The sequence below is a fragment of the Hypanus sabinus genome, chromosome 9 (assembly GCF_030144855.1).
Source record: "Hypanus sabinus isolate sHypSab1 chromosome 9, sHypSab1.hap1, whole genome shotgun sequence".
Classification (NCBI taxonomy): Eukaryota; Metazoa; Chordata; class Chondrichthyes; order Myliobatiformes; family Dasyatidae; genus Hypanus; species Hypanus sabinus.
This window is the reverse complement of record NC_082714.1, coordinates 108,389,318-108,533,496: the sequence shown is the minus strand read 5'-3', so window position 1 is coordinate 108,533,496 and position 144,179 is coordinate 108,389,318. Positions and strand designations below refer to the sequence as shown.

General features: G+C 40.1%; 3 protein-coding genes across 5 annotated transcripts; 2 read left to right on the top strand and 1 right to left on the bottom strand.

The window, feature by feature from the left end:
* Nucleotides 1-34,102: 34,102 nt before the first annotated feature.
* rtf2 (replication termination factor 2) lies at nt 34,103-93,712 on the bottom strand. Its single transcript, XM_059980392.1, has 9 exons — nt 93,577-93,712; nt 90,535-90,629; nt 87,612-87,705; nt 83,502-83,641; nt 76,666-76,744; nt 54,069-54,182; nt 44,587-44,641; nt 42,539-42,625; nt 34,103-34,437 (listed from the first exon to the last, which is right to left on the bottom strand). Exons 1-9 carry the CDS (start codon nt 93,643-93,645, stop codon nt 34,241-34,243), a joined length of 930 nt encoding a protein of 309 aa, XP_059836375.1. The 5' UTR covers nt 93,646-93,712; the 3' UTR covers nt 34,103-34,240.
* On the top strand, nt 55,137-87,269 carry LOC132399713 (beta-1,3-galactosyl-O-glycosyl-glycoprotein beta-1,6-N-acetylglucosaminyltransferase 7-like). Its single transcript, XM_059980391.1, has 5 exons — nt 55,137-55,318; nt 66,585-67,582; nt 71,392-71,487; nt 73,034-73,232; nt 86,503-87,269. The coding sequence occupies exons 2-4, from the start codon at nt 66,658-66,660 to the stop codon at nt 73,228-73,230; spliced, it is 1,218 nt and encodes a 405-aa protein (XP_059836374.1). The 5' UTR covers nt 55,137-55,318; nt 66,585-66,657; the 3' UTR covers nt 73,231-73,232; nt 86,503-87,269.
* A 3,975-nt stretch (nt 93,713-97,687) lies between the features above and the next one.
* spo11 (SPO11 initiator of meiotic double stranded breaks) lies at nt 97,688-143,103 on the top strand. Of its 3 annotated transcripts, none has more exons than XM_059978725.1 (12): nt 97,688-97,821; nt 104,457-104,570; nt 107,245-107,333; nt 112,060-112,126; nt 112,574-112,682; nt 113,166-113,252; nt 116,394-116,430; nt 117,428-117,504; nt 131,658-131,757; nt 134,381-134,418; nt 140,375-140,451; nt 142,793-143,103. In XM_059978725.1, the coding sequence occupies exons 1-12, from the start codon at nt 97,691-97,693 to the stop codon at nt 142,908-142,910; spliced, it is 1,044 nt and encodes a 347-aa protein (XP_059834708.1). In that variant the 5' UTR covers nt 97,688-97,690; the 3' UTR covers nt 142,911-143,103. The 3 variants fall into 3 exon arrangements, with proteins under 3 accessions (XP_059834708.1, XP_059834707.1, XP_059834709.1); XM_059978724.1 differs by having other exon boundaries at nt 117,395-117,504; XM_059978726.1 differs by lacking the exon at nt 140,375-140,451 and having other exon boundaries at nt 117,395-117,504; nt 142,793-142,927.
* The last annotated feature ends 1,076 nt before the right edge of the window (nt 143,104-144,179 follow it).

The window sequence follows — 144,179 nt, the reverse complement described above, 5'->3', positions numbered from 1 at the left end:
CAATATACCGTATATCCTTGGACATTCAGCTCCCAATGGCAGCCATTGTTTTGCTAAGTTTCAGAGATGGCCACAACTTCATATTTGCCAATCTGTAGCTGAATTTCAAGATTGTCCATTTTATTCCTTATGCGGTGTGCATTCAATACAACACCCTCAGTCCAGCATACGTTGCTTTCTGTTTTAACTGCACCATGCCTCTATTGCCCTGTAACTCATGCCACTGCCTATGACTAAGCCTCACCTCCTGCCTGTTCTTAATATAATCTCTGTTGCACGCTATCCTTGATTTATTTCTGTTTTCCCCTTCCTCAGCCAATCACTCCAGTTCCCATCCCCCTGCTAAATTAGTTCAAATCCTCCCTAACAGCTCTATTAAATGAGCCCGCTAGGATATTGGACCCCTTTGGGTTCAGGTGTAACCCATCTTTTTTTGTACAGGTCGTACCTCCCCCAGAAGAGGCCCCAATGATCCAGGAATTTGAATCCCTGCCCCAGACATCAGTCTCTCAGTCACACATTAATATGCCTGATCATGCTATTCTTCAATTCGTTAGCACGTAGCATAGGCAGCAATCCTGGGATTACTACCCGAGAGGTCCTGCCTTTCAGCTTCCTACCTAATTCCCTGAATTCTCTCTTCAGAACCTCCTCCCTTTTTCTACCTATGTCATTGGTACCAACGTGTACAAAGACTTCTGGCTGTTCACCCTCTCCCTTCCGAATACTCTGCACCTGATCCGAGACATCCTGTACCCTGGCACCTGGGAAGCAACACACCATGTGGGTAACTCTATCAGGCTGACAGAACCTCCCGTCTGTTCCCTTCATTATGGAATCCCCTATGACTATGGCATTCCTCATCTTCCTCTCTCCCTTCTGCACCACAGAACCAGGCTCAGTGCCAGAGATCCGATTGCTGTGGTCGTCCTCTGTCAGGTCATCCTCCTCAACTGCATCCAAAACGAGATAACGATTACTGAGGGGGATGGCCACAGGGGTGCTCTCTACCATCTGAGCTCAGGTTGAACTCAGTCATATTGTGATCACTGTCTCCTAAAGGTTCTTTTACATTCAGCTCCCTAATCACCCCCAATTCATTAGATAGCACCCAATCCAGTATAGCTGATCCCCTTGTAAGCTGAATGAAAAACTGTTCTAAAAAGGCATCTCGTAGGCATCCAACAAACTCACTCCCTTGAGATCCACTTCCACCCTGATTTTCCCAATCAAGCTGTATGTTAAAATCTCCCATGGCTATCGTAACATTGCCCTTTTGACAAGCCTTTTCTATCTCTTGTTGTAATCTGTGGTCCACATCCCAGCTTGGGTTGCTGATGCAATAACAAAGAAGGCAAGCCAGTGTCTATACTTCACTAGGAGATTGAGGAGATTTGGTATGTCACCAAAGACTCTTAGCAAATTTATACAGTTATGCAGTGGAGAGCGTTCTGACTGGTTGTATTGTTGTCTGGAATGGAGGCTCCAAAGTGCAAGAATAAGGAAGGCTACAGAGAGCTGTAGACTCAAGACAGCCCCATTGTGAGAGCAACCCTCTCTGCCATCACAGACATCTTCAGAAGGCAGTGCCTCAAGAAGATGGCATCGAAGATTAAGACCTTCACCATTTGGGACATGCCTTTTTCTCATTACTACCATTGGGGAGGAGGTACAGGAGCCTGAAAACCCACACTGTGTTTTAGGAACAGGTTCTTGCCCTCCAACATCAAATTTCTGAACACTTCATGAACCCATGTATGCTACCTCTCTATTTCTCTTTTGCACTATTTATTCAGTAATTTATATACTTATATTAATTTTATGACTTGCACAGTATTGCTGCGACAAAACAAATTTTATGTAAGTGATAATAAAGCTGATCCTTATTCCACTAAACTTTGTACCACTGTTTTTGTGCTCCTCACTATATTTATCGTTACATTACATTTATTATTTTACCATGGATGTTGTTTACTCTGTGCAATGCTACACTGTGGGGGGGGGGGGCGCAGTGCAGCAGGGATCAATGATCAGAATGCCCACGCTCTTTTTGAATGGGGGAGAGAGGGTCGAGGCAATGAATGACCAACTTCTGCTGTCATTCCTGATGAAAACAAGACAAACCAATTCCCACCCACCCTCTCAAGTGCTGACCAATGCCAGAGTCACCACAGCAGGTGAAAAGACGAGCTGCTCCTCAGCTCACTGTTACTGCAGTTACCTTGGAGAACCCACTCTCAAAGTAAACCCTTCCATGCTCACTATGGTAGTGATACAGAGGAGGCTCCACCCCTACTGAGGGTGAAAAGTGATGTTTAAGGGGATCATGAGGGGAAACTTCTTCACACAGAGGGTCGTGAGAGTGTGGAACAAGCTACCAGTGCAAGTGGTGCGTGCAAGCTCAATTTCAACATTTCTGAGGTTTGGATAGGTGTGTGGATGGTAGGGGTATGGAGGATATGGTCCCGGTGGGAATAGACAGCTTAAGTGATTTGGCAAGGACTAGATGGACCAAAGGGCCCTCTTCTGTGCTGTACTTTTCTATGACTCTGTCTCCAGCTCTAATGCTGCAAGGCATAGTCAACACAGCTCAAGTTCATTGTCCAGTGCGTAAGTACGGTGAGGCACAGGTACATCAAAAAGCTCTCTGTATGACAGTGTTGAGGAAGGGTGTCGATCTGCAGGGCAGTGGAGGGGAAAGTGAACCATTCCCCATTATCCATGGAGACAGCAGCTGCTGGTTGTCAGTGTTTATATGAGTAACCATGGAAAGCCCCCTCAAGGGAAGGCAGGGTATTTCCACACCACTGTTATTGCTTTGTTAATTGAAAGGAGGCACCTCCTGCCACCAGGATGGTTAAGCTAGAATTTGCACAAGTTTTAAAGAATGACACAACTGTGGTTGGCTCTGGCTTTGAGCCTCCTCCCACTGCTCTTTATACACTGCCCCACCCTTCCAGTCCTTTCCCCCTCCTATGCGTGTCAACGTTCCTCAATGCAGCTGTGCCTTCTTCTCAGCAACATAATGCCAAGTTTCCACACTCCACCTCTCTCTCAATGAATACAATTCTCCCAAATTCCATAAGCTTAGTTAGTAGCTGTCTTATAATTATGACTCTGACTTTTGTAAAGTAAATTGGGAAATTAGTTTATTATTGTCACAGTTACGAGGTACAGTGAGGAATTTTGATTTGCTTGACATTCACAGATGATCTGACATCATTAAGGTAATACAAGGGAAATGCAGTGACAGAGTGCAGAATAAAGTGTCCAGTTACAAAGACAGAGACAGACAGAGAGAGACAGAGAGAGAGAGCGAGACAGAGAAAAATGGAGATTCCTGATAGGGCTCTGACAACATTGTGCCAACCAATTGGCAGGGGTATTCAACGACATGTTTAATCTCTTACTGCGATGGTTAGAAGTACCTACCTGCTTCAAAAAGGCAATAATTATACGCACCCAAGAAGAGCAGTGTAAGCTGCCTTAACGATTGGCCAGTAGCACTCACATCTCTGGTGATGAAATGCTCTGAAAGGTTGGTCTTGAATAGAAATAAATCCTGCCTCAGCAAGGACCAGGACTGACAGCAATTTGCCAGTCGCCACAATAGGTCTACAGCTGATGCGATCTCAATAGCTCTCCATGTGGCCTTGGATCACTGGACAATACAAATACCTATATCAGGATGCTGTTCATTGACTATAACTCAGCATCTAACACCATCATTTCTACAATCCTGACCGAAAAACTACAGAACCTGGCTCTCTGTACCTCCCTGTGCAACTGGATCTTTGACTTCCTAACCAGAAGATCTCAATGTATGCGGATTGGTATAGCATTTCCACCTGTCAACTGTCAACACCAGCACACCTCAGGGATGTATGCTTAGCCCACTGCTCTACTCTCTTTATACCCATGATGGTATGGCTAGGCATAAGTCAAATGCCATCTATAAATTTGCTGATGATACCATTGTTGGCAGGATCTCAAGTAGAGACGAGAGGGTGTGCAGGAGCGAAATATACCAACTAGCTGAGTGGCGTCACTGCAACTACCTTGCACTCAACACTAGTAAGACCAAAGAGCTGATTGTGGATTTCAGAAAGAGTAAGATGAGGAAAAATAAACCAATCACCTTAGAGGTATCAGAAGTGGAGAGAGTTCATGGGTGTCAATATTTCTGAGATCTAACCTGGTTCCAACATATCGATGCAGCTATAAAGAAGACAAACTGTGGCTATATTTCATCAGGAGTTTGAGGAGGTTTGGTTTGCACCTAAAACACCGGAAAACTTTTACAGACGAACCGTGGAGAGCATTCTGATTGGCTGCATCATGGTCTGGCATGGGGCAGGGAGTGCAATCGCACAGGATTGAAGTAAATTGCAGAGAGTTGTAAAATTAGTCCATTCCATTAAGAGTACTAGCCTCCTAAGTATCCAAGACATCTTCAAGGAGCAGTGCCTCAGAAAAGCGGCTTCCATCATCAAGGACCCCCACCATCCAGGACACGTCTTCTTCTCATTGTTACCATCAGGAAGGAGGTATAGAAGCCTGAAGGCAGAGACTCAGCAGTTCCAGAACAACTTCTTCCCCTCTGCTATCTGATTTCTCAATGGACATTGAACCCATTAACATTTCTTCACTACTTTTTTTAAAAAAAGTAATTCTGTTCTTGCACTACTTACCTTAATCTAACAATTTAATATACATAAATGTTTACTGTAATTCAGTTTTTTTATATTTATCATGCATTGCATTGTACTGCTGCTGCAAAGTTAACAAATGTTGTGACATAAGCTGGTGATATTAAATCTGATTCTGATTCTAGTCAGCTGTGATCTTCCCAAATGGTGGAGCCAACACAGAAGCTGAGTGGCAAGCTCCTGCTCCTAATTCTTACATTTCATTTCTGGTATTGTCATAAATCCTTCACATCCCTTCTGTATTCTTCCTGTAACTTAGAGGCCAGAACTGTGCACAGCAGGAGTACTCAGTCAGTAATCATGTCACGTTTAGCATAATTCCTTCGCATTTCAGTCACCCCTTCACTCATCTGCTTACTCTTAAATATTAACTAGTGATCCTTACCATATGACTATGTGGCCAGACATAGCTTAAATGTCATCTATAAATTCACTGAAGACACTATTGTTGTTGGCAAAAATCACTATTGGTGATGAAAAGACATCCAGGAACAAGACAGATCAGCTGGTTGAGTGGTGTCACAACAACCTTGCAGTAAACATCAGCAAAACCAAGGAATTCATTGTGGATTTTAAAAAGGGGAACTCAGGAAAACACACACCAATCCTTGTTGAGGGACCAGCAGTGGAAAGGTGAGCAATCTCAAGTTCCTGGGTGTCAACATCTCAGGGGATCTATCTTGGATCCAACACATTGATGCAATCATAAAGAGGCACATCGGTAGCTAAACTACTTTAGTATTTTGAGGAGATTTCATATGCCACCAAAAACTCCAGGAAATTTCTCAGGTGTACGGGGGGAGCGCATTCTGACTAGATGCATCACCACTTGGTATAAAGGCTCCAAGCACAAGATCAAAAGAGGCTGCAGAGGTTTGTAGACTCAATCAGCTTCATCATGAGCACAACCCTCCCCAATAGGCAGTGCTTCAAGAAGGTGGTTTTGATCGCTAAGACCCCTCACCAACTGGGACATGCCCTTTTCTCATTACTATATCAGGGAGAAGGTAAGGAGCCTGAAGAGCCACACTCAATGTTTTAGGACCAACTTCCCTTCCACCATCCAATTTCTGAACAGTTCATGAACCCATGAATACTACCTATTCTATTTTCCCCGCACATCTGCCCTCACCCCATCCACCCGCCACCCCGCTCGTGATAGGGTTCCCCTTGTCCTCACCTACCACCCCACCAGCCTCCAGGTCCAACGTATAATTCTCTGTAACTTCCGCCACCTCCAACGGGATCCCACTACCAAGCACATCTTTCCCTCCCCTCCTTTCTGCTTTCCGCAGGGGTCGCTCCCTACGTGACTCCCTTGTCCACTCGTCCCCCCCATCCCTCCCCACCGATCTCCCTCCTGGCACTTATCCTTGTAAGCGGAACAAGTGCTACACCTGCCCTTACACTTCCTCCCTCACCACCATTCAGTGCCCCAGACAGTCCTTCCAGGTGAGGCGACACTTCACCTGTGTGTCGGCTGGTGTGGTATACTGTGTCCGGTGCTCCCGGTGTGGCCTTTTATATATTGGTGAGACCCGATGCAGACTGGGAGACAGTTTCGCTGAAAACCTAAGCTGCGTCCGCCAGAAAAAGCAGGATCTCCCAGTGGCCACACATTTTAATTCCACGTCCCATTCCCATTCTGATATGTCTATCCATGGCCTCCTCTATTGTCAAGATGAAGCCACACTCAGGTTGGAGGAACAACACCTTATATACCAGCTGGGTAGCCTCCAACCTGATGGCATGAACATTGACTTCTCTAACTTCCGTTAATGCCCCTCCTCCCCTCCTTACCCCTCCTCCCCTCCTTACCCCATCCCTGATATATTTAGTTTTTTTCCCCTCCTCTTTTTTTTCTCTCCCTCTGCCCGTCACTCTGCCTGTTCTCTATCTCCCTCTGGTGCTCCCCTCCACCTTTCTTTCTCCCTAGGCCTCCCGTCCCATGATCCTTTCCCTTCTCCAGCTCTGTATCCCTTTTGCCAATCACCTTTCCGGCTCTCAGCTTCATCCCACCCCCTCCGGTCTTCTCCTATCATTTTGCTTTTCTTCCCCCCCCTTTCAAATCTCTTACTATCTTTCCTTTCAGTTAGTCTTGACGGAGGGTCTCGGCCCGAAACACCGACAGAGCTTTTCCTTATAGATGCTGCCTGGCCTGCTGTGTTCAACCAGCATTTTGTGTGGCACCAGCATCTTGAACTTCCAGCATCTGCAGATTTCCTCGTGTATTCTTTTTTTTGCCTTAATTCATTACATACATATTTACTGTACCTCACATCATCTTAGTCAGTATTAATAGACCTTACTTGGTTTCAATTACTTGCATCTCTTTTGCTCCCTGACAGTATTTAAGATACTCTCAGTGCTGTACAGAGTCCGATACAATGCGAAAGGAACACAACAGACTCTGTAGAGCAGTCAATCAGATGGAAGCATTACAGCCGATGGGAACATGGCGCCTGTATGTCAGGCTGGGTCATAAGGTGTGTGGGCTAGGTCCTTGTGTCATACTGCCATCCACTGGCTGTGTCAGAGATCTCCATCCCTTCAGGAACATTAGAACAGTACGAGTGTGGATGGATGATGAGAAATGCCTCTGGCTCACCTGTAGTTTACAGCTCCAAAACACAATGCTCACTGCTCACCAATGGACCTTCTAAACATACAGCAGAGCACACAGGTACAGAGACACAGTTAGAGAGAAATGATACAGCAGCAGTATCGCAGGCACGTCGCAGACAAAATACGAGTATAACTTGCAACAGATTCTGGTTAATTGGGACACATCGGGACCGATACATTTGGGTCCAATTGACCGGCGGGCCCAATTAGCAGAAGTTTCATGGAAATAGTTAAAAGGGTATTAAAAAAGACAAACCACTATTTGACAGAGTAACAAATTATGTATTTAAATGAAATACAGAACAAATTAGAACACTGCTAGTTCTACTGGTGGTTGATCATTTTATCCAATGAATGACAGGAAACATGTGCAGGAGAGCTTTTAAAGTGGTAAAGCCATTGTACTGGGGCAGTTACACTCAGGGCAGTTGGCCTCAGACACCCAGGTCTAGTGGTATGAGGAGTCATCACAACTGGGTCTTCCATTGTTGCAGTGGATGGCATGACTTCTGTGCCTGGTCTTGTCCTTTGCTCTCCACAGAGCACAACAGATCCGCCTTCCTGGCCATTGGATCTTACTGATCTCATCCACCCAGTGCCCTGGAGCTGACTTCACATGCTAGGACAGGCATGTCCCGATCTCATTAGGACAGAAGACGTGCCGGCTACCCTCACCAGGTTTAGCCCGCCTTTTGAAGCCGTGTACTGTGGTGTGGCCACTGTTGCATGCAAACAGCTACTTGAGAGCAGAGTGCTTAGTGAGGTCCAAAGGTAGCATTCAAGATGATTGCTGATACCTTCAACTTCTTTGTAGTTCCTAACTTGCTGAAGTGGTGAAATCATTTCATTTTCACTGCTGGCTGCTTCTGGCATTTCCAAGCCTGAATGCTTGAAACTGCAGTGAGCAACAGTTCCAAGTCATCATATTGATTATTTCTCGCCAACTCTCAGTGACAAAAATCATTGCTTTATGAACACAAACACACGGGACAGATGCTGGTTAAAAATGTTTAGCCATTGTCCCCGTCCCAATTAAGTGGCAAAATGTCCCAAATAAACGAAGAGAACCTCAGCTATTTATATGTAAATTACACACAAATTATACAAATAGTAAAGGGACAAGAAAAACTGTGAAAAATAAGTAATAAGTTCAAAGTTAGGACAAAGCAGAGACAAGTCCACAGGTGGTCCAGAGTTCCGTTGCCGTTAAGGTCGTGCAGGGTGATTTAAGAACCTCACTGTTGAAGGGAAGTAGCTGTTTCTGAATGTGGTCATGTGGGGCTTCAGGATTCTGTACCTCTTGCCTCACAGTAGTAGTGAGAAGAGGAAATGAGCCAGATAGTAGGGATTCTCAATGATAGATGCTTCCTTCTTGAGACAGCAACTTCTGTAGATGCTGTCACTGGTGGAGAGGGCTGTGCCTGTGATAGACTGGGCTGTGTACTACTGTCTCTAGTACCTTGTGTTCCTATGCAGTAGCATTGCTGTACCAGGCCATAATGCAATGAGTCAGGGTCATGGCTGTTCACCTGCCTCAGCACAATCTTCCTGCCATACATTTCAATTCCTTAATAGTTAGACATCTATTGATTCTGTTTTGAATAAATTCAGCAACTAAGCATCTGGAGCCTTCCATGTAAGTCAATTTCACAACCATCTGGGTGAATAAGGCTATCTTGATCTCCATCTTATCTAGCCTACCCTTAAGACGAGAATGTGGCCCTGGTTCCAGGGTTTGCAGATAGGGAAGCATCTTCATCCTCTCTGCATCATCCGTGCTGCGTCCCTCAAGAATTATCTGAATTTCAGTGGTAGTGCATGAGTAAGTGAGAGTCTGAGACAGTAAGAGAGAAAATGTAAGAGCATGCCAGAAGGAGAGGGACTGAGAGAGAGTACTCTGTTATAGTTTCTTACATTATAACCACCATTACCTAGAGAGGGATGGGATTACAGAGAAAAAGGAGCAAAGGAGAGAGGTAAGAAGGCAGAATAGAGAGAGAGGAAAAGGAATGGTATGAAAAACAAAAAAAATCCACTGAGTGGCAGTTCTGTGGGCAAAAACTCCTTGTTAATGAGGTCAGAGGAGAATGCCCAGACAAATTTAAGCTGACAGGAAGGCACCAGTAACTTAAATAACTACACATTACAACAGTGGTATGCAGAAGAGCATCTCTGAATGAACCTTGAAGTGGATGGGCAAAAGCAGCAGAAGACCAGAAAACCACGAACATACACACAGTGGCCACTTTATTAGTGTAGTGGCCTGGTTATGAACATGTTTTATTGTATTACTACTGTTGTGCTATCAACTGTTTTATTTTCTTCAGCTTTTCTCTAAAACGGTGTGTTTTTTAAATTAAGTTTAACAGTTCAGTATTTTGACTTCTGCGAAGATAAGGAGCCGCTTACTCAGCTCAGGAATGTTGTGTCAGCCAAGCAGTAACTTTCCATCGTGTGGGATGCCATGGAACATTCGAGAGAGCAGGCTGGAATCAGGTTTCTGAGGGACAGTGGGTTGGTTTTGGCTCTTTGCTGGCAGGTGTTGGAAGGAGGAGGTGGTGCGGAGAAGAGCCCAAGGGAATATGCTCGCAGTACCCTGCCCACAGGAGAGACCCCATTGTCAGAAGTGCTTTGTGCAGGCAAATGGTTCCAAGAAAGAATTGACAATACTCCTGAGTTAGCCAGTTCATTCGAAATAGTCTTCAAGGGAATTTCAAACTGTGGCTGGTGTCTTTCACACAGAACATGGGCTCAGTGTGTGAGAAATCAAAGAGAAGCACCCACCTACTCCAAAAATGAGCTCCAATGTCTATGCGCACATTTAGACTGGTTTAACTGTAATAGGTTTTTTTCCCTGTTAGTTGTTTGTTAAAGTTGCAATATCTGTAAATATACTCCCACTTCAATTTTATGCTGATGTAAGATCCGTTATTTCCTGGTGAATGATAACTTTGCATGGGGTAGCTTTTACACAACATTCACCATAATTACTGTTCACTCATCTGAACATTCCAACCTTTCTGTTTGGTTGAATCAGAATCATACTGACCCTAGACATGTATGGCTTATTGAGGGTGGCCTTCTCTCCATTACCCATGTGGCTGTTACCCAGATTTACCCAATAGGCCTGGTTTATTATGAGCCACAGTCAGAAGGTTACATTAGGTACAGGGGGTACCTAAAAAGTGGCCGAGTGTGTGTCATGAAATTTGTTGTTTTGTGGCAGAGTGCAATGCAATATATAAAAAATACTATCTGATTTAGATTTACTGTATTTGTTACATGTACATTGGAATATACAATGAAATGCATTGTTAGTGTTAACAACCAACACATCTAAAGATGTGCTGCAGCAAACGCAAGTTTCACCACACATTCCAGTGGCAAAATAGCATGGCCACAATGTTTAGCAACAACAACAGCAGCAGCAAAACAAGCCACTTTTCCTCCCTCCTGCTCACATACAGAAATTACAATAAGGAATAAAAAGAACTGAAGAGGAATGGTGAGGCAGTACTCACGGACTATTCCAGAATCTGATAGTAGAGGAAAAGATGCTGTTCTTACAACACTGAGGTCTCCTGTACACCTTCCCCAATGGCAGTAATGAGAGGGCACAGGTACAAGATAAGAAAGGAAAGAATTTAAAAAGTACATGAGAATACACAGAGTGACGATTAATTGGAATAAGCTGCCAGAGAAAATAGTTGAGGCAAGTACAATTACAATATTTAAGGGGCATTTGAATAGGCATATGGGCATATAAAGGGGAAGAACTTAAAGGGTTAATGGCCAAATGTAGGCATCTGGAACTGGCAAGGAAGATGCTGTGGTTGGCACAGGCCAGTTGGGTTGAAGGATCTGTTTCTGCATTCTATGATCCAGAAGGGCGGTGGAGTGGAGATACATCTCTACAAAAGGAGATGCAAGGCACTCCTTCCTTCCACTGAACTACAGGTCATCTTTGGGCAAGGTGTAGCACCTGCTGGTGCCTATCACAAGTCCTGGTTGTGTGACCACTGATACCAGACAGACAATCTCAGAAGAGTATTGATAATGGCCGGGGGTCTCCTGTAAAGATATTGCCCACAAGGTGGCAACGACAAATCACTTCTGTGCAAAAATTTGCTAAGAATAATCATGATCATGATAATCCACATAATACAGTACAGCACATAACAGATGAATGATCAAATACAAGGGTTCCAGCCCAAAACGTTGACCGTTTACTCTTCCAAAGATGCTGCCTGGCCTGCTGAGTTTCTCCAGCATTTTGTGTGTGTTGCTTGGATTTCCAGCATCTGCAGATTTTCTCATTTCAGTGATAATAAATCTGATTCTGATAGAAGGGAGTTGAGGGAATATGTTTTTAACCAGAGACAGGTGGATCTGGAACTCACTGTCTGAAGCCCTCGCATTTAGAAGTGTTCATGTGAATGCTTGAGGAGCTGTGCCCTGAAGGACTGGGGATCAGATGTTGCTGCACGGAATAATTAGGTGTAACTTTCTCCCCAATGACAGGGACATGACTGGCCTATAATTTGCTTTATAAATTAGCCCCGATTTTCTAATCCTATGAACATATCAGTAATTACAAGATTCACAAGGAATGTGCCAATATTTACAAAGGATTCACCCAGAACATGTCAGAATTTGCAGCGTTCTGGTTAAGAGCATTGAGGCGTTGATATTTACAGATGTTCTCAAGGAAGTGTGAGTGAACATTCTAAGCAGGTGATGCAGGTTTGGAGACTACATGCAGCAATGAAGGTAAATTGTATGATTCTCTGTGTGTGCCCACTCAACATAAACCTACCAACATGATGGAATTCCTGCTCAGTTCAATATGAGATGTCTGTCCACGAGCTAACAACACAGTACAGTGAGGAATGGATTCTGCAGTTCCAAAAGCATCATGCTCAATATTGCTGTTCCACCTGGTGGCACTATAGTTCCACAATACAAGAGAAATTGTGCCTGGCTCACACTTCTGTACAGGTTTAAGCTTCCTACTCCAGTCAAACCAGCTTCTTAAAATAAATCTGTAATGTAGCAGCTGTTTCACTGAAACTGCAAGCTTCCATCCCAATCACTGAGCTTGCATTTGAGAAGTCTCATGCGCTCTCATCCCCAGGCTCACTGGTCTCCCTCTCTTGACTTTACTCTCAGCCCTTTGCTAGATCACCAGCCTCCTCCAGGCCATTCCGGTCTTTCTGACCTCCTTTCAGCCACTCCAGGCATCTTTGGTCTCTCTGCCAACCACCACTCCCCCACCTTCTTCTCAGCCATTCCTGAGGATTGTGTGCACATCCAATACCATCCATCCCTGAAATAGGCCTTTCCAGATTGCCTTTCATCAACTTTGTCACTCTTCTCTGGAATTGTTTAAATTCATTCCCGACTTAGATAGATTTTCCACATTGTAGTTTTGTGATTAATTCGAGGCTGAGCAGAGGAAGATTCACTTCTGGACCAGGACTTTAACTCTATAATGGATTCCATGTTAAACTATTCCTTTCCCAGCTCCAGAACTGTACTTACAGCAAATACTTCCACCCTACACTTCCCCTTCTAACATTTCCTAGAGCAGAGGTCGGCAACCTGCGGCTCCAGAGCCACGTGCGGCTCTTTGATCTCTGTGATGCGGCTCCCCGTGGTTTGTTAGCTTTTGAAAAGTAATTCGAAATTTGAAGATTATGGTGATCTTGTACAATATGAAAACTTTGCGGAGACCTCATCTCCTGGCACATCCGAACCGGCTCACAATTAGCCACCGTTCCGACTAAGGGAGATAGCCTACGGGGGTTTGTGAGTACGTGTCTTTTGGAGCATCCGCGCCCACGGGGACGGGTTGAGCGAGGCTTTAAAGCAAGGCTGTTTAGTTTGAATAAAGTTACCTTTGACTGCAGTCTTTATTTTAGCGCTGCGTGTAGCGCTACACCGCTACAACGTGTTTTTATCGCTATTAATATACATCACCACTGCCAATGCCTGACACCCGCCAGTGCGCGCATTCTTTTAATTCTTCGATCCAAGGTAGGCTAACTATGTAGTAACCTTCAACCCGACGTCTTTTTTTTCGGAGTTCAAAATGTTTTTGTTGCATGCAGAAATGTAATTTCGTTTTCTCTGCAGGAGTTCATCAATTTCAAAAATGCAACACATTATAGTTTGTTTATACATAGCATAAAGGCAAAAAAAAAAACCCGTTGTATGCAGTGTTATTTCATTTTGTGGCTCCCAGTGTTTTCTTTTCTGTGGGAAATGGGTCCATATTGGCTCTTTTAGTGGTAAACGTTGCCGACCCCTGTCCTAGAGTCATTATGGCCAAAACATTGTTCCAACTTGGCCCCTTATTTTGTCCAACCATCCTATTATTATCACTATCATAATGGCTATATGCCTGCAGCTCATCAGCATAATTTATCACAGACTATTTGTTAAGCACATGCTTCCTAAAGCCATCATAGTCTGCTTCACACCATCAGTTCTGAATTATTTCAGAATTACAATTAATCCTAATTTTGTTAGGTCCTCCCATTCCCCTGTGCACCTTACGTCTGTTCCCTAATGCTTTTGTCTGGTGCTTCTGACCCAGAATACTACACTTCCAACAAGAACAATGGTTCCAGCCATGTTGAAGTGCACCCCTTACATTTTATATAGGCCCTTCCTGGTGTACACAAGACCCTCAAAGCTCTTCACCAAGCAACATTTCTCCAATAACATTTTACTGTGTATTCATCTTTATCTCACTGCTAAAGAAAATGATACAGGAAATAATTCAGAGATGACCACAAATGATAAAACTGAAACATCCAAAGCAGCAATGTTTGTTCTTTGGTTTAACAGTTGATTTTGTTGTAGATCTCGAACCCCGATTAATGCAAATATGACCCTTTGCTCTAAATTTCACCGTCTTCAGTCTCTTAATGTCCCTATGATTTTTCATATCAGTCTTCTCTGAAGGGTCAGCAATGTAAAGGGTAATCAACTTTAAGTTCCTAGGCGGCAACATCTCAGAGGATCTATTCTTGGTCCAATATACTAATAACAATCAGCATGACAATGTAAGCCAGTGGCTATACTTCAATAGAAGTTTGAACAGATTTGGCATGTTGCCAAAGACTTGAGCAAATTTCTACAGATGTACTGTGGAGAGCATTTTGACTGGTTGCATCACTGCCTAGTATGGAGGCTCCAATGCACAGGATGAAAAGAGGCTGCCAAAGATTGTAAACTCAGCCAGCTTCTTCACAGGCAGAAGTTTCCCCACTATTGAGGATATCTATAAAAGACAGTGCCTCAAGAAGATGATATCCATCATTAAGGACTCTGACCATATAGGACATGCGCTCTTCTCATCCAGGAGGAAGTACAGGATCCTGAAGACCCACACTCAAAGTTATAAAAACAGCTTCTTCCCCTCTGCCATCAGATTTCTGCAAGGTCCATGAACCCATGAACATACCTAACTATTCCTCTTTTGCACTTTTTAAAAATTGTAACTTACATTTTTTATGCCTAGCATTTACTGCTGTCACAACAAATTTCATAACATACAGTCCGTCAGTGACAATAAACCTGATTCCGATTCTGACTCCACCAACCAATAAAGTTCACATCAATTAAACTTGCACACCTAACATCAAATAGAAGCAAAATTGCTTACAGAAAAAAAATTTAAAAGAAATCTTGCCTAACGTGCATTGCAGTTAACATGGCTAGTTTTAATCTTGTTTATGAGATTGCATGGTTCTTGGACTAGTGAGTTCCTTAGCTTTAGATTGCTAGTCTTCGCCATTTGTTGCCATAGATTTACCCTATCTCTCAGTTCCACTGTTTGATTTTCACTAGCAGCTATCAAAAGCATTATTCTGTCTAATATTTATGCCATTCCCTGAACAAACTTCAGACTGTTACTCACTCTTGCACAAAAGTGGTTTGGTTTGGATTGTGTTCAGAGCAGAAACTACAAGGAACAGGCTTCTCCCTTCCCTCCTCTGTATACACCCTATACACACAGCTGGGGAGACGACTCCTTCCTTTAGAACTGTGAAACAGTTTCTGACCCTCTCAGTCTCTCTCATAAACAAGCTTAAATTCCATCCAAATCAACAAAGTTACAAACCAATACGTAGCCTCCTGTCACAGCAGAAACATACATTTGGGTAATGCAGTTGGTTTTACAATAGACATCATTTCACAGAATGGTGTGATCAGCTCAGTGGTGCAGCAGATAGAGCTGGTGCTTCATAGCTCCAGTGGTCTAGGTGTTAACACCTGCAGTGTTAATAGGATCTCTATGTAGATTGCACTAATGTCCCTCCAGTAGTTCCACATCCTAAAGGCATGCAGGTATGATAGTTGGTCACTGTAAATCATCTCTAATGTTTAGGTGGGCATTAGAAGCACCAGAATGGACATGTCACTGGCTTCCCCCCTCATTTTACCAGGAAACTAGGGAGATCCAGCATAAACCCATTGACTGAATGGCCTTTGCTCTCAACATGAGAAAATACAAAAGCAAGTTGCCGCTTGGTTGAAACTGCAGGAAGATATACACTCAATAAGCACTTTATTAAGTACCTTCTGTACCAAAGGTAACCATTGAGTGTATGCTTATAGTCTTCTACAGATATAGCCCACCCACTTCAAAGTTAGATGTGTTGTGATTTCAGAAATGCTCTCTGCACACCACTATTGTAATGTGTAGTTATTTGAATTGCTGTCACCCACCTGTCAGCTTGAACCAATCTAGCCATTCTCCTCTGATCTCTCTTTTTGCCCACAGGAGTACCACACATTTGACATTTTTTGTTCATTGCACCAATCTAGAGATTGTAGTGCATGAACATCCCTGGAGACCAGCAATTTCTGAGATACTCACAACACCCTGTCTGACACTATCAATCATCCCTCAGTCAAAATCACATTTCTTCCCCATTCTGATGTTGGTCTGAACAAAAACTAAACCTTTTAACCATGTCTGCATGATTTCATGCACACAATTGGCTGATGAGATATTTGCATTAACAAGCAGGTGATCAGGTGCACCTAATAAAGTGGCCACTGAGTGTAGATGCTCCCTCATATCTTGCAGCTGTCTTTGGCAAGGGTCATTTTTTGCAACTCAGCAACATATTTTAAATGGGCAGTGAAATCGCAAATTGAGTTTAATTTGTTGCCAAATCATTGGATATATTTAAGGAGTAGGTTCATAAGTTACTGATTAGTAAGGGTGTCAAAGGTTATGGGGAGAAGACAAAAGAATGGGATTGAGAGGGACAATAAATCAGCCATGATGGAACAGTGGAGCAGACTAGATGGGCCAAATAACCTAATTCTGCTCCTGTGTCTTATGGTCAAATACTCTGAACCCAGAGAGTGTGAGTTGAGGCACTTGAGAAAATGCAACAAGGGAAGGCAGAAAATATAGAAAAGATCAGAGAGGCAAGGAGGTAACTCTCTGCTCCTTAAGCTGGGCTAACAATATCTCTGCTTAACCAAGCTCACAGAAGGAAACATGCCCTCAGTGTTGGCAGTGCTGCTGGGTTCAATGGGAATGGGATCACCAGGTTCCTAAATGCAGGTGCAGCCATGCTCAACGAATGAATGAAAGATACAAAACGGAAGAGGGACTCTAAATAATTATCTCTATTTGATATGATCAAAGTCCACCTCTAGCTTGTACCTGATGCCCAGGTCTAACCCCATCTTCAATACACTGCCCCTCATTTGGATGGACACACACACTGCACCATACAGTTCAGCAAATTACATCGTTTGGAAGATCATAAGAGACTAGGAGCAGAATTAGACCATTTGGTCCATCAACTCTGCTCCACCACTTTATCTTGGCTGATTTATTATCCCTCTCAACCTCATTCTCCTAATTTTCCTCATAACCTTTGACACTCTTATTAATCAAGAACCTAAAATCCTTCACTTTAAATAAATCAGTGGCTTGGCCTCCACAGCTGTCTGTGGCAATAAACTCCTGATTCCACTACCCTGTTGCTAAAGAAATTTGTTCCTCATCTCTGCTCTCATATTTATCTTATTCTCAGGCTCTGCCCTCTTGGCCTAGACTGCCACAACAGGAAATTGCTTCTCCACATCTACTATGTAGGACTATCAATACTTGATAGGTTTCAATAAGATTCCCCTTCTCATTCTTCTAAACTCCAAGTATAGGCTCAGAGCATCAAATGTCCTCACACATTAACCCTTTCATTCCAAGGATCATTCTCATGAACCTCCTTCGGACCAGCTCCAATGGCAGCATATTCCCAAGGCTGCTTACAAAACTACAAGTGGAATCTGGCCAATGCCTTATATTACATCCTTACTTATGTATTCTAGTCCTCTTGAAATGAATGCTAACATTGCATTTGTTTCCCTTACCAACTCAACTTGCAAATTAATCTTTAAGAATCCTGCATGAGGATTCTCAAGTCCCTTTACACCTCTGATTTCTGAATTTGCTCTCCATTTAGAAAATAGTCTACTCCTTTATTCCTTCTCCCAAAGTGCATGACCATACACTTTTCTTGCACTATATTCCATCCACCACTTCTTTGCCCATTCTTCCAATCTAAGTCCTTCAGCAGACTCCCTGCTTCCTCAATAACACCTGCCCCTCCACTTATCTTAGTATGGTCCACAAACTTGGTCACAAAGCCATCAATTCTGTCATCTAAATGATTGATACAACATGAAAGGCAACTGTCCAAAAACCAACACCTGCAGAATGCTACTAGTCACCAGCAAACAACCAGAAAAGACCCCTTATTTCTTCTCCTATGTCTGTTATTTTGTCAAAGAATTTCAGCAGATTTGTCGGGCAAAATTTCCCCTTTGGGAAACCATGTTGACTTCAGCCTATATTATCATGTGCCTCCAAGTACTCTAAAGCCTCCTTAATAATAGACTCCAACATCTTGCCAATCATTGAAGATAGGCTAACTGGCCTATGCAGTAATTTCCTGTCTTTTGTGTCCCTCTCTACTTAGAGTGGAGTGACATTTTCGATGTTCCAGTCATCCACAACCATTACAAAGTCCAGTGATTCTTGAACTAGCACTTCTAATGAATCCACAATCTCTTCAGCTACCTCTGACTTATCAACCTTCTGACCTTTCAGCTTCCCAAGCACATTCGCCTCAGTAATAGCAGCTACACGCGCTGCTGCCCCCGACACTCTCGTATTTCTGGCATATTTCTGATGTCTTTCACAATGAAGACTGACACAAAATACTTATTCAGTTTATCCTCTATTTCTTTGTCCTGCATTACTATCACTCAAGCGTCATTTTCCAGTGGCCTGATATCCACTTTCACCTCTCTTTTTCTCTTTATACAGTCTTGTGCAAAAGTCTTAGGCATCCTAGATCTTTGCATAAATTTTGTTTTAGATGTCTATTATTTGTCTTCTGAATTAGTGTATCAGTGGAAGAGAAAATTTTAAAATTCCAAATATTCAATTTCCAAAAAATTAAATGTCAGAGAAGTGTTTTGTATTTATAACCATATAACAATCACAGCATGGAAACAGGCCATCTTGGCCCTCCTAGTCCGTGCCAAACCCTTAATCTCACCTAGTCCCACCTACCCGCACTCAGCCCATAACCCTCCACTCCTTTCCTGTCCATATACCTATCCAATTTTACCTTAAATGACACAACTGAACTGGCCTCTACTACTTCTACAGGAAGCTCATTCCACACAGCTTTCACTCTTTGAGTAAAGAAATACCCCCTCGTGTTTCCCTTAAACTTCTGCCCCCTAACTCTCAAATCATGTCCTCTAGTTTGAATCTCCCCTACTCTCAATGGAAACAGCCTGTTCACGTCAACTCTATATATCCCTCTCAAAATTTTAAATACCTCGATCAAATCCCCCCTCAACCTTCTACGCTCCAATGAATAGAGACCTAACTTGTTCAACCTTTCTCTGTAACTTAATTGCTGAAACCCAGGTAACATCCTAGTAAATCGTCTCTGCACTCTCTCTAATTTATTGATATCTTTCCTATAATTCGGTGACCAGAACTGCACACAATATTCCAAATTTGGCCTTACCAATGCCTTGTACAACTTTAGCATTACATCCCTTAAAGAATGTACATTAAAGCATTACATTCATTAAAGAAAGTAGCCTATTAAGTAAAAGACCATTTTTTGAATAAATTCTTGATTACTTTGTATGCACAGAGCCCCATGCATGATTAAACAAAGATAATAAATAAGATACTAATGATCTATGACAAATGAATTGATTGAACTAAATTATTTAACTCAAATAGAAACAGATGTAGAAGGAATCAAACTAAAAGGCAAAGATGTGGCAGATGCAACAATTTAACCTTCAAATAATCAATTCTTACATGACAGTGAGCATAGCAACAAGATACAAGATGGTCATCCCAATCCTCTACCTCCCACATATTTTTGCTGTATTATATACTCCATCTTTTTTTTATTTTTTTAATTAGTTTTTTTATAAATTTTACAAATTAAAAAACCCCAAATCACAATGAGGAACATTAATACAGTGCAAAATTAAGCATACAATGACAATATGATACAAAGAAAGAGAATTTAAGAAAAAAGCACCTAAATTGAAGACAAGTAAACTTAGTATCCTCCCCAGGCCCCACAACACAAAAAAAAACCCAGACCAACCACAACACAATATAGAGAATATAAATCAGGACAGCCAAACTCCCAGACTGTAAGTACATTTAGCAACAGAGGATAGTAATGCCTACTACCAGAAAAAAAAGGAAGCTGAAAGCAAGGGACCGAAAAGAAAAAAACCCTAGTCAAGAGGAAGGTTATGAAAGTACTCGATAAAAGGTCCTCAGACCTTATGGAACTTTAGGTCCGAATTAAGAACTGAATAATGAATTTTTTCGAGGTCCAAGCAGGCCATAACGTCGTTAAGCCATTGAGCATGAGTGGGTGGGGCAACATCTCTCCATCTAAGGAGGATCAAGCGTCTAGCCAGGAGAGAGGCAAAGGATAATATTCGGCATTTGGTCGGACTCAGACGTAAATCTGTCTCGCCCCAGGAACCGAACAAAGCAATTAAGGGGTTTGGTTCTAGGTGCTGATTCAGAAGATACGATAATGTAGTGAAGACATCTTTCCAAAATTTCTCCAAGCTGGGACAGAACCAGTACATATGAATGAGAGAGGCCTCGCCCCTCTTGCATTTATCACAGAGCGGACTAATGTCAGGGTAGAATCGAGATAGTTTAGATTTAGACATATGGGCTCTATGAACAATTTTAAACTGTAAAAGGCAATGGTGAGCACAAAGAGAGGTTGAGTTAACCAATTTGAGAATCGAGTCCCAGCTCTCATCAGATAAGGAGGTATTTAAATCCTGCTCCCATGCCATTTTAATTTTATCCACAGGGGCCCATCATAAGGCTGCTAATTTATCTCGAATAATTGATATTAAACCTTTACTTAGTGGATTAATGGAAAGAAATAAGTCCATAGCATTTTTCGCAGGCATTTCAGGAAAGTTAGGAATTAAAGGAGCAATAAAGTGTCTAATTTGGAGATATCTAAAAAAATGAGCATTGGGCAGATTGAACTTAACAGAGAGCTGCTGAAAAGAAGCGAAGCAATTATCAATGAAAAGATCTTCAAAATGTCTAATGCCCTTCCTATACCAAACATGGAATGCTGAATCGTATGTAGTAGGTAAAAAAAGGTGATTATGTACGACAGGGCTGGAAACGGAAAAACCATGGAAACCATAGCATTTCCTAAACTGAGCCCATATATGCAAAGTGTGTCTAACAAGAGGATTAGCTATTAATCTGGACAGACTACTAGGGAGTGCAGAGCCAAGAGGTGCAGAGATAGATAATTCTTTAGTGGAGCTCAACTCCATTGCCACCCAATTAGGGCACTCGGGTTGGCCATGGAAGAAAGACCAAAAGGTAGCACAACGTATATTAGCTGCCCAATAATATAAACGAAAGTTAGGTAAAGCCATGCCACCCTCTTTTTTAGATTTTTGGAGATGGATTTTATTAATTCTAGAGCGCTTATTCTTCCACAGATATGACAAAATAATAGTCTAAGGAATCAAAAAAAGATTTAGGAATAAAAATTGGGATAGATTGAAATAAGTATAAAAATTTGGGGAGAACATACATTTTAACAACATTAATACAACCTACCAAAGACATAGAGGTGACCATTGTACCAGACACTGTTTTATAGTATATGAAAGATTGGCAAAGTTTTCACGAAAGAGATCTTTAAACTTCCTTGTGACTGTAATTCCAAGATAAGTAAATTGATTATGGACTACTTTAAAAGGGAGATCACAAAATGTTAATTCTTGTGCTCCTTTATTAATTGGGAAAAGTTCACTCTTTTGTAAATTAAGTTTATAGCCAGAGATCTGGCTAAACTGGTCAAGAAGTGAAAACATTGGAGGTAAGGATGTAGACGGATTTGAGAGAAAGAGTAATAAGTCATCAGCATAAAGAGAAACTTCATGCTCAAACCCCCTCTCCAAATCCCGGTTAATTCAGGACCATTTTGAAATGCTATCGCCAAAGGTTCTATAGCCAAATCAAAGAGAAAGGGACTTAAGGGGCATCGCTGACAGGTGCTACGTTTGAGATTAAATACCTGGGATTTCTGAAAATTAGTTAAAACAGAAGCAGTAGGACACAGGTACAGCAATTTGATCCAAGAGATGAAACTTTGACCGAGGTCAAATTTTTCTAAGACTGCAAAAAGGTAGTTCCACTCGATACGATCAAATGCTTTCTCCGCATCGAGGGAAATAGCACATTCAGGAATCCCAGTTGGAGGTGAATGTAAAATATTAAATAAATGCCAAATATTAAAAAAAGGGAGACAGTTTTTAATAAAACCTGATTGGTCATCAGAGATAATGGAGGGAATAATGGTTTCTAATCTATGAGCCAAAACTTTAGCTAAGATCTTTACATCAACATTGAGCAAAGAAATCAGCCTATAATAGGAACACTCTGTTGGGTCTTTGCCCTTTTTTAATAGAAGAATAATAGATGCCTCATTGAAAGAGGGTGGCAATTTGCTGTAATTAAATGAGTCAGATAATACTGAAAGTAACTGAGGAGAAAGAAGTGAAGAGGATGATTTATAAAATTCTACAGGGAACCCATCAGGTCCAGGAGATTTCCCTGAGGACAGTGCAGAAATTGCAAAAGATATTTCTTCTGATGATATAGGTGCATTAAGTTTGGCTTTATAATCAGATGGAAGTGAAGGAATATTCAGATTCTTTAAAAATTGATCAGCAGAGATATTGTCATTCAAAGATTCAGAGGAATAAAGCCGAGAATAAAAATTTTTAAATGCGTCATTAATTTCTAAATGATCCGATGTAAAGTCTCCGTTCTCCTTCCGGATCTTTGTAATATGCTGATTGGCTAGAAATTTACCAGACTTATCCCCATGAATATAAAAGCGACTCTTGCTTTCGAGAAGTTGGCGTTCGACAGGTTGAGTAGACAGAAGATTAAATTTAGTTTGGAGTTCAACACGCTTCTTGTATAGTTCAGGGTTCTTAGTTTGAGCATATAGTTGATCCAATTCTTTAATCTGGTTAATGAGGTCTAATCGATCTGCACAGGATCTTCTGTTGAGATTTGCTGTGTAAGAGATTATTTGACCCCTCAGATATGCTTTCATGGCATCCCAGACAATCTGGGATGACACTTCAGGTGATGTATTAGTGTTAAAATAAAAGGTTATCTGATCCTTAATAAGTTTTTAAAAATCATCATCCGATAATAAAGTTGAATCAAACCGCCAGTGTTTATTCCTCATACTCCCTCTTTTGATTTTATGCCATCCTTGACTTCCCTTGTCAGCTACAGTTGCCTCATCCTCTTTAGAATACTACTTCTTTGGATGAATCTATCCTGCAACTTCTGAATTCATCCCAGAAATTTAAGCCATTGCTGTTCTGCTATCATCCTTGCTAGTGTCCCCTTCCAATTAGCTTTGAGCAGCCCCTCTCTTATACCCTTTACTGTAATACTGATACATCTGATATTAGCTTCTCCCCCTCAAACTGCAGGATGAATTCTATCATATTATGATCGCTGCCTCTGGAAGCTTTGTTTACCTCAAGCTCCCTAATCAAATCCAGTTTTTACACAATACCCAGTTCCAAGTTGCCTTTCTGTTAGTGGGTTTAGTTAAGCTTTGTAACTTCAAAACATTAAACTAATTCAAAGAATGACACAGGAATGTGGGTCCATTTCATGTTTAGTTTAAGAGATGTACATACATGTACCGTGGTAGCGTGATGAGTTTGCAGTTCACATACTTACACACATAGTAACTCATAATAAATTATTTAAACAAACAAGAATACTTAATCAAACACATACATATAAAAATAACTCAAATATTACTGGAACGTTAAACACACAACATCCCTCCTTGCTTAGCTATAAACTCCAAGTCAATACAGAATGCAAATCAACTGTATACATAGTATACATGATAATACAAGTATTATATACTGACATCCACAGCATATTAAATTTTAAATTGTCCCATTCAGGCATAAAGATTTAATGGTTGGGGAGGATTTCTTACCCTTGTGGGATAACAACTTTCCTGATGAGGGGGATCACTCTGCTTAACAGGTGAAACTTGTGGCTGTGAAACAATCTCAAGTTTTGGGGCCTCCTCCATGGTGATCATAGGAGTTGACTCTGAAACTGCAAGAAGTGGTGCTGACAGCGGTAGCCAACATTTTTCTCTAATTGACCTGCTTTTTTTCAACTTATCAACACGTCATGTCCAGATGATATCAGACACAATCTCCACTGTTCACGAGAGTGTCCAGATCTGTCCATAATCTTTCTGCGTATTCACTTTTGATCATCTTTATAATCCCTCGGCAGGACTGCTTGTCCAGGAGTGAAACCTCAAACCTCCTTGTTTGAGGAGCCTTCAATTTATCTCAGCTGTTTATCCTGCATACTCCTGAGAATGGGTTCAGGCGATCCAAGTGCGAGTGCAAGGGATGACCCAGGAACAACACGGCTGGTGAGTTGTTAGTTGTGGAGTGTGTTGTATCACGTTATGCAAGGAGGAAATTGATGAACTTCTGGTTCAGCATGAGTGTAGTGAGTTCTGCTGACATTACTCATAGTGTGTTCTTTAGACTCTGGACAAACTTTTCCACCAAGCCATTTGTAGCTGAGTGGTATGGTGCAGATATAACAACTGAAACAGTTCCTCCACAAACTGTGGTTCATTGTCACTAAGTGCTCTGGAACATCAGTCCTTACAAAGAAGCCTCTCAATACATCAACAGTGTGTGAGGCTGTAGTGGAGGCTATGGGGAATACTTCTGTCCATTTTGTAGCTGCATCCACTACTACCAAGAATTTTGTGCCCATGAATCCACATGGATCCTTTGCTAGGGCAATGCAGATCATTCCCAAGGATGGAGAGGCACTCCTGTTGGCATCTTCTGGACATATTGGTGGCCTATACAGTGCATATCAAGCTACTTGATCTGCTTATCTATCCCAGGCCAGAAGACAAAGCTTAGAGCTAACACTTTCATTTTAACCACGCATGTAGCTCCTTCAACACTTTAGCTCTCAGCTTGGATGGTACAACTCTTAATCCCCAGGTAAGGCAAGCTCCATCAAGGGCAAGTTCATCTCTGTGTTGTTAAAAATGAGGGAACTGATGTTTCTACTGCACATTTGGGACATTTTGGGCAGCCATGTAGACCTAAGACGGTGTAGGTTTTTTTTTCTGATTTCCCTTGGGATCAGCACTGCAGTAAAATGGAGACTTGCAATTTGCATTGGGGGAATACATCAAGAAGTATCTTTTTTTGTAAAAAAGTTACTTCTGGTACTTCCTTTTCCAGGGGTAAATGGGACAACCATCAGCATTTGTATGATTAGTTATCCTCTTGAATTCAATATTGTAATTTTGCCCTCCAAAACAGCCCACCTCTGCATTCATGCTACTGCTGTTAGTGGAACACCCTTCTGTGAATTGAAAATGGACACTAGTAGGTGATGATCAGTAATGAAGGTAAATTCTCTCCCATACAAGTACTAGTTGACATGTTTTACCAGACTCAAGGCCTTTCTGTCAATTTGTGCTTAATCTTTCTCTGCAAAGGTAAGGGAACGTGATGCAAAGCCTTTGGGATATTCACGTCCATCACTCAAAAGGTGTGACATGACTGCACCTCTACCATAAGGCAAGGTGTCGTAGGCAAGCTTCACCAGATGATATGGATTATAGTGTACAAGTACAGTGTCTGATGTCATCTTTCACCTTTTTGAAAGCCGTCTCATGCTGCTGTGTCCATTGCCATTTCTTCCCGATGTGTAGAAAAGAGTTCAAGGGGTGGAGCACAGTAGCCAGGTTTGGCAGGAACCTGTCATAGTAGTTGACAAATCCTAAAACTTCAACTGTGACACAATCTTTGGTCTTGGGGCATCTACCACTGATGAATTTTCTCAGCAGATATCTGTAATCATTGCTGTTACAAAGGATGAACAACTCTGATGGGCAGAAGGGTGCAGAGTTGCCCATGTCCCCCCCCCCCCTTTGGAGAATCACAAACTGTTACTATTTCGATGCTGCTAACGAGAGAGTAAGAGAGACAATAGAAAACAGGCCAGGACATCTGTTACTGATAACAGCCTGACAGAGAGTTATGTTTATCCACTATGTTATGACTCCTGAAAGACTTATGGCTGGGGAGAGGGCTGTTTACGTGGTACCATCCTACTCATTAAAATTCCTCGGTGGACAGCCAGAGTGGGCTGGTTTGATGGGTTAAGTCATTCAAACCTGATTGACACCTGAGACCTGAGTGGGAATAAAAGTGAGGTCTGGGGTGACACCCCTCAGACGCACCAGGAGACACACTAGTGAGCATCAGAAACCCACGAGAAAGTGTGGGGCATCAGGGACTGAACGGATTGGTCAATTTCACTCATAGTGGTTATAGCAAGGATGGTGGGGGCTTGTGTGTGTGTCCACCCTTGCCTGGGTGACGAGTCCACCACAGAAGAATGGTCTATCTAAAGGACAGAGGGGTCATACTTGAATGGCCACAACAACACATCGACGGATCAAGATCGTAAAGGAAGGTTTGCAAGACAATAGCTGTCACTGTTTGATCGCCCTCTCTCTCTCTCTCCAACAATTACAACACATTGACCAACAACTACCTCAGCCTGTATGAACTGAACTGAACTTTATACTCACATATGACAATTCATTATCCCCTAGACAATGATAGAGCTTGTTTATTATTGATTATTATTATACCCACACTTTTAGGTTTAGTATTGCTAACGTGTATTATCTGTGTATTTGCATTGATATTGATTTGTATATTTTACTATTAAACTGTTGAAAATAGTATCACCAGACTCCAACGGATACTTCTATCTTTGCTGGTAAGACACCCAGTTATGGGGTACGTAACATTGTGCATCAATCATGTGTCCACTTGAGTGATACTTGGTGTAAAGAATTCACACTCGTCATATCATACTCTTAGCCCATAATCTTCTAATATTTTTAACACTGTCTTGAAACTTTAGAGATGTTGCTTGTCATCCCTACCAGTAACGATATCATCCAGGTAACACCAAGTGACTAGGAAGCCTTGCAACACCTGGTCCAGAGCTTTCTGCCAGAGTGCAGATGTGGATGCTACTCCAAAAGTAAGCCTATTATAGTGATAAAAGCCCTTTGTGAATGTTCATGGTGAGAAACACTTTCGACTCTTCTTACATCTCCATCTACATGCAGGCTTCAGCTAAGTGCACTTTGCTTAAGTGTTTTCCTCCAGAAAGGTTTGCAGAAATATCCTCTGTCCTGGGCAGAAAATACTAATCTACTTTCAGTATTGGATTAATGGTGACCTTAAAATCATCACAGATCTTGACAGACCCATTCTGGGACTTGGTTACTGGGACCACTGGCATTGCCATGGACTCCACTCAAACTTGGTAAGAATTCCTTCAGCCTCCATGCGATCCAGCTCACTGGCTACTTTATCACAGATGGTTTACGAAACTGGATGGGCTTTGGAAAACTTGAGACCAGCGTTTTCACTTCACACTATTTTACCCTTGAAATGTTTTGAGTTTTTCAATGCCATCCTTGAACACCGCTGTGGCATCATGCAGTGTCTTCCTTAATTTGGTTTTGTATGGCTTCATTGCAGGGGATGTGGTACGCAAATAGTAGTTTAGTTGTCTCAGCTAATCATTCCCTCCCATCCCCCCCCCCCATATTGGGCCTTCTGTTTTTACCACATATAAGCTCAACGTGGCTTGTTGATTATTGTATTTCACTGTTATGAATGTCATTCCTACAGGAGTTAGCTTTTCTCCAGTTTAAGTTCTTAGCAGTGTAATTCTTATCTGCAGGCTTTGCTATCTTTGAAATGTCGTTCAAGCTCATTTAGTGGAATGACTGAAAGAGTCAGTGTCCAGTACCATTTTAATTAATTTGCCATTCACTTCTGGCAAAAATCATATGCTTATCTATTCTTAATTTTCACACTGTAAATTTCAAGGCTACAGTCCTGAGTCACTCATCAGTTTTTTCATCAACAGCATGCAAATTAGTGCTATTTTTGAATAGCAATTTGTCTTTTGAGCTTTTTCTCTTATCTGAGCAATCCATTTAGGTTCACACAAAGCACACTGCAGATGCAGACCTGACAAAGGGTCTCGGCCTGAAACGTTGACTGCTCATTTCCACAGTTGCTGCCCACCCTGCTGAGTTCCTCCAGCTTGTTTGTACGTGCTCATTCGTCAGCTGGAGACTCATCCTGACGAAGGGTCTCAGCCCGAAACGTCGACAGCGCTTCTCCCTATAGATGCTGCCTGGCTTGCTGTATTCCACCAGCATTTTGTGTGTGTTGTTTGAATTTCCAGCATCTGCAGATTTCCTCGTGTCTGTTTTTGAATGCTTTCTTGTAAGATTCCACAAATTAAACAATCTCTCAGTACATCATTAAGCCCATTACTGAACTGACAATATTTAGACAATCTCTCAATTCAGCCACATATGCTGAAATGGACTGCCCCTCCCCCTTCCTTTTGATTCCACCCATAAACCTAAAGAGTTCTGCAATCAACAATGGCTTTAGTTCTAAATGCTCCTGAATTACTTTGAAAATATCAGCAAAGCTAATTTCTGATGGTTTGGTTGGAGCAGTCAAACTTCAAAGCAAACTGTATGCCTTTAAACACAATACACTCAGCAAAATTGATACTCATTTCTCATTGGCCATTTCAATTACTTTAAAATATTTGTTCAGTATATAAAATCAAGTTCTCTGTTGTGTAATTAAACACCACTTTCTGTTGTAGCCAGCCATTTCTGCTTTTTTTAAAAATATGCTTATCACCCAGTACTCACACTTTATAAACCTGTGAATTCTTCCATTTTCTCACTTTAAAAACAACTCGATATTTTCTCTTCCAATAACATGTGTTGCACCGCTTTTTAAAAAAAAAACTTGACCCTCTCTGCACTTGCTCAGTTGTGTTATTATTCACCTTTTTTTTCAGTTTGAACGTTTTGGGCTCATTTAAAAAATATCTTGTCACCAATGTTATGCTTTGTAATTTAACAACATTAAGCTATTTGAAAGGAAAACACAGGAGTCTGGGATTGCATGTCTAACTTCGTGTTGACTTAAAATGAAGTACACGTACCACATGATAGCATAATGATGTATGTAATTCATGTACATATACATATAATTATTTAAACAAATAAGAATGCTAATCAAACAAATAATTCTGAAACATTAAATACACAACAGGCTCAACCACAAGCTGCTCTAAAAAGCCATCGCATTGGTATTCTATAAATTCCTTCTCTTGGGATCAAACACTCAACCGGATTTTCCCAATTTACACACATATTGAAATTCCCCATGACTATTGTAACATTGCCCCTTTTATATGCCTTTTCAATCTCCCATTGCTTGTACCCCTCATCCTAGCTACTGGTCAGAGGTCTGTATGTAACTCCCTTCAGGGAGCTTTTACCCCTTGCCATCTTTGTCTTCAAGGATGCTTCATCTTCCAATCCCACGTCATCTCTTTCTAATTATTTGATTTCATTTTTTAGCAAGAGGCCTCTCTGCCTACCTGCCTATCTTTTTGATACAATGTGTATCCTTAAATGTTAAGCTCCAAACTATGATCTTCCTTCAGCCATAACTCAATGATGCCCTCATCATAACTACCAATCTCTACACAATCATCTACCTTATTCTGTATGTTGTGTGCATTCAAATATACCTTCGGTACTGTACTCATCACCTTTTTCAATTTTGCCCCCATGTTACTGGATGTTAAGTTCTCATCCCTTTCTAAACCATCATTTTATGTCTTCTGGAGATTAATACCCTTCCCTTGGACAACATCAGTGGTGTGGAGAGGGGAGACTTGCAGCTTGGGCAACTGCCGGTCTTACATACAACCCTGCCCAGGCTTGCGCCCTGGAAACTTTCCAAGGCACAAATCCATGGTCTCATGAGACTAACGGAGGCCTACAAACATCCTGGAGACTTTCATAATCTCTCTTGCATTCTCTTTCCCTTTTACTTTATATTTACTTTTCAGAACTGTTGAATCTACTATTCAGTTTAAAAACACACTTCAACCCATCCCACTGACTGCAATTTTGTCCTATCAACTGCCTATCCTCCTTCAGTTTGACTACAAACTGCATCTACTTGTACACCAACCTCACCATCCACTGTCCTATCACTCCAGTTCCCACCCTGTTGCCAACTTAATCTAAACATCCCAACTGCTCTAGTAAACATGCCCACAAAGACATTGGTCCCCCTCAAGTTCAGGTGTAACCCATCACTTTTGTAGAAGTCATACTTTTTCCACAAAAGATCCCAATCATCCAGAAACCGGACACCCTTCCCCTTGCACCAATTCCTCAGCCACACATTTGTCTGCCATATCATCCTTACCCTTACTGACACATGGCACAGACAGTAATCCAGAGATTACTACCCTTGAGGTCCATTTTTCAGCTTTCTACCTAGCTTCCTATATTCTCTCTTCAGCACCTAATCCTTTTTCTTATCTATGTCGTTGGTATCAATATGCACACGACAACATGAGCCAGAGCCAGACTTTGTGCCAGAGACTTGATAGTTGTAGCTTTCCCTGGCTAAATCACCCCGCCCCCAACAGTATCCAAAGTTATTCAAGAAATGCCTACAGTGGTACTCTGCACTATTCTCTTCCCCTCTCCCGACAGTCACGCAGGTACTTGCCTCCTGCAATTCAAGGGTGACTAACTCTCTGTAGCTATCAGTTCCTCATTCTCCTATATGAGCTGAAAGTCATCTAGTTGCAGTTCTAGTTCCCCAGCACGATTGCAAACTGTGCACACTTCATGTAGGTGTGCTTACCAAGGAGACTGGTGGTCTCCCTGAGTTCCCACATCTCACACAAAGTCACATCGCTGGCAATAGACCCATTCTCATTACAACAGATATGTAGTAACATACAAGGAAGGAAACTTAGTGCCTTCGCCTCTTCCCACACGACCACTCAAAAACTGCCGCGCTCCCACATTAGCTGCTCCGCTTTTAAAATTAACTTATTAGCCTAATAAATAACTATGGCTGAAGCCTGCGAAAGGCTCCAATTTGTTGGTAAATCTCGCACTACCTCCCGAACGCAAGCCGCTGTTGGCGACGACCGGAGCCCGTCAGAAAGCCCCGCGCTGCCCGCTGTTGGCGACGACCGGAGCCCGTCAGAAAGCCCCGCGCTGCCCGCTGTTGGCGACGACCGGAGCCCGTCAGAAAGCCCCGCGCTGCCCGCTGTTGGCGACGACCGGAACCCGTCGAAAAGCCCCGCGCTGCCCGCTGTTGGCGACGACCGGAGCCCGTCAGAAAGCCCCGCGCTGCCCGCTGTTGGCGACGACCGGAGCCCGTCAGAAAGCCCCGCGCTGCCCGCTGTTGGCGACGACCGGAACCCGTCGAAAAGCCCCGCGCTGCCCGCTGTTGGCGACGACCGGAGCCCGTCAGAAAGCCCCGCGCTGCCCGCTGTTGGCGACGACCGGAGCCCGTCAGAAAGCCCCGCGCTGCCCGCTGTTGGCGTCGACCGGAGCCCGTCAGAAAGCCCCGCGCTCTTTTTAATTCTCGCGGTGCCTTACCAAAACAAGTGACTGCTTGCGATGACTGAAGCCCGTCGAAGACACCAACTGCATTCCGTAACCTTATTAGCAGCAAAAGGTTAGAATTTGCACATTAATGATTTAGAAATTGCCATTGGAATTTAATCCAGTGATTCATGTGGGAAGGCACAAGAAGCAACAGACAATAGATATTGGGTATTGGGTCCCGTGAAGGACTTTGATCTTTAAAGGCAGCAGTGGAGGCCAATGTGGGAAAAAAATGTAGAATGCTTTTGTTTCTGAAGCATAAAATATAAAAGCAGGAAGGCGTATCTGCAAGCATGAACTATAGAGTTGGGGTACAGTTCATCCTTCACGTACAGAAGATGTGCCAGGCGAGTGGTCAAGAGCCAGTGAAAGTAATTGATTTAAGTATTTGAGGGGAGATGAGGGAAGACATTTTTATCCAGAAACCAGTAGAGATGTGGAACTTGGGTGTCCAAAATAGCTGTTGGCTCAGAAATTTAAACAGCACTTGATATATACTTGAACCATGATCTACACAGTTCTGCAAAGTAGGAATAAGTTTGGACAACTGTTTTCCCGCCAACATAAATCTGCCTTACAGATTTTCTCTGAATGCATCATTAGGTATATTCAATAGTACAGACAATTCCATGGCAGGGAACAATATCAAAAGCTGGTTGGTTTCAATTACTGTGATGGCTCTGCTACTGCATTTGGCATTTTTGGGCAGGCAGCTCCTATCATCTTCATGAATTTAGCTAAAGCATGAAAAAAGTTTCCAACTTACTTGCAGCCAATGTCCTGTTTAGAAGGGGTGGTAGAACAAATTTATGGAATTACCCTATTACATTCTCACATTCTGGACAGTACACCATTACCTCATTGAAACCTTTTCATCCATGCAAATTGTGATGCACATCTCCATAATCTAATTTGTTCACATTAGGCCCATAGCCGTCATCTTCTTTCCTACCCAAGTACCTGTTCAAAAGCATTTTAAATGTTACTATTATACTGCCTCCATCATCTCTCCTCTGGCTGTTTGTTTCAAATAGCTACCTTTAAACTATCTGCTGTATTTATGCCCCTCAATTTTGAGCTTTTATAAGGTCACCCTTTAGCCTCCTATTTTCCAGCGAGAATAGACCCAGCCTATTCACTTGCTTCTTATAACTACAACCCTCCAATCAGCAACATCCTGGTGAATCTCTTTTGCACCCTTTCTAATGATGTCACATACTTTATATAGTGTTGTTGACCATTTATCAACAGAACTAAATTAGGAAACTCACTATGCAACTCGTAATTAATCAAACCTTGCACTTTATTGTCTGCACAAACAACCACATAACTACGCTGACTCAGGGCCAACAACTTAGAACATGAATTCTACTGTTCCCTCTGTACTAATAATCACTCAGACAACTTTTCCAATTTATAGCACTGAAATAAGGGATCTCTGTTGACCAGATAATCAATCAATCCTTTCTTCTCCCAGCCCCTGGTGTGGAGGCTCTTCCTCGTGATGATGATTCTCTTGAGTAATCAGTGTCCACTTTTATGTTCATTCCCATCAATTCAAATGTGGCATTCCAGTATCAGAGGAAACACATCACCTGGCTGACCCTCAACATCTTATTGGCTCTGCTCCAGGCCAGCATCCATTTATTGCACTCTTCCCAGCAAGTGACAATCGGTAATTTATGACTTTGTTCTCAATCAGCAACCAGCTTGAAACAGATCCCAACATTCTTCACACGCCTACATGTTATATCAAACCAAAGAACTCCTCCCAAATAACTTCTTAGTTGGAAATGATCCCTAGTTTAGCAGACTGCCCCCGGCATTATTGTGTCTAATACAACACTGATCAAGCCAAGCAACTGACTCACAAAATGGAGATCACAGTGTCTTCATAAAATGGCAGCCTCCATCTCCTCCCTCATAGCAAGAACAAAGGCAATTGGTCTGTCTGCTTCCACTGTTCTTGATTCATTTGATTTCAACATTTTCTTCTATATTTCTAATCCACCAAGGCCAGCAGTGTGATGGCCAGAACTATACCTAATATTCCAAGTGCACCTTGGCCAACATGGTGTTATTCTGATCAATGTTTTGTACAACACAATTCCGATCAACCTATTGTGCTGCTACAGAAAAACATGAAATTTTCTTTCTATGGTCCAGAGCTTTATTTACCTTGCTCTTGAAGGTATTTACTAGCAATATATGGTAACCTGTTTCTTCTCTCAAATAAAACTCAACTTTTAATATTTTCAAAATATGAAAGTAAAATATATTTCTTGCAAGCATAAGGCACATTTTCTGTACAGTGCAAAAACTGTGCACAGAAAACATGGTGAAAACTTTAACACAGATGTCAACATTAATCCTCAGGAAAACAAATCCTCAGTACAGAATAGATGAGATCAGTCACCAGAATAGCTTCTTGACTGTAAATTTACTGTCAAGTAACCATCTGATCATGAGTACTATAAATGTTTAAAAAGTATAATGGTTCATCTTAGACAAAGCAAACAAGCTAGAAACAAGTTCTTATTTATTCCTTTGTGTTAGAGTGCAAGAGAAAGCCTTTAAACATGAATAGTTTTATCTTATCAGTTTAAAGCCAGTTAGAAAACTGCAAGAATATATTCCTGAACATTGTTGACTGGCTCAGTAATAATAAGCTGTATGAGTGATCCAATTGGGTTTCTGCTCTCTTGAGCGTTTAGCTGAGATGTGGGATGTGAAGATGGATTTGTAAGCCTCAGACTTTTCTGCCATTTCTGTAAAAGATCGTTTGGCAAGACTGGTGGCAGGTTTACACATTTTCCCAGATGTGGATGCTGAAGTTGAGAACTGTCCATTTTCTAGAAGAAAGTAGAGGAGCCATTAGTTCAAAGTAAATTTATTATTAAAATATCTATTTTGTCACCATATAACTTTCCTTGAGATTTATTTTCTTGCAGGCATTCACAGTAGAAGAAATTCAATAGAATCAATGAAAAACTACACACAAAGACTGACAAACAAACAGACTGACAGCAGACAAACAAAAGTCAAACTATGAAATCAGAATCAGGTTTAATATCACCAGCATGTCATGAAAATGGTTACCTTAGTGGCAGCAGTACAATGCAACACATAATAATACAGAAAAGTAAATATATATAATAGTTAAATTAAAATAGTGCAAAAACAGAAATAATATATTTTTTAAAAAGAGAGGTACTGTTCATGGGTAATACTGAACATGAGTTCTAGAGTCCTTGAAAGTGGGTTGTGGAATCAGTTCCGAGTTGACATGAGTGAAGTTATCCACACTGGTTCAAGAGCCTAATGGCTCAAGGATAGTAATTGTTCTTGAACCTGGTAGTGTGGACCCAAGGCTCCTGTACCTGTTTCCTGATTGCAGCAGTTAGAAGAGAGCATGGCCTGAATGGTGGGGTCATTGATGATGGATGCTGCTTTCTTATGGCAATGTTTGTAGATGTGCTCAATAGTGGAGAGGGATTTGCCTGTGATGGACTGGGCTGTGTCCACCACTTACTGTAGGCTTTTTTGTTGTTGGGCATTAGTATTTCCATACCAGGCTATGATGCAACCAATCAGGATACTCTCCACTGTACATCAATACAAGTTTGGCAAAGTTTTAGATGACATGCTGAAAATGCAAATTTCTAAGGAAGTAGAAGTGCTGCTGTGCCTTCTTTGTAATGGCACTTATGTGCTGATCCCAGGATAGATCCTCTGATATTATAAAGCCAAGGAATTTTAAGTTACTGACCCTCTCCACTTTAGATCTCCTAATGAGGACTGGCTTATGGACCTCCAGTTTCTTTCCCCTATAGTCAATGATCAGCTTTGGTTTTGCTGATGTTGAGTAAGAGGCTGTTGTCGTGGCACCATTCAACCAGATTTTCATTCTCTCTCTTAGATGCTGATTTGATGCAGCCAACAACAGTGGTGACATCAGCAAACTTAAATTGGAGCTAGACCTAGCCTCACTTAAAACTTAAAATTGTTTCTGCCCTTCTCAATAGCACAGACTGAAACATCTGGGAGAAAGGAGATGAATTAATGTATTGGTCCATTGCTTGTCTTTGCACTGAAGGTGTCAACTTACAGCCTGGATCTCTTGAGATACCTTAATGACTCCCCCCATTTAAAGATGCAGAAAGAAACACAGCGGGTTAATACATGGTTACTTTATCACATTTGGCAAATTAAAATTGGCCTCATATTCTACATATCAGAGAGATAAACGGAGTACTACTCTGAATTACACTATTAGTAATACAGAAAACAAGGCAATAACTTGGCATGTTGATCTGTTGGGGGGGGGGGAGAGGGCGCAGGGGGCTGGCACACACAAACATTTACCAAGCAAGTCCATAAAGACATCGACACGTGAATTTTCTCAGAACTAAATTTTAACATTGTGTAACAATACACTCATAAAGCTTTTTTCCTCCAAACAGAACAAGGCAGCATAATATTAAAATTAAATACACACATCAGATAGAACTCAATCATAAAGAGTAATGGAAATATAGAACTGTTCTCATTCCCTCCATTAACTCCCACCCAAAGTGTGATAAATGCCGAGAAGCAAATGTCAACTCCAGGACCCAGATCAACTAAAGTAATAGCATCCAGAAACATTGACAAATACAATGCATATCGATCATCCATATCTATTAGGATTATTCTCACAAAGACTGGCTCCCTGAAAGAATAATCAGAAAGTGTCAGAAATAACCCAAATTATGGGCGAGAAAACAATATTTTGACCGGGGGAGGGTAGGTGTGGTGTATATGCATGTGTGTATTATCCACCTTATTAGACACCTCTGGTTCGTGGTCCTCTGCTGCTGTAGCACTTCAAGATTTGATGTGTTGTGCATATTCAGAGATGCTCTTCTACACACCACTGTTGTTACACAGTTATTTGAGTTGGTATCATCTTGAACTAGTCTGGACATTTTCCTCTGACCGCTCACTAAAAAGGCATTTTTGCCCACAGAACTGCCACTCACTGGAGACGGATGTGTGAAAATCCCAGGAGATCAGCAGTTTCTCAGCTACTCAATCCACCCCATCTGGCATCAACAATCATTCTCCAGTCAGTCATTTAGATCATATTTCTTTCTATTCTGCTGTTTGGTCTGAACAACAACTGAACCTCTTGACCATGTCTGTGTGCTTTTATGCACTGAGTTGCTGCTACACAATTGGCTGATTACATATTTACATTGAAGAGCAGGTATGCCTTAAAAAAAAAAAGTGGCTACTGAGTGTACATTTTAAACAAAGCAACAAGTTTTAATGACTCAGAGTGATAAAAGTATGTGAGGTGGAGTAAGTAATATGCAGAGCAGTAAAGAATGGTGAGGAGTGATTAAATGATAGAAGGGATGATATTCAGACAAATAAAGATACAAAAGTAAACTTAACCTCAGAAATGATATCCAGTTATCTAGCATCCTCAGGACTTCAATAGTGCTGGACAGGCAGATTTTTCAGATATTGGATGCTACTTAAATAATATTTCAGTGTATTTCCAATTCACTTTTTTTTCTTTTAAAAATGTTATAGCACAATGTAGTAACGTTTCGGTGAACCAGGTGAGTTTTAAAGAAATGCAAGAAATGAGATTCCACTGAATCTCAAGTCCAAAACATTGTTGAATAAAAGCAGAAGAAAGAAACCAAGATGGTGGTAGTTTTACTGGGAAAGAGTGGAAATAAGGAGTTGAAGCTACACAGATCAGCCATGAACGTATGAAATTGTATACTTTCAAAGGGCCAAGTGGCCTTCTTCTGCTCCTGCTCCATTTACTCCAGACCAGATTCCCGGTAGAGTGCTTAGAGGATGTGCAGACCAGCTAGCAGATGTTCTCATTGATATCTTCAACATCTCCCTGAGCAGTGCCATTGTTCCAATGTGCTTCAAGGCCGCCACCATCGTCCCCGTGCCAAAGAAGTCTTCAGTGTCCTGCCTCAATGACTACCGTCCCATTGCACTCACATCCATCATCATGAAGTGTTTCGAGAGGCTTGTCATGAGGCACATCAAGACCCTGCTGCCCCCCTCACTGGAACCCCTGCAGTTTGCATTCCGTCCCAACCATTCAACAGACAACGCCATTGCCATCACCCTCCACCTGGCCCTAACCCAACTGGACAAAAAAGACATGTTTGTTCGAATGCTGTTCATAGACTTCAGCCCAGCATTCAACACAATCATCCCTCAGAAACTGATTGGAAAGCTGAGCCGACTGGGCCTGAACAACTCCTTCTGCAACTGGATACTAGACTTCCTGACTGGGAGTCCTCAGTTAGTCCAGATCGGAGGCAGCATCTCCAACACTATCACGCTGAGCAAGGGGGTCCCCGGGGTGGTGTGCTCAGTCCACTGCTGTTCATTCTGCTGACCCACGACTGTGCTGCAACACACAGCTCGAACCACATCAAGTTCACCGATGACATGCCCGTGGTGGGTCTCATCAGCAAGAACGACAAGTCAGCATATAGAGAGGAGGTGCAGCGGCCAACAGACTGGTGCAGAGCCAACAACCTGTCTCTGAATGTGAACAAAAGAGATGGTTGTTGACTTCAGGAGGGCACGGAGCAACCACTCTCCGTTGAACATCGACGGATCCTCAGTAGAGATCGTTAGAGCACCAAATTTCTTGGTGTTCACCTGGCGGAGAATCTCACCTGGTCCCTCAACGCCAGCTCCATAGCAAAGAAAGCCCAGCAGCATTTCTACTTTCTGCGAAGGCTGAGGAAAGTACATTTCCCATCCCCCATCCTTATCACATTCTACAGGGGTTGTATTGAGAGCATCCTGAGCAGCTGCATCACTGCCTGGTTCAGAAATTGCACCATCTCGGATCGCAAGACCCTGCAGCGGAAGTGAGGTCAGCTGAGAAGATCATCAGGGTCTCTCTACCCACCATTACAGACACTTCCACTACACGCTGCATACGCAAAGCAAACAGCATTATGAAGGACCCCACGCACCCCTCACACAAATTCTTCTCCCCTGCCACCTGGGAAAAGGCACCGAAGCATTCTGGCTCTCACGACCAGACTATGTAAGTTTCTTTCCCCAAGCTATCAGACTCCTCAATACCCAGAGCCTGGACTGACATGAACTTACTGCCCTCTACTGTGCCTACTGTCTTGTTTATTATTTATTGCAATACCTGCACTGTTTTGTGCACTTTATGCAGTTTGTGTAGTTTTTGTATTGTTTCATGTAGCACCATGGTCCAGAAAAATGTTGTCTTATTTTTACTGTGTACTGTACCAGCGGTTATGGTCGAAATGACAATAAAAAGTGACTTGACTTGATACAACAGAAAACAGAACCATGAAGTTCCACACATCTTACCAATTTCATTTTCTTCCCCTTTTTAGACTTGACTGCAAATTTATGATATTCTCTTCAACTACAACATACCTCAAAACATTCACATCAACAAGACAACTGGCTACAAAACTACACAGCTTCAATCCTTCATCAGAATTGTTATCAGTAAGCTGCATTCTTTTCACAATTGACTTTAACAATAAATCCACACCAACTTCCTATGCAAGTAGGTGAGAACTCTGCTGATTGCTTCCTGCTCTGAGTGAAACTGCGCTTTCATGTTACTCCTCCTGCAGATCTGTATGAAGCCTCCCATTCTCTTTCAAACCTTCTCAACAACCAATTCTCACCAAGCCTCTGAATTTGTCTGTTTCTAGTGAGGGGTTCTTCTATACAATGGACCCCGACCATTAACCAAGGACCCAGTCAGGAACCCCAGTTCTAGTTGCTCCTTTATGTTTTTTCACTCACACAAAGAGCTAGCAGACCTTATCAAATACTAAATACAAGACCACACAATTGCAAGTCTTGGTGGTTCTGGCATGAAGTGTAATCTCTGATTAGCTTCAGTTCCAAGTTAGGTGCTTAAAAGAACCGTTGCTATTTTCTGCAACCTGACTGTTGGAAATTATAGTAGATAGAAGTTCAGCACGGTGGCATTCAAGTCAAACACAACTAAATAAAGTGTGGACCTTGCCTCAAAAATGCTGAGAATTTCCATTCTATTGTTTTTTTTCAGATTTCCACCATCGCAGGATTTGGATTTTTGAAAGCCATTTTTTACCTCTGACATGGAGCAAACTAAACTTAAAAAAAAATGGCTTGAACTGTTCATCATATTGTAGTATTTTTAATCAAATATAACCAACTAAGAGTATTAATTGTTTACTATAGGCAAGTGGCCTTTTTTTTGTAAATATAGCCAGAGATCATAGACTTTCAAGGGAAGAAAACCTGAGGTCCATGAGCCAGTACCCAACAGAGGAACAGAGGTGGTGAGGATCAATAATTTTAAATTTCTGGGTGCTACTATCTCAGAGGACCTGTCCTGGATTCATCATGTAAACATAATTACAAAGAAAGCAGAACAGAGCCTCTACTTCCTCGGGAATCTGCAAAGATTCAGCATGTCATCAAAAGTCTTTGCAAACTTCTATCGATATGTGGTGTAAAGTGCTGGCTGGCTACATTACGGCCTGTAGGGGAACACCCTTTGTGCGGAATATCCTAAAAAGGTAAAGTGAAACTGATAAAACTCTCCCAACCATTGGAGAAAGCAGCATCCATTATCAAAGATCCTCACAACCCAGGCCATGCTCTTTTCTTGCTGCTGCCATCAGGTAGAAGGTACAGGTGCCTCAGGACTCGCACCACCAGGTTCAAGAACAGTTAAGGCTGATTTATACACGTGTATGGGCTACACCGTAGCCCTGATTTTTCACTTGTGCGTCACTCTACGCCATAGCGAGTACGCGTTGGTGTGTGCCAAAACGCTAGTTGGCGGTGGGGTCGCTACACCACTGTGTTGAGTTTCTTCATGAGAGACGTGGACAAGGAAATGCATTTCAAACATTTTTGCATGTCGGCAGGTAGATTTGAAGATTTGGTTCATCTATTTTGTATCGGTGTATGCAAGCCTACAATCATGGCAGAGAAGAAGCAACCGGAAATACGTAGGAGGAAATGCGATGCTACCAAGCAGACCATTCACACTTGTTGCGGTCTGCATTGCCACAATGTGTGAGTAACCTTTCTGGAGAGGTGCACATCACCCTACTGTGTAGGGTACAGCGTAGGATACGCGACACCTATGGCGCAGATGCAACACACAAGTATAAATCAGCCTTTACTACCCCTTAACCATCAGGCTCTTGAACAAAAAGGGGATAAGTACACTCATTTAAGGACTTGTTATTCATGCTCATTATTTATTGCTATTTTATATCTGCATTCACTCAGTTTGTTGTCCAGTGATTTCACTTACAGTTACTGTTCTACAGATTTGTTAAATATGCCTGCAGAAAAATAATCTGTATGTGGTGACTCTGATAAGAAATTTTACTTTGAACTTTCAGATACAACACAGAAACAGGCTTTTTGGCCCACCAAGTTCACACTAACCGTCAATCACCCATTCACACTAATCCTGTATTAATTCTAGTGTTTTATTCTCCCAACATTCTTATCAATTCTCCTCACATTCTACACATTAATGGGCAATTTGAAGTAGCCAATTAACCTAACAACCCATTTGTCTTTGGGATTTTGGAGGAAATGGAGACCTGGAGGCAACTCATGAGGTTACAGGGAGAATGTGCAAATTCCTCAGACAGCACTGGTGGTCAGGATTGCACCCTGTCTCTGGCTCTCAGAGACAGTGGCCTTGCTCGTGGATCACACAATGAAGCAGCAGCAGCAGCCATCATATTCACAGGATGTGTTGGTTTGCCTCAAGAATGGTTGTTTCTTTGAGACTGATGGTAATCCATTAAAACAAAAATCTCCATGCATTGTGCCTGCCCAGCAAACTTACAGTCCAGTCTAATCTATCCATAAATGGCATTTTTCTAAGCCTGCAAAGTGCCTTGGTTGTGCTGCAGTTTTTCACTGGCATGTGCTAAATGCACCCAACACCAAGCCATCATCAATTTATTTAATGAAATGCACAAGAGGATAGGCCTTGCATTCAACATCTACAAGACCAAGGTATTTAACAACCTGTCCCTGCTGTCACCCTGCCTTCCAACAATAAAAGTTCTGAGTCTCTGAGATCACTTCATGTGTCAGGATGATGATACTCACCACCTTTTTCAGGTGTCAGAACGGATTTTGGTTAGCTGAGTTTGAAGATCAAAACTTCAAACCTGCCTCACAACTCATCATCACCTACAAGGTAGTGATCCCTGCTCTCCTGCAAAATTTAGAACTACCTCAGAATCCTCCAAATAAACCAGGGGAATAGCTCATGGCCCTCTCTAGAGCAACCAACACCCCAGTCATCTCTTCTTTTGCATGCCCAGTATCAGACTCACTCTCCCAAGCTCCATCAAGGGAAAAGATTACACAGCTGAGAGGGGAGAAGATTCAAGGATGCACTCAAAGATCCCTCGGAGGGAGAAAAAAAGTGCAACATCTTTATTGATTTCTGGCAATCCCTGGCATACGAGCAGCAGCATGTGGGATGCCATTGAGAACATTAGGTTCAAGCATTGAGAGCATGATATAAATGGTACATCCATCTCACGAAGTACCCATCCATTTACCCCTTCAGATACATCCTACCCCATCTGTAGAATAGGATGCCGGTCTCACACTGGCCTCAGTCATCTCAGAACTCTCAAAATTAGAGAGGGATCAAATTACCCTTGATCCTAAAGTACCACCTAAGAACAAGGTTAAAGAATAGCTTCTGAACTAAAATTCTCCTAATTCAGAGCATGCTCAACATCTTGGTGTCAACTGCAATTAAAACCCTTGATTCATTTAAGCAATATTAGAGATTTGAACTAAATTTTAAAAAATACCCAAAAATCAAAGTATGCCAGCTGTAAAATCAATTTCTTTCCACATCATTCGACATACTGAACTAACCTGCAGTGCTGGTGCCTGACAAAGTGGTAGCCATCTTGTCAACTGTATTTTTTTTCTCTTGTTTCTGGCTTGATGGCCCTGAGATTTCTGTAAAAGAAAACAAAAATATTTATACAACTTGGTCCCTCCATTATGGTTAAAGACTTCACTTCTGTTGCAAGATACTCCTGCTTAACTTTTAATCTGTTCTGGAGAACATGGAGTAGGTTTAACAATGGGCCTGTACTGTTCTAAGATCAATCTAATCCTTCCCTGCCACATACATTAGTTCCCCATTTTTCTTTCACCCATGTGCCCAAGAGTCTCTTATATGTCCCTAATGTATCTGCCCCTACGAGTTTTTCGCACCTACCACTCTCTTTATATACAAAAAAAAAACCTGCCTCTGACTTCCCACTATACTTTCTTTTAATCACACTAAAATTATTCACTCTGTATTAGCCATTGCTGTCCTGGGAAAAAGGTGCTGGCAGTCCACTCTACCAATGTATTTTATCATCTAATACACCTTTATCAAGTCATCTTTCATCTTCCTTTGCTCCAGGAAGAAAATTCTCAGCTTGCTCAACCTTTCTTCATAATATATGCCCTCTAATTCATTACTTAAGTTATTGGCTCCATAGGTTTTCAGGTAAGTAGAATATTTTTTTCCCTCCATCCAGGGCTCTACAAGTACCAATTATCCACACTTCCCCACAAGTGATCATGTTTGAAAGTGCCGGTATGTGACACCCATACTTGGGTATAATCTCTGCTCAGTGGATGTAATTTCAAACCATTTAAGTGTTAGAGGACTGCATGACTTTTTCTTCCACACCGTGCCACATCCTAACTGCTGCTCCAGTTGATATCAACCAAACTGGCAGAGTTTTGGATATAAACTTGGAACCACTTCAGGTATGCACTGCTTAATGGGAAACATCTTATCCAAAGCCTCATGACTGATGTGGACAAAGAATTTCCATTGTCAAACCAGCTACCTTCATTAGGAAACATTCCCAGCACTTTGTTTTTCTGATATCACACTTTCTCACATCACTGCAAGTGTAATACGAGGAGGACCCACTGAGAAGACTGATGTGCATCACTGAACAAGATAATGTATAGGTGTCTGGGAGTGGGCCACAGTAAGTGCAAATAAGAAAATGAGAACAGCTGGGCAGAGAATGGAAGGCACTATCGGAAAGGAGCAGAATGGGCAAGACCAAATTTACACCACACCATATCAAGCCACTAATGGTGGTTAAACTGAATAACCACGGATTATCAGAACTGCTGAATGGTGCAAATGGTTTAGGGGCAGGTACAGAGGCAAGGGTGAACTGAGGAATGGGAAGGGCAGTGGAAAGAGTACAAAGGACAAAGTAGGAGCATTCAACAGCATTACCAAGTAACCCACCCTAGTACCCTAGGGATCACCACTGATCAAGAAACTTAATAGATTCTATGGCTGTGAGCAGTTTTGAGACCAGCTAAGTCTGATGCTTGTATTTCTCTGACATCACATTCTCCATGTAGGAAGCAAGCTGAGGTTCATACATGGCATCGTTTGTGACTTTCACAGGTCTGAGTTGTCCTGCTATAATTGAATTTATAAGGTTCATTCACTCATCTGAAGTAAACAAAGGAGTTTAAAATGGAACACTAACCAGTTATCTGCCAACTAACTTATCAGCAACTCACAAACTGACACTCACGCTCAGTAAACTCTGGGTTTCACTCTCCTTCAGTGGAAACTTAAATTCTTGCTCCATACACTGTCTCACTCTCCACATACTCATTTCCACATTAATTTATTATTGAAATTCTGCATTGCACTAACCAATGTTTTACATTGAGATCGTAATACTTAAGATCTAAGCCCAGACACATCTGGCAATGACTTCTCAAAAGAGCTGTACAATTACTATTCTTCTTGTAAACTATTTTGTACTTTAATTAACAAAATCTATATGCATTTTGTGGAAAAGCTGGGAAGCAAATTACTCCATCAATCAATGTCCTTGTGAAATAGCGTTAAATAATCAGCGATAAGTTTTATACAGTACCTTTGACAAGTCCAGCTTTAGAAACCTCATCATTGGCCTTGGACTTCTTAGCTTTCTGGGAAAGAATAATGAAATGACTACTTGTAAGAAATACAATTAATATATAAGCACAGAGAACTGAAGCCAACAAGACAACAAATGGAAAAGGCAAGGTTCTGCTTCTTCAGCTGTTGCAGTTAACATCATAGACCACACTGTCAATCTGAACCATGAACCCAGCTCAAACAATAGATCTCAGTATAGGCATTACAACCAGATAGTTCTGCCATCCCAGGTTACCCCAATCTATAACTAGAAAGGAGACTGGATCAACTAGGTATAGAGCCAGAGCTATACAGCACAAAAACAGATCCTTCAACCCAACTTGTCCATGCCAACAAAGATGCGAATATAAGCTGGTTCCATTTGTCCATGTTTGACCCATATCCCTCCAAATATTTCCTATCCATGTACCTATCCAAATCTTTTTTCCCCCCAAAAATGTTGTTCTTGCAACTGCTCAAACTGCTTTCTTTGGCAGCTTGTTCACCCTCTCTGTGAAAAAGTTGCCCCCTCAGGTCACTTTCAGTCTCCTATGCTCCAAGGAATAAACCCGTAGACTGCTCAGCCTCTTGAGTCCTAATAACACCTTCGTAAATCTTTTCTGCTGTTTTCAGTTTATTGGCATCTTTCCTATAACAGAATAATCAAAACTGAACACATTACTCCCAAGGGCAGTCTCACCAACGTCTTGTACTTAGCATCCCAGCTTAGATACTCAGTGCCCTGACTGATGAAGGCCAGCATGTCACAAGTCTTCTTAACCACTCTGTCTACCTGTGAAATCACTTGCAGGGAACAATGTACTTGTACTCCTAGATCCCTCTGTTCAACACACTCACTAGGGCCTTTGTTCATCATTAAAGTCCTACCTTGATTTGACTTCCCAAAATGCAACACCTTGTATTTATCTGCAATTAACTCCATTTGTCATTATTTACAGTACTTTCCCAGTTGCTCAAGATCCTGCTATAATTCCTGGTAACCAACTTAACTGTCTATGTTACTATCTGATAACTTGTTAACTATGCCTTGTTATCTACACCAATGATCTGAAATGAGAGTGTACAAACAACAATGGGCCCAGCACCAAACCCAGAAGTGCACTACCAGTCATGGGCTTCCAGTCCAAAACAAAATCTTCCATCATCTTGCAGCACCTCTTAAATTAAGGAATAACGTTAGCCACCTTCCAGTCTTTCATCACCTCACACAATGCTAAAAATGATACATGTATCTCACTCAGAGCCCTGAAAATTTCTTCACTAACTTCCCAGTATTCTACCAGGCTCCAAAAATTTACCCATCTTTTAGACATTTTAAGATGCCCAGTACCTCCCCAGCTGTTATGTGGACTATCCTTAATACATCCCGATTAGTTGTCACCAAGTTCCTTAGTCTCTTTCTCCATAATAAAAGCAGGAAAATATCCCATTGATGACTTTACTAGGTTCCAGCAGCTCTACACAGAGGCTCTTTTTGGTTTTTGAGAGGCCCCATTCACTCCCTGTGTACTCTTTTCCCTTAATATACTTGCAATATCCTGGTTAAAACTATTTCTACTGCTATGCTGTTGGGCATTATATTTTAGTCACTTTCTGTAGATGCAGTGTGTTCTGTACGCAAGTTTCATAATCTAGTGCTCTGATTTCAGCTGAGATAAGGATCCATTCGCCCAACTTAGAAAGGTTGTGTCAGCCAATTGGGTTTGTCTTGGTAACATTCTGCCCTGTAGGATGAGAGGGAAGATTTGAAAAAGCTGGGCAGCATCAGGTTTCTGAAGGACAGCAGCCTGGTTTGGGGTCTTTTGTTAGGAGCTATGGAGAAGAGGACAAGTGTAGAAGTTTGGACAATCCACCTCATGCCCCTGATTACTGTCTTCACAATTGGCACCATCAGCTTAATCTATTCTGATATACAATGGGATAACCCTCCCCTTTATCTTTTGCTATTGAAAAACAGATATACAAAGTAACCTTATCCCTATCTAAGCATCAGTTTGTTGATAAGCATATTATTTGTTCTTAACCCATTTAACCACAGATCCTTCCTTTTACAGTTTTAAGTTGAACCCCATGGCTCACTGTACTATTAAAGTTTTTAAATTTAAAACATACTGATATAGCCAAGGCTGCTCCAGAATGAATAGTCTTCCAAGCTCTGTCCCAATAATCTCTGTCTACCCTGATAACTAATGCTGCCTTTTCCACAGTTACTTTCACTTTGCAGTTTCTAACCTGATTTAGAATTAGTTGATGTTCATAAACAATGAACTGTCTTCATAAGCATCAAACACCCCTTACATGCTATCCTTCATTCATAATGCCGGCCGTATGCTCCTGAGGTTCCACTGCTCCCTGAACAACTATCATGTTAAGGAACAATTCTCTACTCCTCATGTTCCCTTCATCAGTGGCTGTGGTGCAGAGCATCTACAAAATGCAATTCCTCACACAGCCTCTCTCAAAACTCTGAGCTCTACTATCAAAAGGACATGGGTAGAAAATGATGAGAACCACTTCCTGCAGGTTCCCCTCTCAGTTGAACACCATTCTGAATTAGAAATATATCAGCTCCTTCATTGTTGATGAGCTTCTCCATTGTCCACAGTACCCCCACTGTATGAGTACGTACGCATTGGATTTCATGAATTTGAGTGCATACATATGCATGTATGACTATGTTTTCAGCACAAGTCCATTTGCATTAGTGTATTGTGAAGTGATTGCGTATGTGTACATGCACGTCAATATGTACTTGTTTTTGTGTCTTTCTGAGATGTGAGCATGAATACTTGTGCTTTTTTGTATTATGTAGAAGTCCACTTGACTTAATTACGTGACTACGTCACGTGATGACATAGGGTCGAGACGTTGGGAATCCAGCTCCCTCGTAAAAAGTAATGAAATAAGGCTTAAATGAAGAAGTGTTAACAAATACCTACTAGAAACTATTTATAAGCAACTCAGGATTATTTTTTGATATGGCTCCTAAACTGAGACACAAGAAAGCTACTACTTCGAAGACTGCGCAAATCAGCGGGGAAAAAGGCCTAACCGTCTTGGTGAAGCCTCGGACTCAAGTTGGATTTTCCCCTGGCAAAGTGCATGGCACTTCTGAAGATGCGGGACAAGAAGTTGCGGCAATGGCGGCGGTCTCTAAGAAGAAACGGCAAGAACAACACATGCGCGAAAGTATGCATGAACAGATATTAACAAAACTACAAATCCCAACTAAGACTGGCAGTGAATCGGAAGTAGAATCAGACTCTTTGGAAAATTCAGAGGAAGAAGAAAAGAGGAGATTAAAGGAGATAAAAGATATCCTGATATATATGACGAACGAATTAAAAGCTATAAGAACAGATATAAGAAGGATGCAGAATACACTCAATAATGTGGTGGAAAAACAAAAGAAGATGGATAATAAAGATAAAGAGATGGAAGTAAAAGTTGAAGAAAACACTGAAAGAATAGTTAAGATAGAAGACAATAATCTTGCCTGGACAACAGAAAGAAAACGGATGTTGGAAAAAATAGATGCGCTTGAAAAATCTAGTAGATGAAATAATATCAAAATTGTTGGTCTTATGGAAGGTACAGAGGGAGAAAATCCAATAAAATTCTTTCAAGAATGGATTCCAAAATTTTGGAAATGAAAGGAGGAAGCCAAGTAATTGAAATTGAAAGAGCACACAGAGCTTTAAGACCAAGCCCTCAACAAGATCAAAATCCAAGATCAATTTTGATAAAATGCTTAAGGTACCAAGATAAAGAAATGATCCTGAAGGCAGCTACTCAAGGTGCTAAAAAGAGAAATGGGCAATTGATAATAGAAGGGAAAAGAGTTTCTTTTTATCCAGACATAAGTTACGATCTTCTGAAGACGCGGAAGGAATTTAATCCAGTGAAAAAATCTTTATGGGAAAAGGGCTATTTATTGAGCTACCCAGCAAAATTGATAATTTTCCTGGATAACGAAGAAAGAAGGTTTTTCGTTGACTACCGGAAAGCGGAGAAATTTGTACAAGAATTACCTGATGTCCACGAAGAGGAGTAAAGAATTATAGAAATGAAATGGACTAATGATGAAGATTGAAAAAGGTTGGACTTGATGGACATTTATAAGAAAAAAAAATAGTCAAGGAGTATTAATTGGGAGTAGAGACATTAATTATTTTCTTTTTTTTTCTTCATTAATAGATTTTCTTTTTTTTTTGCTTTTGCGAGGGAGCTGGAGGAGCTCCTGATCGATGGCTGTGAGTTTCATGTGTACAATCATGGCGATTGCCATGACCCGTAAAATGGGGGGGGGGGGTAATGTTGTGTTCTTTTTATCCGCAACATTAGTGGGGGGTATTTTTTTTTCTTATATATTAGTTATCTTTCTTCTATTTTTCTTCTTTTTTGCCTGGATGGTTGGGGAGAGACTCATAGCAACATGGAGAATTTTAAAGAGTTCCCAAGATATTATGAATGATTAGTTTACTTAATTTTTTAAGTTTTAATGTTAATGGAATTAATGGACCTGTGAAAAGAAAAGGAGTTTTAACATATATTAAGAAAATGAAAGTAGATATAGTTTTTTTTTTACAAGAAACACATTTAACAGAAACAGAACTAAAGAGAGATTGGGTTGGAAATGTCTTTGCAGCTTCATTTAATTCAAAATCGAGAGGAGTTGCAATTTTGGTTAATAAATCTCTACCAATTAAAATACAAAATGTAATAATTGATCCTGTGGGGAGATATGTGATTATACATTGTTAAATTTTTTCAGAATTATGGACTTTTATGAACATTTATGCACCAAATGAAAATGATGCAAAATTCATACAAGAAGTTTCTTTGAACTTGGCTGATGCACATGATAAAATATTAATAGGTGGAGATTTTAATTTTTGTTTAGATTAGAATTTTTGGATAGATCAACTAAAGTTGCTACAAAATCAAAAGTAATAAAACTAACTTTATCATTAATGAAAGATTTAAATCTGATTGATATATGGAGAAAAATTAATCCAAGAGAAAGAGATTATTCATGATAGAGTGAAAAGTGTGGAATATAAAGCAAGAATATTATCAGATCATTCCCCCTTGATAATGACAATGATAATGATGGATAAGGAGGAATCAATCTATAGATGGAGATTTAATTCAATTTTATTAAAACATCAAGATTTTTGTGATTTTATGAAAAAACAAATTCAATTTTTTTGGATATAAATTTACATTCAGTTGAGGATAAAATTGTATTATGGGAAGCGATGAAAGCTTCCCATAATAAGGGTCAGATTATAAGTTATACATCTAAAATTAAGAAGGAATACAGCAGAAATAGATCAATTGGAAAAAGATATCATAAAGTTAGAAAAAGAATCTCAAAGAGATACGACAGAAGAAAAACAAAGACAACTTGTTAATAAAAAACTACAATATAATACACTCCAGACATATCATACAGAAAAAGTAATTATGAGAACTAAACAGAAATATTACGGATTAGGTGAAAGATCACATAAAATTCTTGCTTGGCAGATGAAAACAGAACAGGCTTCTAAAACAATAAATGCAATTAGAACAAGTGTAAATAAGGTTACTTATAAACCTTTAGAAATTAATGAAACTTAAAAAAATTTATACTGAACTATATCAATCAGAATCACAAAATAAGATTGCTGAGATAGATAAATTTCTATCATAAATAACCCTTCCAAAATTAAATTCGGAAGAACAGAAAGGATTAGATATGCCCTTGACATTAAAAGAGGTTGAAGAAGCTTTAGGATCACTTCAGAGTAATAAATCCCCAGGAGAAGATGGTTTTCCTCCTGAATTTTATAAAAAATTTAAAGATTTATTAATTCCTCCTTTTATGGAATTAATATACCAAGTGGAAAGAATGTATAAACTCCCACAATCTTTTTTAACAGCGATCATAACTGTAAAAAAAAGATAGAGATCCTTTAAAACCAACATCATATAGGCCCATTTCTTTGTTGAATACAGATTATAAAATAATACCAAAAATGTTATCTAATAGAATATCTAAATATTTACCAAAATTAATACATATGGATCAAACAGGTTTTATTAAAAACAGACAATCAATGGATAATATAACCCAGTTACTCAGTATAATTCATTTGGCATAAAAAAGAGAGGAAATGAGTGTGGCAGTTGCTTTGGATGCAGAAAAAGCATTTGATAGATTGGAATGGGATTTTTTATTTAAGGTATTGGAAAAATATGAGTTAGGAAAATCTTTTATACAATGGATTAAAACCTTAAATACTAATCCTCAAGCTAAAGTAGTTACAAATGGTCAGATTTCAACACCATTTTGCTTAACGAGGTCAACTAGCCCATTATCACCCGCTTTATTTGTATTGGCAATAGAACCATTAGCTGAATTAATTAGAACAGATTCAGACATTGGGGGCTTTAGAGTTAATCAAGAAGAATATAAAATTAATTTATTTGCTGATGATGTTTTGATTTATTTAACAAACCCACTGCAATCTTTGCAAAGATTATATTTTAGATTGGAAAAATATGGGAAAGTATCAGGGTATAAAGTAAATTGGGATAAAAGTGAAATTTTGCCCCTTACTAAAGGAAATTATAATCAATGTTGATTAGTAACTCAATTTCGATGGTCAATAAATGGGATAAAATATTTAGGTATTAGAGTTGATAATGATGTAAAAAATTTATATAAACAAAATTATTTGCCATTATTAAAAAAAATAAAAGAGGATCTTGATAAATGGATGACGTTACCAATAACATTAATAGGTAGAGTTAATGCTGTAAAAATGAATATATTTCTTAGATTGCAATATTTATTTCAAACTTTACCAATACAATTACCTCAGAAGTTTTTTCAGGAACTGAATAAATATGTAAGGACATTTCTTTGGAAAGGAAAGATGTCAAGAATATCATTGGAAAAATTGACATGTAAATTTGATTTAGGAGGGTTACAACTTCCAAATTTTAAGAATTAATATAAAGCAAATCGACTTAGATTTATTGCGTCTTTTTCTGATGAAGAAAAACCAGCATGGATTAGAATAGAATTAGGTAAGATAGGAGAAAACATACCAGAAGATTTTATATATAAATGGGAATCCAAATGGATTCAGGAAAAAAAAGAATCTCCTATATTAAGACACTTGATTGATTTATGGAATAAGGTAAGTATGGACGATGAGATAAAGAAATCTTTACTAGCAAAAAGAACTTTAATTCAAAATAGGCTTATTCCTTTTACAATGGATAATAAACTTTTACATAATTGGTTCCAAAAGGGGGTTAAATATATAGGTGATGGTTTTGAAGGAGGTATATTGATGTTGTTTGATCAATTAAAAAATAAATATAAAATATCAAATAATACTCTTTTTTGTTATTTTCAATTAAAAGCTTATTTACGAGAAAAGCTGGGTCAAACAATGTTGATGGCAAAACCTAGTGAAATAGAAATATTAATTCAGAAAGTAAAAATTAAAAAAATTATATCTTGTATGTATAATTTGATTCAAAAACAGACAATTAAATTAGGAATTCATAAATCAAGACAAAAATGGGAATCTGATTTGAATGTTAAAATTGATGGAAAAAATTGGTCAAGATTATGTTCTGATAGTATGAGAAATACAGTAAATGTTAGACTAGATTAATACAATATAATTTTTTACATCAATTATATATAACACCACAGAAAATAAATAGATTAAATTTAAATATGTCTGACCAATGTTTTCGACGTAGTCGAGAAATTAGTACTTTTTTACATTCTACTTGGTCTTGTTTTAAAATTCAACCATTTTGGATAAATCTAAGACTTTTATTGGAACAAATTACTGCAGTACAACTCCCACATAGTCCAGTATTATTTTTATTAGGAGACATTGAAGGGACAATACCGAAACTTAAATTGAATAAATATCAGAAAAAATTTATAAAAATTGCATTGGCAGTAGCCAGAAAAGTTATCACAGTTACTTGGAAATCTGATTTATATTTAACTATGGATCGTTGGAATAATGAAATACATAGTTGTATCCCACTTGAAAAAATTACATGCAATCTAAGAAATGAATATGATATATTTTTGAAAATTTGGCTCCCATACCTACAAAAGATAGGATTAAGTACATAGGTCCTTTGAAGATAAAATTATAAAGTAATTCGGGAAAGTAAAAATAAATATTAAAATTATTTTGAACTCCATGGAGCATGTGGGGATCCTCCGATATCCAGGCAATCTTTCTCTTCTTTTTCTTTTTTTTTCTTTAGATAAGGGTTAAGGGGTGGGAGGGTTAAGGGGAGGGGGGAGGGTTAATATTATTTTTCTTACTACTTTATTATCACATTTATTCTTGTAGTTTTCTAAAATTTAATAAATAAATAATTAAAAATGATTATTTAGCAATACTGTGTGGAAAAGGCCCTTCCAGCCCTTCGAGACATGCCACCCTGGCAACCCAATTAACCCTAACCTCATCACAGGACAATTTACAACGACAAATTAACCTACCTTGTACATCTTTGGACTGTGGGAGGAAACTGGAGCACCCAGGGAAAGCCCATGCATTCCACTGGGAGGATGTACAGAAACTCCTTACAGAACAATGCCAGAATTGAACTCCAAACTCCACAACTCCCCGAGCTGTATAGTGCGGTGCTATTGTGGCGCCTGTGCGTATGCGTAATTATATTTGAGTGAGTGTGATTGTGTTGTCTCTGACAGCATGTACACAAATTGGACTTATGAGTTTGTGTGTAACAGTAATATACAAAAGGTGACTTCTCCATAGATATATTTGAACATTGGATCCTACCATATGGAAGTGTGTATTTCAGCAAACTGTAGTTTGTATACTCTACCCTGGGAAGGTAAATAAAGACTGGGTGAGAAGCAGATTCCAAAAGTCCAAGGGTATTACTGAGTTCCTATTAGCTGAGAACTGCAGCAAACTGACTAACATTAGTTGAATCAACTAATATGTGACAGCAGTACTTGGAATGTATGTACTGAGAAAAGATTAGAGTTCTGTGACCTTTTTAGTTTTGTCCACTTTTTAAATAATTCAATTATGTTCATTTTAAAGGAAAGCCATGAAAATCACTGCATCCTGATTTCATTAGAAACAGCAATCATATTTAAATGTTTCATTCAAAATTATTTATAGCTTGATGATTAATTTAAAATTGAAACCCAAGTCAATTAAATGAGAAAAAGCAACTTTAAGTAGGTGACTTCATAGCTCTCCCAATATCTCTCATTCAGAAGCTGACTGACTTATTTCATTATTATCATTACCTTGACAAAATGGCCTGGCCAGTTGCAGCCATTGCAAAACACTGGTCAAGACATCAGCTTCACAGCCCATAATTGTCTTAATGTTCTAAGGTTTTTGTCTTTTACTAGCTTACTTTTTCCAGCTTGGCTACATGTCTTCTTTCCTCCATTCGCCTTTGAAGATCTGCCATTTCCTCTTTACTCCCATTCAGTACAATCACATCATCTTCTTTGAAGGATTCCCCACACTGGAGCACAAAATGAAATATTAACTGTACATAACAAATATACATTTCCATCACTAAACCAGTATCAGAATAATGCCCATACAGTCCTATTAGTCAAGTGAAAAAGAATGAAAACATAAACTTGCATTACTTCAAGCATGTAAATATTAAACAAATCTGTCCACCATAAATTAAATCAGTTGTGCACTTAATTGGGATCAAATTTCCTAATGCCCACGAGCAGTTTTCTCCCACACAGTCAGACAGACGAACTGTCACTGGGAAAAATGGAATAATCTAGTTGCGAACAGCCATTTCCAGATTCCTACGGCAATCAAGCATACACAGTCAAGGCTGGACAGGATTAGTGTGTCAACAAACACCATGGTCTATTTCAGCCCTCACATGCCTTTGCTGATTACATTTATTTGTTCTTGTTCAAAATACACATGAAGAAATATCCTTAAATTTTCAACAGATTAAGTTTCTTAGAGACTGAGATTTTGCTTGCAAGGCCTTTCACATGTTTATTTGAAGAGGGACGTATTCACAAATCATTTCCATCAATGTACAAAATAAAAATGATAGGATTGAAAAGAAACAAATGTATGTGAGAAATTGCAAATAAGGCATGGACAGGTAAAACACATCACATTTTTCAAGAGCAGGCTGCATTGCAAGCTTGGAAGAAGTGCCTTTTCCAATTCAATTATTAACTAATGTACATTTGTCTTTTAAATTTGAGCTTAATCCGCTTGAGATTCATAAAACAGCAAAATGACCTGGAACTCACTTAAAAGTTTATTAATAATAAACTGTGTAAAATGCACTAAACTAAATTATAGAAATACAAACACTACAAATAACATCCTACATAAAACTAAAGACTATACAAGTAAAAGTAGAACTTAATCTGACTGTTTGAAATGGATCTCATAAGTTTTGCTGCTACACCATAGTTTGTTCCAGCCAATCAGTTGAAAGAGCATGTCATGAGACCGCAGAAATTAATGCACTGCAGCCTGCTTTATAGACTATCACCAACCACCTTTCTGACAAATTCGCATTTCCTGTGCTGAAATGTTAAGCATTCAGTTCTTGCAGCAATGACTTCAACTGCTTCAGAACTGCTTCATTTCACACTACTCCAGGGCAAGGTAAGATTTAAAATTTCTTTCAACTCAATATTTAAAATCACAGTTGTCTTCAGAAATGTGGGACTATGACTCATTTTGATGAGAAAATGAGCAAACCAAAATTTTGTATGATAGAAAGCATGAAAAATAACGTAAATTTATATCTAAGCCTGCGCAAAAAGAATAAAGAAAATATGATGAAAAATAGGAAGCGATCTGTGATGAGTCATAGGAAGGGATTGGCCAGGCTAGCTCTTTATTCTTGGAATGTAGGAAGATTAGTGTCAACCTTACAGAAGTGCTTAAATTATGAGCAGCATAAATAAGGTGGATGGTAACAGTCTCTTCCCTAGTGTGGGGGAGTCCAAAACTAGGGGACATATTTTTAGGGTGAGAGGGAAAAGATTTAAAAGGGAGAAATTTTTCCCCCATGCAGAGAGTGGTGAGCATATCCAACGAGCTGCCAGAGGAAGTGGTTGAGGTAAGTACAGTGGTATAACTTAAGAATCAAGGAGGTACATAGAAGGGCAGGGCTTAGAAGGTCATGGGCTGAGCTGGCTGGGTACTGTGGTCGACTTGGACTGGTTGGGCTGAAGGGCTTGTGTCTGTGCTGTATTTCTCTATGACTTTAACTGAATTTGATACAAAAACAAAATTGTTACTAGTACAAAACCAAACCAGATCTTATCAGTGATTAGAGTTCAGTGTCAATCAAAGCAATGAAACATTGGGAAGATTACCAAAGTAAAACTAAATAGGCTTCAGAAAACCAAACTACATTCCTCTAATCATAAACAGTTCAAATGCAATTAATTTCCACTTACTTCTGCAGATGAGAACATAGGGACTTAAAATTTGGATTTCTATGAAACTCATTGTGAACAAGCGTTATTTACTAGATAGATACTTTATTCATCCCCAAGGGGAAATTCAACATTTTTCCAGTGTCCCATACACTTATTGTAGTAAAACTAATTACATACAGTATTTAACTCAGTATAAATATGATATGCATCTAAAATCACCCTCCCAAAAAGCATTAATAAATAGCTTTTAAAAAGTTCTTAAATAATTTACTAAAGTGCATTGAGTGGTAACTTAAGCTCAGTCCTAACCCCGGCACTTAACATGTCTTGCCCCTGGTGGTTGAATTGTAGAGCCGAATGGCGCTGGGGAGTAATGATCTCTTCATCCTGTCTGAGGAGTATTGCACTGACAGCAACCTGCCGCTGAAGCTGCTTCTGTCTCTGGATGGTGCTGTGCAGAGGATGTTCAGGGTTTTCCATGATTATGCAGTAAATTTTGGTCATTGCAAGTAATAACCTTTCTGGAGAACTTGAAATTTATCTTATCCAGGGATCATTATCTTTTAAAAACTTTTTTGGTATTTATGGAACACAATCTCACTAAGCTCTCCAGAAAGGGAAGAAACTGAAATCGGGCCTGTGGTATTCAGAGGCAGCAACACCAATGTGCTGCCCTAAGGTGCTATAAGAAACCACAGAAGAGCAACACAACATCTTTGTACTGAGCACTTTGTAAAATTTAGCTTTCAGTGACCTTGAGCCTCATCTTCAGTTCCCATCAGTGTGAAGAAAGCATAAACTAGAAATAGACCAGTGGAGTAAATCTGACCTCACTATCTAAGAAAAATGCAAAGGAATTGTTAGTATAACATCAGTAGTGCAAAAATGCTGGAATCTAGCATTTAAAATCACAATCTTAAAATGGGAGATCCTGAGATCTCCCTAGCCCTACACAGCTCTGGAACATCTGGACAGTAGAGACACCTGCAGCAGACTATTCTTTATTGACACACGCAAAATGATAGAGGAACTCAGCAGGCCAGGCAGTATCTATAGAAAAAAGTGCAGTTGACATTTTTGGCAGAGACCCTCCGGCAGGAACTTCAACTGTATTCCCCCCCCCCCCCCACATAGATGCTGCCTGTCTTGCTGAGTTCCTCTATCATTTTGCGTGTGTTGCTCAGATTTCGGTTTTTCTTTAACGACTACAGCTCTGCCTTCAATACTCTAATTCCAAGCAAACACATTATTAAACTGCAGATTGTGGGAGTCAATGTCTCCCTCTGCAACTGGATCTGTGACTTCCTAACCAATAGTCTGCAATCAAAGGATAGGCAGCAACATCTCCAAACATAATTAATCCAAATACTGGTACTCCAGAAAGTTGGATCTTCAGCCCTTTAATTCAGATTCAGAATCCCTGTACACAGGACTGCATAACCAGATTCTGCTCTACATCCATCTACAAGTTTGCAGTGGACCATATTTCAAATAATGATGACCTGGAGTACAGGAAGGAGATAAAGAGCTTAATGATGGTGTCAGTGGAATAACCTTTCAATGTCAGCAAATCAAAAGATCTTGTTATTAACTTCAAGAAGGGGAGCAGCGTATATGCTCATGCCTATATCAATGGTGTTGAGGTTGTAAGGGTTGAGAGTGAAGTTCTTAGGAGCGAACATTACCAACAGCCTGACCTGGTCCATGCAAATAGATGTCTCTTCTTCTTCAGGAGCCTGAAGACATTTTACATGTTCTCGAACTTTGCCAATTTTTATGGATGTACCACAGAAAGAATCCTTGGTTTGCTGTGTACATGACCACAATAGGCTATAGAAGATTGTGGGCATATCACAAAAACCAGTCTCTTTTCTATGAATTCTGTCTCTACTTCTCACTGAATCACAATCCTCTCTTCTCCCCTCTTCAATAGGGCAAAAGATACAAAAGCCTGAAAGCATGTACCACCAGTCTCCAGGACAGTTTCTACCCTGCTGTTATAAGACTATTAAATAGTTTCCTAGTATAATGAAATGGACTCGACCTCACAATCTACCTTGTTATGAGCTTGCACCTTGTTTATCTGCACTCACCTTCTCTGTAGCTGTTGCACTTTATTCTGCATTGTTATGGTTTTACCTTATCCTATCTCAATAATAGCCTGATCAGTATAAATAATATGCAAGAGAAGCTTTTTACTGTATCTTGATACATGTGACAATAATAAACCAATTCCAATGAAACTTAAATTCCTACTGGACTCAAGACGGTGAATGCAGGGATGATATTCCCATTTGCAAAGTAAGCTAGAACTAGCCGTTACAATTTCAGAATAAGGAGTAGCTATTTTTTAAGCAGTCCTCACTCAGAATGTTTTGTGGCTAAGTTTTCAGATGACACCAAGATAGGTGGAGGAGCAGGAAATGTTGAAGAAACGGAAAGGCTGCAGGGAAACTTAGTCAGTTTAGGAGAGTGGGCAAAGAAATGGCAGATGAGATACAATGTTGAGAAATGTACATTTTGGAAGAAGAAACAATCGGGCAGATTATTATTTAGATGGGGAGAAAATTCAAAAATCAGGAGTGCAAAGGGACTTGGGGGTCCTAGTGCAGGATACCCTAAAGGTTAACCACTAGGTTGGATCGGCAGTAAGGAAAGCGAATGCTATGTTGGCATTCATTTCAAGAGGAATAATGTATAAGAGTAAGGAGGTGTTGATGAGGCTCTATGGGGCACTGGTGAGACCCCATTTGGAAATACTGTGTGCAATTTTGGTCCCCTATCTTAGAAAGGATGGGCTGATATTGGAGAGAGTTCAGAGAAGATTCACTAGGATGATTCCTGGAATGCAGGGACTAACATATGAGGAGCGTTTATTGGCTCTTGGATTGTATTCATTAGAGTATAGAAGAATGAGAGAGGATCTCATAGAAGCATTTCGAATGTTGAAAGGGTTGGATAGAGTAGATGTGGAAAGGCTGTTTCTCTTAGTGGGTGAGTCCAGGACAAGAGGCCACTGTCTTAGAATTCTTGTAGTTTAAAACATTTAAAACAGAGATGAGGAGAAATTTTTTTAGCCAGAGGGTTGTGGATTTATGGCATTCGTTGCCACATACAGCTGTGGAGGCCCAATCATTGAAGGCTTTTAAGGAAGAGATTGACAGTTATCTGATTAGTCAGGTTATCAAAGGATATGAGACAAAAGAACGGAAATTGGAACTAGACGGGAGAATAGTTTAGCTCATGGTGGAGTAGCGGAGCAGGCTGGATGGGCCGAATGGCCTACTTCTGCTCCTTTGTCTTGTGATCTTGTGAATGTTGAATCTTCAAAATTCCATACATAACAATTGAACCTCTACAGCTGTCTGGTGTGTTTTCATAACATAATCAAAAGATGTCAAACTACAAGAATTGCAGAATCGGTGCACATAAATAGAGTTACACATCTTGATGAAAAGCAGAGCAGCTTGAAGGGTCAGCTGGCCTCTTCCTGTTTATGATCTTATGTAGAGCATAAATCCCCTCTTATAAAGATGCAATACATCAATAAAATAATTAATGGCTGGATAAAATTCAACAGGCTTATTAAATGTTATGTGAATTGAGGAAATTGAAAGAAAGGAGCTTCAGCTAAGAATTTTACTGAGAACATTGGGCATAGTAAACAAAATCTGTAAACCTGGATACTGCACTTGATGGAAGAACAATGACTTCAGGATTTAATTTCTACCAAATGATTTTATATATCTTTTCTTTTTCCAATATTTTTCTTAAGTTTCATATATACAAATACAGAATTCATAAGGATACTTATTATAAATCAAAATAAGATAGCACAAAATGCACTAAACATAAATCATACTGATACAATCATGGTATCTCATATTGATGATCAATCAAATAAAATAAATTGAATGATGAAATAAAATAGTATGGTTAATTATAAAAAAAATTTACATCCCTTAACAAAACAAAGCTGTTTGGTAAAAAAAAACGAGAGAAAAAAAAGAGTACTTTACCATGTAGTGTTTTATAATAGCCCAGATCTATATTTTAATAACAATTCAAAGATCTTTAAAATAGTTCAGAAAGGGTCCCTAATAACATTTGAAAATATTGGTTAGAATCAGAAATCAAACAATTAATCTTCTCTAGATTTAAACGTGGTAGGTACATAGGGCTTAGAAAAATAGAGGGCTTGTGCTAGGGAAATTCTGGGCAGTCTCTAGAGTAGGTTACATGGTCAGCACAACTTTGTGTGTCAAAGGGCCTGTAATGAGCTGTAAATTTCTATGTTCTATGACATAACATCACATAACCATTGAGCAAGTGTGGGGGGGGGGGGGGGGGCAACCTCCTTCCACTCAAGAAAGATCGCCCTCCTAGCCATAAGAGAAATAAAAGCCAGTACCCGCAAATGAGAAGGCTCCAAAATTATAACTCTTTCCTCAACAGTAACAAATAAGACAGTCTAAGGATTGGGCTTAAAACTAACTTTAAAAAGTACAGAAAAAGTTTGGAATACATCTTGCCAATATTTTTCAAGGCTTGAGCATGACCAAAACATATGAATTAATGACGCCTCTCCATTATTACACCTGTCACAGTAAGGAGATATATATGCAATATAACGAAAGAGCTTGTCTTTAGACATATGAGCCCTATGTACTACTTTAAATTATAGGAGGGAATGATGAGCACATAATGATGAAGAATTAACCATTTTAAAAATAACTCTCCAGGGCTCATCAGATAATGAAGTCTATAAATCCTTTACCCTTTATCCTTTTTTAAAAAAATTTATCTAAAGGAGCCATTCTCAATCTCAACAACAGACCATAAATATAAGATATTGAGCCATTTTCAAAAGGTTTCAAATTAAAAGATACATCTATTATGTTCTTATCTGGCCTAGTAGGAAATATATGTAGTTTAGATCTTAAAAAATCTCTAATCTGCACATATCGAAAAAAAGTGGGTATTTGATAGGTTATAGTTCACTGAAAGCTGCTCAAAAGAAGAAAGATCCCCTCCAACAAACAGATCCTGAAATTGTTTAATGCCTAACCTATCCCAGTCTCTAAAAAACAGATCGGTCGTAGATGGTTTAAAAACAATTTTTTTAAACCATCTATGATTTTATATTTTTTAGCATTAACAGATCAGAAGATCTATTCTGGGACCAACATGAAAGTGCCATCACAAAGAAGGTATGACAGCACCCCTACAGTCTTAGAGGTTGGCATATATTTGGAATGTCATCAATAACTTTGACAAACTTCTCAATGCACTGTGGAGAATTTCCTACCTGGTTGCATCATGGCCTGATATGGAAACACCAACGTCCAGGAATGTTAAAAAACTACAGATTGCGGTAGATACAGCTGAGTTCATCACAGGGAAAGCCCTCCTCACCACTTACATTTACATGAAGTGCTGCTACAAAATGTAGCATCCATCAAAGATCTGCACCATCCTGGCCATGCTCTCTTCTCACTACCTCTATCGGGCAGATGGTACAGAAACGTTGGGCCCCACACTACCAGGTTCTGGAACAATTATCACCCTACAATCATCAGGCTCCTCAACTGGTGTGGAGATCTTTTCACAACTCTGATCTAATTCTATGGCCTAAAAACTGACTTTCAAGGATTCTTTACAATTCGCATACATTACAACTCATGTTCTCTGCATTCCCGCCCATCCCACAATGTCTTCTTTTGCACATTGTTTGTCAGTCTTTGTTTATGTATAGTTATTGCATTTCATTTTATCCCTGTAAATGCCTAAAAGAAAATGAATCAAATAGTAGTAGAATCTCAAGGTTGTGAGCTAAAAGTTATGTCAGCACAGGAGATGAGGCAACATTTATGGGATCTCCAGTACAATCTTTGCTGATTTGATAAAAAAAATCACATTTCACTGTACACTTCAATGCACATGTGACAAAAAAGTTAAGCTTTGAATATGGTAACATATGCATATTTTGATAATACATTTACTTCGAAATTTGGTTTGTGGAGTATATTTCGAGTACCTTCAGAGAAAAAATATTAATGCTGTAGGCTTTGTGAATTTTCTCATTGTTAAAATAATGTAAGATTCAGTATATTGCCACATTGTTGGATAAAACCCAAACTATATTTTGACAACTCTCCCTCAGCTAATGGCAGTCGAGTCAGGTTGCGAAAACCAGATTACTGCATTTTGTTAACATCACAATGATATGTAGGATCCTGCTATGTATAGCCTAGCCCTGCAGTTTCTTTATAACACAACTACATTTTTAAAAAAATCAGTCGCTGCAAATCTCTACATAAAGGAAAATGCATCCCTTCCTTTCTTAACCAACTTAATCAACTTTCTATGCTTCCTTGACTAAAGTATATTTCTGTTCGACAACCACATTCATTTCAGTGGCTCATTTCCCCTTCCTATTTTGATAGGGTATTAACAAAAGCACATCTCTTTCTCAGCAAACATCTAACTCCAGTTCCAGATGCAACATCAAATTTATAGTGATTCACCAAAGCTGCCTCTGCAAATGACCCCAAATTCATCCATATTCAGTGCTGACAATTCTAAGCTCAAGAGATTCTACAGATGCCGGAAATCCAGAGAATCATACAAGATGCTGGAGGACTCAGCAGGTCAGGCAGCAAATGAATAAAAAGGTCAAAGTTTTAGGCTGAGACCCTTCTTCAGGACTGGAAAGGAAGGGGGAATAAATATGTCAGAATAAAAAGTGGGGGGAAGAGGGGAAGGAAGACTAGCTGGGTGATAGGTGAAGACAGGTGGGTGGGAAAGGCAAAGGGCTAGAGAAGAAGGAATCTGACAGAGGAGAGTGGAACATGGGAGAAAGGGAAGGAGAGGGACTGGGGAGGTAATAAGGAAGGTAAAGAGAGAGGTAGGAGGCTAGAGTGGGGAATGGAAGAGAGAAAGGGGAGGGAAAAATTCTGGGTTTTAACTTCCAATTAACAACCAGTCCTATTCAACATATGAATCAGAAGGGTGCAGTCCCCTATAGCCAACTCTGAAACAGGCACCACACAATATGATTGTGGATGATCAGCCATGGTCACAATGAATGGCGGGTATGGTTCAAAGGGCCAAATGGCCTACTCCTGCACCTATTATCTATAATCCCAATTAGTGGCATTCTCTGCAATCTTCATTAAATGGCTAGAAATGGCAGCTGCTTCTGTTGGAAATAAATATATGCAGAATCCATGTTCTCCAAGTACTTACTATACTGTTCCCCCATCACTAGAACTTTAATTGCACACACAGAATTTAATGATAAAGTTTTTCATAAACTACTAACGAACTTATAACTTAAACAGTACTCAAGAGTTAATTGGCGTCTTCCATCTAGAAAAAGAAATTTTAATGTATCAATCTTCATTGTGTGGAGATCTTCAAGACAATATACAGATTTCATATTACCATAACCCCAATCTCAACCTATTAAAGTGCACCGTGTTTCCAATCTAGTCAGGCAATAGTTGAAAGCAAAGATCAATACCTTGGATGGGAAGTGCTGAAGGAATTCCATGCTACTGAAATTAGAAGCGAGTTATTAATTTTCTGTTAAGTTTACAGCACATCAGAACTCAGCATCTGTTCAAGACCCTTCACCAGAATTTTTCTACCATGCAGCTGCCTTGGTCCTTTCAACACTGCAAGTTACAAGAGAAACTGCTGTTCCAATGACTTTGGCTGCAATGTCAATGAATTTCCAGAACATATTTCAGATATTAACCACAGTCTGCCAATGACAGTTGCCCCTCATGCCCAATAGGGATGCTATTAAAACTGACTGCTTTGTACTACCAGCTGTATTCAATCTAGTAGGTGGTGAGGTTTTCATCACACTTCCTGCCTCGAACTTTGTATGTGATGGAGAAAGTTGAAGGGAACAGGAGATGAGCCACTCACTACTCTTAGAATCAGTGTTGGCATTAACAGTTTAACTTATTAATCAGTGACAATTTAAGGATCAATTTACAGAAAGAGCGAATGAATTTAGCTTGACATCTTGAAGTCTAGAATCCAGAAGCACAACAAACAGAATTTGATGTTGGAGAGGACAAAAACAATGTGTTTGTAAAACTAGCCTTAAAGTTGCCAAGCTTAAAAGACAATGGAAAAAAAATAGAAGTGATCAGAATGGGTTGCTACCTTTGCAGAGTCGGATACAAATTTAGATTAAAAATCCACTAATTGACCCATTCAGTGGTAAGGAAGCAAATATTGTGGCAGATCCAGAAATTATGGTTTCAGTGCTTTTGTAAAATTCAAGCCTTCACAACTGGACAAGAGAAAGACAGTACAAAGGCAGTCCAGGAGCTAAGAAACAGTATATAAAATGATCATACAAACTACCAGCAGCGAATAAGCTACACAACTATGCCAAGTTAGTCTCACAGTGCTAACTAACAATGGTGTTACTGGACATAGATGTTGGAGAAAGATGGTGCTGTCCACTATTCTAAAATCTCTGATTATTGACTACAGGAAGAGGAAACCCGAGGTCCATGAACCAGTCATCATCAGAGATTAGAGGTGCAGAGGGTTAGCCAGCAACTTTAAATTCCTCAGTATTAACATTTCAGAGGACCTACCCTGAGTCCAGCACATAGGTGCAATACAAAGAAGGCACAACAGCTCCTCTTCTTTGTCAATGCTTTAGATGACATGCCGAATCTTTGAAAGTTTCTAATGAACTTCTAAAGATGTGTGGCAAAGAATATACTAGCTGATTGCATCATGGTCTAGAATGGAAACATCAATGCTGTTGAATGGAAAAGCCTATATAACATAGGGCATACAGCCCACTCCATCAAAGATAAAGCCCTGCCCACCAATAAGCACTGGCACAGGAAAGCAGCACCCATCATGAAGGACCATATAAGGTGACATACACATATGTACTTAATGAGAAAGGATATTACCTCTGAAACAGAATCAGGTTTATAATCACTGACTTAGGTTGTGAAGTTGGTGTTTTGTTAACAGAGAGAATGTAATTTACAACATGGGGGGGGGGGGGGAGGAGAGACTATTTTAATGCCATGAATATAATGCAAACTATATCTGAAGATTTTAAATACACAACTGTGGCACAAATGGACACAAAGGCAGGAGTCAACAACACACTGTAGAGTCAATTCCCAAGGTTCTATATTATATCTCCAACTTAAGATAATTCCCTCTTTTTTTTGTTCATATCAGGGCAAACTATTTTTACCTCCTTCCACCATAATCCCCAAACTCAACTTCCCCACCATTTTTAATTGATATATTTTGACCTCCTGGGCATGCTTTATTTCCATATCAGACAAATCCCCTTGTTCCAACCAATCTTTTCTGAACCTAGACTACTTGATTCCCTCTCAGGTCTAATGAATGCCTGAAACTTTAACAACTTCTTTTCTTAGTCTGACCTGCTGAGTTGAGTTTCAGATTTCAAATTCTAATTATTTGATTTTTAAGTAACTGTTTTGCTGCTTTGCCTCCAAAAATGAACAGAACAAAGCCACAACCATTTTTAATAGTCCTACTATTGATGGACCTTTCGTTCAGTCATTTTATTTTGCAAACATTTATTCAAAAAGGCACACTTTGCAAAAATGTGCAACATTAAATCTGTTGCAATAATTATTGTCAATTACCAGGACATTTTCAGTCTGCCATTTATCTTTGTGAAAAAGAACGAAGTTGATGATTCTAAACTGTGCATTTTACAGATCCTTCCATTTTGATAATGCTGGTCAGGTGTTCAATAAAAGTTAGAATATGCAATACAACTTTTTTGTAATGAGGCAGCTTGGTGGAATTGGCGTTTATGCAACAAATTAATCTTCTTCAAACGTACTTGATCTCTGTGTAAATATCCTTTAACCCCTCCACTCCCATAGCCTCTCTGAAAAACAGCTCTTTGAAGATAAGGCCTATCGACGAATTTCCAATCAGCACTCACATACTTGTAGAAATTGAAAAGGATGCCTTTTGACTTGAAATTAGCAATCTTTCTATAAGGAGCCTCAAAACTCAATTTCTTTGAAATTAGTAAAGAATCAAAGTAGGTTTGTAATAAAATCCATAAAGTCTACTTTAAACATACAAGTAAAGACTTTTCTTTAAAAGTTAATTATTTTCTCCATTTTGTCAACACTGGTTGAGATGGTTATAGTTAATAATAAGATATTAGTATAACAATATAAGATAAGAATATAGTTAATAATATGACAATAGGACAATGGATTATGAGTTTCTTAAATGAAAAACCACAGTAATTTTATAGATCTTCTGAAATACTTAGCCATTAGGCAGCAATCTCAGTGAGAAAGTTTCATTTCAGATGTTCATTGCTGTACTATAGCGTTTTGCTTGTAGGAAAATTTCTGGTTACATTTTATGCAAACTTTGAAAACAAATATTAATTCTGGTTTTGTTAACCTAGCTGTTACTCTTTGCAGATAAATGGACATGGACAGGAAAACTAAAAGCTCAAGTACTGCATGGTGTGAGACACAAGACTAAAATTCTAACATGAACAAAATTAAGTATTTTTTGATTTCACTCCCTGCTTTCACACTGATGTACATTGTAATTTCTTATACTGTGAAACCTATTGAACAACCTGAACAGCAGAGCTGCACCAAGTATTGTCCTGAAATTTTACAAGGCAAAGAAACAGCATTACAGGCTGGAGAACAGTGTGAAAAAGAGAAGGTAAAATTATTTGACATTCAAATTCCAATCAGTTGTTCCAAAATGAAACTTGAACTTAACTTCATAACAAGTTCTCTGTCAGAAGAAGAAGCTAACTATCCTCTAGCTTATATTATTACTATCCACAAAGAATTTGAAATGTTTGTAAAACTATTGCGAGCAATTTATAGGCCAGAGAATGTGTACTGCATCCATATTGATCAAAAGTCATCAAAAGATTACCAAAGAAAAGTAAAGAGCTTGTCTGACTGCTTTAATAACATCTTTCTGGCTTCAAAAATGGAATATGTTGTTTATGGTGGATTCTCACGCCTACAAGCTGATATAAATTGCATGAAAGATCTTGTAAACACAACAGTTGCATGGAATGCAGTTATCAATCTCTGTGGACAAGACTTTCCAATAAAAACTAATAAGGAAATTATCTCGTATATAAAGCACAAATGGAGGGGCAAGAACATTACACCTGGAGTACAACAACCATGGTATATGAAATACAGGACAGAGTACAGTTACAAAGAGAAGATACAAGAAGGTGAAGCCAAAATTTACCAGCTTAATCAGACAAAAGATGCACCACCTATGGGTCTCACCATTTATTTCGGAACTGCATACTACATGCTTACGAGACAATTTGTGAAATTTGTATTGGAAGATGAACGTGCAATCACACTTCTTGAGTGGTCTCGTGACACATACAGCCCTGATGAACATTACTGGGTGACACTGAATCGCTTAAACGGTAAGCTCAGTAAAGTTATGTGAACTTACAAGCCATAAAGGGAAGGGCATCTCATAATTCACATTGAAGGTTTAAAAAAAAGTCAAACCCTCCTGTTCCAACCAGGAAGCAAGTCCAGTTTATTTCAACAAAAATGACTGTTGTTTCTCATCTATAAGAAGTGACCAACAGGAAGTTAAAAGTTAAATCTTTCAAGATGCAAGCTTAAACTTTCCAAGTCTGCACCAAATGTGAAGCAGGTTGCATCACATTACAGAATTAATTTGGCTTTTATGTGGCAAAACCCATCACCACAATCTCAAATTTTATTTCAGTCAATTTGAAACAAAGTTTTGTTTTTAAATCTTGTTGAGGGAACTATTCTCCCATCATATAAAAAGTGATTAAGGAGACAATGTACAGAAATTTATTTAACTTGTACAGAGCTGATGCATGATTACCAAAACAAAACGCGAGCTTGATGTTAGTCCACTGTATGTTTTGGGTGTCTATAGGAAATCTGTTTTCAATGTAAATAGACTCAAACTTTTCATTTTCAAAAACATTTCAAATTAAGAAAACAAGGAAGATCGACTTCCAGATTTGGACTAGAAATGTATGGATGTGTAATGTAGCTTAATCTGAAATACTTACACCAGGGTGATTAAAGTGAGCACATATCTGTCAGGGAAACATCTAACGCATGGGGAAAAAGTAGAAAGATTTTTATCTCTTCCGACTATGCTTTTTTCTGAAAGCAACAATCTATTAGAATCATGCATTTTTACAAACTACCTTTAAAGAACTACACTGGTATTTAGTTCACTTCTGATCCTCTCCACCAGTATTGACTAGAGGTTGCAATAATTCCTCCCAGACTCTTTTTTGTGTGGTTTGATGGTGACTGACACAAGATGATCAATGCCAATACAAACCCAAATCAATGTTCATTCCATTGGGTGCACTGCCAAGGTAAGGCCAAATTCAAACTAAAGGAAAGGAATCTCATACTCTGCCTGGTTAATGTAAAACCTCTCAGCATGGACATGACATTCTCTAACTCTAGGTAACTTGCTTACCTTGTTCTTTACTCATCCCCTTTTGATATACCCAGGTCCCCTCACACACATCCTTCCTTCCAAAGCCCTAGCCTCCTATCATCTAATCTTGTTTACCCTAGTGCCATCTGCCCATCATCCACACACTCCTCCCACCCTGTCCTCTCCACCCATCTCCTCAATGCTTCAATGCTCAAACTTATTTTCTTAAAGATTCAATCATCTGCTGCACTCAATAGTCTCCACCCATCACCTCCCAGCCTCTGCCACTATTTCCACCCTTCCCTCCATGACCTGACACCACCTGTCAATCAGTTTCCTCATCTGAATCCACCTATCACTTGCAAGCTCTTGCCCCAACCTCCCCTTTACCGTCTTATACTGGCGCTCTCCCCTATATTCTTTCATTCTAAGGATCTGAATTGCAAGGTTAACTCTCTATTTCTCTGCACAGTGCTGCCTAACCCATTGAGCTCCTCCATCCGCCTGACATTTTTCCCTTAATGTTAACTGCCTCAGCAGTAATACTGTCAATAAAGTTTGCATCCAATAAAGATGGTGATCAAAAGACCTAGAAGGTTAATCACAAAAACCACTTCAGTTCATAGGGAAAGAAAAAGAAAGCTAGCACTCTGATTCAGCCAGCCCAAATGTCATCTAAGAAGCACTGAAATGTCTTTTGACTCAACTTTTCTCCAAAACTGCCCTCAGCAAGCCATGAAGCCATTCCTTTAGGAAGAGGGTGATTATGATTGGGACATGGGGGGCTTGCAACAAAGTATATATTTAAGTACTGCTGTACGTTGTGATTGAAAGTAGATTGGGAAGAGGGGAATTGCTCAATATTATTCCCATTTCAAGTTCTTCATCCTTCTGATTTAATTGTGAATACAGACAACTTAATACCATTTTCTATACGCAGATAAATATCTATTTGGGAACAGTATTGAACGCAATTAAGATTATATGAACAGCAACAATTGAAAAATTTCATGAATATACTTCCCAAAATGATGGGAATGTGGAATCTGGCAGATTGAAAGTAATCTGGTGTGGAAATATGTTGCCTGATATAGCCCTGCAGTTGGGAGATTTCCACTGGCTTTAAAATAGTACTAGTGACGAGCAAGAACAGGGTAGGCAGCTTCAACGACTAACGCCCAGTAGCACTTGCATATACTGTAATGAAGTGCTTTGAGAGGTTGAAAATGGCTAGAATCAACTCCTGCCTAAGCAAGGACCTGCTTTTCCCTTTCATCACTATAGATCAACAACAGATGCAATTTCACTGGCTCACCACTTGGCCTTGGATCACCTGGACAACAGCAATATCTACGTCAGGCTGCTGTTTATTGATTACAGCACAGCTTTCAACACCATCATACACTCAGTGCTAATCAACAAGCTCCAAAACCTGGTCCTCTGAACCTTCTTCTGTAACTGGATCCTTCACCTCCTTACCAAGAGGCCACAGTCTCTGTGGATTGGAAATAACATCTCCTTGCTGACAACCAACACTGGAACTCCTCAAGGATGTGTGTCCACTGTCTGCTCGACTCTCTCAACACCCACAATTATGTCTATTGTTGGCAGAATTTCAGATGATCATGAGGAGGCATACAGGACAAATAAGCTGGTTGAGTGGTGTTGCAGCAACAATCCTGCACTCAGTGTCAGCAAGACCAAAGAATTGATTGTGAACGTCAGGAAGGGGAAGTCAAGGGAATACACATCTGTCCTCAGCGAAGGATGAGAAGTGGAAAGGCTGAGCAGTTTCAAGTTCCTAGCAGTCAACATTTTGAAGGATCTATCCTGAATCCAACATATTGATGTGACTATATTCATTAGGCGTCTGAGGAGAATTGGCCTGTCACCAAAGATACTGGCAAATTTCTACAGATGTATCATGGAGAGCATTCTAACTGGTTGTATCACCATCTGTTATAAAGGGATCACCGCACAGGATTTTTTGAAAAAGCTTCAGAAGGTTGTAAACTCAGCCAGCTTCAAAGGCACTGACCTCCTCATCATCTACTCAACCTTCAAAAGGCAAAGCCTCAAAAACAGAGCATCCATCATTAAGGAGCAGGACAGCCCTCTTCTCATTGGTACCATCAAGGTGGTACAGGAGCCTGAAAACACATACACTCAACAATATGTAATCTTAAGTAAATGGTGTTTGACAATTATTCCCTGGGTCTGAACCTGAAGTCCTCTGGTAGAGAGGCAAATCGACATGCCAAAGACATGCTAGTTAGTAAGTTAAATGGCCAAACATTCAGAAGGAAGGAGACTGATGGGTATAGGTGAGGAAAAATGGGATCAGTGCAGATGGGTGGTTAAGGATGGATAGCTGGTCAAAAATCCTTCCTCCATGTCGCATAACATGTCCTAATTTCCTGATCCGCTCCAGGAACTAGGAGGTTCTCCAAGGATTCTAACCCCATCCCCCACAAACCAAATCCCTCCTCGCCCACAACCTTTGTATGCTCTCCTTTGTATGCTTCACAATGGTAAAAGCAAGTGAATAGCATGCTTCTATGGGTACCCATGAACTCCTCTGTCACGAAGTTTGCTTTATCAATGAGACACATTTTGCTTTCACACAAATTTTTCCAGTTATTTCGGGAGTACATATGATAGAAAGAAAGATCCTGATCAAAGATCTCAGCACAAAATATCGACTGCTTATTCCCTTCCATAGATGCTGCCTGACCTACTGAATTGCTTCAATATTGTACATAGCTCTATAATGTTTCTTTTTCTTCCAAGATGCACCTAATACGACCCCAAATCTCACATGGGATGGTGACGTTCGAGCAGTTGTATGGGCACCTTCTGCTGGACCTGCACTTGATGGTTGCTATGGTAAGCAGAAGAAAATATATACATTTGATACTTTCTCCCCGCACCCGCCCTTCAGAATACATTATCTGTGTGAGTGTGTATGTGTGCCGGCTTACATTACACCCATCTTATGTACAGTGTCAAGAAGCCATAGGGAAAGAGAGGTGTGCAGGCAAGCCAGAACAAGGGAGAGAGGACAACGGTCATTCCAACTAATTTGAAAGTTACCAAGCTCGGTACACTAAAGATCATCTATAATCTTGTCTTACTCTTTAAAAAAAAGCTTTCAAATATTTTACAATCTGACTGCAACCTACCCGTTAGGTTAGAGACAAGATTTTGACAAGTCATTTTCTTCCTACTTTTTTTTTTGCCTTTCACTTTCCTGGTCTATTTCTGTAATCATTCAGTATCCCCTCATGCTGATAGGCATATACTGTATCAATATTTTTCCCTTCTGAGTAAAGTCCTAAATACTTCATTCCTCTATAGATAAAAATTGGCTGAAGCAAGCTGTGGAATACGAGACAAGATAGTAAACACAAGAAAACAGAAATTAAGAAAGTCTCTCAGTTGACAGTTGGATGACTTGCTGAAATGGGCAATTCTGATAAAGAGAAAGTTAATCAGTTTAAGTGTAGAAGCCAGAGTTCAGAAAGCTGTAACATGCCCAGACAGAAAATGGAAGCTGCTCTTCAAGCTTGCCTTGGGCTTTATCACAACTCTGGAAGAACTGTTATATTAGCTTAATTTATTCCTATTCTTTAGCACAGCCTGGCACATTAGTTCCAGTGAAGAGACCTACTGTTCACTAAACTTTATTCCTTTTGCACTAGCAATATCAAACTGCTGTCATTATCCCATTGACTGGAACAACAAACCTACAACAATCCTACACTCACTGTATCACTGATACTCGCTCTGACCCATTTATCCTCCCCCCACTTTCTCTGCAAAATGAAACTGACTTGTTTTTAAACTCAAGAGATTCTATAAATGCTGGAAATCCAGAGCAACATACACAAAATACTGGAGGAACTTAGCAGGTCTTCAGACAGAGTCCTATGAAGGGTCTCAGCCCAAAATGTCAACTGTTTATTCATTTCCATAGACGCTGCCTGACAATGCTGGTCATTTTGAGACTTAATTTTATCTTTTTTACCTCAGCACAATGAAGGGATAAACCATGCCTCTTTCCACAAATATTTTCTGATCTTTAATGCTTCAAGTATTTTGTATTTCAGATTTCCAGCATCTTCTATTTTTTGTTTTCTAATTTCCTTAAATGTACTGCTACTCAGGACTAACAACAAACTCATAGCTTTAGTTACAGTACTACACCTACTGTACAGAGGAAAGCAATAGTGGAAATTTTGCTTTAAAAATGAAATTTAAGTATCAAAGACTTCAAAAGTCAAGGAGGAACTTCACACATAAATGCAATATTGCCCTGTGCAAGGCTCTCTATTGAAGAACTGCACAGCAAAATAAGATGCCTAACTGTAAATAATGTTTATTCCAAGTCTCAGCTTTACTTTAACTAGATGATCTGCACTGTATTTTTCAGGACATTACACTAATAACATTTGTGTGTATGGCCTAAGAAATCTAAAATGGATCATTCAACAGCCAGACTTGTTTGCCAATAAATTTGAACAAACGACAAGCCCTCTTACGGTAGCATGCATGGAGCGATGGCACAGGGAACGTGTACTCAATCAAACGTCAGAAATCATACAGCCACACTGGCCTTTGAAGGATTAAAGGTACTTAGTATTGTAAATAGTTCCAATTATTGAGAATGCATTTGATCAAAAATTCCAAAGGCAGCTGTCTCATTCATCAATTCTTGTGGGGGGGGGGGGGGGAGCATGAGGGAATATGCAGCTAAAGCCAGAGGTTCAGAGCACAGGCTGATACAGACCAAGTGTGTTAACATGGGGGAGAAAATTCACTGTGTTTTACTTCCTGCCTCCGTTAGGCACACCAAGTTCACTAGAAAATTATACTATATGCCGTTGCATCCTGATGCTTTTTGTAATCCAATGATTCTTCTGAAGTCAGGATGAGGCATAAAACTTGATGCTTAAGATTGTTTTATTACATTTTACAAGACCAAAGAAGATGAGCAGGAAGAAGATGAGAGACAATGAAAAGAGGGATTAAAAGTAGTGTGGTCTTCCCATACCAAACCACTGAGAAAAGAAAATTTTATTGTTAAGTTAACCAAATAACATAGACAGATTCAATGTGACACCCACCACTGAAACCAAGAAGTTTCCAAAAAATATAGTGGCAATGCAATCACTGGAAAACTCACTGCATAATCATATGTGCTGTATATAGGTGATAATATAAAAATACAAACAAGCATTACAAAGTTCAACTACAAAAAATAGCAATTCTTCAACCTAATCCAGGATATGAACACCCAACATGTGTACACCCTATTCTTAAGAGACAAGTCTTGGGAAGACTGTTGAATCTCTGTGCCGCAGGCATTTTGAGGGGTTGGAACTAGAGAGGGCGCTTCCCATGTCTTCACACTATCAACACCCCATCTCCCCTTTAAACCACAACAATTGGTGACTGGATTAAACCGAGCAGAATGAGAAGTGCTGAGCTGACTCCCTCACTGTATTAGTAAAGTCAGCTTGTGCCTACCCACTCTCACAGCACAGCTCTTTCTGTGATTCCCTCCTGCACACTGTTTTTCCATTTCCAATTAACAGAAGTCCAGGTGCAACATGTTAAAAAAAAGATGCAGTAATTTACTGGAGAAACTTCATAGGTAAAGCAGCATCTGTGGGGAGGAGGGGGGAAGAAGAACTACTGTTGGAGCATCAGACTTAAACTCTGCATCAAGTCCCAAACATTGAAAACTCCTTTTCTCCCAAAGACTCTGCTCAGTCTACTGATTTCCTCCCACAGAATGTTTGTTACTCCAGACTGCCTGTCTACTGTCTGTACAGTTACTACAGTCTCGCCTGTCTCCACTGAAACAACGGTGCACTTTGGTACATTCATTTGCCCAGAAAATCCACCATAGCCAAAGGCATATGAGTGCAAGATTATCAGTTTTATTTTACATACAGAGGAACAATAAAAGAAAGCAAAGCTCTGACTGTATACTCTGCCAAGGCTTTTAGCCAAATATCCAGCTTTGTCTTGTGATTCAGCAGTTTTGATTGAAGAAATTATGAAAACTGAAAAATATATTTTGGTCAACTGATATGCCAGCTCCTCAGAAATCCTTTAAAATATTTTTCAGTGCTATCTTTTCTGATAGATTAGTGAATTAGATTTTTGTTCACAAGGTTAAGGGGTTCTTATAGAAACTTACAAAATTATAAGAGTGCTGGCCAGACCAACTGCAGGAAGGGTGTTCCCAACAGGTGGGAAGTCCAGGATGGAGAGTCATACTCCTGAAGGGATGAAGGGAACCAAAGTGACCAAGGTTAAGACGAAGAGGAGGAGAAATTTCTGTTCCCAGAGGGCAAAGATAATGTGAAATTCTCAACAGAAAGATGGATTTTTTAAAATTTCCTGTATCATTTCCATCCAATATGGATAGCCTCCAGTTAATACTCTTCACCTCAAGTGAAAAGATTCTTCAGATACAAAATACAGCATCAAAATTAAAGATTCCTTTCCCAAAGAAATAAGCTTTGTACCGCAATCACATCTTGAAATAATATACATAATTTACATATCAACCTTTAATTAATTCTGCAAGCCATGTTTTGAGGTTTCTTGTAACTTAACCTATAAATGTATAGTATTAATCTGTTAAATCATAATGCACTGCCTCCAAAATCAAATATCCCTCTGTAAGCATGATGCAAAACCTAACTTTGAACCCCAGTTACTGTCTGCCCAAACAATATAGTTTTGTATTCCATCTTGAAATTAAGACAGACATTGATCATTTTTCACTAGAATTTAGTATTCGGTAAATAGAGAGAAAAAAAATCAAAAATTTTGAATTAGAAAGCAGGAAACCATATATCAGGCTTGTCTAACATCTGTCACAGGGAAAATGTTTGAAGCTTTTTTTGAAAGTATAGTAGCGCCCTTACAAGGTAATTATGTAAAGTCATCATGTTTTGGGATAGGGAAATCTCATCTGATCAATGGAATTTTTTAAAAACAATTTGTACTATGGATAAAAGATAGATAACTAGATTTCCAGAAGGCATCTGGCAAGGCTCTGCCAAGTTATTGTGCAAGATACCTGCTCATGATATGGGAACTAACATATTGGCCTAGAACAAGGATTCCCAACCTGGGGTCCACAGACCACTTGCTGAATGGTTTCAGTCCGTGGCATGTAAAAGTTTGGGAACTCCTGGCCTAGAAGAATAACTGCCTAACAGCAAACAAGCATAATTGTGCTTTTTTCTGTTTGGCAAGATGCAACAAAGTAATGTGCCACGGGGATCGGAGCTGAGGCTTCGTCTGTTACCAACTTATATAAATGTGTTGAATGAAAGTACTGAAGGTGTGGCTCCTAAATTTGCAGATGACACAAAGATTGAATAGGAATGTAGTGAAGCCGACTCAAGGCATTTACAGAGGCACATAGAAAGGTTAAGTGAATGGGCAAGGATCTGGCAAATTGAAACATTAAGCTTTGGAAGGAAAATTTGGAAAAGGAAGCATTATCTAAATGATGAGAAAATACAAATGAATCTTGGTGCTTCAGTGCATAATTTGCAGATGACAGGGAGGCACACAGATGCCTTCTAGGTTAGAACAGGTGAAGTGGTGCAGATATGAAAGGCTAGTCTCAAAGAAGACGGGGATAAAAACAGGAACAATGAGCCAGACAACGTTACAGAGACATGGGACATGGTTAGTGGGGATGCAGTGTTGGCAGCACTGGATGAGAAGGTACAGCAGAATAGAAAGGCATAATCAGTACTAGGGTATGATCAAGATAATCTCAATTACTGAATGCTGACAATGTGGAATCAAGTGGAAATTAAGAAACTGAAGCAACAGTAATCTGAGAATCTCAAATTATACATACCAATGGCGAGAGATAGAAGTAAGGATCAACTAGTTGAAAATTTAACAAAACAGAATGGAGCCTCTTAGAAGGTTACAATGAATATTCCTTTCCCCATTTATAAATATTTTACAGATTTGTTGTACACATTCAACATATTTGTTAGAATATGACTTTCAATTTCTTACCTTGTGGCAAACTTGAGTTTTTATTTCTTTCATAGCACGGTCCGAGAAGACACAGCCACAAGCACGAAGGTAGCAAAATCTATCAGGAAATCAGTCAGATTACAAACTGTAGCATTAACATTAAGTTATTGCAAATTCTGGTTTTAAATAAATTATCTTTAAAATGATTGACAAAAGATCCTCCAAGTGAACCTTTCCACCTTTGATGGAAAAGAAACACATAAATCCCATGAACTTGAAAAGGATGACAAACAAAATCAAATAACAATCCATGAAAGGGAAGAGAGCCTCATGATAAGGTGTCATGGCAACAACCTTTCCCCCAATGTCAACAACAGAAACTGGTCATTGACTTCAGAAAAGCAGGTGGGGCGGGGGTGGTGAACATGCTCCTGTTTACATCAGTGATGCTGAGGTCAGGAGGGTTGACGGCTTCAAGTTCTTTTAAATAAATATCACCAATACCCTGTCCTGATCCAAGCACATAAACACATCACTCCCTATACTTGCTCAGGAGGCTAAAGAGACTGGGCATGTCCCAGCTATTACTTTTATCGATGCATCAGAAATGCAGGACGGCTTGGCATGGTACCTGCTCTGCTCAAGACCACAGGAAACTGCAGAGTTGTGGACACAATTTCATTACAACAGTGCACTGAAGTTGTACGGTACAAGGGAGAACAATAACAGAATGCCGAGTAAGGTGTTACAGTTGCAGAGAAAGTACAAATTGGTAATAAGATACAAGGCCACGATAAGGTAGATTGTGAAGTTAAGAGTCCATGTCATCATACAAAGTAGCCTAGTAACAGTGGGTCAGAAGCTATCCATGGAGAGACCTGCTGGCAGCCGATGGGGTAACATCTTTTTGAACTTGCTCCTACCTTATCTATCTTTTTGTTTCCTACCAGTTTTTTGAAACCTTATTATAAATCTTAATATTGCTCTATTATGTCTTTGAGAAAGACTAAAGCCTCTGCAAAAGAAAGATGGTTCTCCAACCACTTTGGAATCAATTGGAGACTTCCTTAAAAAGCAAAGAACAGAACTCTGAGGAATTTCAACATTTTATTGTCAAGTTGGACACTATTCAACAAACTGTAATCAAACATGAAAAGCGAATTAAGGAGAATAAAGAGACTTTGTCGATATGGGAAGCAGACTTAGAAGACATGAGTAAGCTCTGCAAAAAATTATCATTATCTAATGAAAAATTAACAAAGATTACCAACCTGGAAAGCAGAAGCAGAAGGAACAATCTACGTATTCTGGGTCTTGAAGAATCAATTGAAGGTGCCCACCCCATGGAGTTCTTTGCAAGTTTTCTGAAGCAGCTATTCCATGATTTATTGCCATCCATGCCTAAGTTGGACTGTGCCCACCAACCACTGCCACTCCCCCCAAACCAAAGTCGGGAGAGCGACCTAGGTCGGTTATTTTATGTTTTCACAAATTTCATACTAAGGACCTTTTAATCCTTCATACCCATCGAGTAGGAATGATCGATTACAACGGGAAGATAATCAGATTCATGGAAGATTATACACCGGAGATTATGGCTGAATGTGCTAAGTAAAAAGAGGTCATGTCGCTGCTTTATAAAGGGTTAAAGCTCTCCCTTTGCTTCCCTGCACATCTTAGAATTGTTGAAATGGCTGGGATCTGTTGAACACACACAGAAGCTTTTGAAAGCAGAAGATCAATTGTGTTATATCACTTCTAAGAGCAATTATCTTTTTAATGTTGGATAGAATGTTTTAATAAACTTATGCTTTGACCATTTATATATCTTGTTTTTTGATATTTTGATATTAAGTTTTTTTTCTGTTTTGTCTTGGTAGGAATATAATAACCTCGAATGATTGGAGTTTTGCCAGCAGGATTTCTTTGGGAGGGTTGTCTTTAGGGTTTAGCATGCTGACTGTTCTTTGGCTGGCTTTTTGGCTTTGGGAGAGGGAGGGGGATGGGGTCTCTTTTTTCTTTGGAAGCTGGGTTGGGCTAACATCAAATTTTCTGAGAGTACCTTATTTTATGGTTCATTCTCTGGTTCTAATAAGTTATGGTCAGATCTTTTAACTTCTGTTAATTAGAATTTATAATGGATCAAAATATTAATTTACTTAGTTTTAATGTGAAAGGGTTAAATCATCCTGTGAAACAGAATAATATTTTTGCTTATATTAAAAAATTATTTTTCTACAAGAAACGCATGTACGCAGTTGTGACAACGTACGCCTTTTTAAAAATCGGTGGAGGGATCTACAATTTCATTCTTCATTCAGAGCAAAATCTCAAGGGGTCTCAATTTTTATAGATAACACAATTTCTTCTGTCCAACATAAAGCTGTCTCTGACCCTAACGGGCAATTTGTCATACTGTCAGGGAAACTAGATAAAAAATTAATTGTATTTGCTAATGTGTATGCCCCCAATGTGGATGCCCCAAGATATTTTGAGCATTTCTTTTCATTACTGCCAGATTTGAGTTTTTATTTTTAGTGATGGGAAGAGATTTTAATTGTTGTCTAGACCCAGTATTAGATCGTTCTTCTCTTAAATCAGCCACACCTAATAAATCAGCTTTATATATTCAATCCAGTCTAACGAAATGTGATATTGTTGATGTCTAGTGTTTTTTTTCACCCAGCAGAAAGGGAGTATTCATTCTTCTCTCATGTCCATCATTCCTATACCAGGAATGTTTTTTTATTGCTAGTCAAATGATTCCATTAGTTCGATCTATTGAATATAAAGAAATAACTGTATCCGACCATTCTCCTGTATTTCTATCTTTAAATCTTCCTGGTTTCACTCATATGAACAGATCCTGGCATTTTAATTTAACTTTGTATCTGATAAGGACTTTCTAAAATTTCTGGAGAATCAAATTACTCTTTTTTTTGAAGAAAATGCGTTGGAAGAGACTTCTAGTCTTATCATTTAGGACATTTTTAAGGCATATATTAAAGGACAAATTATCTCCTATACTGCATACATTAAGATAAAGAGGGAACTGATTTAGCTAATCAATTAAAACAATTACACCAGAAATATGCTTTGGCACCAGACGCTAAACTATACAAAAGACGTATTGAAATTAAAACTAAATATGATCTTCTTATAATGTATCCAATTGAAAGCCAACTTTTAAAAGATAGAAACCATTTCTATATACATAAAAAACTGGTAAACTATTGGCTAATCAATTGAAGACCTCTATAGCTAAACGGCAAATTAAAGAAATTTGCAAAACCAATGGTGATATGACAACTGACCATTTTGAAATAAATGACACTTTTAGAGAATTTTATTTTAAATTGTATAGGTCTGATTTTGTTAAAGATAATACTTCAATGAACAATATTTTAGACCAATTAAATATTCCTGGACTTTCGGTTGATAATCGAAAGCAGTTAGATCAACTTATTTCTCAGGAGGAAATCACTGAGGCTATACGTTCATTGCATTCTGAGAAATCTCCAGGACCTGACAGATTCTCTGGAGAATTTTATAAGGCTTTTTCTTCATTGCTTATACCTTATTTATGTTCTACCCTTACTGATTACTTCAAGGTGGGTAGGTTGCCACAGTCTTTTTATGAAGCTTCCATTTCGCTTATTCTTAAAGAGAATAAAAATCCCACTGAATGCTCTTCACGTAGACCAATCTCTTTACTCAATGTTGATGCTAAGATCCTATCTAAAGTTTTGGCCCATAAACTTGAAAATATTATACCTTCTATAATATCTGATGATCAGACAGGATTTATCAAAAAATCGATATTCCCATTTTAATATATGGCAACTGTTAAATGTTGTGCATTCTTCATCCAAGGAAATATCGGAATGTGTGATTTCTCTGGATACAGAGAAGGCTTTTGATTGAGTTGCATGGAATTATCTATTTAAAACCTTAGAAAAATTTAAATTTGGGCCCAATTTTATTCATTGGATTAAATTATTTATCCCCCTCTGCTCAAGTCCTTGCTAATTTTCAGATTTCTAAACCAATTAAACTCCAACACAGAACCAGAGAAGTATGTCCGTTAAGCCCTTTGCTTTTTGATTTGGTATTAGAACCTTTAGCAACTGCCTTTCGAGAGTCTAAAGATGTCACCAGTATCTTAAGGAAAGGTACTATTCATAAAGTCTCGCTTTATGCTGATGACCTTTTGCTTTTTATATCTAATGTTACAACTTCTTTACCCTCTTTGTTTCTTTTACTGACTAATTTTAGTCGGTTTTCAGGATATAAATTGAATTTACATAAGAGTGAATTGTTTCCTTTAAATAATTTGATACCAAACCAATATTAACCTTCCTTTTAAAATTGTAAGAAAACAATTTACATATTTGGGTGTAACAATTACTAAGAATTATAAAGATATATACAAAGAAAATTTTCTAACCTTAATAAATTATGTGAAAAAGACACTTTCTAATTGGTCGCCTCTCTCGTTATCATTGATTAATCAAATTAATTCTATTAAAATGAATATTTTACCTAAATTTATATACCTTTTTCAAGCTGTACCTGTTCTTATTTCCAAGTCTTTTTTTGATTCTTTAGATTTGATTCTTTCTTCCTATATATGGAAGAACAGAAACCCTAATTAAATAAAGTCCATCTTCAAAAAATTAAAAAGAATGGAGGCCTTGCTCTACCCAATTTTAGGTTATATTATTGGGCAATTAACATATGAAATCTTACATTCTTGTTATATTATATTAATCGTGAGGATTGTCCAATATGGGTCTTTCTGGAAGCCAACTCAGTTACGAAATTTTCTATTATTTCTCTTCTTAGATCCTCTCTTCCTTTATCTTTAAATAAATTAACTGACAGTTTGGTGGTTAAACACACTTTGAGGATCTTGCTACAGTTTAGAAAACATTTTGGTTTATTGAGCTTTTCTCTTTCTAGTCCAATTTTTTCTAATTTTTTTAAACCATCTGTGACCAATCTGTTTTTTTAGAGAATGGGACAGATTAGGCATTAAACGATTTCAGGATCTGTTTCTTGGAGGGAAACTTTCTTCTTTTGAGCAACTCTCAGTGAAATATAACCTATTAAATACCTACTTTTTTCGATATTTACAGATTAGAGATCTTTAAAGATCTAAGCTACATATATTTCCTACTAGCCCGGATAAGAACATAATAGATGTAATTTTTAATTTGAAACCTTTTGAAAATGGCTCAATATCTTATATTTATGGTCTGTTGTTGGGATTGAGAATGACTTCTTTAGACATAATTAAAAAAGATTGAGAAAAGGATTTACAGTCTAATGAGACGAGGGCTATTTTCAAAATGGTTAGTTCTTCATCATTATGTGCTTGACATTCCCTCCTACAATTTAAAGTGGTACATAGGGCTCATATCTAAAGTCAAGTTCTCGTTTCTTTGTAAATGTATCTCTTTATTGTGACAGATGTAACAATGGAGAGGCTTCATTAATTCATATGCTTTGGGCATATGAATTTCCAGCCTTGAAAAATATTCCAAACTTTTTCTGTACTTTTTAAAGCTAATTTTAAGCCCAATCCTTTGACTGCCTTATTTGGTATTGCTGAGAAAAGAGTAATAATTTTTGAGCCTTCTCATTTGCAGATACCGGCTTTTATTTCTCTTGTTGTTAGGAGGGCGATCTTGCTTAAATGGAAGGAGGTTGCCCCCCACCCACATACATGCTCAATGGTTAGGCGACGTTATATCATGTTTAAACTTAGATAAGACTCATTGTTCAATTTCTGATTCTAACCAAGATTTTCAAACGCTATGGGGAGCCTTTCTGAACTATCTTAAAAATCTTTGAATTCTTGTTGTTATTAAAATATAGATCTGGGCTATTATTATAAAACACTATATGGTAAAGTACTTTTTTTCCTTCTTGTTTTTTTTCCCCAACCAGCTTTGTCTTGGTAGTGGGCATAGATTTTTTTAATAATATAATTAACCAATTATTGTATTTCATAATTCAATTTACTTTATTTGATTTATCATGAATATGGGACACTGTGGTTGTATCAGTATGATTTATGTTTACTGCATTTTGTGCTATCTTTTTTTTATTTATAATAAGTATCCTTATGAAATATGTATTTGTGTATATGAAAGTTAATCAAAAAATATTGGAAAGGAACTGTCCATGAGCCTGTATCCTTGAGGAAATCAGCCTCACATCCATGTCTAAATTTCTTGCTGCTTCACTAAAGCAGGCAATATTATCAAAGAGCATTTCCATCCAGACGTTCTCTTTTTACCCTCTCTCCCACTGGGTAAACGACAGAAAAGCCTGAAAGCACATAGCACAAGGATCAAGGACAGCTTTCCATCTCACTGTTACAAAATTATTTTTTTGATGAGATGGACTCTTGACCTCACAATGTAGTTTATCATGGCATTGCATCTTATTACTTGCCTGCACTTTCTCTGCTCTAGGGGTGTTAATCACCAACAAAGCATTATACAGATGTTTTAATTTACAGGGGAAAAATGACAGAAATAGAAACTATCAGAAAGAAAAAATTACTAAATATGAAATGAGTATGTACAATAATTGATGAGGAGAAACAGCCATTTTTACATTGTGAAATGGTAGCTAAACAAAACAACAAAAGGTACAATATGCAAAAAAAAAATCTCCTTGCCCCTCAACAGTCATGTCAAGAGGGAGGTCGTACACAATTGAGAAGAGGCTGTGAAAGTTACAGCATCAGATGATTATACTCAAAAAAGATCACTGCACTTCTGCTGTCAGCCAAATACAACTGTGTCTTGAAATACAAACAGACAATTTTAATGTCAAAGATAAATCAGATTCAAACAACTTACTTCTGTCGTCCATTCATTTCCAAACCAACCACAGGACAGATGAAAGCAGCACAGTGCAGGTCTTCAAACTTATCACCCTTTGTGTTGGCCTTGTCACCTTTCCAAGCTGGATTATTGGTCAGATTTAGCTCCTTGACATCCTGAGGATTATATAAAATAAACATGGAATATCCTGGTCTAATAACGCTTTCCTAATAAAGGGGTAGGTTGTGTCAACTTTTCTCTTCACAGATTGCTTATTCAAAGCATATTAAAATCCAAAATCTATCTCAAACAAGGAAATTTGTATCATTAATTTGCATTTTTGCTGCAGGAGTATTAGTCAGCCAAAGAAAAGAATATATTTGATTGTACAATTGTCTCTACTCAACATGTCTAAGTGAATGAAGGGGACTCCAAAATATAGTAATATCTGAAGCAGGGATTATGTTATAGACTCTTAGAATTTACTTCTGTAGTTTATTGGTCCTCTACTACCTGAGAAATAAATATACTTTCCTCTTACAACATCCAAGTAAGTTGAGCTATTATTTCTCAATCACTTTGGATCAGTTTTATACCCTACACAAGTGTCAATTCAAGTGGGCCTTAGTACCCTTTTTAAGCCCATTCAGCATTGCCAACACTTTGCCAATTAAACAGCCACGATATCCAAACACACCTACGCGCAGACATCAGGATTTACTGAAAGATGATGCCACATTCAACTCCATCTTTCTGGGAATTACCACTGAGATCCAATGTGTATGTTTAATTTTCTCTCTTGGGGACAGCACAGGGGTACAGCTGATTAAGACACCATCTCACAGCTTCAACCCTGAGCTTGATGCTGTTTGTCAGGAGTTTGCACATAATCCTTGTGACAGCATCACCTTCCTCTGAGAGTTCTAGTCTTCTACCACATCCCAAAGATGTATGGGTTGATAAGTTAACTTACCACTGTAAACTTCACCCAGAATGTGAGTGGCCACGATTGAACAGCAGAGCAGGTTTGATGGCCTGAGCCTGCTCCTATGTTTTACGACAGAATCGCAGTGGGGGGTGTGGAGTGTAAAATTGGATTAGTGTAAATGGTAAGCATGAACTGATGGGTCAAAAGGCTTATTTTCAAGTTGCATCACCAAGGGTCTTTGGGCATCTCTGATTCAGGATCAAAAATCACAGGTTTCCAAATCACAATTTTTGGTCAACATTTATAGTGGATTCCAGTTAAATCGGATGAGTACATTTTACCCCAATTAAGTGGCTGCCCCAATTAGCCAAAGTTTCAAGGAAGTAGTCATAAAGGTCTATTAAAAAAACTGTAACAAATTATATATTTAAATGAAATACTGAACAAATTGGAATACTACAAATAGTACTACAATTCTATAAAAATATGTATTTGGCCTTAATAGAAATCAGAGGAATTTATCTAGTGTACACAATGAACAAAATCAGCTTGGACGCTAGTGCGGATAATGGACTGCCTTCACACAATGCTATCGACCATTGCATCCTCCAAATACACAAACACATGCGACTGATGGTATTGAAAAACCGATCACTCTAAGCACAGTATAGCATCACACGACTACACAAGTGTGCATGACTGACATTAGTTAGAACCTGTTTGGCAACCATTTCAGGGTGCTATGGTAGCGTAGTGATTAGCATGACACTACAGCAGCTCAGGAAGCTGCAGAGTTCAGAGTTCAAATCATGGGTCGCTGGGGCGGAGTGGCTCGACGGTCCTACTCCGCACTGTATCACTAAATAAATGAAAGTCTTCTACCCCAATTAAGTGGCATAGTATCCCAAATAAATGAAGGGAATCTCGATTATTTTTGATTAGTTTTTGTACTTTAAGAGTTGTCCCAAATAAGCAGCTGCCTCAATTAACCGATAGCCCAATTAACCAGAATCCACTGTGTCAAATATGCATTAATTCAGCAGTTATTCCAATATATCACAGCTTCCGCTGTTAACAAAATCTTAATCATAGTTCTTCCAAATGCAGAAGATTGTCAGGGAGATTTTAAAGGGTACATACTGCAGCATGCCCAAAATGCCTGCCAGATCACACCACGGAACTTGGATAGGATAGGCCTTGTGTATCAGTCTCAATTAACTTGAACAACAGGTTCCCAAGGCACAGATTCCAGTTTGCTGGCCTACCCTTGCACAATGCAGTCCTGTAGTCACAATCATAGTCCTTTACTTCAAGAGAATGCTAACATTTCCAACAAGCTCAAAGCTCTCAAAGCCCATCAAATGGTTTATCAAAAGCTGCACAAATACTTTAGCTACACCCAACAATTTATAGTATGAACACCAAGTCCATGTACCATTTTATCTTAAAAATTTACCCTTCAAGCGCTCCTAAGACATGTTTGAAAATCCTGAATGGAAAAATAGCCCAAAATAGTCAGATATGCTCTCAAACAAGTCAGTTTTAAGAATGTTTATTCCTGAATTTGTGCAGAAAATTTCAAACCAGAGCCCCCAACCTTTCCCTTTACCTAAAATCACCAGGAACCTATGAAGATCGTAAAACTAACCATTATACCAAGAAATTATACATACTATTCCTTAACAAAAAAATTACCAGATCAAATTAACAAATGCTATTTGTGAGGATGTAAATGTCACTGCAGCATCAGTTACCCACGTAAACAAACTGCAATGTTAATGCCACTTTTCAATTGGAATTGTAGTTTCAGAGGCACATGTGAAACAAAATCCTCAGCAATTTTCTACTGAAATACTTGGAACATTGCTTTTGCCTATCCCCAGAGATCACCCCTCTTGAACAGCAAAGACTACTATCATGCAATTCTACTATGCTCAAAGTCAACCTTTGGGAAATCTAATAGAAAGGATAGTAACTAAAGAGGTTGTCAATCGAAGAATATGCCAGAGAGAAGGTTGCATTCGACTGATGATCAAGAAGGAAATAAGAAAGGTTTTGCTGTGTTGAAACACTGTCTGTAATATTAACACAGCTTTTCTCTCTCCACAGATACCACCTGACCTGAAATTCACATCCTCGACAACTCTTTTATTTCTTCCAGCAGTCCCTCAGTAATTGACAATTTATAAATAATGCATCACTGGTGCAACTCTAACTTTATTGTATCATGGACATTGTTTTTGTCCTATCCACCTTCTTTTCCTTAGTTTCTCTTGCCTGGCTCCAGTAACGAGCACAATAAAGCAACCATAGAATTGGGAGAACCCTGTGTCTTGAATGGCTAGAAGAGAAAGCAGCACATGAGCAGAAGAGTGGCACATGGCTGGAATCAATGCCAGTTGGGCTAACAAGAACAGATGATAGCAAGGGCCAGAACCATAGTCTGTTCCAAAATAATTGATTAAGTATCAAAAGTTTAACTTAAGCAGTTCTAACTAAAATTAACAGTTAAAATTTAAAATTTTGATTGAAAAATTCAGCACCAAATAGAGATTAAATGAATTGTTAAATCTCACTAAAACATTAAATTTGAGAGTTTTTGCCAATATTACAATAGCATAAATAATCAATGCAAATAGTTACATTTTCAGGTTCTTAGTAAAACAGATTAGTTAACGACTATGGCTGTATCGCCCAAATACAATATCGTACTGGACAAGATTGTTTCAAATATGACTCAAAGACCTATCAAATGGACTTTTACATCTTTGACAGAACCCAATGAGTCTCTACTGGTGTAATGCCATATTACTTCTAGACATTGGGAGCAATGTCACCATATGAAGCTATAAAATTTATTAAAATACTGCCGCTTTAGTTTGTACGAGCCCATAATGATTAAATATCTTACAAAATTACCTCAATGATCGTTTTCTTATTGATTATAGCAGCTGGAAACAGGACAAAAGGTTGACATTTATTGCCCATCAGTTGGTAATGGGTACCCTAATGAATCGTTGCTGGCTTTGTGAACAGGTAGATTCAGAACTGCTAGACAGGCCGTTTTGGATTTTGGCATAGCAATAAGAAGAAAACAAAGAATTGAACATAAACAAAGATTTAAAATGACATTGGAAAACAAAAGATGCAGTCTTACCTGCAGAATGGGTTCCCAGTTGCACAGCCAACAACATTAATCTACTGATTTACAGACTCACCTTAAGGCTCTTAATGTGTTTTGCAGTCTCAATGATACATTTGTCTGGAGATTTGTCCAACAAATATTCAATAAGAGCATCTTTGTTGTACAATCTGAAAGACAGCAATCAAAAAGATTATAATCTTCAAATGCTAATAGATGAAGAAACGCGACAGGGGGAATTAAAGAGTAAATCAAGTTGAATAATAAAAACTAATCACTGAAATAAAATCAATGAAACTCAAAATTGATTGCAACCTTAAAAGCTTTGAATACTGCCACATGAAAATGGTGACTATGTTTCCCTGCACAAAAATTTAGTATTCAATTTTCAATGTACTACTGAATAATCTATCAGAAAAATTATTTATGGGGCCGGTTCTCGGACACAAACAGGGGCCTCAATCTATTTCAAAGTTTTCACCATCTACCTCTCAAAATTGCAACCCCGCAGCCCAACAACCCCCCTCAAGCACAAGTCAATCTTTTGAATATGGTTGCTCCGTATCAAAAGACAACTAGTTCTCCAGCTTGGATTAGTTAACTCTGCTCTCAAGAAAGACACTTTGCTGACCTCTGACTTTTTATACCAAGAGCCTTTGGCAGGAAATGTGGACCAAACAGACTGCAAACAATGTGTTGGGCTTTGGAATTTGAAAGATCTGATCTACTCAAAGGAAAATGCACCTGTTCCTCAGCTATGTCACATTCATTTGCAGAAATGTTACAGGAACTCCTTCCATTCATTTCTCAATATACAAATCAGCCCAATTTTACGCTTACAAAATATTAAAGATACTGGAACCTGTTGGAAATTAAAACGAGCTACATAAACCTCCTGCAGGGGGTAGGATATATGAACCCACTAGAGAGTGGAAAAAAAATCAAGGGAACTACCAACCTGTCAGTCTAATACCAATAATAGGGAAAATTATCCTAATTTATAATGATGAAATAAGAGAACACAATGAAAATAACAGAATTAAGTAGAGGCTTTTATAAAATGAAAATCATATTGAGTATTTTATTACTCTTTGACTATGTGACTAGTAGAGATAGTTAATTGGGAACAGATGAGTATGTTATATTTAGATTTTCACAAGCCTTTCTACAAGGACCCACACAGATACTGCAAGGGTATAGTCAATGGAACTGGGGGCAATGTCCAGTTGTTCACAATAAGGGGAGGACCAGACAGGCAGTCACATGGACTAGTGGGGTACAGCTGACTATATCAACAACTTGGCTAAAAGGAACAGAGAGCAAAGTGTCAAGTATGCTACTTTTTTTTAAGGCAAGAAGAAAAAGCTGAATAAACAGTGTGATTCATCAAGGCCCTGTACAATTACAAGATCTCTTGACTCCTTTCACAATAAAAGCTAACGTATCATTTGCCCCTCATCTGCTTACTGTACTGGCATATTAACCTTTAACAACTTGGATACAAGAACATGAATGAGAGCTGGTCTTACTGAACTTGAAATTTTGACAGAGCTGAACATACTGAATGCAAGAAACAAAATTATTTTGACTGAATCCACTTACAACAGAGACAAGGAAGAATTTCTTAAGCCAGGTGGTGGTGAACCTTCGCAATTCTCAATCATTTGTTCAAATCAGAGATCAATGTTTTTAAATAAGAGGATCAACTGATATGGAGATTACACTGAGAAATGGAAAAGTAAAAATATCAGCAATCATCTAAATGAATGGTGATTCAGGCTTAAAGGACAGATGATCCATCTCTACTCTGAAATCTGGTCTTGATGCTTTATGGATTCTTTTTATGTTTTAGGATAATCTAGGGCAGGGTAGCAAATACTTCTGAGTATTCATGTGCCAAAATTGGTGACAATCTACGAAAAAAAATTCTCCTATGTGCCCCGTCGTAATGTTGAGCAGATATAATCATTGATTAATGAATTAACAATAATTATAACAAAGGAAGAGTCCTGTTGCTTATTTACATATATTGATTTACTATTAAAGAAGCATAACAGATGGATTGAAATAAATGGAACATTTTAGGAAACCTGTTCAAAAATAGTAATCTTTTTAAACGATAGTATTATTGTACCTCATATATAACACAAGAAAAGTGAATGTAAAATTACAAGCTTTAAGCATATTCATTTAAAAAAATTAAGGAAAGGAAAATAAACGCACTTTACTCAGTGAGACTTTTGTTGCTGCACTAACAATAACAAACTTTATATCTTGCCTGCATTTGGTTGTTTTGAGAGCTATGCAAGTAGCACTAATTTCATCAGCAAGACTACTCCAACTATCCAAATTGAGATGTGTACTAGGTCTGCAAAGATTTCAAAACGTTTCATCCAAAGTCATGTGTTCTCACAACTATCCAGCTGGTGACAAGTTGGCCTGAAATGTTTCATGTGAAAACATCTCACTGGTCTTGGGTTGTAAACAAAATAATCTGCTGCTTCGTTTTGCAGTAAAGATAATGAGTGGGTTTAAGGAATTGAGGGACAGCACTGCATGCCACATGTCAACAAAACTTTTGTGCATGTCATCTTAGCATGCATGTTATAGGTTTCCCACCCCTGACTGGGGATTTTTCTTCTTTGGCTGGGGACAGATGTAACAGTCCTCAACTAGAAAATAAAGGGCTCTTTTGTTTTAATGTGGAACCAAAGATGTTAACAATGTGCTTGAGATATTAGTTTGCATACAGTATGTGTAGTACTGACAGTACATGACAAGGTAATAATTTCTCCTGGACAGTAAAATACCATGACTGCCATTGTTGGCAGATTTCTTGCAAAAATGCAGTATACCTTCCCAAAATTATACATCAGAATAATAACCTCATTGAGCAAGAATGAGGTACACAAAAATACCAAGATTCCTTGCTCACAAACAACATTTGGGGTTACAAGAAATGTCTGGAAAACATTCCAAACACCTGGTTTAGCTCCTACCTGCCAAGCTCACAGGCGACAATGGGTTTCCTCAATGCTGTCTGACTGATGGCACAGTAATTCCAGCGGGCAACCAATGATGCATTCTTATCAGCCTGAGAAAAAAAATTATGTTTAAAAATCCAGCATGCTACAACCACAGAATCCACTAACACACTAGTTGCTATAAAGTAATGGAAACAATGCAGCCCATCTAGTGTACTAAAGATCGTATCCTTCATGCAGTAGTGTTTCTCCTTCTATTTCCAAGTATTTACACAATTGCATTGTTTTGAAATGCAACTACATCAGCCTTCTGACCTACTTTCAGGTTGTAATGCATTGTCACACCAAGAAAACTCTCATCTGGGTCCTTCACCGATTTGAAATCTATGCCTTCCAGTTAATGGCCCTCCAGTTGTAATCCATCCCCACCTGATTTATTCTATAATTGTTCCTCATAATGCTATTATGTTTGCACTACACTTTTAGTAGTCTCCCAAAAGCTTTGACAGCTGTCTGGGATGTCCATGTTTTCCAATTCCTAACTATAGCACAAACCAGCTATTTAAAGGTTAATAATCAATGGAATTCTGCAAGTACATTTAAAACTTGTGATAAATTCCCTGCTACATTCTCATGTACAACCCCATAAAATTTCAGCTGGTCATTATCCTAAGATATGTCACAAATTCATGAGAATAGCTTGTTGAATAAGATGAAGAAAAATCCTTTGTAATATGCATATAAAAGGGCAAAACTGTTTCCGGTACATCTACTTTGCCCACCTTCGGTCTAACCCATTGACAAAATTATGAAGAAAGCACACCAGCGGTTCTACTTCATCAGGAGTTTGTGTTTTGGTATGTCTCTTGCCAATTTCTACAGATGCACAGTGGAGAGCATCTTGACTGGTTTCACCAGAGTCTGGTACAGAGATTCTAACACAAAGGATCGCAAGAGGGTTTACAGGGCTGTAGACTCAGCTAGTTCCATCACAAGCATAACCCTCCCTGCCAGAGGACATCTTCAAGTAGTGCCTCAAGAAGGCGGCATCCATTGTTAAAGGCCCTCACCTTCTGGGACATGCCCCTTCACGAGGAGGTATAGGTGCTTGAAGACTCATCGTTTGAAGAAAAGCTTCTTCCCTTCTGTCATCAGATTTCTGAACAGTTCAAAAATCTATGAACACTATTCTCTTATTTGTTTTTTGGACTACTTATTTATTAAGTAATTCTTATATCCTGCATTGGTCTGCAGTCGCAGAACAACAAATTTCTTAACATTTGTAAGTGATAATAAAGCTGATTCTGATTCTCTTGATTAAACAAGAAGGTATTTCCAATGTCTGGGAAAAGTGGCTAGCAAAGATTTATTTAATTGTTTAGCAATGATGGGTGAAGTAGGCCTTTCCAGCTATGGAGCACCAGCAACAGGTATGCCAACCAGCTGGTGGGGGATTCAAAGACCATTTCAATCTCTGTTACAGTCGTTAGTATTTACCTGCTTCAAAAGGGCAACAATTATATCAGTGCCCAATTAGAGCAGTGTAAGCTGCCTTAACGACCATCAGCCAGTAGTGCCCACATCTACAGTGATCAAATGCTTTGAGAGGATGGTCATGGCTAGAATCAACTCCTGCCTCAGCAGACCCTGACCCACTGCAATCTACCTTTCACAATAGGTCAACAGCAGACATGATCTCAATGGCTTTCTCAACGCAGCTTTGGTTCACCTGGACATTACAAATACCTATATCAGGATGCTGTTCATTGACTATAGCTCAGTGCTTAACACCAGCATTCGTACAGTTCTGATCAAAAAGCTCCAGAATATGTGTCTGTACATCCCTCTCAAGTCAAGTCAACTTTTATTGCCATTTCAACCATAACTGCTGTTACAGTGCACAGTAAAAATGAGACGACGTTTTTCAGGACCACGGTTTACATGACAGTACAAAAAACTAGACTGAACTGTAAAAAAAAACACAGAGAAAGCTATACTAGACTACAGACCTACACTGGACTGCATTAAGTGCACAAAAACATTACGATAAATAATAAACAGGACAGTAGGGCAAGGTGTCAATCCAGGCTTTGGGTATTGGGGAGTCTGATCGCTTGGGGGAAGAAACTGTTAGATAGTCTAGTCATAAGAGCCCGAATGCTTCGGAGCCTTTTCCCAGACGGCAGGAGGGAGAAGAGATTGTTTGAGGGGTGCATGGGGTCCTTCATAATGCTGTTTCCTTTGCGGATGCAGCGTGTTGTGTAAATCCAGTCTGCATCTGGATCTTCAACTTCCTAACTGGAAGACCACAATCTGCACAGATTAGTAATAGCATTTCCACCTCATTGACAACCAACACTTGCACACTTAAGGGATGTGTGCTTAGCTCACTGCTCTACTCTCTATACCCATGATTGTATGGCTAAGCATACTCAAACACTACCTATAAATTTGCTGATGATACATTGTCGGCAGAATCACAGATGGCGCTGAGAGGATTTACAGGAGCGAGATATACCAGCTAGTTGAGTGGTGGCGCAAATAACAACCTTGCACTCGACATCAGTAAGGCCAAAGGGGCCGATTGTGGACTTCAGAAAGGCTAAGATAAGGGAACACAAATCAATCCTCATTGAGGGAAGAAAGTGGAGAGAGTAAGCAATTTCAAGTTCCTGGGTGTCAATATGTCTGAAGATCTAACCTGGTCCCAACATATCGATGCAGCTATAAAGAAGGCAAGACAGCAGGAGTTTGAGGAGATTTTGCTTATCACCTAAAATACTTGAAAATGTCTACAAATGTCCTGTGGAGAGCACTCTGACTGGCGCGCAAAATCTGCCTTTTTCCAGTTTATTCTGTTTTCACGAGGCCAGCGAATTGCAGCCACCGTAGTCCCTCTCCTCAGTCTGAGGACCGACACCAAGCAACCCTGACAACTCGAGTCCCGCCGCTATGGCCTAACTCCGCACCAGCAGCCTCGACAAAAAGTCTTGTCTAGGGCGCCGGCTGAAACCACAGACGTGACTGGAGGGGGGAAGAGAGAGAGTCGCTCCTCACCTGCTCCACCTTCTTGGGACCCTTCACTAATTCATGACGCTTAGGGATAGTTCCTCCGTCGCAACCCATCACAGCTCCACCAGTCAATGCAGACACGGAAACACAACAGGCCTCACGCAGGGTCTGCGTTCCCCTGATTGGGCAACCGCTATTCACGCCCCTCTTCGTCATCAGCCTCGCCCCGCCTCTTTCCGGACCACAAAACCACGCCCCTCTCCCGGAATCGCCGCTGGTTCAAGCTATTTAAACCCACCGAGGTTAACCTGCAGCGTCCTTTCAAATTAGAATAAAACTCTTAGTAGGAATTGCATTGGTATTAAGCAACAGACCAGAAGGTTAAAATGTTAAATGGGAGAAAAGGATCTTTATTCTGTTTGCACGCCGTGACATGTTGACGGCAGGGATCAGAGTCAGGGTCAAAATCTATAAATCTTCACCAAGCTATTTAACTGGGGAGACAGAATGCCGTGTTTACGAGTGTGTTAATGATACAAAATTGATGGGAATGTGATAGGAAGATGATTTCAAGGGGATATAAAGATGTGCAAATCGAATTTGCAAGAGTAAGGTTGAAATCTGGAAAATAGTCGTGTTATGCAGGCGCATTACGCAGAAAAGTAAAGTATTTTAAAATGTGAAATTGTGTAATGTTGACGTTCAAAGGATGGGCGTATAATTGTTCTGAAGTCACTGAAAACTAACATGCAGATGAAGCAAGTAATAGAGAGGTCAAATTGACCGTTGTCCTTGATTAAGTAAAGATTTGTAAATAAATGTAAACTTTTTTAAAAAGGCGAACAGGAAGGCTTTACAATGCGTAGTCAGAACTGTCCAACGCTTCACCGGCACCAGCCCCCTCCCCCCGGACATATATTCGGAAAAGTGCCTGAAGAAAAGACTGCAGTATCGTGAAGGATCCCATCCACCTTACTCATGGACTGTTCTACTTCCATCAGCGTGGAGGCTACGTAGTATACACGCCAGGACCACCAGACTCAAAAACATTCCCCACGCAGTAAAACAACACACCCCTCCCCATCCCCAACCACGACTACTTTATCATTTCTTAGAGTCACCTTGTGTACAGGCACTCCTGTATCTAGCATCACTTTATGGACATACAATCAATATATGTATATAATCTATCTTATGTATTTATATTTATTGTACTTTTAATTAGTGTTCTTTATCTTGTGTTTTTTTTTTTGGTACTGTTGTGGAACAGGAATCACTGTAAGATTACAACTTACTGCTGGATCCCTTCTTGTTCTCGCCCTATAACCATGAATCCTTTAGATACATATTCAGCTCTCCCTCTGAAAGTTAAAATCTAGTATCTTTGCTACTGCACATGGCAGTGCATTCCAGACATTAATACCCACTCTGTTAAATGATTGACCAAGTGTGACTTTTGGTTCTTTTGTCTGTCATCATTCTACACCCCAAGGCCTTCATACCTTTGCCAATGGGAACAGTGTCTTTTGATCTCCTGAATATATTTCATGGATTTAAAATGCTTCCATCAAATTTACTCTTCACTTCCTGTTCCTGGAGAACAATGTCAGCCTCTGCTGCTTACCCACATAATAAAATCATCTCATCCCTGGTATCATTTTGATAAGTTGGTTCTGCATCCTCTCTGAAGTCTTCATATACTTCCTAACAATGTTGAGTGTTTCAATGAAATCAATGCTTATTCTTCAAAGATTAAAGACCAATTTAGCTTCACCTCTCCTCCTGAGACATATCTCCACCCAAGAAATCAATCTGCTAAACCTTTGCTGCCTTCCTTCTATTACAGCAGGTCCACAGCAGATGCCATTTCATTGGCTCTTCACTTCAACCTGGAACATCTGGACAGCTAAGATGCATACATCAGGATAATCTATATAGACTACAGCTCGGCATTCAGTACTATCATCTCCTCAAAACTAAACAATAAGCTTCAAAACCTTCTTCTCAATACCCCCTTGTGCAATTAGATCCTTGATTTCCTCAGTTGCAGACCCCAACCCGTTTGGACTAGCAACCACATCTCCTCCACAATCTCAATTAGTACAGGTGCACAACAAGGTTATGTGCTTAAACCCCTGCTGTACTTGTTTTACCCTTATGACTGTATGGGTAAACACAGGTCCAATGCCATATTTAAGATTGCTGATGGCACCACTGTCATTGGCCGAATCAAAGGTACTGATGCATCAGCATATAGGAGGGAGGCTGAAAATCTGGCTGAGTGGTGCCACAACAGCAGCCTCTCAGCAAAACCAAGGAGCTGATAATTGACTTCAGGAGGAGGAAAACTGAGGCCCATGAGCCAGTCCCCATCAGGGGATCAGAAGTGGACAGGGTCAGCAACTTAAAATTCCTCAGTGTATTCATTTCAGAAGATCTGTCCTGGGCCCAGCAGGTAAATGCAATCACAAAGAAAGCACAGCAATGCCTCTGCTCCCTTAGAAGCTTGCGAAGATTCAGCACGACATCTATAACTTTGACAAACTTCTATGGATGTGTAATGTAGAGTATATTGACTGGCTGTATCACAGCCTGGTATGGAAACACCAATGTCCTTGACCAGAAAATCCTACAGAATGTAGTGGATATGGCCCAGTCCAGCACAGGTAAAACCTTCCCCACCATTGAACACATCCGCATGGAGCATTGTTGCAGAAAGGTAGCATCCATCATCACGGACCCCTTCCACCCAGGTTATGCTCTCTTCTCACAGCTGCCAACAAGGTGAAGACACAGGAGCCTCAGGACCTACACCACCAGGTTCAGGAACAGTTATTACCCTTCAACCATCAGTGTCTTAAACCAAAGGGGATAACTTCACTTGCCACATCACTGGACTGTTCCCACAATACATGCACCCACTTGCAGAGACTCTTCATCAAATGTCCTCAATATTTATTGGCTATTTATTTATTATTATTATTTCATTGCTTCTTTTGTATTTGTACAGTTTATGGTCTTTTGTACATTGGTCATTTGTCCAGGATATTGGACGTGGTCTTTTGTAGACATCAGTTACTGGATTTATTGAGAATGTCCACAAGAAAATTAATCTCATGATTGTATATGGTGACACATGTACTTCAATAATACATTTACTTTGATCTTTGAATTATATCCTTTCTTAGGTACATAGATCAAACCTGTACAATAATGGTGCACTTCATCAGGATTTCACATATCTGGAGCAAGAAATGTCTAGTCATTTACTCAAATTCTTTTGCAATAAAGCAATTTCCTTTCCTAAATACCTGTTCACTATTAACCATAACAGCAAGGTCTAACCTCAGGCTATCAGTGACCTTCTTGGTACCCAGTGTCAAGTTCCACTGCTGCAGACAAAGGCTTGATGTCAGGCTCTTTATCAATCTCATCCTGGCATTAGGCTCACCATTGATCCCAGCTCTTGGGACTGAAACCCAGTGTCAATTTTACTTCCAGCCTACTGTGAGCCCCAGGTCTGTCCTCAGTCTACATGTATTGTAAGGTTTGGATGGTAATGGAAAGGGTGATTTGTTGGTTCCCCTGTATTGTTAATTTTTTTTTGAGCATCAAAGAAGAGCAGCTGGGTTAATGTAGGTTTATTTCAATGTAAAATACAGAGCCAAGACACAGGCCATTCAGCCCAACATGGGGAATGCAGTAATGGAAACAGAGGCCACCACACTTCTGTTTCTCTCTCCAGAGGTTTACTGGCCAGTTGGTCTATAAAGAGGGAGATTTCCAGTCATCTCGGCTGACGTTTCTGTCAGTGCTGGCCTACACACCTGCCTCTCTCCCCATCCCAATATGCTATACTTTTGATCCCATATCCTTCAGCCCCATCCTCACCCATTCACTTTCCTTTTACCCCACCACCTTCCCACCCCAGCTCAATTCAGCTCAAATACTGAGGTGAATACTCCACCATAGGACCTACCCCCTTTGCCCCATTACCCCACCCAGCCACCTTCATCCCTCGGCGAACAGCCCACATCCTCTCTCCCCCACCCCAATTTCCAACCCGCCTCCTCCCCGTGTCAGGATTCCCGCCACGCGGCCGGGCCGGGCCTCGCCTCGCCTCGCCTCGAGAGCGCGCTTGCCGTGCCCAGCTCGAGCGATGGCGCCGGGCCGGGACCGCGAGCTGCCGCCCGTGGAGCGGCTCCGTGCGGCTCTCCGGCGGCCTTGGCGGGGAGGGTCGGAGCCGCGGGACTCGGGGCAGCAGCTAGTGCGAGCCGAACCGCTGGACAGGTACGGGGGCTGTCCTGGGTGTGGAGGTCCGGCTGGCGGGGACCAGGCTATCGACGAGGTCGGTTGTGGGACGAGGGCTAGGTGTTGGACGCCGGGATGGGGCGGAGTGCTGGATTGTAGGAGATGGCTGTCGTGGCTGATCTTCTGACGAGGCGCTGGCTGTGTTGGTTGTCTGGGTTCACAGACTTTAAATTAAAATTCACAAATGCTTATTTGTCATGTTGATGTTGTTCCTTTCCTTGTAGTGCATCGGGCGGCTTTTTATTTTGCTATTTCCTTAGCTTTTATCTGCTTTTTTTAAACGAGGTCGAGTTGCTAGCGTGGATAGAAAGCGTGCAAGGAACCTGCCCGATTGGAACCTGACACCTAGCTTCAAATTAGGCCTCGCCAACATTTTATACAACTTCAACATAATATCCCAATTCCTATACTTTGATTTATGAAGGGCATTGTGTCAAAAGCTCTGGTAATAACCCTACCTACCTGTGGTGCCACTTTCAAGGAATTATGGATCAGTATTTCCAGGTCTCTCTGTGCTACTTGGTTTCACAGTGCTCTACCATTCACCATAAAAGTCCTACCCTAGTTAGTATAACACCTCACACTTGTCTGCATTAAATTCAATCTGCCATTATTCATCCCATTTTTCCAGCTAGTTCAGATCCAGCTGCAAACTTTAATAGTCTTCCTCACTATCAACTACACAACCAATCTTGGTGTCATCGTATATTTGCTGATCCAGTTTAGCACATTATCATCCAGATTGTTGAGATAGATGACAAACAATTATCCTGCCTATCCCTATGTATACCATTAGTCACAGTCCTCCAGTCATTGAGGCAACTATCTGGCTCTTCTCTTTACCACAAGCGACTGAACCTTCTTGACCAAGCTCCCATGAGGGACCTTGCCAAAGGCCTTGCTAAAGTCCACTGCCTTTTCTTTATCAACTTTCCTGGTAACTTCCTGGAAAAACTATAAAATTGGTTTAATACAACCTGCCATGTACAAAGCCATGTTGACTATTCCTAATTGGTCCCTGTCTGTTCGAATACTTATATATCCAGTCCATTTATTAGAATAACTTCTAATAACTTACCCATTACTGACATCAGGCTTATTGGCCAAAATTTTCCCAGGTTATTCTGAGAGCCTTTCTTAAACAACGGAAAAACATTAGATAATCTTCGGTCCTTCTGCACCTCATCCATTAGGGATGTTTTAAATACCTCTGCTTGGGCCTCCCATAAGATCCAAGGGAACACCTTGCCAGGCCCTAGGGATTTATCCACCCTAACTTACCCCAAGATGGCAAGAGCCTTCTCCTCTAATCAGTGTAGGATTCATGACCTCACAGCTGTTTTACCTCAGTTCTGTAGATTCTATGCCTGTCTCCTGAGTATATAAGGTCGTTGTCTGCTGAAGTCTAGATCTGTGGCATTCAAGTCTGGCAACCCAGGCCTGTACCAGAAAGCCAGATATGATTGCGGAGGGCTATTTCAAGGGCGAAGAGGCGATTTCGAACGAGGTTGGAGGTGACATCGGATGCATGGCAACTCTGCATAGGGTCTGCAAGATATTACTTCCTACAAAGCGAAACCCAATAGGATGAATGGCAGCGATGCTTCACTACCAGATGAACTCAACGCCTTCTATGCCGCTTTGAAAGGGAAAATGCAACCACAGCTGTGATGATCCCTGCTGCACCTGATGACCCTGTGATCTCCATCTCAGAGGCCAATGTTAGGCTGTCTTTAAAGAGGGTGAACCCTCACAAGGCGGAAGGTTCCGATGTAGTACCTGGTAAGGCTCTGAGAACCTGTGACAGTCAACTAGTGGGAGCATTCAAGGACATTTTCAACCTCTCACTGCTACGGGCAATAGTTCCCACTTGTTTCAAAAAGGCAACTATTATACCAGTGCCTAAGAAGAATAATGTGGGCTGACTTAACGACTATCACCCAGTAGCACTCACATCGACAGTGATGAAATGCTTTGAGAGGTTGTCATGACTAGACGGAACGCCTGCCTCAGCAAGGACCTGGACCCTTTGCAATTTGCCTTTCACCACAATAGGTTAATGGCAGATGCAATCTCAGTGGTTCTCCACACGGCTTTAGACCACCTGGACAACACAAACACCTATGTCAGGATGCTATTCATCGACAATAGCTCAACATTTAACACCATCATTCCCACAATCCTGATTGAGAAGTTGCAGAACCTGGGCCTTCATACCTCCCTGTGCCACTGGATCCCTGACTTCCTAACCAGAAGACCACAATGTGTGCGGATTGGCGATAACATCTCCTCCTCGCTGACTACCAACACTGGCGCAGCTCGGGTACGTGCTTAGCCCACTGCTCTACTCTCTATATACACGTGACTGTGTGGCTTGGCATAGCTCAAATACCATCTATAAATTTGCTGACAATACAACCATTGTTGGTAGGGTCTCAGGTGGTGAAGAGAGGGCATATGGGAGTGAGATGCTCCAACTAGTGGAGTAGTACCGCAGAACAACTTGGCACTCAACATCAGTAAGATGAAGTAGCTGATTGTGGACTTCAGGAAGGGTAAGACGAAGGAACACATACCGGTCCTCACAGAGGGATCAGAAATGGAGAGAGTGAGCAGCTTCAAGTTCCTGGGTGTCAAGATCTCTGAGGATCTAACCTGGTCTCAACATATTGAAACAACAACACACACAAAATGCTGGTGGAACACAGCAGGCCAGGCAGCACCTATAAGGAAGGTCTCGGCCCGAAACATCGACAGCGCTTCTCCCTATAGATGCTGCCTGGCCTGATGTGTTCCACCAGCATTTTGTGTGTGTTGTTTGAATTTCCAGCATCTGCAGATTTCTTCGTGTCTGCCCAACATATTGATGTAGTTATCAAGAAGGCAAGACAGCGGCTACACTTTATTAGGAGTTTGAAGAGATCTGGCATGTCAACAAATACACTCAAAAACCTATATAGTTGTACCATGGAGAACATTTTGACAGGCTGTCTCCATACTGTCTGGTATGGTGTGGCTACTGCACAGGACTGGAAGAAGCTGTGGAAAGTTGTAAATCTAGTCAGTTCTATCTTGGGTACTAGCCTACAAAGTACCCAGGACATCTTTAGGGAGCGGAGTCTCAGAAAGGCAGTGTCCATTATTAAGGACCTCCAGCACCGAGGACATGCCCTTTTCTCACTGTTATCATCAGGTAGGAGGTACAGAAGCCTGAAGGCACAAACTCAGCGATTCAGGAACAGCTTCTTCCCCTCTGCCATCCGATTCCTAAATGGACATTGAATCTTTGGACACTACCTCACTTTTTTAAAAAATATACATTATTTCTGTTTTTGCATGTTTTTTAATCTATTCAATATATGTAATTGATTGATTTACAGTCCTGATGAAGGGTCTCTGCCCGAAACGTTGACAGCGCTTCTTATAGATGCTACCTGGCCTGCTGCGTTCCTCCAGCATTTTGTGTGTGTTGCTTGATTTACTTGTTTATTGATCATTATTATTATATTTAAGACAAAATTGGATAGATTTTTGCATCGTGGGGGATTTAAGGGTTATGGGGAAAAGCCAGGTAGATGGAGATGAGTCCATGGTCAGATCAGCCATGATCTTACTGAATGGTGGAGCAGGCTTGACAGGCCAGATGGCCTCCACCTGTTTCTATTTCTTTTGTCCTTGTGTTCTTAAGTACCTGCTGTGCACCTCCTCCTTCTTCTTAACCAGGGCCTCAATATCTTGAAAAGCAAGATTCCCTAAACCTGTTATCTTTACCTTTTATTCTGAAGGAACATACAAACTCTTGTTATGTACCCCTAAGGTTCATATTGTCTGTGGACAATCACTTTAAAATGTCGGGAGAATGAGACTGGCTTTTGGACACTGGTTGTGCTGCTATTGAGAGAGGGGTAAGTGTCCAGTGCTAATGAGAGAGAGAGAGAGAAGGAGAGGGAGAGGGAGAGAGAGAACATAAGGTTGTGGTTCCTCGGCTGATTGTTCACCTTTTCTCCAAGGACACTTTGCCTGCTTGTTAAGATTCTTGAAGGTGGGGTTTGGAGGATCGATTCGGGGAATCGATCAGTGGTTCACAGTGTGAGAAGGTGCGACTGGTGGGGGAACTATTTGTGTGTCCTGCCTTGCCTGGGTGATAGTTTCGCCACTGAAGAACGGTCGTACTTGGCATGGTCATAGTCGGCGACCAGAACAGGACTTAAGGAGACAACGGGAAGATCGACGGCAACTGCTTCACCTCTCACCATTTCTCTCTCTCTCTCCAATGATACTCAAACAACTACCTCAACCTCAACTGAACTGAACTTTCTTCATCATATTGTAAGACTGTATCCATTTACCCCAGCTCTGAAAGAGCCTGGTTTTGGTTCCTATCTCCACACTTCTGTATATATCATTGCTAACCTGTTTCATATATTTGCATTTTATAGTACTGTATTGCTTAATTTACTAATAAACACTATTAGTTTACAGTAATACCATACAGACTCCAAAGTGTTTTCCATTTCTGCTGGTCTTAACACAGTCACGGGGTACTTGACACTCTGTACTCACATAATTTCATTTCTGAATAGCTTGTGCTTGCCAAGCATACCATTGTCAGAAAATAACCTGTCCCAATCCATTTTTGCCCAGCTCCTTTCTGATACCATCAAAACTAGCCTTTCTCCAAATTTTGAGTCTCAGCCTGAGGACCAGACTTATGTTCTATAATTATCTTGAAACTAAAGGCATTATGATCACGAGATGCAAAGTGTTCCCCTACACATGCTCTGTCACCTGCCCTGTCTCATTCCCTAATAAGATGAACTATCACACGCTCTCTCTAGTTTGGGCATCTATATATTAATTACGGAAATTTTCCTGAACACATTTAACAAACGCTTTCCCATTCATTCCTTTTACAGTATGGGAAATCTCGTCAATATGTAGAAAGTTAAAATTACCTACTATTTCAACCTTATTTTTTTTAACCAAAGTTTGTGATCTCTCTACAAACTTGTTCCTCTAAATCCCACTGACCATTCTTGTCTATACTGTTGGTTGTCTGTTGTATTGAACATTGATTAGACCTGTGCAAGATAATTTTTAAAGAGGAAAAGCCATTGCACTGGGGTGAATGAAGTTGAGTGAAGTTATCCCATCTGGTTCTCACCAGAGGTGCTATCCCTCCCTGGGTACCCCATGCTCCCCCTACATGGGTGGTCTATAAAATTCCATTAACATGGAATTTCTTATTCCTCAGTTCCACCCATATAGTCTCAGTAGGTGAGCTCTCCAGTCTATCCTATCTGAGCACTGATGTGACATTTTCCCTAACTAGTAATGTCACCCTTTAATCCCTCCCACTCTGTCACGTCTAAAACAATTGGATCCCAAAACATTGAGCTTCCAGTCCTACCCCTCCAGCAAACAAGTCTCACTAATGTCATAATTTCACATGCTGATCCGTGTTCTAAGCACATCCGCCTTTCCAGCAATACTCCTTGCATTGATGTAGATGCAACTCAGGACATTATTCCCACCATGTTCAACCTTTCGATTCCTGGCTTTATATGTAAGCTTAACAATATCTTTTCCTGCAACTACTCTACTATCTGCTCTGGTTTCCATACCCCTGCAACTCTAGTATAAACTTCCTGGTACAGCACTAGCAAACCTTTCCGCAATGATATTAAGTTCCGCTCCACTTCGGGTACAAGCCATTCCTTCTGTACAAGTCCCGCCTTTCCTGGAAGAGACCCAATGATCCAAAAATCTGAAGCCCTCCCTCATGCACTATCTCCTTAGCCAAGTGTTAAATGGCCTCTCTAGCATGGGACATGGATAGCAATCCTGAGATCACAACCTTGGAGGTCCTGTCCTTTAACTTAGTACTGACTGCCTGAACACACTTTGCAGGAACTTGTCATCTTTCCTACCGAATGAAACACAGCCTCTCGCTACTTACTCTCCCGCTTAAGAATGCCATAGACTCCATTTGAGATGTTCCTGACTGGCATGCAATAGGCAACAGAGTAGATGTGGAAAGGCTGTTTCCCTTGGTGGGTGAGTCCAGGTCAAGAGGTCATAGTCTTAGAATTAGAGGGTACCAATTTAAAACAGAGATGAGGAGAAATTTTTTTAGCCAGAGGGTTGTGGATTTATGGAATTCGTTGCCATATGCAACTGTGGATGCTCGATCATTGAGGGTGTTTAAGGAGGAGATTCATAGGTATCTAATTAGTCAGGATATCAAGGTTTATGGGGGAAAAGCCAGAAATTGGAACTAGATGGGAGAATAGTTTAGCTCATGGTGGAGGGGCGGAGCAGACTCGATGGGCCAAATGGCCTACTTCTGCTTTTTTTGTCTTGTGAATATACTATCTGGGAATCTTGTTCTCATCCTCAGAACTTATCTGACCCCTAACCATTAAATCCCCAAGTTGTAACTGAATATTTAATTTCTAAGTTAAATGTCAAACAGTCATGGAATACTCAACTGTGCAAAAAAGTCACAAAATAATTCTTGATGCATTATTTTAACAATATACATTTCATTACTCATGCTGTAATTTAAGTATGTCACCACCTTGAATAACATTTTTAAATTTTAATTATTTCAGTTCTGATGTTCTTAAAGCAATTGAAAATATTATCCAGGAGACATTGGCATATCTTGCAAATGGAGAGGCCCCAGTTATTGTTTTTGATAGAAGATCATCCTGGGAAAATATTAGGTATGTTGATACCATATTCATGTGATGATTGTAGTACAATGCTCCTCTGAAAAATTCAAGTGTCCTATTAATCTTGTAAAGCAAGTTACATGGTCTTTAGTTAGTCCAAATATCACAATGTTTGCATAACGCTGTCTCCGAGGGCTGGTAATGAGTTAGGTATTACTGTGAACTCAGCCAAACAGCAACGTATCTTAATGCATGGGAATAACAATGAAAGAGGTTATTTCCATTAAATAACCACATCTAGGGTAAATGAGAGTTCGGGTATACACAAACATAAAAGTTTGAGTGTTCCTTCCATGGGAAAACAAAGGAGTTACTGTATTAACACTGACATACCCATGCGAATTTACCATTTGCTGGGAAGCAATAATTTAACTCACACCAGTATAAGATTAGATCAAAAATATATTGACAAAAATGTTAAACTATAACAAAAACAATAATATTATATAATATAAAATAAAGGCCCATTATGTATATAAATAATAGTCGATATCATGCACATAATCGTTGGAGATCATTGTTTAACTCAGTCGACTCAGTATTTTTTTCTTTTTTTAATCATGTATTTTATTGTACTGCTGCAGTAAAGTTAACAAATTTCATGACATATGCCAGTGATATTAAATCTGATTTTGATTTACTCAAAACATGAAACAGTTTTGCACTGAAGAGCCTGTCCCAGGAAACAAATATTCATGCAACATCCAAAGAAAAAACATCGAATTTTCTTCAATGTAGTGTGTGAACTAGCTAACTAAAAGTTATCTGTACATTCTCTGTGAGAGCATTGTCTGCATGGGGATTTCCCAACATCAGTATCTGTCCTTCCAAATAGGTTCTGTGCACGTTTCACCAGGTTCTTCTTTGATCTTTGTTGACCATTTCCATTCTTTTTGAAATCCAGAGCTGTCCCTTGTGGGATAAAAAAAATGCCCCCCCCCCCATTCTTTTCTCATGCTCTTTCTAGAATGTATCCAAGACAAATCCTATTAGCTAATTTAACAAAGCTAACTTATCAATCAACTGAATTTTTATTTTAAACAGCAGAAATGAAATACTCAATTATATAGCAAACAAGAGGAAATATGCAGATGCTGGAAATTCAAACAACACACACAAAATGCTGCTGGAACACAGCAGGCCAGGCAGCATCTGTAAGGAGAAGCACTGTCAACATCTCGGCCCAAAATGTCTTTTGTTACTGGATTATATAATGTGATTGAAGAAACACTTATTGTATTTTGAGAAAATCTGCAGAAAATAAAATACCCACAGCATGACTGTATTAATAAAATAAGGCTTGATCTTAAACCAGGATATTACATTTGTACTAAAGGACATTCAAAAAGGATATGCTTTGTGAACAAATTAATTTTCGTTAGAATTAGAATCAATTGCAAAATTCAATTTTTGTATTAACAAGGCAGTAGAAATATTGCTGTTAAAAAGGTGGAAAGTTGAAGATGTGCAGGGTAAGTATTTTTTTCCACCAAGGTGGTAGGTGCTTGGAGCATATTGCCAGGAGTGGTGATGGAAGCAGGTGGTGTTTAAGAGGCACTTAGGTTATGTCCACACTAGATCAGATAATTTTGAAAATGCCGATTTTGCATAAAAACGATAGGCGTCCACATCAAGCATTTTTGAAAATGCCTCCGTCCACATTAAAATGGGTATTTGGGTGAATCTCCTCCTACTGGGCATGCGCAGGACACATCTACAGAAACAAGCGACATGTTTGGTGTTGACTCTCGCTGTGAAAGTGCGCGTTTGTGCAGTTACAGACCAGAAAAACTTAAAAGGAAATTGCCAAACAACGGACAGCTTTTGGCTCTTATGCAGGAGGACTTAAAACAAAAAAACAAATAACTGGAGCATATGGAGGCAAGTGACAGGGCGTTTGCAGGCAGTATGCCCCAGCTGACAATGAACATTGAAAAATTGACTAACTCTGTTGCATTAATAAAGCTCCTTGTTAAATGTATAAAACATGTTTGCATCAGTGTTATCTTGTATTTCCATACAATGTCACATTAGGCTGTTACACATCTATTGTCAGAAAAGTACTTAAATAAATAGGTAAACCACCGTCATAGAAGCAAGGACAGAAACAGGGCAAAGTGAGTATACTTATTTATTCAGTAAGTTATGGGTCAAAGTATTTGGTAAGTACATTTCTAACCCTTTTGGCTTCAGTCTCATTGCCATCTGTTCTGAAATTGTTAGGTTGTGTGGGGGGTTGTGTTCAAGAAAACAATGAAATGCTTCACTGCTGCCACCATCTGTTCTGGCACGTCATAACAGCATTCTTAGAAGTCTCCGGTTACCCCGTCCACATTACTCTGCCTAATCGGCATTTTCAAATTTATACACTCTGGGGGGCGTTTTAGAAAAGCTCAGCTTTTAGGAGAGGAAAACGCTGTTTCAGTGTAGACGGAGGGTCAAAATGAAGAGAAAAAGCTTTGGTTATGGATTTATCCAGTCTAGTGCGGACGTAGACTTAGAAAGCCACACAAACATGCAGGGAACAAAGTGATATGGATCATGTACAGGCAGATTAGTTTAGTTTGGCATTGTGGCCCACACAGTTATCATGGGATGAATGGCCTGTTTCTGTGATGTACTACTAGTAATAGGAAGTAAAAGCTAACATTTTCTGTATTGACAGGTTTGATGGCAATGTTGGTTTACAGATGGTATCTGATTGCACTGTGAGCAAAGTGAGGTGTCAATGTTCCAAATCTGTCCGCAGGTTCGGTAAGGTATTATTTTAGTGATTGCTGCCAGACAAATGTATCACTTATTGTATACTTAATTGTATATTTGATATCTAAAAATGTCTACTGATTAAATGCAAAATTATTCAATGGGAAATATTGCTTAATAAATATATATAGTGGTGCAAGAAAGTTTGTGAACCCTGTGGAATCTTCTCTGTTTCTGCATAAATATGACCTAAAATGTGATAAGATCTTTATGCAAGGCCTAAAACTAAAGAGAACCCAATCAAGTAAATAACACAAAAACATTATACTTCTTCACTTATTTATTGAGAAAAATGATCCAATATTACATGTATTTGTTGGAAAAAGTATATGAACCTTTGCTTTCAGTTATTGATGTAAACCCCCCCCTCTCCCGTGCAGCAATAGCTTCAACCAAACATTTCCAGTAATTGTTGATCAGTTCTGCACATTGGTTTGGAGGAATTCTGGGCTATTTCTCCTTACAAAACAGCTTCAGCTCTGGGATGTTGGTGGGCTCCTTGCCTGAACTGCTTGCTTCAAGCCCTTCCGCAAGATTTCTATAGGATTAAGGTTGGGACTTTGACTTAGCCATTCCAAAAAATGAATTTTCTTCTTTTTAAATCATTCTGTTATTGATTTACTCTTGTTTTTTGGATCATTGTTGCATTATCTTAATTCTATTACGCTTCAGGTGATGGAATGCTATCCTGACATTCTCCTGTAAAATGTCTTGATGCGATTTTGAATTCATTGTTCCCTCAACGATGGAAAGCTGTCCAGGCCCTGGGGAGCATAGCAGCCCCAAACCAAGATGCTCCTTCCACCATGCTTCACGGTTGGGATGACTGTTTTAGTGTTGGTGTGCAGTGCCCTTTTTCCTCCAAGCATAGCATTGTGCATTTCTGCCAAAAAGTTCAACTTTAGTCTCACCTGTCCACAGAACATTCTCCCAAAAGCATTGTAGAACATCCAACACCCACAAAATGCTGGTGGAATACAGCAGGCCAGGCAGCATCTATAAGGAGAAGCACAGTCGACGAAGGGTCTCGGCCCGAAACGTTGACAGTGCTTCTTATATTTGCTGCCTGGCCTGCTGTGTTCCACCAGCATTTTGTGTGTGTTGCTTGCATTTCCAGCATCTGCAGATTTCCTTGTGTAGAACATCCAGCTGGTCTTTTGCAAACTTGAGACATGCAGCAATGTCTTTTTTTTGGAGAGCAGTGGTTTCCTCCATGGTGTCCTTTCACGAACACTAGTCTTGTTCAGTGATTTTCTTATAGTGGACACATAAACAGTTATTTTAGCAAGTTCTGGAAATTTCTGCAGGTCTTTTACTGTTACCCTTGAGGCCCTTTATACCTCTTTCAGCATTGCACGTTGTGCTCTTGTTTTGATCTTTGCAGGATCATCACTCCTAGGGAGAGTAGCAACAGTACTGAGTTTCTCCATTTGTAGACAATTTCTTTTACTGTAGGCTGATGAACACTCGGGTCTTTAGAAATGCTTTTGTAGCCTTTTTCAGTTTCCTGCATCTTTATAATTCTTCTAAGATCCCCTGAGAGTCGTTTCCATGAGGCATGGTGTACATAAACAGATCTTTCTTGAGAAGAGTAGGCTCTGTCAGTAACCTGTCTTTGTGTGCTTTTTTTTATAGAAGGCAGGGCAGCTCTACAACCTACACCTCTAATCGCATCTCATTGGTTGGAACACTTCACTTCAATAGCTTTTGTAGAAGGCATTACCCCAGAAGTTCACATACTTTTTCCAATAAATACATGTAAAATAGGATTACTTTTCTCAATAAATAAATGAACAAATATAATGTTTTGTGCTATTTATTTAATTGGGTTCTCTTTATTTGGTCTTAGGACACATTATTGCTCCATCTAGTCCTAGCCTTTACCTAAAAGCACAAATGAAACAATACTTCGAAGAATGTAGTCAATGAGATGGAGAAGGTGATAGAAATTTGTCTAATTTCTATAGGGTTTTTAATATTTGCACTGATTTTACTGCTGCTAGTGCAACACAGGTCCTTCCAAATGTATAGACCGATGACAGAAACTTACACTTGCAAAACATTTTTGACATGTAAACCAACTGGATTTATCAACAACTATCACCAGAAAACACAAAGTCAGTTTTTCAGTAGGATTGTGCAGTACACATAAATCATTATTAAAAATGAATTCTTTATTTCGTTTTCCAAATTCTCAATGGTAATTCAAACTCCTACATCAAACAGCTACAAAGGATCAATTAAGCTGTGGCAAACTTCTAGCAAACAGCATTATATAGAAAATGTGAAATTGTCCATTTTGTCAGTAAATTTTAAAAATATGAAGCATATCATCTAAATGACAAGAGATTAAAAACACTGACATGCAGAGGGTTTGCCCTAGTGCATGATTTACAAAAGGCTGGTATACAGGTACATCTAGTAATTAGAACAGTTAAAATAATTTTAAAATTTATTGATGTGGAATTGAATATAAGGGTATTGAAGAAGGCGTGAGGTGTCAAGTGGCCTACTCTTGTTAACTTATTTTATGTATACAGTAGAGTCCAGTTAATTAGGACACATCAGAACCAGTACATTTTGGTCCAATTAAGAGCTGCCCTAATTAGTCAAACTTTTAGGGAAATAGTTAAAAGGTATAAAAAAAAGACAAACTGTTGTTTAACTGAGTAACAATTTATGTATTTAAAAGAAATACAGAACAAGTGAGAACACTACTAATACCTCAGTGATACAATAAAACTATATTAGTTCTTAATCAAGAGAAAATCTGAAGTTGCTGGAAATCAAAGTAATACACACAAAATGTCGGAGGAACTCAGCAGGCCAGGCAGCATCTGTGGAAAAGAGTAAGCAGCTGATGTTTTGGGCCGAGACCCTTCATCAGGACTCAAAGTCCTTCAGTCTTAATAGTTACCAATGGAGGAATTCATCTGCTGTGTTCTCGTGGTTGACTATAAATGAACAGAATGAGTGAAAATACCTAGTGCAGGTAATGGACTGCATTCATACAATGCTTTAGATGATTGCATCCTCAGAATCTTAATTTTCATCATAACATTAAAGATACCTTCAGATTCTTCATAATTTCTGACCTGTTGAAGTAGTGAAATTGTTTTATTTTTACTCCTGGCTGTTTCTGGCATCTCCAAGCCTGAATGCTTGAAACTGCAGTGAGCAAAATAGTTCTGAATTGTCTTATTGCTTATTTCTTGCTAAATAACAGTGACAAAAATCACTGTCTTTTGAACACACAACTGATGCTATTTAAAAGCTGGTTATTCTTAACAGCCACGCAAGTGCACACAACTGACGCTAGTTAGAAACTGTTTGGCAACAGTCTCCTGCCCCATTTAAGTGGTATAGTGTTCAGAATATCAATAGGAATCCTGGCCATTTTCTAGATATAGTTTTTGTTCTTTTAGAGTTGTCCCAAATATACAACTGCTCTGATTAACCAATGACCTAATTAATCATAATCCATTGTATTTCCTAGCTTTGCCTCTCCACCCATTTTTACTTGATTGATAACCAGTTCAGAATTAGTCACATCTTTTTTCCAGCTGAATTGAGAAAAATGCAGATGTCTTGCAATGATCTTATCACCAATTCAGTTTGCCACCCTGATTAATCTCTGAGGCTGAATGTAACCATTTACGAATTCAGCTTCTTTACTCAATTCAATAAAGAGAATTTGAAATCATCTTGTCCATCATAAGAACTACATGCCTCCACACTGCAGCATCATCTATCTATCCCATTTACTGCCAAATCCTTCATTGTGCCCTTATAACCTCCAGACAATTATTCCATTTCAATGTTCTACTATCCAACATACCTTACTGCAGTAATTTAAACTCATCCAAAATTCTGCTACTACAAGTCCATCTCTCTCACCTCTAGAGACTTTCTGCTCACCCCTTCAAATTTAGTATTGTGGTGAACTATGTGCCTGTCTGGACACGCCCCCTTCTGACTGCTCCTGTGGCTCCTCCCACAGGCCCCTGTATAAAGGCGATCGAGGTCTGATCCTCTGCCTCATTCTCCAGGATGTAATATGATGGTCACTCACTGCTGGTTCCTTCTTCAGTCAATAAAAGCCGATATCTCGCCTTACGTCTGTGTGAGTTATTGATGGTGCATCAAGTATTTTAATTTCTGAGTTCATCTTACTTTGACCTTCTCTCATTCTGTTGTTAATGTCAAGGTGAACAGGTTTGTCCCACTCTAACTTTATCAGTTTTTTTGATTCTGACCACGAGACTATAATGTCTCTCTTCCTCAACAGTGGAAGCTCAGCTTTCAGCGATCTTCATTTGTCTTTGATTACTTGAATATCAGCCTTTAAAGCTATCTCGTTTACCATGCTTTGATCACTTCTCCTAATCTGTGCTTCTTTGTTTCATATACAGTACATTCAATCAGGGCATCTGTGCAAGCTGCTTAGGAATATTTTGCTATATGTGCATTATTATTTATATTTGATTTCATAAGCCATCAAACATGCACAATTCAAACATTCCAGATATTCTGTTGCCAGGTCAAGCTACTCAGAAGCGTAGTCAAAATGGTCTTCATTTAAAGACGGTTGAGGTTGAACAGTATTTATGTATTGTGTGCTGGATATGGAACTTTTTATGTTACTGCATAACAGAGGATGAAATGAAAGAGTTATGAAAGCAAAAGTCACTTCTAGTAACAACAATTTTCCTTGCAGCTCTGATACTGAGGACCTTGTCGATGATTTACAAGTTGGTGCAGAGCAATACTTATGCAACTAAAAGGTAAATGAATATTAAGATAATATGATAATGTACTGTAGATCTGATGGAGGAGACAGCAAATATCTGTACTGCCTGTTATTTTTATTAAGAACTTACTTGTCATACTTTGCTGTAAAAAAAGCAATGAGGGAAAAACAGAAATTGGGCACCTGTATCACCATCACTTGGTAAGCCACACCTATGAAACCAAAATCCTGCTGTGTAAGTGGATTCAATGTTGTCATCCAGGAATTTGATCATGTCTTCATTTACTTTGATTTTGTATTATTTTTGAGTGATATAATCAAGGATAGAGCTTAGAGTTACATTGAGAAGATTGTGTTAAACTACTTTATTAATCTAGAACAATTCACTTAGTGAACATGTTTCACAATGCTGTTAGGTAGAAAATTACAGGATTTTAACTTAATAACAATGAATAAATGATGATGGTCATTTTTGTTTCAGGGATCTATACTATAATGATACACAGTTGTTTGGCTCACAAGTTATTCTTGATGGTATTATCAATGATGTATGCTGCATGCTGAAAGTCCCACGCAGAAGCCTTCATGTTGTAAGTGCTTAGTACATACAATCTAAATGATAATTTGTACTTAAAAATAAAGAAATGGTGAAAGTATTTTTTAACAAAGACATGTTCATAATAATGCAACTTCCCCAAGGAATGGCCAGCATTGTATCATACAGGTGGAAATCTGAATGACTCTAATGCAAACTGCAGAGGAAATACGTAAGACAGCTATTAAGAGCTGTAATGGAGTTATTGAATTTTATTTAAGCAGCCTTTTTAATTGTCAGTATTGTTTTCCAGAAAATGGAATGATAGATAAATGTTATAAAGTAATTTTTAGTAATTTTCACTCAGCTAATTAAATCACAGTTTTAGCAAGAAGAAGAAAGTTTTGAATATATCGGGGATTTTTCATGTGAATATTTTATGCTATAATTATTATCAATGCATAATGTTCATTAAGTATTGAAGTGCAAAATGTGTGCAATTATTTATTTTATAAAACACTTGATTTCTCTCTTTGAGCTCTCCACCTCAAAAGGCTGCATTGCAGGTGATCTATGCTACACTGAGGAAGATGGCAGCAGAGTCAATTGTGCTTGCAGTTCTAAGGTATGTACCAGGTTTACTGTAGAGATTCTCAAATTAGTCTTTAAGCTTCTATTAGGAAAGATTTGTATTGGAGAAGAATAAATTTGTGGACCAATATTGAAAAATGATGATCAGGAAGCAATCCATTACTTTTTATTCATGTAATTCCATGTAGTTGTGTTTTCTGTTTACAGATACTTTCCATAAAAGTTTGAGATTATTGTACATCAATTAAACAATAACTAATTAAGCAGCTTTTTTTTTACTGTAGTAAGTGTTCTCTTACACAGGAACATGTGATGGATATGGAAATCAGCTCAGTGATTTTAAGACTGCATAGCTCCAGGAACTTGGGTTTCATCGTGTTCTCTGTACAGGTAGTCCCCGAGTTATGAACGATCGACTTATGGACAACTCATTCTTACGAACCAAGGAAGGAGAACGCCGTCCACCATTTTAAGTCAGATCGCGACGCTGTCTGCCATTTTAAGTTGGATCGTGACGCCGTCCACCATTTTAAGTCATTGCAGTTGACACTGTGTTGAGTGTTTAACTTTGTATTTGGCTTAAATTTTTCTTAGTAAGCTTCACCCTGACCCCCGCCCACCCCCGTTCCGGTCGCCTGGTGGCACAGTGAGATCAGTGCCGGGCTGGAGAACGGAGGTTCTCAAGTTCAATCAGTGACAGACCACTCCCGTGCCAGCTTGATGTTGATCCAGTGACTCCCATACCATCCGTGCAACCTCACAAAAAAACCTCACAAAAAAAAACCACTGCCACCTCCAGTTTAAATTCTCACACAGTATATTGTGGAGGATCAAATATCCAAACCCAGCACAGCCCCCACTTGTCCCATTTAACCTGTCTCAGTGCGATGGACTTTTGGACCTGGGGAATTCAGTGCAGTGGTCCTTTGGACCCAGTGGACCTCGTGAGCCAGCGGAGCTCAGGACCCGCCGCCCACGGTGTTTCTGTTCCATTGATGGGAAGCGATCACAATTGAAAATAAAGTGGAAATAATAAAGCGTTTGGAAAGAGGTGAAACACCTTCGGTCATTGGAAAATCGTTAGGCTACAGTTGGTCAACGATTGGAACAATTTTAAAGGATGAAGGATAAAGTGAGAATAATGGAACATGTGAGAGGTCCTGCCCCGATGAAAGCTATAATTATTACTAAGCAACATGGTGGTTTAATTATTGGAATACATACGTTTCTTAAGTGTTTTATAAGCATAGAAAGGTAAAATATATGCTACATACTAAGACAAACGTTTGACTTACTGACGCTAAATAATAACGAATGTACTTGTTCCAACAAATGTACTAATCAGACTTAAAGACGGACTCAGGAACAGAACTCGTATGTAACCCGGGGACTGCCTATATAGCATATTCTCCCCGTGACCACACAGATTTTCCCCACATCCCACTAATACCTAATAGTTAATTGGCTATTGTAAAATTGCCTCAGGTGCAGGTACGCAACAGGAGATCTGTAGGGGTAGGAGTTGATGCACATGGGATGTTTTACAGCGAAGTAACTGGACGAATCAGACCAATGGCAATATCCTGAGAATAGGATTGAACTCAATGAACCAAATGGCCTTATCAACATTGGGGTTCTAATATGAGTTACGAGATGTGAAGCCAAAGAAAGGAATAGAGTTTTCCAAGCTTGTATTTTGCTATACCCTACTGAAGAGAGATTTTGTCCTGTCAAAGGGTCTCAGCCCAAAACATTGACTGCTCATTTCCACAGATACTGCCTGACCTGCTGAGTTCCTCCAGCTTGTTTGTACATGTTGATTTGACCACAGCATCTGCAGTGTACTTTGTGCTTTGAGATTTTGTATTTCTTCTCCAGCCTTCTCCAAGATAATCCTAAATATTAGGTTTTTATTAACTTTACCATACACCTCTTGCAAGTGTCCTCTCCCCAATACAATTCTGGTGCTGAATCCATATTAAAATGAAAAAGAATAAAGGATCATTGATTTCTTCTAGTGAAATTAATTCAAATGCCTTATGGATTTATAGTAAATACCCTTGCAAAAGTACTTATAAATCTAACAACTGTAAATCTAGCCACAGGTATCACACTGATTTAAGATTTATTCTATGCGGGTTTGTTTTTATAACTTAAAATATTTGCAATATTGGTTCTTCAAGCTTATTGGTATGCCAGCCTTTGGATTAGAATTTGTGGCCATTATTATAGTGAATGATGAAAGGGCATTCTTGCAACTGGTCAAAAACATTCACCAGGCAGTGTGGTATAGATGGTCTTTGTTCCTACTCAACTGTTGTCCGGTCCCTTCTGCGTTCATGAATAGCAATGTCATTCAGCTGACTGAGCAGTAAATCAGATTGAAAAGTTCTAACAGGTTACGAACTGGACATAAAATTATTTTACAAATATTGAATTAAAGATTGATTCATACAAGAAGGTTAAAGCAGAAGCTGAAATAACAAACAATAATAGAATAAAATTATAATATCACTTAAATTTTGTAGTGGCAAATGTTATTGTTTCACTGGAGTTAAAATATCGAGTGCAAAAATCAGGAATTAGGTCAGCAGCAGAAGGAAATTTTTATAAAAAGGCCACAAGTAAACATTAAACATGATAAAATGCTAAAAACTTGACTTTTGGCCAGAGAAGTTATAAAAAAAAGGGACGAAAGGCTAATACATTTTACTTTGTCTATCATCTTCCTCTCTAATTACCATCTTTAATGCATTAACAAGATGACACCGTTTACATCTTATCCCTATGACAACCCCGGTTTACTTTATCAGAAATACTGCCTTGGTCCTATCCGTCTCTATACTAATCGCCCTTCAATTGAGCCCCAGCTTGTTTACTTTCTCTCCCAGTTTTCCTGAAATATTACCTCTGTTTTCCTTTCTACAGATATTGGCCGACCCCTTCTGAATGTTTACAGCATTTTCTGTTTTTATTTCAAATGTCCAGCATCTGCAGTTTTTTGATTTTCAGGAAACATTCTGTATTTTACACAGGAGTAGTATGGCAGTGTAGGAAACATTCAAAAACATACCAAAGTGGTGCAATAGCATAGAGAATGACAGATTCAGGAACATTGAATACATTGTGATTATGTTTTAGTTATGTGTATCTGATTTTCTCTTCCATCCTCTAGGCTGTGCTTGTGCCATCCAATGTCGATGGGATAAGAAGTATCCTTTTACATGATATGAACAGTTAATTTTTTTGGTTTTGTATTCTAGCATTGTAGGATAACATCATTTCTTCAGTGCCAATGAAGGATTTTTGATGCAAAGACAGGAATATTTAGATATGTGGGCTATTGATGCCATGCTTTTCAATTTTTTTACCAGCATTTCTAGAACACAGGAACAAGATTGGTGGTCCCTTTTGTCTTATTGATCATTTAAAGGACAAAGGAGGAGATATGAAACTTGTCTCATAATTACCGGGAATGGTGATGTTGCTGCCTGGAATAAATAATCACATCAGCTTTCTAATAGTCATTTTTATGTGAACATCAGTATATATTTAAACTTCACAGCAGATATTACAGAATTGTGTGAACTAAGTTGAAGCTTGCCATAATTTGCTTAATTTTTAAGAGTTTAGATATGAAAAATTTGGCAACTAAAGAAAATTAAAGCAGTAACAGATCACTTGGCTCCATAGGTCATCACTGATTTATTCCCTTCTTCTTTTTACTTTTGACTGTGTACAAGCAATTCACATCAAATTCTTTTGTTCGTTGTCTTAATGGATCTTAATCATCTTTTGAAGAAGGCAAAAAGCAAGGAAAAGAAAGGAAATAAAAAGGCAGGAATGAAAACATGGACAAAAGCCAAGAAAGATTGACTAAAATTAAGAGGTGATGAGAATAAGAAAACAATGAGCAAACTGACAGCTATCAGTATCGTAGAACTAAGTTCTATGACTTAAGAAAATGTAAAGGAAAGTTCTTGCTTAAAATAGCTCATCCCCTTAACTTTGGGTAAAAGTTTCACACGTTTATACCTCTTGCTCTGTTTGCTATAAGAATCCAGATGTTTTTATTTTAATTACGCTAGTGCTGTACTAGAATACAGGAATGGTAATTATTTTAATATCATCAGAAGTATTTCCTAAGCTTGGCTGTAATTTGCCTTAACTTCTAAGATTTGAATTCTCCTGCTCAATTTGTGCTCATAGTGGAAAAAGATGCCACCTTTCAGAGATTATTGGATGATGACTTTTGTACCAAATCATTCTCCTGTATTATTATAACGGTAAGGCATTTCTGTTATTTTATTTCTAAGGAATCCAATTTTGGCAGAATTAGGTTAGTGTTTACACACACTTTAAATCTCTAGCTGTCAACTTATAAGTAAAATCTCTCGGTTCTTCCATATTTTGTATTCTGTTGTTTCATATAAAGCCCCTTTCTATCGTCTTCAAAAAGCAATTTCCTTTTGAATCTCAGCAGTTATGTTCCCAATGCTTTCCTTTATGATAATCAAGAAAAGGCCTCCTCTGTGACTTTTTTCCTTGACTTCTGTCTTTAGCCTTCTGGACAGTGAGAATCTCATTGTACCCTCAAGCTCTGCAACGTGCAGCTCAATGGAACTGCCTTTGCATTTCAGAATACCACTTGCAATGGTTTCTCTTCCTGGTTCTGTATAGTTTGTTCTAGAATCCCAGGAACCTGTGCTTGTCCAACCTCAGCCTTTTAATCTATATGTTGGCCTTTGACATCAACATCTGAAAATATAAAATCCTGAAACTCATCTCAGTCTTATTACCCCCTCTTTTGACCCCTCTGTTGCCTTTAATTTGTTCACTATCATACAAAGGTGTCTTACATCTTCTAAATACTGGTGATCTGAAGCCATTGTCTTTGGCTGCGACTGAGCAAAGTTTATATTCAAATTTTTGCATCCAACGGTATATACAGTTAAGTTTTAGAAATATTTTCTGAAACAAAGATGAACATGTGGAGGAAGTTTAGGGACCACGTGCTGGGTTCAGGATAGGTTTGTCCCACTGAGACAAGGAAAAAATGGTAGGAAATGGGAACCATGGCTGACGAAACACGTGAGGAAACTCATCAAGAGGAAGAAGGAAGCATATATTAGATATAAGAAGCAGGAAACAGGTGGGGCTCATGAGAAATATAGGGTAGCCAGGAAGGAATTTAAGAAAGGACTTAGGAGAGCTTGAAGGGGGCATGAGAAGGCCTTAGCATGAAGAACCCCAAAGGCGTTCTGTGCATATGTGAAGGACAGAAGGATGACAAGAATGAAGGTGGGATCGCTAAAGGATAAAGAGGGCAACATGTGCCTAGAGGTGGAGAAGGTTGGGGAGGTCCTAAATGAATACCTTGCTTCAGTATTCACAATTGAAAAGGACCTTGATCAGGGTGAGGTCGAAATAGAACAGGCCTGTGTGCTGAACAATGTGGAGATTAAGGAAGAAGTAGTGTTGGATCTTCTTAAAAACATCAAAATTGATAAGTCCCCAGGGCCAGACGTATATACCCCAGGTTGCTGTGGGAAGTGGGGGAAGAGATTGCTGGAGCAGTAGCTATGTTCTTTGAATCCTTTTTGGCTGCAGGGGAGGTGCCAGAGGATTGGAGAATGGCAAATGTAGTTCCCTTGTTTAAAAAAGGTAATAGGGAGAATCCTGGGAGCTATAGACCGATGAGTCTTACGTCGGTGATCTGCAAACTACTGGAAAGGATTCTTAAGAATAGGATCTATGAGCATTTGGAGAAGTGCAGTCTACTCAAGGATAATCAACATGGCTTTGTGAAGGGAAGGTCGTGCCTCGTGAGCCTAATAGAGTTTTTGAAGAAGTAACAAAATAAATTGATGAGGGTAGGGTGGTGGGATGTGGTCAACATGGATTTGAGCAAGGCATTTGACAAGGTCCCCCACGAGAGACTCATCTAGAAAGTCATGAGGCATAGGATCAGTGGAACCTTGGCTGTTTGAATAAAAATTGGCTTACAGGAAGAAAGGTACAGGTAATAGTGGAAGGAAAGTATTCTGCCTGGAGGTCGGTAACTAGTGGAGTGCCACAAGGATTTGTCCTGGGACCCGTGCTCTTTGTGATTTTTATAAATGACCTGGATGAAGAGGCGGAAGGATGGGTGAGTAAGTTTGCAGATGACACGAAGATTGGAGGAGTTGTGGATGGAGCTGTAGGTTGTCAAAGGTTACAAGAGGATATAGACAGGCTGCAGAGTTGGGCAGAAAAGTGGCAGATGGAGTTCAATGCAGATCAGTGTGAGGTGATGCATTTTGGAAGGACAAACCAGAAGGCTGAGTACAGGGTTAATGGTCAGTTACTTAAGAGTGTGGATGAACAGAGGAACCTTGGGGTTTAAATCCATACATCCCTCAAGGTTGCTGCACAGGTTGATAGGATAGTTAAGAAGGCCTATGGGATGCTAGGCTTCATTAATAGGGGGATTGAGTTCAAGAGTAGAGAGGTCATGTTGCAACTCTACAAATCTCTGGTGAGACCACACTTAAGAGTATTGTGTTCAGTTCTGGTCACCTCATTATAGGAAGGATGTGGAAGCTATGGAGAGGGTGCAGAGGAGATTTACCAGAATATTGCCTGGATTGGAGGCAAGGTTAGATTAACCTTATGAGGCAAGGTTAGCAGAGCTGGGACTTTTCTCTTTGGAGCATAGAAGGATGAGAGGGGACTTGATAGAGGTCTACAAGATTATGAGAAGCATAGATAGGGTGGATAGCCAGTATCTGTTTCCCAGGGCACGAATAGCAAACACCAGAGGGCATATGTACAAAGTTAAGGGAGGGAAGTTTAGGGGAGACATAAAGTGTAAGTTTTTTACACAGAGGGTTGTGGGTGTCTGGATGTGACTTGCCAGGGATGGTGGCGGAGGCTAAAACATTAGGGGTATTTAAGAGCCTCTTGGACAGGTACATGGTTGAAAGAAAAAGAGGAATACGGGGTAGTGTGGGTTTGGTACTTTTTTAAAGGAATATATGGGTTGGCACAACATTGTGGGCCGAAGGGCCTGTACTGTGCTGAGTAGTGTCTAATAATTTTTCTACCTCTCCTTGGAAATGATGTGAAATTGAACCAGATGTTCTATGAGATTAGTATGAAACTGACTTTGAGATTAGTTTCTGACCAAATGTCTCTTCTTTTTTTAAGACTGACTGCATCTATCTCTGGAATAGACCCAAATTCTAACATTACCTCTCTGTCTTCTGAAATCTTTATTCTTTCTTCCTTTCATATAAGTCAACTGCAGCCCACTCATAGCCAGTCTCCCAATTCCTCCAAGCATAACCTACTTTTCTAATGCTCTGCTACAAATATATTAACTTGCAACAACTTATGTTCACCTTTTATCCCATGCTTCTGGCCTCTACTCTGACACACTTCAATTTCAAATCCCTAACTTTCTTTCTTTCTTGCAGATTCTTACAGGTTAAGGCAAACTATAGACCTGTTAGCCTGACATCAGTGGTTGGGAAGTTGTTGGAATCGATTGTTAGGAATGAGATTACAGAGTACCTGGAGGCACGTGACAAGATAGGCCAAAGTCAGCATGGTTTCTGAAAGGAAAATCCTGCCTGACAAACCTACTGCAATTCATTGAGGAAATTACAAGCAGGGTAGACAAAGGAGATGTAGTAGATGTAGTGTACTTGGATTTTCAGAAGGCCTTTGACAAGGTGCCACACATGAGGCTGCTTAGCAAGCCAAGAGCCTATGGAGTTACAGGGAAGTTACTAACATGAGTGGAGTATTGGCTGGTTGGTAGAAAACAGAGTGGGAATAAAGGGATCCTATTCTGGCTGGCTGCCAGTTGCCACAGGGGTCAGTGTTGGGACTGCTGCTTCTTACGATGTACGTCAATGATTTGGACTACGGTATTAATAGATTTGTGTCTAAATTTGCTGATGATACAAAGATAGGTGGAGGAGTGGTTAGTGTTGAGGAAACCGAGAGCCCGCAGAGACTTAGGTAGTTTAGGGTAATGGGCAAAGAAGTGGCAAATGAAATATAATGTTGGAAAGTATATGGTCATGTACTTTGGTGGAAGAAATAAATGGGCAGTCTGTAGCGGTGTGCTACACGCAGCGCTGAAATAACGACACGGAGTCGGTAAACGGCAGTTAAAAAAGATTTTATTCGAACTTCGCGGCCTCGCTTTAAAGCCTCCCTGATCCCGCCCTCCCCGGGTGTGGCTGCTGTAAGGGGCACGTATTCACAGTCCCGCGCGGGCTTTTCCCTTTGTTGGTGAAGCAGACTTGGCGCCTTTTTGGGACTGGCCTTTATGCCGGTACGCTGGCTATTTGTGAGCCGGTTCAAGTGCGCTAGGAAGTGGGTCACCACATAACCCCCCCCCCTCCCCCAGAACTGACGATACACCCCCCGATGTCCACAGTCTGGGCCGGACCCTGTTTGGGAGGTCGGCCTCTGCACCGTGGTGCCAGAAATTCGACCGGGTGCGCCACGTCCACATGGGCCGGTTTGAGTCGGTCCACCGTGAAAACCTCCTCTCTCCCCCCAACGTCCAGCACGAACGTGGACCCGTTGTTCCTGATCACCGTAAACGGCCCCTCGTAGGGCCGCTGTAGCGGTGGCCGATGCCCGCCCCTTCGTACAAACACAAACTGTTCTGCAGGTCCTTGGGGTGCCGCCCTTGCTGCAAAGTGGGTAAGGGGGCCAGGTTGCCGAGCCTCTCGCGTAGTCTGCTCAGGACTGCTGCGGGTTCTTCCTCGTGCCCCCTTGGGGCTGGTATGAACTCCCTGGAGATGACCAGGGGTGCACCGTACACCAACTCGGCCGACGAGGTGTGCAGATTGTCTTTGGGCGCCGTGCAGATGTCGAGTAGGACCCAGGGAAGCTCGTCCACTCAGTTAGCTCCTCTCAGGCGGGCCATGAGAGCCGACTTTAGGTGACGGTGGAAACGCTCCGTTCGACTGTGGGTGGTGCAGTTGTGTCCCCAAGAGGCCAGCCATAGCTGACCACAGGCCGGAGGTGAACTGGGCGCCTCTGTCGGAGGTAATATGGGCCAGTACACCAAAGCGGGATACCCAGGTGGCGATCAGTGCCCGGGCGCAAGATTCGGAGGTGGTGTCGGTGAGCAGGATCGCCTCTGGCCATCTGGTGAACCGGTCCACGATAGTGAGGAGGTGCCCACGATATCCACATGAATGTGGCCGAAACGCCGGTGGGTGGGGTGGAACTGCTGCGGCAGAGCTTTGGTGTGCCGCTGCACCTTGGCCGTCTGGCAGTGCATGCACGTTTTGGCCCATTCACTGACTTGCTTGTGGAGTCCGTGCCAAACGAACCTGCTGGAGACCAGCCGGATGGTTGTCCTGATGGAGGGGTGCGCTAAGTTATGAATGGAGTCGAAAACGCGTCGCTGACGGGATGATGGGGCAGGGTTGGCCGGTGGTGATGTCACAGAGTAGGGTCCTCTCACCTGGGCCTACGGGGAGGTCCTGGAGCTGCAAACCGGAGACTGCAGTTCTGTAACTAGGGATCTCGTCTGCCTGCTGCGCCTCCGCCAGCGCCTCAAAATCTACCCCTTGGGAAAGGGCATGAATGTTAGGGCGAGAGAGCACATCCGCCACGACAATGTCCTTACCCAAGACATGTTGGGCATCCGTCGTGTATTCAGAGATGTAGGACAGATGGTGCTGCTGGCGGGACGACCAGGGATCGGACACCTTCGTGAACGTAAAGGTAAGCGGCTTGTGGTCCGTGAACACGGTGAAGGGCCTACCTTCTAAGAAGTACCTGAAATGCCGGATTGCCAGGTATAGCGCCAACAGTTCCCGGTCGAAAGCACTGTATTTGAGCTCGGGTGGCCGCAGGTGTTTGCTGAAAAACGCCAGGGGTTGTCAGCGACCCTTGATGAGTTGCTCCAGTACCCCACCGACTGCCGTGTTAGATACATCCACTGTGAGAGCAGTAGGGACGTCCATTCTGGGGTGCACTAGCATCTCAGAGTTTGCCAAGGCTTCTTTCGTTTTAATGAAAGCAGCGGCGGACTCCTCGTCCCAGGTAATGTCCTTGCCCGGACCCGACATCAGGGCGAACAGCATGCGCATGATTCGGGCAGCTGAAGGGAGGAAGCGGTGGTAGAAATTTACCATACCCACGAATTCCTGAAGGCCTTTGATTGTGGTGGGTCGAGGAAAATGGCGGACTGCATCTACCTTAGCGGGCAGAGGGGTTGCCCTGTCTGTAGTGATCCTGTGGCCCAGGAAGTTGATGGAATCGAGCCCGAACTGGCATTTGGCCGGGTTGATTGTCAGGCCATATTCACTCAGTTGGGTGTAGAATTGACGGAGGTGGGACAGATGCTCCTGACGACTGCTGCTGGCTATGAGGATGTCGTCCAAATAGATGAAAATGAAGTCCAGGTCGCGTCCCACCACATCCATTAACCGCTGAAATGTCTGTGTGGCATTCTTTAGGCCGAATGGCATGCAGAGGAACTCGAAAAGGCCGAACGGGGTGATGAGTGCCATTTTGGGGACGTCATCTGGATGCATCAGGATTTGATGGTATCCCTGAACGAGGTCTACCTTGGAGAAGATCTGTGCGCCGTGCAGGTTTGCTGCAAAGTCCTGAATGTGCGGCACAAGGTAACGGTCCGGTGTTGTAGCCTCGTTCAGCCTGCGGTAGTCACCGCATGGTCTCCATCCCCCTGTCACTTTGGGCACCATGTGCAGGGGGGAGACCCATGGGCTGTCGGACCGCCGTATGATCCCCAATTCCTCCATCCTCTTGAGCTCCTCCTTCGCCAGTCGGAGCTTGTCAGGGGGAAGCCTTCGAGCACGGGCGTGGAGGGGTGGTCCCTGGGTTGGGACGTGGTGCTGTACGCCGTGTCTGGGCATGGCTGCTGTGAACTGCGGTGCCATAACCGATGGAAAATCTGCTAGGACTCTGGTGAAGTTGTTGTCGGACAGCGTGACGGAGTCGAGGTGTGGGGCTGGCAACTGGGCTTCACCCAGGGAGAACGTCTGAAAGGTCTCGGTGTGGACCAGTCTCTGCCTCGGCAGGTCGACCAGTAGGCTGTGAGACCACAAAAAATCCACACCCAGAAGTGGCTGGGCTACGGCGGCCAGTGTGAAGTCCCATGTGAACTGGCTGGAGCCGAACTGTAGCCGCACCGTACGGTTGCCATAGGTCCTCACTGAGCTGCCGTTCATGGCACTCAGGGTGGGACCCGGTGCCCTGTTGCGGGTGTCGTAACTCATTGGAGGTAAGACGCTGATCTCGGCACCGGTGTCGACCAAAAAACGGCGTCCCGACCGCTTGTCCCACACATACAGGAGGCTATCCCGATGGCCAGCCGCTGTAGCCATCAGCGGCGGCTGGCCCTGGCGTTTTCCGGGAACCTGCAGGGCGGGCGACAGCAGTGGGCTTCTGCGCCCCACCGCTGGTGGTAGAAGCACCATTGTTCATTGGTCTCCTCACCCCTGTCTCTGGGGTTTGCGGGCTCTGTGGCCGGGCCTGGTCTGGTTTGCTGCTGGGATCGTGGCCTGGTGATCTGTGCGACGGACGCCCCACTCTGCTTGGCATTCCACAGCAAGTCCGCCCGGGCTGCCACCTTCCGGGGGTCGCTGAAATCCGCGTCGGACAGCAGCAGGCGTATGTCCTCGGGCAGCTGCTCCAGGAATGCCTGTTCAAACATGAGGCAGGGCTTGTGTCCTCCGGCCAGAGACAACATCTCATTCATTAAAGCCGATGGAGGTCTGTCTCCCAAACCATCCAGGTGCAGTAAACGGGCAGCCCGCTTGCGCCGTGAGAGTCCGAAAGTCCTTATGAGCAGGGCTTTGAATTCCGTGTATTTGCTGTCCGCTGGGGGAGACTGTATGAACTCCTCAACCTGGGCCGCTGTGTCCTGGTCGAGGAAGCTCACCACGTAGTAGTATCGTGTGTCCTCCAAGGTTATCTGCCGAACGTGAAATTGAGCTTCTGCTTGCTGGAACCATAGGTGAAGTCGCAGCGTGCAGAAGCTTGGCAGTTTCAACGAAACTGCATGAACAGATGCGGCGTCGGTCATCTTCGGCCCAAATATCATTTGGGCTGTCGGGGTCACCAATTGTGGCAGTGTTCTACACACAGCGCTGAAATAACGACATGGAGTCGGTAAACTGCAGTTAAAAAAGATTTTATTTGAACTTCGCGGCCTCGCTTTAAAGCCTCCCTGATCCCGCCCTCCCCGGGCGCGGATGCTGTAGGGGGCACGCATTCACAGTCCCGCGTGGGCTTTTCCCTTTGTTGGTGAAGCAGACTAGGTGCCCTTTTGGGACTGGCCTTTATGCCGGCGCGCTGGCTATTTGTGAGCCGGTTCAAGTGCGCTAGGAAGTGGGTCGCCACAAGACTATTATTTAGATGGGGAGAGATTTCAAAATGCAGAGATGCAAAGGGACTTGGGAGTCCTTGTGCAAGATACCCTAAAAGTTAACCTCCAGGCTGAGTTGGTTGTGAAGAAGGCGAATGCAATGTTGGCATTCATTATATAAGAACAGGGATGTGATGCTGAGGCTCTATAAGGCACTTGTGAGACCACACTTGGAGTATTGTGTGCATTTTTGGGCCCCTTATTTTAGAAAGGATATACTGACATTGGAGAGGGTTAAGAGAAGATTCACAAGAATGATTCTAGGAATGAAAGTGTTACCATATGAGGATTGTCTGGCAGCTTTTGGGCTGTATTCCCTGAAGTTCAGCAGAATGAGGGGGGATCTCATAGAAACATTCCGAATGTTAAAAGGCCTGAACAGATTAGATATGGCAAAGCTATTTCCCATGGTAGAGGATTCTAGGACAAGAGGGTATGACTTCGGGATTGAATGACATCCTTTTAGAACTGAGATGCGGAGAAATTACTTTAATCTGAGGGTGATAAATCTGTGGAATTTGTTTCTACGAGCGGCTGTGGAGGCCAAGTCTTTGGGTGTTTTTAAGGCAGAGATAGATAGGTTCCTGATTAGCCAGGGCATCAAAGGGCATGAGGTGAAAGCAGGGGAGTGGGGATGACTGGAAGAATTGGATCAGCCCATGATTGAACGGTGGAGCAGACTTGATAGACTGAATGGCCTACTTCTGCTCCTATATCTTAAGGTCTTTTAGGTTCTCATCCTTCTTCCCCTAATCTCCCCCAGCAGCACCAATATTTGAGCACTCTGTGAACATCCATTTCTGCTCATCACCCGTTTTAGTCACCACTGTTGCAAGCAATGTTTTTTACTGCTGGTTCCTAAGCAATGGATTGACACCAGCTATGCCCTCCCAAATCCCCCTACAAACTACCCATGCAAAACCTCGCTGTTTATTGCTTCTTTTAATGGAGCCCTTAAATTTTACTTATGGCAATTTTTAGATACGTTTTCTACTATCCCTGGTTCAATGTTAAAATAAATTAACTGATACACTTTTTTTGCATTAAGAACACTAATATTGTGACTGATAGTGTGTTATGCTAATTTATTCTACATGTTATTATTTTTCTTTGATGCAATGTGTATTACAATCCTAGCACATCAAACTATCTATTTTTAGCAGGACTAGTTATAACAAATGAACATGAAAAATAATAAATTTGTCCATTTTCTCAGAGAAATCTATTGGATTATGAAAAGGCACAGCAACTCTTCTCAAATAAAATCTTTTTGAAAGAAGAAGGCAAAAAAACAGAAGGGAGTGCAATAACCAACATAAGTTACTGATGAATTGTATATATAACCATATAACAATCTCAGCACGGAAACAGGCCATCTCGGCCCTCCTAGTCCGTGCCGAACTCTTAATCTCACCTAGTCCCACCTACCCGCACTCAGCCCATAACCCTCCACTCCTTTCCTGTCCATATACCTATCCAATTTTAACTTAAATTACACAACTGAACTGGCCTCTACTACTTCTACAGGAAGCTCATTCCACACAGCTATCACTCTCTGAGTAAAGAAATACCCCCTTGTGTTTCCCTTAAACTTTTGCCCCCTAACTCTCAAATCATGTCCTCTCGTTTGAATCTCCCCTACTCTCAATGGAAACAGCCTATTCACGTCAACTCTATCTATCCCTCTCAAAATTTTAAATACCTCGATCAAATCCCCCCTCAACCTTCTACGCTCCAATGAATAGAGACCTAACTTGTTCAACCTGTCTCTGTAACTTAAGTGCTGAAACCCAGGTAACATCCTAGTAAATCGTCTCTGCACTCTCTAATTTATTGATATCTTTCCTATAATTCGGTGACCAGAACTGTACACAATATTCCAAATTTGGCCTTACCAATACCTTGTACAATTTTAACATTACATCCCAACTTCTGTACTCAATGCTCTGATTTATAAGCGCCAGCGTTCCAAAAGCCTTCTTCACCACCCTATCTACATGAGATGCCACCTTCAGGGAACTATGCACCGTTATTCCTAGATCTCTCTGTTCCACTGTGTTCCTCAATGCCCTACCATTTACCCTGTATGTTCTATTTGGATTATTCCTGCCAAAATGTAGAACCTCACACTTCTCAGCATTAAACTCCATCTGCCAACGTTCAGCCCATTCTTCTAACCGGCATAAATCTCCCTGCAAGCTTTGAAAACCCACCTCATTATCCACAACACCTCCTACCTTAGTATCATCGGCATACTTACTAATCCAATTTACCGCCCCATCATCCAGATCATTTATGTATATTACAAACAACATTGGGCCCAAAACAGATCCCTGAGGCACCCCGCTAGTCACCGGCCTCCATCCCGATAAACAATTATCCACCATTAGCTCACTTTGATTCCCTTCCATGTTAGTACAGGTCTTTCCCCCACCCCGGCATTACAGCTGTACAGGTAATGGAGATACATCAATGTAGAGTTCATAAATAATGTTGACTTGTTCCATTAAGGTAGAGCTGGATGTCACTGGTTAGAATTTCTGACCTTGTTGCTATTTCCCCATGCTGGAATGTTGCCCGTGTTTCACTGAATGTGAACAGGGATGGCTTCACTATGAGGAATTGTGGTTGGTAATGAGCTTCTGATGTTATATAAGATATCTGAATACGTTAGTGCCAAGGACATTTCTCTGAGGGACACCTAAGGTCACGATTAACCTCTAACAATTGTAACTTCTCCTGTATGGTTTGTATTTTACACATGGGAGGTTTCCCCCCATGAAATGCATCAAATTCAATTTTATTAGATCTACTTGATTTGAAGCTCAGTCAATGTTGCGTTGGTGTCAAACAGAATGATTCCAGGAATGAAATCATTCATTCAATGGTTCCTCCATAACACAAAACATCAATGAACATTTCATTGTTTGGAACTGCTCAAGATCTCCTCCATCATTTTATTGGGATTGAGAGTGTATTGATGGGGAAGGGAATTTGTTCTGCTTTTGGTGAAAATTTTCCATAATGTCTGGATTGTTTCGTGCAGCTGTAATGGAACAACTTTATTATAGGTAAACTGGTGCCTATGCAGCAGCACAACAAGATTATATCAGATATAGGTTTTATTCTATCCAGTAACCTCACGAAATTAAATGAAGTGATAGAATTGGCTGAAGGCAGATTTATGTGAGGGTCGGGTTCTCAGGAGGGCAAGATGGATCATCCACTCACCCCGAGACTGTTGCAAATAATGGACTGCACTGTCATTGAAGATAAAGATGTTAATGTGGTCTTCTGTGAAATATTAATTGTATCTGGATGTTGCAGGACCATAGAGTTTTAATCAGATCAGATCTGAATGTACATATGATGTTTCTTAGATTGAATGCATAAGTAGGCTTAAACCTGATTTGTAACTTCACCAGGTTGGCAGCTCACTTTGATTCCCTTCCATGTTAGTATAGGTCTTTCCCCCACCCCAGCATTATAGCTGTACAGGTAATGGAGATTCATCAATGTAGAGTTCATACATTATTGTCAAAAACTTAAAAACGGAACGGAATAAAATTAATTTTCATGGTGCTTGTGTGGAGGAAAAGTAAATAAATCAACAAAATCTGTTTTTATTCAACTTGTGTTTCTTGATTCATGCACAGGTGGCGCAGCTTCATGTTAGGGAAAACCACAATATGAACAGATTTCTCGGAATGTAATAACCCCCAAACATCCCTCATAACAGGGGAGAGGTTGTCAGGAATACATTGGCAAGCATGACCATGAAATTTCAGATCTGTAATGAAGTACTAGTCTGTGGCTGCACCACAGTGTGTCCTGAATGCCTTGGTTTTATCACTAAATCTGATCCTGCCACCCTAATATAATGGAAAATGCCCAGAATGTAAGATTTGGTTACACCATTGATGCACCATCAATAACCCTCCGAGATGTGAGGCGAGATATAGGCTTTTATTGGCTTGAAGAAAGAACAAGCAGCAATTGACCACCACACTACATCCTGGAGACTGAGGGCAGGGCTCAGGCTCCAATCGCCTTTATACCGGGGCCTGTGGGAGGAGCCACAGGAGCAGTCAGCGGGGTGGGGGGGGGGGGGGTGTGTCCAGACAGGTATATGTAGTTCACCACAACCACAACATCACATAACCTAATGCCATCAAGAACAGATGAATTTGATAGATAACTGAGTTCAAGGTAAAGTTAATTTATTTTATTGGAGGGAGAGTTCCTTGTTTTTGTTTCACCAAATACTATGAGAGTCCACAACTTCCAGAGACAATGCAGAAGATTCTTGATCAATTGCATATGCATATATCTGTACTGACTTCCCTGCCTGAGAGGACATGCTCAGGAATCATGATTGATGCATCAAATTGTATGAGTATATCTTCAGACTTCTTCACTAGCCTGTCGGACTGCTGCTTCAGTTTGGGTACAACCCAGTGTAATGGAATATCATCACTTGTTTGGATGTTATATTGGAAATGGATGCATGTTTCTGGTTTTCTGGGTGAGGGAACTCATTCATCATTCTACATATTCCATCAGACACCTGACTTTTGTAGGTGATAGCAATTTTCAGCAGTCGGTATCTATGGCAGGATACCTGCTTCATTATCAGAGGAATTGTACAATTAAGCTGAACACTGAATCATCACACAAATTGCATCTTGGGTGAGGACTTGAATACCAGTGCCGCCATCAGTGGCCTCTCGGATGATAGGTATGTTTGCTTGGAACTAGAGGTGTAGCAATTCTTTTTTTAAAAGAAGGAACGAACAGCTTACCAACATGCTCAACACATTTTTATTTCACCATTTACATTAGGAGATAGGTATCACCTGCCAAATTTATTTTTTTCTTATGAACTAATCAGCTCTGTATCACCCAGTCAGTAGAGAGATTTTTGAAGACATCGAGAAGATCCTGGAGAGATGTCAAAGTACATTAAAACAGATGTCAAATTACAAATTATATCTCAAACCTTTCAGCTAAGAAACTGGAAAGTGAAATGTCAACTAAATAACACTTCTGTATGATAAAATTCAGTCTTCAAAAGCATCCCCTGTACTTGGGGGAAACACTGGATATATACTTGTTAACAAAAGATATATACTAAAACACAAAGCCAAATTCAACATACAAAATAATATTTTACAAAAAATGTACACATTGTATGTAAGGAGTTTGCTGAAAATCCCTGCTCTATCTTGGGACACTGTAGTTACATTCCAAACCATGACATAGTGCCAAATGCATTTTAATGGACAGCCTTAAAGCCTCTACCATTCCCCACCTATACACACCTCCTGGTATAGACCTCCCTAGCAGGAGGAAAGCAGTGGATGACAATGGTCATATGGATGCCATCCCATTGGTCTTTCTCTCAATCTTGTTTGATCTGTTTATACATTAAAAGATATTCCATACTGCATCCCTGGATTCAGATTAGAAATACACAGGGTGGCACGCTTATTTTGTAAATAATATATTGCTCTTCTGGAACATAGTAGTATGGTGTGAAAACTATCTTCAGAAATTCAATTTGCTTAAGATCATCTAGTTGACTTAGCAGTAGACTTACCTTTTTGTCTTTTCATATCTGGCAGCAACCTGAATTGTAGTGGTTGTATTATAAAATGCATTGTAAAGTCTGAATCTAGGTCATCATAAACACCAGTACAAAATACAAAACTGCTCCTACTTGGGGAAAATAGGAGATTTGTTTTACAGAGCTGCTAGATTCACTATGATGTTGAAAAGAGGAAGGTTAGTTGTGCAATTGAGATATTCTTAGTGCTGCTCTTGAATCCAAAACTGGAACAGTCTTTCATCCCTGATATCCATTGTTTTAATGAAAACTATATCAGCTTAAAGGATGCCTTAGTGTTTCACGAGTCATTACACAGAAGGGATAATGATAGATAAGCTATTGGTGTATATTAGCTGAATTATTTATAAAGGAATGCATATATTTGTTTTTCATATTGTATTAACTTGACTGACTTTCAGGGTAAAGGTGTGCCAGATCTGAGCACCAGGTTGATGGTGAGGAAGCTGTGGGACACACTACAGATTCCAATTTTTGCCCTTGTGGATGCTGACCCTCATGGTAATTACTGCTTCCAATTAGCACTTCTTCAAACTAAATAAGGTAATGACTTATTTTATGCAGAATATCAAGGTGGGCAATATTCTACTAAATATTTTTGTATCTGGAACAGGCTAGTGCATTCAGTGCATAGAGCACATATGGATGTCATCAATCTTTGAAGTTCTGCATTAAAATTGTATCATATCTGTCCGATTAAGAGAGAACATTGACAATTCAACACGGAGCCTGTATTACCTAAAGGGGAAATCAACCACTTTTATCATCAGAGTTCAATTGCATCCAAAGTTAGAAGTTTGTGAGGATGAATAGATCAGAATTTGAGGTGATGGGTCAGTTTACAGTGAGCATGACAGAAACTCTTTCACTTTTAACCTTTTTTTTGTGGCGGCTTGAGTCGACATCAAAAGAAAAGACTACAGGACAAAAGTTAAAGACAATGAGTAGGTGCTGGAGGTCATAAGAGAGGATAAAAGACTCACGTAGGGAAATCCTATCTGTCAACACAGCCCAGCTCCAAATTCTCTTTGGAGCAATTTATCCATAGATCATCTGCCCTCACCCCATCAGCCTGTGTCCAGCACATAATTCTCCATAACTTCTGCCACTCCCTACGTGACTCTCTTGTCTACTCGTCCTTCCCCACTGATCTCTTTCCTGCCAATTATCCTTGCAAGCAGAACAAGTGCTACATCTCCTCCCTCACTACCATTCAGAGCTGCAAACAGTCCTTCAGGCGAGGCGACACTTTGCTTGTGAGTCTTTTGGGGTGATTTGCTATATCCAGTGCGGCCTCCTGTATATCGGTGAGACCCAACGTAGATCAGGAGACCGCTTTCCCCAGCACCTATGCTCCATCCGCCAGAAAAAACAAGATCTCTCAGTGGCCACCCATTTTAATTCCACCTCCCATTCTCATTCTGATGTGTCTATCCATGGCTTCCCTGATGGCCACAATGAAGCCACACTCAGGCTGGAGGAGCAATGCCTTATAATCCATCTGGGTAGCTTCCAACCTGATGATGTGAATATTGATTTCTTGAACTTCCAGGAATGCCCCACCCCTCACCTACCATTCCCCATTCCCAGTTCCTTCTCTCACCTTATCATCACCCCCCCCCCCAACTGGTGCACCTCCCCTTTCCCTTTCTTCCTTGGCCTTCTGCCGCTCTCCTATCAGATTGTCCCTTCTGCAGCCCTGTGGTGAACTACATATACCTGTCTGGACACGCCCCCTGCTGACTGCTCCAGTGGCTCCTCCCACAGACCCTGGTATAAAGGCGATTGAGGCCTGAGCCCGGCCTCATTCTCCAGGATGTAGTATGGTGGTCAACTACTGCTTGTTCTTTCTTCCAGTCAATAAAAGCCGATATCTCGACCACGTCTCAGAGAGAGTTATTGATGGTGCATCAAGCCCTGTATCTCTTTTACCAAAAGAACCCAGCTCTTTACCTCCCCCACCTCCCTCCCAGTTTCACCTCTAACCTTGTGTTTCTTCCTCTCCTCTCCCCACCTTATTCTGACATCATCTTTTTTCTCTAGTCTGGATGAAGGGTCTCTGCCCGAAATGTCAACTGTTTACTCTTTTCCGTCGACACTGGCTGGCCTATTGAGTTCCTCCAGCACTTTGTGTGTGTTACTTGGATTTCCAGCATCCGCAGATTTTCTCTTGTTTGTGATTAGACTACACAGAGTATAAGGAGTGTTCCAATAAAAAGAAAGGTTAAGGATGGCAAAGTAAGGGAACCTAGGATAATGACAGAGGTACTGAATTTAGTCAAGAAGAGAAAGGAATTGCATTGTAAGGACCATAAAGGAGAGAAAAGAACTGAAGAAGAGACTTGGAAGAGCCAGGAGGGGCCATGAAAAAACCACGGCAAGTAGGATTAAAATGAATCCCAAGGGTACAACCACTTGAGGATAAAGGACGAATTACAGAATGCTCAGAGGCAGAGGATATGGATAAGGTCCTAACTTACTTTGTGTTGGTTTTACCTTTCAACCATCAGGTGCCTGAGCCAGCCTGGATAACTTCACTCACCTCAACAGTGAACTGATTCCACAGCCAATGGACTCACTTTCAAGAACTCAGCAACTCATGTTCTTGATATTATTTATTTTCTTATTTATTGTAATTTTTTGTATTTGCACAGTTTGTCTTTTGTCAGTACATTGGTTGTCAGTCTTGGTAGTATTTCAACACTTCTGTTGTACTTCTTTGTTCTGCTATAAATGCCTACAAGAAAATGAATCTCGGTAGTATATGGTGGCATACATGTGTTGATAATAAATTTATTTTGAACTTTGAACTTTAAAATGTTTTGAAGAACTCCTGACTTTCCATTTGGTTATCTGAAGTACTCAAAAGCAGCACGCATTTTGAGACTTCTCAGAATTAGTATTTCTTGTGTAGTCATGGCTGATGAGACCTGTACACAAATCTTGGAGCCCACTTAATATCCTTTCTGTACAAATAAAAGATCCCAGTATAAAAACTTTTCATTTGTAGGCTTAACCATTTCCCTCACCATATTACATTGCAAGGACTTGCTCAGTAAATGTAGCTTTGCTGTTCCTCACAACATGAACTAATGCATTTTAATCTTGCTCTGGTTTTGTTCAGGGATTGAAATCATGTGCATATACAAGTACGGGTCAATGGTGAGTATATTTGTTTAAAATCTATATGTTTTACTATTTTCAATATTTGTAAGTTTATAACAGAACTACCTATTAAGGAAATAATTAATTACAGTATGTATCATTGAAACCAGCTATATCAACACATCTGTATGATTTTCAGCCTTTTCTGCATAGAATGCACCTGTTGTGTCTAATTCACTTTTTTGGGTATGGTACCATCATAACTCATGCAGGAAAAATAAGACTAACTCATTGAATTGTTTATTATGTCACTCTTGTAGTTAACAAAAAATGTTTGCATAAGAAAACAACTGTACTGATTGGCAACAAGGACTGAACATGTCTGGTTTAGAGAGGCTTTATAATGATAAATACAGACCTGCCAATTACTTTAAACCCTTTTGGTTTCATACATACAGCCAACACTGGAAAATGTGGAAACCCAAATTATTCATGAAAGTTTTAAATGTATTTCTTTTGCTTTCTTCAGTCAACCTAATTGTAATTCCCCAGTTAGTAAAAGACTTCTTTGGGGTTTTGTGTAATTGCAACAGACTATTAGAATCAGGGCTGTACTGCTGTTTATAATCTCAGAAATATAGGAAAAGGCATGTAAGTTTCCGATCCGTGCATTTTCCACATCTCTCTGAAAATATTTCCAACTTCTATCGCCTTTGCAACTTTGAACTTAATTGTGAATTAAGTTAGGAAATACTTTAAGTTATGTTAGATTCCCCAACCAGCAGGAATAATTTTACTCTAGGTTCCCCTAGATAATTTGAAAACTTTGAACACTCGTAAATTTCATCTCTCAAGAATAAAAGTCTCATTTATATGAGACTTTTGCTTCTTCAGCAAATTAACCTTAGGGACTCAGATATTATTCCTACAACTCTCAGCTTTCTCTACAAGGAGAATTAACTTCAGCAAGGTGTCCAAATTGGAAACAGTATTACAGAGCTTTTTACAGTTTCAGTATAACTTCCAGAACTTTTGTTTTAGTCTCTCATGTGCAAAGTTCATTATTCTACTTTTATTATATTTTGTCCCTGTCAATGACATTTAAATAATCTGTATACATGGACTGCTTCCTGATCCACCCTGTTGAGTAAGGATACCATTCTGTCTATTTTATATGCAAAAATGGGTGACCTCATGCTTGCCTTTTCAAAATTAATTTATCACAGTTTTACCCATTTAGTAATACTTTTGAAATATTTTTTCTGTATTCTACACTGTTTATAGTGACACACGTCTTTGTACAATCTGGGAACTGGCATATGTGGCTCTCTGTTATGCTCATAAGCACAGCAGTAGCTTAGTGGTTAGTGGATCACTTTACAGCAATAGTGATCCATGTTCAATTCCTGCCATTGTCTGTAAGGAATTTTTATGTTCTCCCTGTGACTGTTTGGGTTTCCTCTGGGTGCTCCAGTTTCCTCCCACATTCCAAGGACATAGGGGTTAGTAGGCTAATTAGACACATATGTAATTGGGCTGCAAGGACTTGATGATCCAAAAGGGCTTGATAACGTGCTGTACACTAAATAAATCAATAGATAAACATTAAAATGCTGAGGATCCAGTACCTATCAATATGTGACATCACTAGTCATAACTTGTCAATTATCCACACAAACCACCTCACCTCACCGTTAAAATCACTCTGTGCTTATTTCAAAGTTCAAGGTAAATTTATTATTGAAGTACATATATATTGCGATTATATGTATATGTGAGATTAATTTTCTCACAGGTATACTCAATAAATCCATTGAATTATAACCATAACATCAAAGGAGCTGGTTGTGGGCTACAGGAGGAATGGAGACATACTAACCCCTATTGACATCAATGGATCTGGGATTGAGAAGGTGAACAGCTTTAAGTTCCTCAGCATACACATACACATACGTGGACTTTACATACTGGCTGCGTGGTGAAAAAAAGCACAACAGCACCTCTTTTACCTCAGATGGTTGAAGTTTGACATGAGTCCCAAATCCTAAGGACTTTTGACAGGGGCACGATTGAGAGCATCCTGACTGGCTGCATCCTGCGTGGTATGGGAACTGTACCTCCCTCAATCGCAGGACTCTGCAGAGAGTGCTGCAGACAGCCAAGCGTATCTGTAGATGTGAACTTCGCATTATTTAGGACATTTACAGAGACAGGTGCGTAAAAAGGGCCTGAAAGATCATTGGGTACACAAGTCACCCCAACCACAAACTGCTCCAGCTGCTACCATCCAGGAAATGGTACCACAGCATTAAGGTCAGGACCAACAGGCTCCAGGACAGCTTCTTCCACCAAATTAATCAAACGGATTAATTCACACTAATTGTATTTCTATGCTATATTGACTGTATAGTTGTATATACTATTTATTACAAATTATTATTTGCACATTCAGGCAGAGACATAACAAAGATTTTTATCCTCATGGATGTGAAGGATGTAAGAAGTAAAGTAAATTCAATTCAATTTAATTCAACGAAAGACTGCACCAACTTGGCATTCAAGTGTGCAAAACACAACCTGCTGTGCAAATACAAAAATAATAAATAAATAAATAAATAGATAGATAGATAAATAAGCAATATTTATCGAGAACATGAGATGAAGAGTATATAAAAGTGAGTCCACTGGGGTTGTGAGAACACTTCAATGATGAGACAAGTAAAGTTAGCCCCTTTGGTTCAAGAGCCTGATGGCTGAGGGGCAGTAACTGTTCTTGAACCTGGTGGTGCAAGTCCTGAGGCTCCTGTACCTTCCTCTTAATAGTAGCAGTGAGAAGAGAGCATGTCCTGGGTGATGGAGGTCCCTGAAGATGGATGCTGCTTTCCTGCGACAGTGCTTTGTGTAGATGTGCTCATTTACTCTTGATGGACTGGGCCATATCCATTACTTTTTGTAGAATTCTACCTCTTCACAGCTGCTACTAGGAGATTGGTCTCCCAATAGTCTTTATTTAAATTTGCCAGAGGATATAGATATTACTGGTTATGCAGGTATGTATTGTCTTAGGATGGAGTCAAGTGTCACATATAGGCTGGGCATGTAATGATGGCACATTTCCATCCTAGAAGGGTTTTGGTAAATCAGGTTTTAGGTCAATCCAATAGATTTATGGTTGACATTACAAAAACTAAAGTTTTTCATTACAAATTAGATTGGTTTAAGTACTTCAGTTTAAGCTCCTCAATTGCCATGAAAGTTTTGAAACATCTCTTGATCAATGGGACAGAGCTCTGACTGTTATTCTATTAATTTATTGTCCCTGTATTCAAGGAAATTTTCCCATTTCTTAATTCTGCTCATAAAAGTCTAAAGTTCCATGTTAACTTGTGAAACATTATCTCTTGTCATCATTGATCCCTACGGTGTTTTCTAAAATTTCCGTATACTTTTAGCTAGGTACTGTATATGCAGATTGATTGTCCTGCATCCATGTCCTAGGAATGGTTATCATGTGCTTCATCCTTAAGCATCTTCTATAGCTCATTGCTGGTACTCACATCTCTGAATCAGAATTTATTATCATTGATGTAAATAATATGGAGTATGTTGTTTTGCTGCAAAGACAAAAATTAGCCATAAATTACAAAAGCAGTGCAATAATTGTTTAAGTACTTCAGTTTAAGCTCACAAATTGCCATGAAAGTTTTGAAACTTCTCTCAGACAATGGGATAGAGCTCTGACTTATTAAAAGCAATAATATTCAAGTTCTGTGAGCACAAAATCTAAGTGACACCTATGTAACCACTTAGATTTATCTCTCAGGTGGAACTAAAGATTGCATGGAATTAGTCTAATGATGATGAAATTGTCCTCAGTTTCCTGGCTAATATTTATCCCTAAATCGGCATTGCATTGCAGTGCATTGATTGGCCTCTCAAATCCCTATATCTACAAAGTATAACAGTTTTTACACCAGAACTAGCTCATTGGCTGTGAAAAGACACAAGACTTGAAAGATGCTAGGTCAATGCAAGCCATTCTTTCAAGACTGAAGAAGTGGTGCAGCGGTGTGTTATACAAGGCTTCCCAGGTTTGGCATTTTGTTGGGATTGAGGTATAAAACGTTGTGGTCATTAAAAAGGATCTTGCACAATGGTGCCAATCCAGCTGTCTCCTATGCAATGGAGAACTTGATCTGAGATGTGAATGTTGGCGGTTGAGATTGGAGAGTAGAGAAGAATGGGCGAACATCTGCTGGAGAGAGTTTTCAATGAGGATGGAAGTTGGTAGTCAATCAGTCAGTGCACATTTGATGATAAGACAGTTAGTGTTGGGTTGGACAGGCAATGGTGGCTGGTGATTGGACAGAGAGCTACCTCAAAGTAATTGATGATCAGCTAGACAATATGTGGTTGAAGATTGATTCAGTTAATTGGAGGCTAGTGATTAGTCAAATGGATGAATAGATAGATGTTGAGACCAGAGCCTTCAGTTAGATAGACATTGGGCCTGAAGATGTAGGCAGAAAGAATAGTTTTTGAATACATAAAATGTTTAAAAGAAAATAGAGGAAGATGATGGACACCTTGGTCTTCCCTATATTAAAACTGATAAATCTGGACTACTTTATCTATTAATGAAGCATATCAGGAGAGTGGGCATCTCAATGTATTGCAGAAGATTGTTGCAATGCAATTGGCATAGAGGAGAGTGAAATAGGTCTCCAGAATTGCACTACTGGGCTATTAATATCTGAAATAAAAACAGAGGAAATGGGAGAGACTGCAGGTCAGATCTCTGGAGAGGGTAACAGAGTTAATGCTTCAGTTTAATGACCCATCATCGGAAATGGAAAATGAAAAAACAAATGTGTTTCACTTTGCAGAGGAAGTAATGATGGAGTGAACAAAGGGTTGGAGGAGCAACCTCACATTCCACGTGGGTAGCCTCCAACCTGATGACATGAACATCAATTTCTCTAATCTCTGGTAATTTCTCGCTCTCCCCTTTTCACTTTTACCATTCTCCGTTCTGATCCCCTTCTCACCTGCCCATCACCTTCGTTTGGCGCTCCTCCTCTTTCCCTTTCTTAAATGGCCCACTATCCTATAAAATTCCTCCTCTTTCAGCTCTTCTTCCACCTACCACTTTCCAATGTTTTACTTCTTCCTGTTCCCCCCACCTTATTCTAGCTTATTCCCCCTTCTTTTCCATCCTTGATGAAGCATCTCAGCCTGAAACACCAGCTGTTTATTCCTCTCTATAGATGCTGCATGATCTGCTGAATTCCTCTAGCACTTGATGTGCATGTGAACAAAGGGAACATCCATGATATAGTGAGATAAAAGGTGTCTTGGTGATGTAATTGCTTCTGATGATCTCATAGCACTTCTAAAATAGAAACACAAAATATAGTAATAGTAGATCAGAAAGCATTTATGGAGAAAGAACACTATTTATTCTAATACTCTTTCCCTGCTGTTTTATGTTTAGTATATATCTACTTTGAGCAGTTGTTTTTATTTCTGACTTAATGGTTGCTTGAGGGAGTGCATTGAATGCTACACAATGCTCTGCTTTAAAGCAGTCCCAATGTTCTTCTCTTGTCTGATAATATTCTTGCACTAGTTCTCCTTGTTACTAACTCTTAAACTATTGGATTCTTTTTTTTATTTCAGTAGATACTCTCCAAAGCTGTGTTTAACTTGAAAGCACTGACCAAGAATACTGTATGCTTTTTTTTAATCATTGTCCAGATCCAGTTCCAATTTTTAGTTCTATGAATTTGCTTCAAGAACTCAGCTCTTCCATTACATTAGGATTAATGATTTTAGAGAATACTTCCTTTCTTTCCCTCTAAACATGCTTTCAGCTCTCTACAGTGCCCATTCATCTGCCCACTGAGCCAACCTGCATATTTTCCTTCATAATTTTCCAAGTGAGAAAAAACAGTAAAGTGAAGTGTGTTGTGTAAAAATATTAAAAATATCATTTTTCCCCTCTGTTTATCAGTCTATGTCCTTCGATGCCCACAATCTGACTGTTCCTATTATTAGTTGGTTGGGTCTACTTCCATCTGATATTCAAAGGTTAGTAGAGAGCCCTAAAATCTTTGGTCTCCTTTTCTTGTACAAACACAATAGTCTGATTAATGTGATACAGTTTGTCCAGCAAAACAGTTCTGAATTGTCTTACTGTTTATTTCTTGCCAAATATAAACAAAAATAGCTGCTTTTTGAAATCAAACTGATGCAACTGACACTATTTTAAAAGTGTTTGCTCTAAGCACAGTGTCTAACGTAACACAAGCACATGTGGCTGATGTTAATTAGAAACTGTTAAATAACAGTCTCCTGTTCCAATTAAGTGGCATTGTGTCCCAAATAAACAAAGGAAATCCCAGCTATTTTCTCAGTTAGTTTTTGTGATTTTCTCACTTGCAGAGCCCAGTCAGTTTGGATTGGCAACAACAGTTCCACAATCTCCATCAGCATAGGTCCACCACAAGACTGTTCGCTAAGCCCCCAGTTCTAATTGCTTTACACTTATGCGGTTGTCCCTTGGGGTCTGAGGAAGACTATATTGTGCAGAGTGGCAGTGTTTTTTCTGATGCCAAGTTGCGAGCTCAACATCAACCTGGCACGGATGGAGAGCGCGCTTGAGGGTGGCCTGTCACTGGATCGAACTCGGGAACCTCCATTCTCAGGCCCGGTGCTGATCTCACTGCACCACCAGCTGACCCTCATAATGTAACCAGTGCATGAAAGATATTAAAGTGGAAAAGCCTTGCACGGAGCCGATCCCACTCTCTCGGCCTCAGAAGTCAGGATCCAGTGCAACGAAGAATCGTTACGCCTGGCAACTTCCTTGGCTGCATTGGATGGCCGCGTCTTTTTAAGTGCTCTGCCACGCCCTATGCATGCTACAATGCGCTGCTGCAATGCCTTCTCAGCCGTTGAACCCCCGGGGTTTCCTCCGCCTGATCCATTGGTGGTGAGGGAGGAAATGTAAGGGCAGGCGTAGCACTTGTTCCGTTTACAAGGATAAGTGCCAGGAGGGAGATCGATGGGAAGGGATGGGGGGGGGGACGAGTGGACAAGGGAGTTGTGTAGGGAGCGATCCCTGTGAAAAGCGGAAAGGGGGGAGGGAAAAATGTGTTTGGTAGCCCTCACCACCATTCAGGGCCCCAGACAGTCCTTCCAGGTGAGGCGACACTTCACCTGTGAGTCAGCTGGTGTGGTATACTGCGTCCAGTGCTCCCGGTGTGGCCTTTTATATATTGGTGAGACCCGATGCAGACTGGGAGACCATTTCGCTGAACATGTACGCTCGGTCTGCCAGGAAAAGCAGGATCTCTCAGTGGCCACACATTTTAATTCCACGTCCCATTCCCATTCTGATATGTCTATCCATGGCCTCCTCTATTGTCAAAATGAATCCAAACTCAGGTTGGAGGAACAACATCTTATATACTGGCTGGGTAGCCTCCAACCTGATGGCATGAACATTGACTTCTCTAACTTCCTTCTGTTAATGCCCCTCCTGCCCTTCTTACTCCATCCCTGACATATTTAGTTGCTTGCCTGTTCTCCATCTCCCTTTGGTGCTCCCCCCCTCCTTTCTTTCTCCTAAGGCCTCCCATCCCATGATCCTTTCCCTTCTCCAGCTCTGTATCGCTTTCGCCAATCACCTTTCCAGCTCTTAGCTTCATCACACCCCATCTGGTCTTCTCCTATCATTTTGCATTTCCCCCTCCCCCCACTACTTTCAAATCTCTTACTATCTTTCCTGTCAGTTCCTGACAAAGGGTCTCGGCCCGAAACGTCGACAGCGCTTCTCCCTATATATTGCTGCCTGGCCTGCTGTGTTCCACCAGCATTTTGTGTGTGTTGTTGTTTGAATTTCCAGCATCTGCAGATTTCCTCGTGTATGCGCTCAGTTCTGCTGCTTCGTTAATGAGGATCTACAGTACTTACCTACTTTGCTGCTGTCCATGGAGTACAAATAATGAAGCAAATTTCAAGTTTTGTGAACTTTTCAATCCTGGTACCCCGGGCAGCAAGTTTTTCCATACCACTTTCTCTTAGACACAGAACACGTTGTGAATGGATGCTGGAACTTTTCCAGTAAGATATTTTCCTAAAATTTAAGTTCCCAAGAGAAAAGAACAACTTATACACCAGATATTATAATTCTGACTTTTCATTTCTCCCCAGTGATACGTGAAAAAAGATTTTTTTTAAGAATGAAAGTGCACTGTAATAGCAACCGTTTTATGTATTTAATGTGAAAAAAAGTATGCTTTGCATCCATAATTAGTTCCGGTTAAATGATCTTTGCCAGATTGACATTTCATATTAAATTTATGTTTTCCAATGAGAATTTTGAATATGGAAAATGACATGTTTTCTTTCTACCTATTATATATAGATTAAATATTCCTAAAGAAGTTTTGATTCCTCTTACTGAAAATGACATGAACAAGTTGACCAAATTACAGAAACGACCTTATATTGGCTGTCAGCCTGTATGGAAGAAAGAAGTATGAGAACATCATGATTAATGTCTTTTATCCACTGATACATTGGTTATTATTCTGTATTCTAAAAGGAATTAAGAATGTAGACTTTGTATTAAGAACGTTATTGCAAACATTCTGTAGAAAAGATTGTGATCAAATTGCATTTTCTTGCAGTAATTGTATATACAAATTTGTGTATTCTAATGAAGTATACTTGTATGAAAATGAAAAATGCTTAAAATGTACAGCAGTTGCAATATCAGAGGAAAGAGAAACGATCTTTCAGATCAAACTCATTAAACTTGCAACAGTAATGCAGTTATTTATGGTTGTACAGCACATGAAACCACTTTCAGCTGCAATCACTATGCAAAGTAGAAAAAGAATGTTTAGTCATTGGTTATCGCTGCTCTGTTCTTACTTATTTTTTATTCACCCTTCCTTCATAGAGATCAGCTATGATTAACAAACCTTTCCCACCCTTTCTGATCTGGCACAACCACCAGTTATAAGATTCAGTCGCTCATGATTTCTACCCTTTAACAACCAACCTGTTTTCTCCTCTTTTGCTTTTTCTCTGCAACTTAAAATATGCCAGTGTTTTCCACATTTCCTAATTTTGATGAAAATTCATCAGACTCAAATGTTAACTTTGCTTCTCTCTCTCTCTCTCTCTCTCTCTCTCTCTCTCTCTCTCTCTCTCTCTCTCTCTCTCCCTCTCTCTCCCTCTCTCTCCCTCTCTCTCTCTCTCTCTCTCTCTCTCTCTCTCTCTCTCTCTCTCTCCCTCTCTCTCCCTCTCTCTCCCTCTCTCTCTCTCTCTCTCTCTCTCTCTCTCTCTCTCTCTCTCTCTCTCTCTCTCTCTCTCTCTCTCTCTCTCTCTCTCTCTTCTCTCCCTCCCCCCCCCACACACACACACACACTGCCTGATCTGTAATATATTCTCAGTATTTTTAGTATCTACAGTTTTCCAAGCATAATTGTATATTTGAAACTAAATATAAGGAGTTAATTTTGTGCTCTGGTGTCAGTATGAAATTTTATACACTCATAACAGGGACGGTATGGTTGTGTTGTGGTTAGAACAATACTTTACAGATAGCCTGGAATCAATACCCGCCACTGCCTGTCAGGAGTTTGTATTGTACGTTCTCCCTGCAACCATGTGGGTTTCCTCCTGCAGTCCAAAGATGAACTGGTTGGTAGGTTAATTGGGCATTATAAACTTTCCTGTGATTAGGTTAGGATTAAAACTGTGGAATCACTGAGTGGCTTGGCTCGAAGGGACGGCAGGGCTTT

Excerpts from the sequence above, each read along its gene's own strand:
- rtf2 (XM_059980392.1), bottom strand. The coding sequence starts at position 93,645 with ATGGGTTGCGACGGAGGAACTATCCCTAAGCGTCATGAATTAGTGAAG. Across the intron at positions 54,183-76,665 it reads AAACTCAAGTTTGCCACAAG|TGTGGGGAATCCTTCAAAGA; the intron begins GTAAGAAATTGA and ends TTTGTGCTCCAG. Across the intron at positions 34,438-42,538 it reads GTCAGGCACCAGCACTGCAG|AAAATGGACAGTTCTCAACT; the intron begins GTTAGTTCAGTA and ends ACTTTCTTCTAG.
- LOC132399713 (XM_059980391.1), top strand. The coding sequence starts at position 66,658 with ATGAACAAAATTAAGTATTTTTTGATTTCACTCCCTGCTTTCACACTG. Across the intron at positions 67,583-71,391 it reads GACACTGAATCGCTTAAACG|ATGCACCTAATACGACCCCA; the intron begins GTAAGCTCAGTA and ends TTTTCTTCCAAG. Across the intron at positions 71,488-73,033 it reads TGCACTTGATGGTTGCTATG|GACATTACACTAATAACATT; the intron begins GTAAGCAGAAGA and ends TGTATTTTTCAG.
- spo11 (XM_059978724.1), top strand. The coding sequence starts at position 97,691 with ATGGCGCCGGGCCGGGACCGCGAGCTGCCGCCCGTGGAGCGGCTCCGT. Across the intron at positions 107,334-112,059 it reads CAAATCTGTCCGCAGGTTCG|CTCTGATACTGAGGACCTTG; the intron begins GTAAGGTATTAT and ends TTTTCCTTGCAG. Across the intron at positions 112,127-112,573 it reads AATACTTATGCAACTAAAAG|GGATCTATACTATAATGATA; the intron begins GTAAATGAATAT and ends TTTTTGTTTCAG.